General features: G+C 45.5%; 1 protein-coding gene across 4 annotated transcripts; it reads right to left on the minus strand.

Annotated features, from left to right (window-relative positions):
- Positions 1 to 3363: 3363 nt before the first annotated feature.
- Positions 3364 to 66923, minus strand: ANKRD55 (ankyrin repeat domain 55). 4 transcript variants are annotated; one of them, XM_040420917.1, is made up of 12 exons: positions 66713 to 66923; positions 39078 to 39200; positions 34232 to 34362; positions 26225 to 26334; positions 25579 to 25639; positions 25207 to 25335; positions 24138 to 24322; positions 22677 to 22844; positions 21051 to 21191; positions 20536 to 20759; positions 15129 to 15230; positions 3364 to 3887 (listed from the first exon to the last, which is right to left on the minus strand). In XM_040420917.1, the coding sequence occupies exons 1-12, from the start codon at positions 66750 to 66752 to the stop codon at positions 3628 to 3630; spliced, it is 1674 nt and encodes a 557-aa protein (XP_040276851.1). In that variant the 5' UTR covers positions 66753 to 66923; the 3' UTR covers positions 3364 to 3627. The 4 variants fall into 4 exon arrangements, with proteins under 4 accessions (XP_040276851.1, XP_040276850.1, XP_040276847.1 ...); XM_040420916.1 differs by adding an exon at positions 63979 to 64099 and having other exon boundaries at positions 20536 to 21191; XM_040420913.1 differs by having other exon boundaries at positions 20536 to 21191.
- Positions 66924 to 144179: the final 77256 nt, after the last annotated feature.

Raw genomic sequence — 144179 nt, forward strand, 5'->3', positions numbered from 1 at the left:
GGCGTAGAGGTTGTTCACACAATATATTTTTTTTATTTTTGCAACAATTTCAAAAGTGTTGCCAAAAAGTCAGAAGAAAAACAACAAAAACATCTCATGTAAATACACGCCCAAAAAAATAAAATCTGGGTTAAAAATTGGGATCTATCTCTGTTAAACCCCCTTAGGGGGCTTAATGGGGGGGGGTAACAATTTATGTTATCTGTTGCAGGCAGCTTTAGCTTTAACCCTTGTGGGGATTCGCTCCGCAGTATAGAGGCAAAGTACACAGTTCATGAATCAAACAGCTGTGATTATTCACACATTGGTGTATCACAAAACGTGGGTGGCTTGGTGTTTGTTCACACACAAGGAAAGTCCATAAACAATAAAAGTCAGCCGTTCAGCTGTTAGCCGTTCAGCCTCATTAAGTACATAGGTGGCCTGTTCGCCTTTAGAGGGGCCTGAGTCCTCCAGCCCGGCTCAAACCTCAAATCCCAGCACAGCCCTCAGTTCACAGCACACAGACTCATGAGCTCCACTGTCAGAGGGAGGTAAATCCACCACACCAGGCAGTGCTGGCTGGTTTTTATGCCTGGCAAAACCCGGCCTGGAACATGGGGAGTAGTCACCCACCCAGCACTTTGACTACTCCTAGTAAGAGACGTCCCACATCAGCTATGACAACCATGCTTAATCTCAAGTTGTCAATTAGCAATAGCTGCTGCTGACACATAAAATACCGGCTCTTACTTCACCGAGGCCAGGAACCTCGGTGACACATCCACAATGATTCCAGGTACCTTCTTACACCCTCCAAAGTGGTTGTCCCATCACAAGGCTAGGACGCATAATTTCCTGATCGGTTGGAGGTCTGTCGGAGAATAAGAGGGGCACCTCGGGTGCTGTGCTGCAGTCACGGGGCCACAGTGCTAAACCAGTATTGTGGATCCTTCACCTTAAGGATTTATGAAGGTCTCGGCAGTCGGATCCCCTCCAATCAGAGAATGATGGTGTGTTCTAGTAATGCAACTGCAAAACTACCAAAAGTGATAAAAATGCACATTCATTGGAAACTTTTTAATTCATTGGCTTGCAATGTAGGTTTTTTCATGACGTGTACTGTAGGGCTGTTTTTTATAATAGTATTATTTTTCTATTTTTTGTCTTTCTTCGCATACAAGTTTGCTCTGGTATTTTTGTTTTTTTACTACTGGAAATCACTTACTCTATGTGTTTTTTTGTGACCTTTTTCTTTTTAAGACAAAGGTGTGGATGGCGTGTTTTCTCAGATAGAAAAGGAAATAGAAAAAAAATACCTGTGAAAACCGTAATTGCTGCAGGCTGTTTTTTTACAAAAGTGAAAAAAAATGGCAGTAGCCCCAAAAAAAAGTTTGTCCTGCATTTTATATTTCCTATAGATTTTCAGCTAACATCTAGAGCTGGGTTTTTGATGCAAGGGATGCCATAAACCTTTGTACGTGTATTGATTAAAGGGGTTGTCTGGATGCTTAAAGGGGTTGTGCTAGAATGAGTTTTGGCAAACTTGGTCGGACCTGTAAAGGGAAGCTTAGTTACCTGCTTCACGGCGCCGACTCTCCGCTCCTTCTCCTCCAGGCCTGCGATGCTCCGCTGGGCTCCCTCGCTGTAAACATCCAGTTTGACATCACTCTAGCCAATCACTGGCCACGGCAGAGACCGGATTCCCTTGTGTCACGTGACCATTTGTCACAACCTTGCAACAGCCCCTTTAATATTGATGGCTTATCCTCAGTATAGGTCATCAATATCCTATCAGTGGGGGTCCGACTCCTGGCAACCGCCGATCAGCTCTATGGGTGAAAGGGACCGCTGATAAAGAGGGAATTTCTGGCGCTGCAGCTCGGGGACGGAGTTCTTCTTTAACTGTCCTCATAGGAAAACAAAAGGAAGCTCTTCATAATGAAAGGGGATATTGAGAGGATGGAGACAGATGAGAGGTGAACACCGTCTCGTGCTGAGTGCAAGAAATGCATTGTGTTCTGCTTCCTCTTGGCTTTCCTCACACCACATTGATGTTGAGGTGACATACTTAAAGGGATATGGCTGAGCCGGGTCCTCCAGAGCAGAGCTATGGCTCATAGGTGATGGGACACCCATGTTGATTGTCCCCAATAGGACATTTTAGGGGAGGTAAAAAAAATATCAATGGTAGGTCATAACTAGAAAAGGATGGGCCCCATAGCAAATTTTTGAATGCCCCCTGTGCAACTTATGCAAACCCACCCCCGCAGAGCTAGTCAAGATTGCCCATGCACACCATCCCCCCCACTTGCTCAGTAGTTATGTCCCCTTAGTGCCCCCACACAGTAGAATGCCCCTTTAGTGTCCCCAAGCAGTAGTTATGCCCCTTTAGTGTCCTTACAGTTGGGCTTCCCCCTTAATGCCCCCACACACAGTAGATATGCCCCCTTATTGCCCCCTTCACAGTAGTTATGACCCCTTAGGGGTTATCCAATCCCTGTGATGCCCCCAAAATGCCCGGTTACCTCATACAGGTTATACTTACCCTGTTTCCCAGCACCCGAGTTGCTCCTGATGGCCGCCGCTGCATCTCCCCGTCGCGTGAATCAAAATATCTGGGTGCCACTAGGGAGGCTCGTCTCCGTAGCAGCCTGCTATTGGCTATACCCCTTCCCCCGTCGCCGGATGTTTTGATCCACACGACGGGGAGATGCAGCGCCAGCCGGCAGAGTAAGTATAACCTGTATGAGGTGGCCAAGCATTTTTGGATAACCCCTTTAAGCCCCCTTGCAGTAGTTAGTTCTTCTGCACAGTTGGGCTGCACCCTTGAAGCTCCCATACACAGTAGATATACCCACTTAGTGCCCCCCTCACATTAGTGAAGCTCATGTGGTGTTAATAATATCAAAAACAGTAATACTCACCTAGCCCCATTCCCCTGATGAACAAAGCACACCCTGCTCTCCCCGGCAGTAATGAAGCAGTGATGTCTCGGTGAGCTGAGAGCACACAGGCCGAGGACAGGCTGGGGAATGATCCTCATCCCATGCCCTTTTTTACTCAGCCCAGCAGGCACCATGATGTCAGTGCATCACTCCTGTAGTGGAGAGCACAGGCCGGGGAATGAGACCTGGGCCACAATGGCCCCCCTACCACCATGGTACCTGTAACAGCCAATACAGTGGTTGTTTTACCCCTAGTCCTGAGAGGCAGCTTGCTGTAGCAGAAAACACCCCCCCCCCCCCCGACCCCCCAAAGCCCTGTCTGCAGAGGAGCCCAGGCAAGTGAAACTCCGTCCCTTAGTCCCAATGCAAAAATCAAAAAGGAATAAGGCAAATATTAGGAACAGAAGGAAAATCTTCTTTGCATATTTCCATTTTATTTAACATTTTTAGAGCAAATATCGGATAGAAAACGGTAACAGTGAAGAACATACAGAACGTAAAGATTTCTTGAAAATCTCTCCAACAATTTCTCATGGAAGATCACAAAAGAGACAACGTAGAAAATGATCCTTTAAAAAAATAGCAAAAAAACCCAAAGTCATGTCCGTTCTCATCCAGGTTACAAATGACTCACACAACGCTTATCTCACAAATCCGACTACAGGGTGGCAGACATGGTACGCATGGATGGGGGGGGGGGCTAGTCGCTGGTGTCAGACTTATTCGGGGAGGACTTAAGGCCTTCTGTTGTGCTCTGCCCCCTCTGACTTGGGATGGCTGGGAGAACACGCGTCGTCCTCAGGGGTTCTCGTCTCAGGACGGGGAGGAAGGAATACAAAGAGTGACTCTGGGGTTTGGAAATGATTAATGGAGATAAGCTGTTTCCAGTTCGTAACGAGTTTGAAGGCAAAGACATTGACTTCTTCACGCCCTGACAGACTGGACCAGTTGGCAGCTGGACTGGAGGAGAAGAAAGAAAGAAATAAAGTTACATTAGTTACAATCAAACTTTGGTGAATTCTCTTGGTTGTTCATCTGGGAATGTTTTTTTTTTTTTTAAAGGGTCAGAAGTAGTGACACTCGCCTCACCAATCCTTGTCATTACTGTTCTGAACCGTTCCAATGCTTCCCAATCCTTACTGGTCTTTACATTCTGGTCCCTCTTGACAAACAGGAATTGACTGCTCAGCCAATCACTAGCTGAAGGTGTGGCGGCTGTGGCCAGTGATTGGTTAAGTAGTCACTTTCTGTGTGTCGAGAAGGAGACGGGAGCAGAGACAGTCAGAAATACAAGACGGGATTGGTAAGGTGTTTTGTAGTGTTGATCAAGCACCCGAGTATAATGGAAGTCAATAGGAGAACCCGAGCATTAAACCAGGCACCCCCTGCTCTGAAGAGGGAAGGGTGTCTGGTTCATAGGAAAAGGTCAGAAATTGATGGGAACACCACTCGGGAACACCATGGGGAGGATGTCTGGATGCATCTTGGACTCCCAGGTCGCTGCAGTGAATGATGTTGTCCGAGTACTACGCCACTTTTACAGACTGACAATAATACGCATCAAACCGAAGATAAAATAGATTTTAGAGGAAAAATTGTTAGGAAACATTCTTTCCTGTATATTAACTGTATATAAAGTGCAAGTGCTGCCAAAAATTACAAGGAAGAGGCACTCCGATACAACCTGTATATCACATAAAAGAGGGCCTCATTCACATTGTGGTAGAATTGTTCAGGTAGTGGGACTCCTACACTCATAAAGCCTATGCACTAAGTGAAAGGGCAGCCAAAAATTACAAGGAACCGGCACTCCAATACACACTTTCTTACACATAAAGGAGGGCATCATACACAGCCTTGAAAAATTATGATTGATGGCCTGCTGGTGACCCTCAAAAGCATTTGGAGCAAGGGCCTGCTGATCTGACCATCTAAAATATAATGGGAGAGGGCCTGCTGCCGCTTTGGTGACTCTAGATAACCTGGGGCCGTTCGCACGTCCCCGTGACGGCGACGATCTATTCGGATGTCTGCCCTATCAACTTTCGATGTTATTTTCAGAGCAAACCATGTAGACCATGGGTATCGGGGGAATCATGGTTCGATTCGGGAGAGGGAGCCTGAGAAACATCTACGGCTACCACATCCAAGCAAGGCAGCATGCGCACAAATTACCTATTAGGTATAATTAGGTGAGGGCCTGAAGGTGAGCTGACCCTGTAAAAGATTTTAGGTGCGGGCCTGCAGGTGAGCTGAACCTGTAAAAGATTTTAGGTGCTGGTCTGCTGGAGAGCTGACCCTCTAAAAAATTATATGTGAGGGCCTGCTGGTGAGCTGACCCTGCAAAACATTGTAGGTGAGGGCCTGCTGGTGAGCTGACCCTCTAAAAAATTATATGCGAGGGCCTTCAGGTGAGCTGACCCTGTAAAAGATTGTAGGCGAAGGTCTGCTGGTGAGCTGACCCTGTAAAAAATTATATGCGAGGGCCTGCAGCTGGGCTGACACTGTAAAACATTATATGAGAGGGCCTGCTGGTGAGCTGACCCTGTAAAAGATTTTAGGTGCGGGCCTGCTGGTGAGCTGACCCTGTAAAAGATTGTAGGTGAGGGCCTGCTGGGGAGCTGACCCTCTAAAAAAATTATATGCAAGGGCCTGCTGGTGAGCTGACCCTGTAAAAGATTTTAGGTGCGGGCCTGCTGGTGAGCTGACTCTCTAAAAAATTATATGCAAGGGCATTCAGGTGAGCTGACCCTGTAAAAGATTGTAGGTGAAGGCCTGCTGGTGAGCTGACCCTCTAAAAAAATTATATGCAAGGGCCTGCTGGTGAGCTGACCCTGTAAAAGATTTTAGGTGCGGGCCTGCTGGTGAGCTGACTCTCTAAAAAATTATATGCGCAGGTCTGCTGGTGAGCTGACCCTGTAAAACATTGTAGGTGAGGGCCTGCTGGTGAGCTGACCCTCTAAAAAATTATATGCGAGGGCCTTCAGGTGAGCTGACCCTGTAAAAGATTGTAGGTGAAGGCCTGCTGGTGAGCTGACCCTGTAAAACATTGTAGGTGAGGGCCTGCTGATGAGCTGACCCTCTAAAAAAGTATATATGAGGGCCTGCAGCTAAGCTGACCCTGTAAAACATTATATGCGACAAATAAGTATGTTGATATGATGGAAGAGGAGAAGGAGGATAAGAAAAGGAAGATTCAACCATATACCCTTGTTTGTGGTGGAAGGGGTGCATGGGAATACAGTGTATTCAGTACATTATAAACAACACATTTAAAGTGCCTTTATGTTCATCATCAGCTCAGCTCTCCTCTGGTGGGGTCGAGAAGTCATAGTCAATCCAGGCCTTGTTCATTTTTATAAAAGTCAACCTGTCAGCATTTTCAGTTGACAGGCGGATACGCTTATCTGTTATAATGCCACCAGCAGCACTAAATACCCGCTCAGACAAAACGCTGGCGGCAGGGCAGGCCAGCACCTCCAAGGCATGGAGCGCCAGTTTGTGCCATGTGTCCAGCTTGGACACCCAGTAGTTGTGAGGCTCTGAGGGATCACTGAGAATGCTGACACGGTCTGCTATGTACTCCTTCACCATCTTCCAAAATTTTTCCCTCCTTGTGACACTAGGCCGCGCATCAGGGTGAGGCTGCTGGCGGGGTGTCATGAAACTGTCCCAGGCTTTGGAGAGTGTTGCCCTGCCTCTGCTTGAACTGCTGTGTGTTCCCTTTGTCTCCCCTCCTCGGTTGGCCAAGGAACTACGTACTCTGCCGCCAGCGTTGTCAGATGGAAATTTTTGGAGCAATTTTTCAACAAGTACCTTCTGATATTGCACCGTTTTGCTCGTCCTCTCCACCTGAGGAATGAGAGATGTAAAGTTCTCTTTGTAGCGGGAGTCGAGAAGGGTGAACACCCAGTAATCCGTATTGTCTAAAATGCGTATAACGCACGGGTCGCGGGAAAGGCAGCCTAACCCGAAGTCAGCCATGTATGCCAGAGTCCCAACAGACAAGACTTCGCTGTCCTCATCAGGAGGATCACTCTCAATCTCCTCATCCTCTTCCTCCTCTTCTGCCCACCTACGCTGAACAGATGGAATTAAACTTCCATGGGTACTACCCTCTGTAGCGGAGGAAACAGTCTCATGCTCCTCCTCCTCCTCTTCATCGTCCAATTCGTGCTGAGAAGACGAACTGAGGGTGGTCTGGCTATTACCCTGTGTAGAGTCTTCCCCCATTTCAAGTGCTGCTTCAGCGTTGACAGACATGTCGATGACTTGCAGAAATGTGCACACATGCGGCACACCTTCACAAGTAGCTCAGGCAAATTAGGGTAGGTTTTGAGAAACCGCTGAGCCACTAAGTTTAAGACGTGGGCTAGGCATGGGATGTGTGTGAGCTTGCCAAGCTCCAAAGCCGCAACCAAGCTCCGGCCATTATCAGACACAACCATGCCTGGTTCTAGGTTGAGTGGCGAGACCCAAATCTCAGTCTGGTCTCTTATCCCCTGCCACAGCTCTGCGGCGGTATGCTGTTTGTCCCCTAAGCATATCAGCTTCAGCACGGCCTGTTGCTGCTTCCCCACTGCAGTGCTACACTGCTTCCAGCTACCGACTGATGACTGACTGGTGCTGCATGTGGATAATTCGGAGGTGGAAGTGGAGGAGGAAAAGTGGTGGTTGGAGCCACTAACGTAGGTGCTGGCGGAAACCCTGATCAACATAGGGACCGCAATCCTTGGCGTCGGTAGCACCTGTGACATCCCAGCACCTTGTGGACACTGTGACAGCCTCAGTGTCCACAAGCCTAAATGGCAACATTTCCAGGGCCAGTAATTTGGAAAGCTGCGCATTTAGTGCTATGGCCTGTAGGTGGGTGACTGGGTATTTGCACTTGCGTTCAAATTCCTGGGGTAGGGACATTTGCACGCTGCGCTGGGACACGGAATGGATGTGGTTGCTGATGGTGCATGCGAAGGTCCATGTGCAGGGCAGGAGGCATCCGGGCCTGCGTCTCGGACAGGGGATTGGCCAGCACGTAACACAGGGGAAGAGGAGGCAGTGGTGTGACCCGCAGACACAGATTGTGGACCCAGGCATTCGGCCCACCTATTACGGTGCTTTGATGCCATGTGGCGGATCATGCTGGTGGTGGTGAGGTTGCTAGTGTTCATGTCCCTGCTCATTTTCGCATGGCACAGGTTGCAAATTACAATTATTTTGTCGTCTGCACTTTCCTCAAAAAAGCGCCATACTGTGGAACACCTACCCCTTGGCAAGGGATATTTCCACAAGGGGGTGCTCCGTGGAACAGTTGCGGGCCTGTTTGGTGTGGCCCGCCTTCTCCCTTTTGCCAGCCCACTGCCTCTTCCAGCCTGTTGCGGTGCTGCAGATCCCTCCCCCTCTGTACTGCTGTCCTTGCTCGACTTTCCACCTTCCCAGGTTGGGTCAGTGACTTCATCGTCCACCACCTCCTCTTTCACTTCCTCACTGTGCTCATCCTCCTGACTTGTTGACCTAACCACTACCTCAGTGATTGACAACTGTGTCTCATCCTCTTCCTCAACTTCTTGAGACAGTAATTGCTGGCATAAAACATTTCCATACCTGAAGTGCTACAACATATAATACTATATATAATATAATACAATAAATAAATAAAAAATAGCAAAATGTAATTGATCTACTCCAAAATATTATATATAGTATTATATGTTGTAGCACTTCAGGTATGGAAATGTTTTATGCCACGGGTGAACTTGTTTGCACAGGTGTCTCGCGTCCACCGGGCTGATTTTTGACTCACCCTGGTTTTCTGAGACTCCTCCTTATGGGCGGATGTCTCGAGGTTGGGCCTTATTTCAGCCGGGTGCACGCCAGACACCTCAGATCATGAGTAAGAACGACACCGTTCGAAACGCGTAGATCGTGGGGAGCAGTGGGTTCCTGTGTCACTGTTGCTGTCTGTACCTGCATTTTGGTGAAGAATTTAATAAAGACCAGGATTTTTGCACAAAACGTCCTTTGGTGCCGGAGCATTTTTCCACTTTGTCTACTTACCGCTGGACTGGCTTGAGTCCGCCCCGTGCACCGTTACACAGGATCGGAAGGTGAGCTGGCTGTAACCCTTTTCTCATCATCATCATCCACCTCATTAAACAGTAATTGCCATTCCCCACCGTCATCTTCTTGTGACTGTGGATGCTCAAGAGTTTGGGAATCAGGGCACAAGATCTGTCCCTCTTCAAGATTGCTTGGCAAGAGGGCCAAATCAAGGAATGTCGAGGAAAAGAGGTCATCGGAATATCCGAGTGGGTGATCACTTGTTTGGCCAGACTCTCCATGGTGGGAGGAAGGAGTATCAAGACTGGACTTGGTGGAAGAGAGGGTGGTGCTTAACCGACTGGAAGCATTATCTGCTGTAATCCAACCGACCACCTGGTCGCACTGGTCTGACTTCAAGAATGGTGTCCTGCGCCGCCCTGCAAACTGAGACATGAAGCTAGGTATCGTAGACGACTGTTTTACTTGTGCTCTGGCACCAAGCAGTTTCAACGCACCGAGGGCCACGGCCTCTGCGTGCACCACGGCCACTTCCCCGTCCCTTACTGCTCGCCTTCTTCATTTTAAATTTGATATATGCTTTAAAGTATGTCACACGTACAGTAGCGTCGGATTTGGAAGTGTATGCGCAAAAAAATTAAAAAAGGTATTTGGGATGTGGAAACGTTACACAGGAGATATACCGCAGATAATGTCAATGCTGTCCCCAGCGGCTAATAAAAAATTACAGTGAAGGTCACAGGTATTTGGGATGAGGAAACGTTATACAGGAGAGGTACCACCGGTAATGTCACTGTCCAAAGCGTCTACGTAAAAAGTACACTGTATGTCACAGATAAAAATTTTAAGCGCACACGTTACACTGGAGATGTGGCACTGGTAATATCACTGTCCGCAGCAGACACCGTCTATTGAAAAAGTACACTGGATGTCACAGATATTTTTTGGATGCGCACACGTTACACTGGAGATGTGGAGCAGCTAATCTCACTGTCCGCAGCAGACACCGTCTATTGAAAAAGTACACTGGATGTCAGATATTTTTTGGATGCGCACACTTTACACAGGAGATGTGGCACGGATAATTTAACTGTCCGCAGCAGACACCGTCTACGGAAAAAGTACACTGAATGTCACTGATATTTTAGGAATGCGCACACTTTACACAAGAGATGTGGCGCGGATAATTTAACTGTCCGCAGCGGCCTATTAGACGCTATTTAGCACAGGATGTGCTAAAAATATATATTCCTGCTGTCGCATACAATAGTCCTTAAAAAGACTTTTGGGTCTCTGAAAAGATTTTCTAATAAAAATCTTCCAATAACACTCCCTATACTCTGTCCTTTCCTATGCACAGCTCTCCCTAAGACTGAGCAATTTAGCGCAGGTTGCGCTACAAGCATATTTTGCTGCTGTCACACACAATAGTCCTTAAAAGGACTTTTGGGTCTCTGAAAAGTTTTTGTAATAAAAATCTTCCAATAACACTCCCTACACTGTCTTTCCTTTCCTATGCTCAGCTCTCCCTGACTAAGACTGAGCCGAACACGTGTCATCGGGTGCTTTATAGCACCCGATGACACGTTCCTGCCAGCCAATCACTGTGATGCCAGTAGCCAACATGACTATGGCATTACAGTGCGTGCCAGTACCTCCCTGCACGTTTATTGGCATATAGCAGCCAAGAAACGTGCGGGGAGGAGACTTGAGCATTGCGCTCGGGCACATGTGGTACTCGGCCGAGTAACACCATGTGCCGAGCATCGAGATGCCGAACTAGTGTTTTTTGTTTTTTTTTTACTTTTGAAGTCATTCTACCCCTTTTTTATATTTATTTCCCACCAGAGAAACCCTTTAACTTTATAATTAAGATTTGACGTTGATGGGATCAATACAACAGAAATGTTGCACATATTCGTGACTGCATTGGAGGAATGTGTAGGAAGTGGTCACCTAGGGTTAGAAGCCGCTTCGAGGATTTTGTTGATTTAGCTGTTTTTGCATTTCTTTATTAGATCTGCTCAGGTGGAATATTAAAAAAAGCTCAATGCTTCAAGTTACAAACCAAGGAGCAAATCAGATCTCATCGGCCTAAGCCATAGTGGACTGGAAGAAAACAGCAGAATTCCCAGGTGCAAGACCATCGAGAATATTAGCATCTGTCACGGACGTTCCCGCGACAGGTGGAAGGAGATCGGTGAGACTGGCAACACGTGGTTTGATCTGCAATGTTTTCTGTTTGGATCAAATGACGTCTGTGTTGTTTCTGGTGCTTGCCAGACCTTCTTTCCCCCGATGTGGCTATTATTGTCATTTAACCTTTTCTATTTATTGTTGTTTCTCCCACCATTCTATGCGGTTCCTAGCTTCTGTTTGAGTTGTGGATAGCTGGTGTGTGGATCTCAACTGAGTTCCTGGTGCTGCCATAGCCACTAAAAGTTAAGTGTTTTCTTTCCCTTTTGTATTTTGTTTGGGTTATTTTGTGTGTTGCATTTCCCTGTTATTAGTATTAAGGCCTGAGGGAGACTCCTGTTCGTCCTTCCTTTTGGAGGAACAGGTTGTCTCAGTCCTGACATTAGTACCAGGGTCCTATAGGGTGAGTTAGACATGGTATACTATCCTTTGAATAAACCTATATATCTATAGTCTGTAATCTCTTGAGCTCCCTCTAGTGGCGACTGTATATATCTGTATGCAGTAATCTCCTGAGCTCCCTCTCGTGGTGACTGTATATATCTGTATGCAGTAACCTCCTGAGCTCCCTCTAGTGTTGGCTGTATATACCTGTATGTAGGAATCTCTAGAGCTCCCTCTCGTAGTGGCTGTATATACCTGTATGCAGTAATCTCCTGAGCTCCCTCTAGTGGTGGCTGTATATATCTGTATGCAGTAATCTTCTGAGATCCCTCTAGTGGTGGCTGTATATATCTGTATGCAGTAGTCTCCTGAGTTCCCTCTAGTGGTGGCTGTATATATCTGTATGTAGGAATCTCTAGAGCTCCCTCTCGTAGTGGCTGTATATACCTGTATGCAGTAATCTCCTGAGCTCCCTCTAGTGGTGGCTGTATATATATCTGTATACAGTAATCTCCTGAGCTCCCTCTAGTGGTGGCTGTATATATCTGTATGCAGTCATCTCCTAAACTCCCTCTGGTATTGGCTGTATATATCTGTATGCAGTAATCTCCTGAGCTCCCTCTAGTGGTGGCTGTATATATCTGTATGCAGTAGTCTCCTGAGTTCCCTCTAGTGGTGGCTGTATATATCTGTATTTAGTAATCTCCTAAACTCCCCCTATTAGTGACTGTATATATCTGTATGCAGTAATCTCCTGAGCTCCCTCTGGTAGTGGCTGTATATATCTGTATGCATTAACCTCCTGAGCTCCCTCTAGTGGTGGCTGTATATATCTGTATGCAGTAATCTCCTGAGCTCCCTCTAGTGGTGGCTGTATATATCTGTATGCAGTAATCTCCTGAACTCCCTCTAGTGGTGGCTGCATATATCTGTATGCAGTAAGCTCCTGAGCTCCCTCTAGTGGTGGCTGTATATATCTGTATGCAGTAATCTCCTGAGCTCCCTCTAGTGGTGGCTGCATATATCTGTATGCAGTATGCTTCTATGCTCCCATTAGTGGTGACTGTATACAATGATCCCTCAAGTTACAATGGCCTTAGGATGCAATATTTTCAACATACAATGGTCTTTCCTGGGCCATCATAAGTTGAATCGACACTCAACATACAATGTTTCAGACTCAGATCCAAGCAATTAACATGGCCATGTCTTTGGTAACACACATGTATTGTTTGTCTTGTAGCTCCTCTTTACAGTACAGTGCGGTACTACATCTCCTGTACTGCCCTATGTCTATGCCAGGATGAGCTACTCCTTTGAACACCAGGTGAAGGCAGCTCCATTTTATTTTTCTGGTACACTGTGTATTATACAGGACCCTGAAGAAGTCCCTGTCCTCATCATAAAAAGCAACTTCCAGCTTCCAGCACCTGTTCCTATTATATGTAAGGACTTGCTTTATTGTTTTTAGTTATTGCTTATTTTTGAAAGTGTAACTGACATTTATTTTCATTTTCTTCTAATGTTTAGGGACAGTGAAAGGGAATATTTGTCAAATGCACTTTAGGCCTCATACATACGACCGTTTTTCGGGTCTGCATCCGAGCAGCATTTTTTGCGGCTCGGGTGCGGACCCATTCACTTCGATGGGGCCTCAAAAGATGCGGATAGCACTCCGTGTGCTGTCCGCATCCGTTGCACTGTTCCGTGGCCCCGCAAAAAAAATATAGCATGTCCTATTCTTGTCCATTGTGCGTAGAAGAATAGGCATTTCTACAATGGGCCTCCCGTTCTGTTCCGCAAATTGCGGAAGGCACACGGGTGGCTTCCGTTTTTTATGGATCCGCGGTTTGCGGACCGCAAAAAAAGACACGGTCGTGTGCATGAGGCCGTATTTTGATGAACTTGAAAATTTATGTGAGAAAACGTGCCCTGAAATTTCCCTGAACAGCACTTTCTAAATGACAGTACAACGCAGCGCTCACTGGAAAGATGGCTGGGGTTAATTCTTTTTCCCTCCCTCCTGTCTCTTATATGTTTTTAGAAATTAACATCTTTATTATGCATACGTATTTGCTCTTCCCTCCTGCTATATTGACACTGATCAGCGTGGCCAGTGCTGACTAAATAATTCTGTATCCCAGGCGCGCTGAGTAACTAACCACCCGCCGAGAGGTGCAAGGCAGATGGTGCAGTCAGCACTGGCTATTAAGGAGGACCCCCCCTCCAGTTTTTTCCCTGGTTGCAACATTTAACTTATAAATAATGAAAAGAAAGTTATTTTGTTTCCTTTCAGCAGATACCGTTGCAGCGTGTTACCGTCTGAGGAGACAGGATTTCCTGAGCCCGCCATGCACAGCTCCTCCATTATCTGCTCTGCTCTTGATGTTGATTTCTCTCACCCTGAGAATCACCTTCATTGTGTTTGTTTTACTCTCGGTAGAAAAAGTTTTATAAAACTCAAACTATTTGTTCTAAGTTTTCCGGCTGATAATGCGCTAACCTTGTAAAATATCACTTCTCCGATACTGGAGCGATAAAGGGAAAATACGTGAGGGTTTCATATCTGTTCCTAATTTTTACTGCATCTATTTATTATCAGGGATGCTCAACCTGCGGCCCTCCAGCCGTTGCAAAACTACAACTCCTAGCATGCCCTAATAGCTGTAGGCTGTCCAAGCATGCTGGGAGTCTGAGTTTTGCAACAGCTGGAGGGCCGCAGGTTGGGCATCCCTGATTTAAATAATTCGGACATAAATCTGATTGATGGTGAATAGGAGGAAAGTAAAGTTCCTCTTATCAATACTTGACTTGTTAGAGCAGCGTTTAGTGCTCCAGAGCTGCTGTGTTTACTACGGGATGAGAATTTGTAAGTACGGTCAGCCCTATTAGAGCTATGTAGCTACGTTTTCTGGTCAACCTGTCACTCACCTTTATACCCGTACAGCCCTAACCGATTGCTTGGAGTGTACTGTAGCTATAGAGGGACACAACCCTTTTAAATCGTACCACCACTCATTTGCGGTATCTCTTCGGATCTTCACCTTCATATTTTGAAGGCTACTAATCTAGCATGAAACAGTGATCTGTTCAAGCTGGTTATAAGCTTCATTCCTTCCATTCATTTCATTATGGGGCAGAGTAAGAAGAGATTTATATTACTGCAGTCCTGTAATTCCTCCCTGCTGTGTATGAAAAATGGAGCTCTGACCCAGATATATTAAAGGGGTGATCTGTGAAATGATAGTTCATCATTATCTTCGGGATAGGTCATCATTATGACATCAGTGGGGGTCCAAGTCCCGGCATCCATGGACAGCACCATACATTGTATAGTGACAGTCCTTGGTATTGCAGCTCAGCCCCATTGAACTGTTTCGGGAAATGTTTTTTTACAGTACTTCGCAAAGTAATAACTTCGGCTCATCGGAGCTCCTGCTCTGTAAAGTATTGGAATAAAGTTTTATGCGAATCGACTTCGGATGTTTCATCCGACGCCGATTCGCTCAACCCTACTGAGGATACTGAGGCATGGCTGACTTCGTCTATTCCCGTCCTACTTACTTCTCTTAACACAGTGATCCGGTAAAGGGGCCAAGCTATTCCGCGTCAGACGCGGTTCTTTAACTCTCGGCTTTTCCTGGGAGAGATGTGCGGAATCATAACCTGAAAATGGAGACAAACAGCAGCTGAAATATCAAATATTAACCAGGAAAACAAACACTGAAGAACATGAATAACGAGCGCGTCCGACGTGGACCGGAGAGACACACAGGCCTAGTGAGCAAACACAGAACTAGCAATCGCACACATAGCTAGTGATCACACGCAGGCCTGGTAATCGCACACAGGCCTGGTAATCACACACAGGCCTGGTAATCACACACAGGCCTAGTAATCACACACAGGCCTGGTAATCACACACAGGCCTAGTAATCGCACACAGGCCTGGTAATCACACACAGGCCGAGTAATCGCACACAGGCCTAGTAATCGCACACAGGCCTAGTAATCACACACAGGCCTAGTAATCGCACACAGGCTGCGAGTGCACACAGCCCTACTAGTCACACACAGGCCTAATGATCGCACACTGGCCTAGTTAGGGTAGCCATTCAGGCCACCCTCAAAAGAAGGACTTAAGAAACATGCCCCCAGGTCCCAGTAATCACACACAGGCCTAGTAATCAAACACAGGCTTAGTAATCAAACACAGCCCTAGCAATTACACACAGGCTTAGTAATCATACACAGGCCTAGCAATCGCACACAGGCCTAGCAATCGCACCAGTGGCGGATCCAGAGCCTGGTCTCGGGAGGGGCACTTCCAGATTATTTTCTGTCCGCCGCCACAAAACAATGGTGCTTATAGAACAGACTACACACTGTAGAGGTATACTGTATATTGTGTGGCACAGTGTAGAGGTATACTGTATATTGTGTGGCACAGTGTAGCGGTATACTGTATGGCACAGTGTAGCGGTATACTGTATATTGTGTGGCACAGTGTAGAGGTATACTGTATATTGTGGGGCACAGTGTAGAGGTATACTGTATATTGTGTGACACAGTGTAGCGGTATACTGTATATTGTGTGGCACAGTGTAGAGGTATACTGTATATTGTGGGGCACAGTGTAGAGGTATACTGTATATTGTGGGGCACAGTGTAGCGGTATACTGTATATTGTGTGGCACAGTGTAGCGGTATACTGTATATTGTGTGGCACAGTGTAGGCTATATGTGTATAACAAACATTTCCCATGAAAACTTACAATTACTTGGCTTGGCCCTTGGGGATCTCGGACACCACTTCCACACTTGCCCGGGGGCTCGGCGGAGCTGATGTGTTTTATCCTAATGAGAAAGATTTCTTAATAAGGATTTGGAGAAGGGGCAGAGGGATAGCAGAGCAGAGAGAGGCTGGTGCTGCTACTAGGGGGTCATACCATGGGGGAGTAATAAAGCCCACCATAATGCCCCCCCAGTAGAAATAATTCTCCTTATAATGTGACAGTGCAAAAAATACCCCCTTGTAATGCCCCCAGTTGAGCTAATGTCCCCATAGTCTGTGCCCCCATAATGTGCCAGTATAAAATACCCCTATATAGTGCCCCCAGTAACTGCCTCCATAGTGCTCCTCTCCCCCTTTCCTCCTAGTGCCCCCCATAATGTACCAGTATAAAATGCCCCAGTAGATGCCCTCAGTGTCCCCCATAATTTGCAAGTATAAAATACCCCTTCTTAGTGCCCCCCGTAGATGACCCCATAGTAGTCCTCTCCCCCCTTCCTCATAGTACCCACCATAGTTTGTCCCAGTAAAAAAATAATACTGTACAGAGCCCCCCATATAAAACACCCCTTCTTTGTGGCCTCAGTAGATGCCCCTATAGTGCCCCCAATAATGTGCCAGTAATAACAGCCCCCCATCATGTGCCAGTAATGACAGCCCCCCCTTGTGCCAGTAATGACAGCCCCCATTATGTGCCAGTAATGACAGCCCCCCATTATGTGCCAGTAATGACAGCCCCCCATTATGTGCCAGTAATGACAGCCCCCCATTATGTGCCAGTAATGACAGCCCCCCCATTATGTGCCAGTAATGAGAGCCCCCCCATTATGTGCCAGTAACGAGAGCCCCCCCATTATGTGCCAGTAGCCAGAGACCCCCATTATGTGCCAATAGCCAGAGCCCCTCATTATGTGCCAGTAGCCAGAGCCCCCCATTATGTGCCAGTAGCCAGAGACCCCCATTATGTGCCAGTAGCCAGAGCCCCCCATTATGTGCTAGTAGCCAAAGCCCCCCATTATGTGCCAGTAGCCAGAGACCCCCATTATGTGCCAGTAGCCAGAGACCCCCATTATGTGCCAGTAGCCAGAGACCCCATTATGTGCCAGTAGCAACCAGTATTGTACACAAAAAAAAAAAAACACTTATACTTACCTCCTTGGCAGCGTTGCGATGCAGGCCTCTTCGGCCTGTGTCCCGCGCTGTACGGCTCAGGCGGCGCGATTACGTCATCGAGCCACCTGCGCCGGCCTCTGAGAGGCTGCCGGCCTAGTGCCTGCAGCCTATCAGAGGAAGGGAAAGGGACACGCCTCTCCCTCACCTGCCTCAGCACAGTCATCTGTATCGCTGTCCTGAGGACGGCGATACAGATGACTATGGAGATGAACGCTTCCACAATAGAAGCGTTCATCTCGCTGTGCCCCACCGCCGCCCCCCCCCCCCCCCCCCCCACTTCTGAGCAGCTCGGGGGGGGGAAATTTCCCCATTGCCCCCCCTGGATCCGCCAGTGAATCGCACACAGGTCTAGTGATCACACACAAGCTTAGCGATCACACACAGATCATCCACAGATCCTCTATAACAGTGTGTCATCCACACATCCCCCATAACAGTGTGTCATCCACAGATCCCCCGTAACAGTGTGTCATCCACAGATCCCCCATAAAAGTGTGTCATCCACAGATCCCCATAACAGTGTGTCATCCACAGATCCTCCATAAATGTGTGTCATTCACAGATCCCCCATACCAGTGTGTCATCCACAGATCCCCCATAACAGTGTCATCCACAGATCTTCCATAACAGTGTGTCATCCACAGATCCCCCATACCAGTGTGTCATCCACAGATCCCCCATAAGTGTGTCATCCACAGATCCCCCATACCAGTGTGTCATCCACAGATCCCCCATAAGTGTGTCATCCACAGATCCCCCATAACAGTAATATCTGCAGTGCCCCCATAACAGTGTCATCCACAGATCGTCCATAATAGTGTGTCATCCACAGATCCCCCATAACAGTGCGTAGTCCACAGCTCCTCCATGGCACATATAAATGGCACACAAATTTCACATGTAGCTTTTTTATGGCAACAGAAACGGAAATATTGGCATGTTAATTGGACTTCGTATGTACACAGGCAGTGGCGTAGCTATAGGGGTCGCAGCGGTCGCAGTTGCGACCGGCCCCTAAGCCAGGGGGGCCCAGAGGGCCCCTCTTGCCAGTTGTACTGTACTTTTCCTTTTATAAGATGCAGTGCATCTTATAAAGGGAATACTAGTGAGCGCCTACATAATGGAAGCGCTCACTAGTATGCAGGAGGAGGAGGCGGGGGTGAAGCTCTGTGAGCGCTGTACTTACCCCTCCTCCTGCTTACTCTTCTCAGGTCCCGCGCTGCTGTGTCCTGGCTGCCTGCAGCGTCAGGACGTACAGAGGGCACTCTGACCTGACACTGCAGGAGGTGAGGTGACTGTGCAGCGCGGGCCCTGAGAAGAGAACCAGGACAGGGAGAGTGGCAGCAGGAGACAGGAGAGGTAAGTTATTTTATTGTTTTACAGTCTGATCTGAGGTCTGATATAGAGGTCTTATTGGGGGTCTGGAGAGGTTTAATGGGGAGTCTGGAGGTCTTACTGGGGGTCTGAAGTGGTCCTACTGGGGGTCTGGAAATGTCTCACAGGGGGTCTGGAGGTCTGGAGAGGTCTAATGGGGGTTCTGGAGATCTCATTGGGGGGTCTGGCGTGGTCTCACTGGGGGGGGGGGGTCTGGAGTGATCTCACTGGGTGGTCTGGAGGTTTAACTGGGGATCTGGATAGGTCTAAAGGTCTGACTGGAGGTCTGGAGAGGTCTAATGGGGGGTCTGGAGGTCTGACTGGGGGTCTGGAGAGGTCTAATGGGGTATAGACATCTGATTGGGGGTCTGGAGAGGTCTAATGGGGGTCTGGAGGTCTGACTGCGGGTCTGGAGAAGTCTAATGGGGGTATAGACATCTGATTGGGGGTCTGGAGGTCTAATGGGGTCTCATCTGAGGTCTTATATTGGGTCGGGGTCTTACATGGAGGTCTAATGGGGGGGTCTGATCTGAGGTCTAAAACTGGGGTCTGACAGAGGTCTAAAGGGAGTTTGGTCTGAGATGGGGGGTCTCATTTAGGGATTTATATGGGGGTCTGATCTGAAAGGGGTATTTTTTGTACTGGTGCACACTATAAAGGGGTGTTTTTGTACTGACGCACTATCTGTGTGGTACCAGTATTTTCAGTGGGACTGTTTCTGCAGGATAACATTGGGGGCACAGCGGACACAATATTGGAGGTGGCAGGATGTGGTGTTGAGAAGGTGAGGAGGATGATGGAAAAGTAGGAAAGTAAGATGTCTGTTTGTTAAACTCTGCAGAGATGAGGCGCGACTAAAAAAAGTCACCATGGTGGTCTGGTCTGAGAGGAGAAGAAGAGAAAAGAGAATATCTACATCAGAGAAGAGAAGTCACTGGATGGAAGAGGTACGTACATATGTGGGGCTGTATTCTCCTGTATGTTCTGTAGGGCTGTATGTAGTGTTTTCCAAGTATGTCTTTTAAGGGGTTGTCCGCTTTTTTTTTCCGTACGAGCGCTGCCTTCTCTGCTCTGTTTACCTAATCATCACTGCAAATGCTACGGCGAGCAGGTGAACAGAGCAGAGAAAGCAGCTCTCATATAAGCGCTGCCCTCTCTTCAAACAGCTGATCGGCGGGGGTGCTGGGGGACCCTGCCAATCTGATATTGATGACCTAAGGAAAGGGGTTAGGTTGAGAATTTGGCATGGAGGGGGGGTTAAAATTTTTGCCTAGGGCAGCAGAAAAGCTGAGTGAAGGGGGGGGGGGGGGGCAAGCTGAACTCTTGCAATAGGGCCCATAAGCCTTTAGCTACGCCCCTGTCAGGTATAACGAAGTATGGCCTCTATGAGAGAATAACGTATTATTATGGAGCCATATGGAGCCCCATGTGGGAGAACACAGTTCCTAGCTTCCTACATACAACTCTGCTGTTTGCAGGAGGCCTAAGTGTAATGAGACCTCATTAGATACCAGATCCCATAATACCCACCAAGAGATGACTTCCATGTGCATGATATCCTTTCAGGATCAGTGTAATATATGAGACTATATTAGTCAGAATGTTCTGTATTACAGTCATCGATTGCATTACCTGAATGTACATTGTCCATATGAGGAAGGTGAGGAGGACAGAGGCCATCAATATGATTGGACTTTTTGGACAGTACACAATGTTTGGACTTCTCTGGTTGAGGTGAAGTCCATGCCTTATGGGGGAGAATTTGGTTAGCAGCTATATTCCAGGGATTGTCTTGCAAAGCATGACCACTATTTCTGTGGTCGAACAAGTCATGCTCACTCTTGCTCTTCTGAGATCTGTGTGCAAAATGGAACGGGTTACTCTGGGGGATATCCGTCGTCATTTGTGAAGTTGTTAAAAAAGTGTTTCCAAGAGTGATAGGAGGGAGACTCTGCGTTCTTATGGGTGGAAGACCTTTGCAGTTCTGCTTGTTGTCTGGCAGCAGATACTTCTGTGACTCCACCGTCCTTTTTTTGCAGTTGACCAAGCTCACGTGATCGTCTTGGGGATCTTTGCAGTTTGTGTCCAGGATACAGTCAAAGGTGGTGATGATATCATCCACCTCCGAGGTCTCCTCTCCATTATACCTGAGTTTGTCTTTCTGGTGGGCTTTCTGGTCCACCCTCTTCTTCTTACACAAAAAGATTTGATTTAGCACAGTTAGACGTCCTTCTTTCCTCATGGCTTTAGTGCCTGGTGAAGTCAATGGCTGGAAGGGATCTGGTCTACTGCAAGCAGAAAGAACATGTTATGTTAAAGGGATGTCTCATGAAGATGGTCAAGCCCTATTAGGACATATGGTCGTCAGAGAGGGGAGATCCACCACTTGGGACCTGCCAGGATGGAGGAGTTCCTGTGGCTGGTCATGGCTTTTCCTAGCAAACTACTGTGCATGGAGGAGAGGGAAGATCTGAATCTAAAAATGTGAAATTGGTGGTAAGCGATGGGACAACCCGAAAAATAGGTGCCTGGTTTATTTAAAAAAAGTAGCAAAATACTCTGAGGTTGGTCTCCTATTAAGGAACCTCATCTATCATTCAGTGGAGAGAATGGCTAAAAAGAGTGTCTGGAGCATCTGGCACTTCTATGCATGAAATAGATTTCCCTGAGAACTGTGTGTAATACTTCATTTCTCCTGTGGTGGTGCTGCAGGAAAACTGAACACTTGCTGCTTCACAGATGATTGCTGGTGATCCCAGCAGCACAGCACCCTGTGACCAGGTTTTCATTAGAGGATCCTTCTAACAAAAAGAGATTGTCCAAAAATGTAGCAGCCCTTTAAATTACGAATTAGACTTTCCATTTGTACATCTAATGTAATGCTCAGAGTACTCCAGGTATGTTGCTTTACTTATCTTGTAGCAATCTTAGCCCGATCCTTCCAGAGCTGTCTTTATAATTCTGCTGGCTACTAAGTTCACATCTCCCAGCAACCTCTACTGGTCTAGTGTCTGTATAGACAGTGGAGCAGGGTGTGTGCACTTTATGACAGCTGCAATGAATGAGAGCCAGTATAAAGAGAAATGCCATAGATTATAACAGATTTGAGATGGTGATGGGACACTGCCCCTCCCCCAGAGACCAGAGAGTGACAGGGAGCCTTATGCATTAAGCTCCTGAGCTCCCTCTAGTGGTGGCTGTGTATATCTGTATGCAGTAAGCTCCTGAGCTCCCTCTAGTGGTAGCTGTCTATATATGTATGCAGTAATCTCCTGAGCGCCATCTAGTGGTGGCTGTATATATCTGTATGCAGTAAGCTCCTGAGCTCCCTCTAGTGGTAGCTGTCTATATATGTATGCAGTAATCTCCTGAGCTCCCTCTAGTGGTGGCTGTATATATCTGTATGCAGTAATCTCCTGAGCGCCATCTAGTGGTGGCTGTATATATCTGTATAAGTTAGTATTCTGGCTTCCAGTAGTACAGTAGAGCTGTCTTTATATTACCCTCTCTCTAACAATAATGAGATAACTGTGCTCATCTGTCCTAGTCTATACAGCAAAGCTGAAGAGTTAGCTGCAGAAAACAGCTTATTGTGACCTCTAGTGGCCAACGACTGTACTGTAGGACTCCAGACAAACATAAAAATAACTTAAATTAAATGTCTATAATAAAATCCTGATTTTTATAACCTGTCGTTTTCTGAGGATACACACACTTGCGCCAAATAACATATGAATGTTTTCTGCGGATGGTTGGTATTCAGAGGATGTTACCTGTTTTCCTGAGAAAGCAGCTTGATGCAAGCGGTGTGCCCGCAGTACATGGCATAGGTCAGGGGCGTATTTTCATTGATGTCCCTGGGGTTCATATCTACTCCTAACTTCAGCAGCATCTGCACACAATCTGCTTTTCCGGCGGCTGCAGCCCAGTGCAGCGGAGTTCTGCACAGAAAATGACAAATACATATGATAAGGAGATATCTCTGCAGTACCACAGGTGGCAGGCACAGTCCAGACCCATCCCTGTATTTCATGGGTGGCATTCAGAGTAGTGTCTGGTGGTTGTATATATCTGTATACAGTAATCTCCTGAGCTCCCTCTAGTGGTGGCTATATATATCTGTATGTAGTAATCTCCTGAGCTCTAACTGATGGTGGCTGTGTATATCTGTATGTAGTAATCTCCTGAGCTCCCTCTAGTGGTGGCTGTATATATCTGTATGAAGTAATCTCCTGAGCTCCCTCTAGTGGTGACTGTATATATCTGTGTGTAGTAATCTCCTGAGCTCCCTCTAGTGGTGGCTGTATATATCTGTATGAAGTAATCTCCTGAGCTCCCTCTAGTGGTGCCTGTATATATCTGTATGCATTAATCTCCTGAGCTCCCTATAGTGGTAGCTGTATATATCTCTATGCAGTAATCTCCAGAGCTCCCTCTAGTGGTGGCTGTATATATCTCTATGCAGTAATCTCCTGAGCTCCCTCTAGTGGTGGCTGTATATATCTGTATGTAGTAAGCTCCTGAGGTCCCCCTAGTGGTGGTTGTATATATCTGTATGCAGTAATCTCCTGAGCGCCATCTAGTGGTGGCTGTATATATCTGTATGTAGTAAGCTCCTGAGGTCCCCCTAGTGGTGGTTGTATATATCTGTATGCAGTAAGCTACTGAGCTCCCTCTAGTGATGACTTATTTGAATTCAGTAAACTTATGAGTTCCTTCTAGTGCTGGTTGTATATATCTGTCATATATATATATATATATATATATATATATATATATATATATATATATAAAAGGAAACAAAAGAGTTCAGTGGCAGCACCGTCAATGGAAAAAATACGGGTGCAGCTGGCCCAGTGTGGATAAAAGCCAATCCAAATAGATAAAAATGACAAAAAGGGCAGCACTCCAAAAAGTAAAAGAAGACAAATCTTTAATTACCCATATGGGACAAGCGACGTTTCGGCTCAATGTGTGAGAAAGGCTCACACATTGAGCCGAAACGTCGCTTGTCCCGTATGGGTAATTAAAGATTTTTTCTTCTTTTACTTTCTGGAGTGCTGCCCTTTTTGTTATTTCTATATATATATATATATATATATATATATATATATATATATATATATATAAATAATAATAATAAATTGATCAGACAAGAGTTTGGGACCCCAATACTACACAATGCACCGCTCCAGATCCGCTGACATGCGTGAATGTTCTCATTATCACAGTACCTGTCATCCACATCGAGGGCCTGCAGATTGCATTCTGCTACTCTGGCCAGTTCGCAGATGATGTCACTGTATCCTGCAGCAGCGGCTATGTGCATGCATGTCTTCCCATTTTCATCATCATAGTTGATGGTGGATTGCCCCTGCTCATGATCCAGGATTATAGAGCACAGAACTCTGTTTCCACTCTGAAATCACAGCTGTCAATAGTCATTTTGCATGTCGTTACCAGGTTGAAACAAAAATCACCTATTAGAACATAAGGACGTGATCCTTGGGGGTCCCTCACTCAGGACCACCCACTATTACCCAGTTTGTTTTCTGACAGCATGCACAATTTGTTGCGCAGTTTCCGCATGCGGGATCTGACAAGTTTGTGTATGAGTTGCTATTTTTCCAATAGATGCATTGCTCTGAGGCCACTGTAGCCAAACATGTGGGAACCATAGAGGGGGCCCATGGAGAAAGGGTTCCAGCCCTGGTTGGACTCATCCACTTTGCTATTAGGTGGCGTGAGAGTTGAAAATACTCTTGAACTAATGCTGCAGCCTCTTGTATACAGAGGGCCAGGCACACTGCACCTGCATGGTAGTTAGCTAGCAAGTGGGGGTGAGTGCACTACCCTAGGCCCTAAGGAAAGAGGCTGGAGGAGCAACACCCACATCAGAGTGGAGCGTTGAACAGGAGCAGCCAAACATAGCACTTCCTAGCTGTCCTTGCATGTTGAGATCATGTACACCATTCACTGGCCAAAAATATTCCCCCTTACTAGAAAGTAGGAATTCGTCCAACGGTCATGGAAAGGGGAGGAATGGGAAACAAACATGAGGCCCACGGTCCTGGGTGGCAAAACCAAGCAACAGAAGGAGGCTCAATTTAATCTTTGTTATGGAGCCTCCTCTCTATGCCTTTGCTCATAACCATATCTAATGAATTGGTGGTTACTCAGACAGGAAGTCTGGGCAACCTTTACTGACAGGAGTATATAGCTACTGCAATGAAGTTCATCAGGAGAAGTTCACCATTCAGTGTTGCACCTTCAGCAGGTAGATAGACCCCCCTTTCGCCGTACCTGGACCGCCCAGTGAAGAGCTGTTTTAAAATCTTTGTCCACCAACGTCGGATCGGCTCCTTTTTGCAGCAAGTTCTGCACATGTTGTTGCCGGTTGTGAAATGCTGCCCAGTGCAGTGACGTCATCCCCTGTCATAGATGAGAGGAACATCAAGAATGTTCACAGGATTTCAGTGATGAATGTCCTTCTCCAAAACACTTCTAATGTAATATCAGCTAATGAGATGCATTTCATCATTGTGATCATGGAAATGACATAATTGCTGCACATATTTCACCTCCTTCCATCCCTCACCAAAAACATAATCAGGGCATCTCTTAGGTCTGAAAAACGTGTGACCGTTAAGTGTCCCTGTACCCGCCATCTCTCACCTCGTTGTCCTGGTGGTTAATCTCACTCAGAGTCGACTGCTGGAGGAGAACTGATAAAAGTCTGCAGAAGAAAAAGACAAAAGTAGTTCCCTATGTCCAACAGTCAAACACATAGGTGATCTGGTCTTGGGGCCTTATACAAGGGAGCCTATATAAAGGTCTGGGGTCTGTATACAGAGGGTTCAAGCCCCGGATCTGTATAAAGGACTGTCTGGTCTGGGGTCTGTATTTAGGACAGGTATGGTCTTGGGTCTATATATTTACTGTTCTTGCACAGGAGCCCCCCCTGTACATGACTATGAACGATGGAGCATGAACAGACCTAGACAAACACTAAGGGAGACCCCTGGACAAATATTGTAAGGGGTCAGCCTCTCCTTTCTAAAGTTGGGGTCCCTTCTTTTTTATACATAGTGAATTATGTTAGTCAAGATAATAATAAAAACATGGCACGGTCTGCCGGCTACCCTCAGACATCTGGTCAGCTGGTGGAGGCCCATGAGTGATTGCCCCATTTACCCTTCCTGTGATCAGTCCCCGAGTAAGCATCGTGGCATTTCAGGGTGTATTGTGGCCCAAATATTTGCCCCAGGCTCGCTTAGTCTTGCGGGGCTCATTATGTGGCTGGATGTATCATGTGTCTTACCTGACATCGGCCTCCGCAGTGGCGGCATGTAGAGGAAGTCTGCCATTTTTATCAGGGATGTTCTGCTTGGCTCCGTTCCTGAGCAAACTCATGCAGCCCTCCAGCCACCCCTGCAAGGAGAAGACATGAAGTATGGAAAATACTGTTGGGTCTTGTCTGAGAATTCTCAACCTGGCCTATAAGACTCCTCATGCCATTTAGGCGCTCTCCATAATGCAATATTGTATTTCCCAATGTTCTTTCAGTCAGACATCTTGCCTGATCTCCATTCTAACCCTTAGCTGCCTGCCCTGACCTCGGACTGTTTCACGGATTGCACAAACTCTGCCAGCCCTGATCTCGGCCTGTTCCTTGGGGCTCTGAACCAGTGTCTCTTGACCCCTGTGGATTCGCAGTCACTGGAACAGAGAACTTCAGTTCTACACTTATTTTCTGCACTACATGTAGAAGAGCTTTTAAAACCTTAATTTTAGAATCATTGGGCCTGGCAGCAAGCATTCACTTCCCTGCAGTGCCCCCACTGGAGAATGTAAGAATTACACCATTCCCATTGAAATCGGTAGGCTCCTCACGAACTGCACAGATGTGTTGGGTCCTCCATGGAGACATGTTTCCATTGTAGCTGCTTTTTGGACAAGAGCACTACCCTTTCCCCCTATTTTTACACAGACTCCAAATAGGGTCTATAAAAATGAGTTTTCTACACTAGACAATCATGCTGAGAAAAGCTATTAGCAAGAAATTAGCGCTCATTAAGCCTCGCATGCACAGGAGTGTAGCACGAGAAGTTTTGGTGATCGCCATGCACGCCCTGCCCCCAATGCCAGTTTTGCAATTCAGATGGCAGAGCGGGCACTCGGTGTCACTGGAGTTGCACTTTGTACTAAGCACTTTGAACATCAACATTTCATCGTATTCAAGATCTGCGGGCCCTTGGAGACTCCTCGTCTGCAGCAAAGAGAATGGATTGCATTGCATGGTCTTTAGAAGCCGCCACCTTTGCATTAAATATATGAATATGTTATATAGACACCCCCGAGGGACCTATTCATGTGTGGTCTTGTGGGACGTGTCCACAGATTAGGGGTTGAAATAATTGGGAGTCGGCAACCCACGCTATGCCACAGCTCCAGTTGGAACAAGGCTACAACTCCCAGCATGCGAGGAATTGTAGGCTTGTTATAGCTGGAGAGCCGCATTGCAGTAGATAATAATGGACGCTGTACACCTATGTGCCTGCGCTGTAAGGATAAAGTTGTGGTGAGAGGAAGGTCTGATTATATCCCCTCATGTTCTCCCCTAGTGACAGCCATGCACTGCAAACAGCCATTGATCACTGAGCTTCTTGCTTACTTTACCACGCTTGTTCTCGCCAGGTGTCTAGGTAACGTTATCATAGAGCTAAGTGCCTATCAGCACACGGCAGCTGTCTCAGCCATACACCTGGGCATGCTACACACATTTCTGAATGCATCAGCAAAGTGAATTCTGCAGCAAACACTATTTAGTTTTCTTTTTTTTATAGGTATAATATTCTGTGCTGCATAATATGTATTTACTTCTGAATATACACAGTTCAAACTCTGTGCTGATCACATTCTATTATATCGTTATGGCAGTTGGAGCTTAGTTTTTTTTCTAAAACAGAGCTCCAAATCCCCTGTACAGTGGCGTAATAAAATCTTGCTGCCTGCAGCCACCACTAGGGGGATCGTGATCGCTTACCGCATACAGATATATACAGCAACAACTAGGGGGAGCTCAGGAGCTTACTACAGATATATGCATGACCACCAAAGGGAGCTCAGGAGATTATCACATATAGATATATACAGTCACCACTAGATGGAGCTCAGGAGATTACTGCATACAGATATATACAGTCACCACTAGAGGGAGCTCAGGAGATTACTACATACAGATATATACAGCCAGCACTAGAGGGAGCTCAGGAGATTACTGCATACAGATATATACAGCCACCACTAGATGGAGCTCAGGAGATTACTGCATACAGATATATACAGTCACCACTAGAGGGAGCTCAGGAGATTACTGCATACAGATATATACAGCCACCACTAGATGGAGCTCAGGAGATTACTGCATACAGATGTATACAGCCACCACTAGAGGGAGCTCAGGAGATTACTGCATACAGATATATACAGCCACCACTAGAGGGAGCTCAGGAGATTACTGCATACAGATATGTACAGCCACCACTAGATGGAGCTCAGGAGATTAATGCATACAGATATATACAGCCACCACTAGATGGAGCTCAGGAGATTACTGCATACAGATATATACAGCCACCACAAGAGGAAGCTCAGGAGATTACTGCATACAGATATATACAGCCACCACTAGAGGGATTTCAGGAGATTACTGCATACAGATATATACATCCAACCCTAGAGGGATCTCAAGAGCTTACTACATACAGATATATACAGTCACCACTAGAGGAAGCTCCAGAGATCGCTGCATACGGATGTATACAGCCACCACTAGAGGGAGCTCAGGAGATTACTACATACAGATATATACAGCCACCACTAGAGGGAGCTCAGGAGATTACTGCATACAGATATATACAGTTACCATTGGAGGGAGCTCAGGAGATTACTGCATACAGATATATACAGCCACCACTAGAGGGAGCTCAGGAGATTACTACATACAGATATATACAGCCACCACTAGAGGGAGCTCTGGAGATTACTGCATACAGATATATACTGTACAACCACCAATGGGAGTTCAGGAGATTACTACATACAGATATATACAGCCACCACTAGAGGGAGCTCAGGAGATTACTACATACAGGTATATACAGCCACCACTAGAGGGAGCTCTGGAGATTACTGCATACAGATATATACTGTACAACCACCAATGGGAGTTCAGGAGATTACTACATACAGATATATACAGCCACCACTAGAGGGAGCTCAGGAGATTACTACATACAGGTATATACAGCCACCACTAGAGGGAGCTCTGGAGATTACTGCATACAGATATATACTGTACAACCACCAATGGGAGTTCAGGAGATTACTACATACAGATATATACAGCCACCACTAGAGGGAGCTCTGGAAATTACTGCATACAGATATATACAGCCACCACTAGAGGTAGCTCAGGAGATTACTGCATACAGATATATACAGTCACCACTAGAGGGAGCTCAGGAGATTACGGCAAACACATATATACAGTCACCACTAGAGGGAGGTCAGGAGATTACTGCATACAGATATATACAGGCACCACTAGGGGGATCTCAGGAGCTTACTACATACAGATATATACAGCCACCACTAGAGGAAGCTCCGGAGATCGCTGCATACAGATGTATACAGCCACCACTAGAGGGAGCTCAGGAGATTACTTCATACAGATGTATTTAACCCCACAAGAGGAAGCTCAGGAGATTACTGCATACAGATATATACAGCCACCACTAGGGGGAGCTCAGGAGATTACTGCATACAGATATATACAGTCACCATTAGAGGGAGCTCAGGAGATTATTACATACAGGTATATACAGCCACCACTAGAGGGAGCTCAGGAGATTACTGCATACAGATATATGTTACCGTGATTTAGAGGACTATCAGGTGGGCCAGGTATATAATTGGCAACAGATGCAGAATAAGCCACGTAGGAAGAAGGGAAGGAAGTTTGACCAGAGCTGGTTTGGTTTTACGACTGGCGATTCTGATTCATCTGATGATGTGAATAAAGCATCTTTTTTAGGACCTCCCCCATTAGGCGCAAGCGACGGTGCCGTAGGGGGGGAAGGAAACATCACAGATCCCAGAAAAAGTCTACCTCCACCGTATCAGAAATCTCACAGGGGTGCAAGGGGGAGAACGACGAGGCGACACCAAATATAATCAATAATTTGGTTGTAAACATTTCAACAAGCGCATTAACTGATGATCAATTTAAAAGTATTGGGACGCGGGCTGTCCTTCTGTCCTGGACATGAGAGAAATTGGTTCGATTTGGAACTGGATTTACACCGGTTTTATCGATTGTTAAGACTTAAGGCATTTTTTTTCACAAAGGGGGAGAAAACCACTGGACCGATATCTGACATTGGTGATGATGTTGATTTCGCATTAAAAGCATTGGATTTAAGTGTTAAGAGTAATTTTGCACTTCCCCACAACAATCATGTTGTGGAGGCTTATATTGATATCGTGTCTCAACAGATTGATCGATTGAGAGAAGGTAGTGGGATGGGCTCTTCGCTGAACCTGACAAGGGGAGAGAGGGAGGCATTGACGCAATTAGAACAGAATATGAGCTTGACTATTAAACCGGCTGACAAGGGCGGGGCGGTGGTGGTGATGGACACGAGTGGCTATAATCGGGAGGTGCATAGACAGTTGAGTGACCGGGAGATATATATAGAATTACAGAATGATCCCAAGTGGGACATTATACGTATCCTGGAGGACATCATCAGTAAAGCCCTTGTGGAGGGCATCATTGATAGGGATGTTAGTGAGTTTCTCAGGATTAAACACCCGGTCACTCCCCTGTTCTATGTACTTCCCAAGATTCATAAGAGCCTGGTCGATCCCCCTGGCCGACCGATTGTATCGGGTAGGGGGTTGATTTTTAGTAATGTGGCCATATTCCTTGATAGGGTATTACGTGTCCATGCCACCAGCGCCCCGTCCTATATCAGGGATGCCAGCCATTTTTTGTTGAAATTAAGGGATTTGAGTCTGCCTGCCCACCCTCTTCTTGTTCTTGTCAGTTTTGACGTGGTCTCACTCTACACATCCATTGAACATGCATTTGGATTGAATGTCGTCGATGTGGCCCTGGCCGGCACCGGGCTCTCCCCGAGCGGCCGCGGATTTGTCCTCCAACTTCTTGAGGTGGTCCTGAGGCGGAATTACTTCCGCCTTGGGGACACCTTTTACCAGCAGCAGCGTGGAGTGGCCATGGGGTCCAATGTGGCCCCCACGTATGCTAAAATGTTAATGGCTGAGGTGGAGGACAAGTTCATATATGGGTCGACCCACTTTGGGGGAGCCTGGTGTTGGTGGCGCTACATCGACGACATTTTTGTGATCTGGGGTGGCACCCTGGATGAATTGCAGATGTTTCATCAATATCTGAACATGATGGTACCAGGCCTGGAATTTACTATGACGGTCTCTCCGACTGAACTACAATTTCTAGATGTAAGGGTATACATTATAGATGGGATGATCGCTACTGATATCTATCATAAACCAACTGATAGGAACAACCTGTTGAAATTTGACAGTAACCATCCCCGTCGGATGGTGGAGTCAGTCCCCTGGAGTCAACTCCTGAGAGTGAGACGAGTGGTGTCTAATAATGAACAGTTTGGTACTAGAGTTGACGAGATGGGGAAAAAATTCCTTAATAGGGGTTATCCGTACAAATTGGTGGACAAAATGAAACAAAAGGTGGCGGCTGTTGACCGTGAGTCTACGCTTCAAGGTAAAAAGAAGAGCAAGGAACAAAAACGTATTCCCTTTGATTCCACGTATAGTGCCTATAGTGGGGAGATTGCACGTATTATACGTAAGGAGTGGCATATCCTACAGAAAGGGTTGCCTATGATAGGCGAGTTTGAGCATTTTCCCATGATGGCATACAAAAGAGGCGCCAATTTACAAGATAAATTGGTTAAGACAGAAATGGGGTATTCCCGGGGGATGGACAAAGGTATCTGGCGCCAAGGAGGATGGGTTGTTATCCCTGCCTTGGTTGCTGCAACTGTGGCAATATCGTGAAGGGTGATACCTTTGCCCATCCCTACAGCGGTAAACCCTATAAAATAAAAGAGTTTTACACATGTAGGTCTCGTGACGTGGTGTATATGATCACATGCCCTTGTGGCCTCATCTATATAGGTGAGACCACAATGGAGGCCCGCGAACACATTAATTCCCATAAAAGCAACATTAGACGGGCACAAGTGGATAAACCTGTAGCTAAGAATTTCAGCTCCATGACGCAGAAGGCAGCGGTGGAGGAATTTGCCCCCCTCCATCGCTGGAGATTGATGTATGATCGCTCCGCTCTCAATATACTGTGGGGATGTTTGATGTCAGCAGTCTGGAGCGGGCGGTCAGTTAAGCGTCCCTAGCAACAGAGCGCGTTCTGAGGGAGGAGTTGGAGGCGACTCGGCGGCACTGTTGATCGCTAGGACGGGCTGGTTTGTGATTATGTGACCAGAGCCAGGCAGGTGATTGCAAGACTCCGCCTCCCTGCACATGCGCTCTTGAAGCAGGGGGAAGCGATACTGGCGTGCTGCATGGAGGTATGTGTTCCTTAGTGATTCACCCTATACATGGGAGGATGGTTGTATGTATATGAGGTGATTATGTATTCACGCACCTGTTATAGGGTGGATAATGTATTCATGATTGAAGTATGTCATTGGTCACGTCCGTTTGTGGAGGTGTGGCTTCTACTTTTTAAGACGGGGTAATTGGGGATCACTTTATGCTTGACAAAGGCTATGTCATAGCCGAAACGTAGCAATTTTCCTGTAACCACGTTTTTACATGTAAGCAGTTCCCAATGAAGGTATTTTTTTCACCGGATATGCTGCCTCCGCTATTGCTCATTGGACTGTATACTCAGGAGCCTGTGTGGATCTAGGGCTCCAGGTGGGCTGATGCATTCTGGTCGACCGCAAGATCTGGTGAGTGTGACTTCTGATTGATATATTGCATACAGATATATACAGCCACCACTAGAGGGAGCTCTGGAGATTACTGCATACAGATATATACAGTCACCACTAGGGGGAGCTCAGGAGATTACTGCATACAGATATATACAGCCACAACTAGAGGGAGCTCAGGAGATTACTGCATACAGATATATACTGTACAACCACCAAGGGGAGTTCAGGAGATTACTGCATACAGATATAGACAAAAATTTGTTTTTGCAAACAGTCGGTTGCTGCTGTGTATAGGGTTCCCACCCCGGGTAGTATATTAGCAAAAATCACAGCAGATAAGTAAGATATTCTTTCTGTTTCTTTTTTTATTTTTTGTTTCAAAAATAAAGTATAATAACATACGGCAGTACGTGTGTAAACGTTTTCGGCTATGCAAAGCCTTCCTCAGACACTGTGCCGCAGTGTGATGTGGATATGATGGTGAAGAGAGGGTAAAGTTTGTGCCAATGGAAACGGAGCTATGCTCCAAGTACACCAAAATTGGTGTACAATTTTGGTGTACTTGGAGCATAGCTCCGTTTCCATTGGCACAAACTTTACCCTCTCTTCACCATCATATCCACATCACACTGCGGCACAGTGTCTGAGGAAGGCTTTGCATAGCCGAAAACGTTTACACACGTACTGCCGTATGTTATTATACTTTATTTTTGAAACAAAAAATAAAAAAAGAAACAGAAAGAATATCTTACTTATTTGCTGTAATTTTTGCTAATATGCATACAGATATATACAGCCACCACTAGAGGGAGCTCAGGAGATTACTGCATACAGATATATACAGTCACCACTAGAGGGAGCTCAGGAGATTACTGCATACAGATATATACAGCCACCACTAGAAGGAGCTCAGGAGATTACTTCATACAGATATATACAGCCACCACTAGAAGGAGCTCAGGAGATTACTACATACAGATATATACAGCCACCAGTAGAGGGAGCTCAGGAGATTACTGCATACAGATATATACATCCACCAGTAGAGGGAGCTCAGGAGATTACTGCATACAGATATATACAGCCACCACTAGAGGGAGCTCAGGAGATTACTGCATACAGATATATACAGCCACCAGTAGAGGGAGCTCAGGAGATTACTGCATACAGATATATACAGCCACCACTAGAGGGAGCTCAGGTGAGGTGGCTACAACTGGGGGTAGCGGTGTCCCATGGCAGAAACAAGGTGCACCCATTACTTCTTTTTACTGTTTCTAAGTTCAATGTTTTTCTACCAGATACGTTGCTAAGGACAGGCTTGTTCTCCCACAGGCGTCTTGTGTATTGATATTCGCTCCCATTTTCAGCAGCAGCTTCACAGTATCAACCTGGCGTCCGGACACAGCGTGCATCAAAGGAGTGCAACCTGTGGAAACAGCAGCACAGTGTATTTAAGGAATACAATCACCATGTGCATGGTTTATCTAGGAGCTTGTTGAATGCTTCTATTCACTGACAGTAAGCAGAAATTAAGTGTTGAGGAACTGAAACACAAAGCATGGTAGAAAATTGCAGAACTTTTCATTTAACAATGATCGAAGGTCTTTTCTGGTTTTACATTGATGTCTGTGAGGAGCGGCGCCTCTGTAGACTCAATGGACCCCTGTTCTACAAATAGGCGCTTATCTCCCAGAGGCTTCCATAGGCACAGCGGGAATTTGTTAGTGGGGAATATTTGAAGATATTGTCTGCGCTGACGTAAGTTGCACATCGTTTGATAAATTTGATGCATCTTTAAACCTAACACTTTTGTCTATAGATTTTACTCCAGTTTCTTTACTAGAATAAGATTGTTCCTTTTTATGCAACTTTTTGCCGTTGATAAATCTTGTGTACTCCTAATTAACATAGCTAACCATGCCTTCTTTTTAAAATAGGCAAGAACAGCATAAAATCTCCAAAAGTGGTACATTTTTGGTTTGCACCAAGATTTGCAGCTTTTTTTCTCACAGAATCCTACAGTAAATACAATGATAAATTCCCCTCATAGGGCAGAAAGGTGTTTCTATGCCAGTCTAAGTACAAAGTCTGCTAGTGTAAGATGCGCCAAATTATTAAGAGACAGACTTATTAAAAATCATGACGGGTCGGGCATACAGAAATATGCAGCCACCACTAGGGGGAGCTCAGAAGATTACTGCATACAGATATACTCAGCCACCACTAGGGGGAGCTCAAGAGATTACTGCATACAGATATATACAGCCACTACTACAGGGAGCTCAGGAGATTACTACATATAGATATATACAGTCACCACTAGAGGAAGCTCAGGAGATTACTACATACAGATATATACAGCCACCACTAGAGGGCGCTCAAGAGATTATTGCATACAGATATATACAGCCACCACTAGAGGGAGCTCAGGAGATTACTACATACAGATATATACAGTCACCACTAGAGGAAGCTCAGGAGATTACTGCTTATAGATATATACAACCACCACTAGAGGGAGCTCAGGAGATTACTACATACAGATATATACAGCCACCACTATGGAGAGCTCAAGAGATTACTGTATACAGATATATACAGCCACCACTAGAGGGAGCTCAGGAGATTACTGCATACAGATATATACAACCACTACTAGAGGGAGCTCAGGAGATTACTGCATACAGATATATATATAGCCACCACTAGAGGGAGCTCATGAGATTACTGCATACAGATATATACAGCCACCACTAGAGGGAGCTCAGGAGGTTACTGCATACAGGTATATACAGCCACCACTTGGGGGAGTGCAGCAGCTTACTGAGTACAGATATATTCTGCCACCACTAGACGGAATTTAGGATTTTACTGCATACAGATATATGCAGCAACTACTAGGGGAAGCTCAGAAGCTTACTGCATACAAATATATACAGCCACCACTAGAGGGAGCTCAGAAGATTACCGTATACAGATATAAATAGCTGCCATTAGAGAGAGTTGAGGAGATTACTGCATACATATATATACAGCCACCAGTAGAGGGAGCTGAGGAGATTACTGTATACAGATATATACAGCCACCACTAGGGAAGTTCAGGAGATTACTGCATACAGATATATACAGCCACCACTAGAGGGAGCTCAGGAGATTACTGCATACAGATATATACAGCCACCACTAAAGGGAGCTCAGGAGATCACTACATACAGATATACACAGCCACCACTAGAGGGAGCTCAGGAGATTACTGCATACAGATATATACAGCCACTACTAGAGGGAGCTCAGAAGCTTAATTCATACAGATATTTACAGCCATTACTAGAGGGAGCTCATGATATTGCTTCATACAGACTTACACAGACACCACTAGAGGGAGCTAAGGAGATTACTACATACAGATATATACAGCCACCACTAGGGGGAGCTCAGGAGATTACTGCATACAGATATATACAGCCACCACTAGGGGAGTTCAGGAGATTACTGCATACAGATATATACAGCCACCACTAGGGGGAGCTCAGGAGATTACTACATACAGATATATACAGCCACCACTAGAGGGAGCTCAGGAGATTACTGCATACAGATATATATACAGCCACCACTAGTGGGAGCTCAGGAGATTACTGCATACAGATATATACAGCCACCACTAGGGGGAGCTCAGGAGATTACTACATACAGATATATACAACCACCACTAGGGGGAGCTCAGGAGATTACTACATACAGATATATACAGCCACCACTAGGGGGAGCTCAGGAGATTACTGCATACAGATATATACAGCCACCACTAGAGGGAGCTCAGGAGATTACAGCATACAGATATATACAGCCACCACTAGGGGGAGCTCAGGAGATTACTGCATACAGATATATGCAGTCACCACTAGAGGGAGCTCAGGAGATTACTGCATACAGATATATACAGCCACCATTAAGGGGAGCTTAAGTGCTTACCTCGTACTAGCACTGAACATATAAAATGTATTCCAAAAGCTCCCCCTAGTGGTGACTGCAGACAGAAGAATGCTATATTTTATCTCTATGCAGGGGATTTGCTCTGTATCCGTAACATTGAGCTCTGACTGCTATAAAAATATAACAGGAAATAAATCAGGGCGTCATTTTGAACCTATGCAGATTATAAAAGGTAAATGGTGTTGAAATGTGGACATTCACTTTACGCTGCTGTCACTGATCATCGGTGCAGAACCAAAATGCGGGCGACATTGCAGGTGAGCGTAACCCAAGGCAATGATTTACATAAGAGGCCACAAGTGCGTTTCTGCTCGGAGGGGAAACTTATATTCCAGGACCTGCGTTATACCAGGGCCAGTCACATGCTGAATCTGCAATCTGGGCAATGACACCCTGACAACTGTGCACACAGCACTCTAGTGCCATGATGTAATCCATGTCTGTTAAGGCATGCTGGGAGTTGTAGTTTTACAACAGCTGGAGAACCACTGTCCTATAGACTCTCTACCAGATGGATCTACACTAAGAAGGCATCATGGAGAAAAGATGTACACATTAAGACTCCCAGCTAGTTAACCAGCTGCTCAAGATGTTAGCTCCTTGGCCTGAGATGCCAAATTCCACTTGCTCTCATCCACCATAAAGCCTCATGCAGACGTCCGTGGAACACGGTCCGTGAGATACCGGACTGGCATTGCAGGAGTGCACGGCCTCATTGTTTGCTATGACGCTGTGCGTTCCTGCAATCCCAGTCCGGTATCTCACGGACCGTGTTCCACGGACGTCTTCATGAGACATGTCTGACTAAATGCCTTAAGGCGATGCCATTTGGCCTTAGGGGTGAGTGTCACTTTATGGCTTTATCACTCAGAACGCTGTGATATATTGAATCTCCTTGTGTAATGCAGAGATGGAGACTCGCACATACTGCTGTAGCCTGTCCTCCCTCACAGCCAAGCCTATGGTTTGATAGTCCCTCCTGCCCTCTCCAGGTAGCCTGTCTTACTATTGTACTACTCACCTGTCCCAGATCCAGTGCCATGCGTTGCCTCACAGCCTCAGGCTGGCTCAGTCTTTTCTCCATGTGCACTGGCATGCATCGATGACTATGGGACGTCACCTCATTGGCTTATTCTCTAGTGTTCCTGCTATCTGCCACCAGCTGATCTGCATCAGCCATCCCCAACTATACCAGTCTTTAATTCTATACCAGTCTTTAATTCTGCTCATCAACAAATCTACTATACCCATCGTTAACTCTGATGCGTTGTCAACTCTGCTATACAGGACTTCAACTCCACTGCATAGTCATCAACCCTGCTATACCCTGTCTTCAACTCTGCTGCATGATCAGCATTGGCAGTCTCCAGTACACTGCTTCATGCTGATCTCCAGCTCTACTGCATCATCAGCTCATCTATACCGGTGCTCAATTCTGCATCATCAGCTCTGTTATAACTCTCTGCTATAACTATCTCAAGTATACTGCTACAACTCTGCTATACTAAACTTCAATACACTGCTACAACTATGCTACCTCACTCTACACTGGTCTCCCGTTAAACTTTCATACACTTGTCTTTAGGGTAAGTCTGTTTCACAGGTCTTCAGTCAATTTTGTTGTATCAACCCTGCTACATCAGTCTTCTGATTGACTCTGCTGCATCAGGTCTACAGCTCCGCTATATCAGTTTTCCTGCTCTGCTGCAGCAGTGCCCCCTGTGGGACATCTGCTCCACCTCACCAGGTGAAAACCTATGACTTACCACTGCCCTTATTCTTGTTGCCTCCTTTTACCCCCCGGGTGGCCCTTCTATGGAATCTCCACTTAAGATAGGAGGTGCAGCTCTGGAGCACAAACCGCTTCTTTAGCAGATACTATGCAGCCCTGGTGTTGTCCTCTCCATTCATGTTTTTAAACAACATGTTCAGTAAAGTTATATCTATCGGGGAAAGATGAGTCTCAAAAAGGAGAGTATCTTCACTGACTGGGAAATGCAAATTATTCATGGACGCCAATGAGTGCCGGACGGCAGGGGGTACCGGACTATTGGTAGCTGGCTGATGTTAAGGTATTTTACAGTGTCTCTGGATCTATAGGAATGATTGTGCCCCACCCCCACGATGATGTCTGACTCACATACCTTCATTATCGCAGTATTCTAGGATTGAAGGGTCTTCGCGGATGATTGCCGTCAATGTATTGACATCGCCATTAGCTGACGCTTGATAGACCACAGACAAGTCAATCTCTTCTGATGAGTCACCTGCAAACACAGAGGACAAAACCCTGACACAAAGCATCCGTGATCAGCCTGCAGATCATCTCAGCCTGCAGAAGGTAAAGAATATTTTTCTATTATTAAAACTTTCCCTGGGGCGGCCATATTGGAGGCACATCTTTCTGTATTGTCTGTGTAGGGGCAGCCATATTGGAGACACACTTTCATCCTGTATTGTCTGTATAGACAGGGCAGCAGGGTCTGTCCATTTTTAGCAGCCGCACTAAATGAGAGTTAATGGACGGTGAAATGTCTATAGACTATTACAAGATGTAGGATGTAGGATAGTGGGATTATGTATGTAGGATAGAGAGATGATTGATGGAGGATAGAGGGACTATGGATGTAGGATAGAGAGATGATGGATGGAGGATAGAGGGACTATGGATGTAGGATAGAGAGATGATGGATGGAGGATAGAGGGACTATGAAGATAGGATAGAGAGATGATGGATGGAGGATAGAGGGACTATGGAGGTAGGATAGAGGGATTATGGATGTAGGATAGAGGGACTATGGATGGAGGATACAGGGATGATGGATGGAGGATAGATGGACTATGGATGGAGGATAGAGGGATGATGGATGGAGGATAGAAGGATGATGGATGAAGGATAGAGGGATGATGGATGAATGATAGAGGGATAATGGATGTAGGAAAGAGGGACTATGGATGTAGGATACAGGGACTATGGATGTAGGATAGAGGGACTATGGATGTAGGATAGAGGGACTATGGATGTAGGATAGAGGGACTATGGAAGTAGGATAGAGGGACTATGGACGTAGGATAGAGGGACTATGGATGTAGGATAGAGGGACTATGGATGTAGGATAGAGGGACTATGGATGTAGGATAGAGGGACGATGGAGGCAGAATAGAAGCACGATGGGTACAGGATGGATGGACCATGGATGTAAGATAGAAGAACTATGGGTGTAGGATAGAGGGACTATAGATGTAGGATAGAGAGATAATGGATGTAGGATAGAGGGACTATGGATGTAGGATAGAGGGACTATGGATGTAGGATAGAGGGACTATGGATGTAGGATAGAGGGACTATGGATGTAGGATAGAGGGACTATGGATGTAGGATAGAGGGATTATGGATGTAGGATAGAGGGACTATGGATATAGGATAGAGGGAATATGGATGTAGGATAGAGGGAATATGGATGTAGGATAGAGGGACGATGGAGGCAGAATAGAAGGACGATGTGTACAGGATGGAGGGACCATGGATGTAGGATAGAGGGATTATGGATGTATGATAGAGGGACTATGGATGTAGGATAGAGGGAATATGGATGTAGGATAGAGGGACTATGGATGTAGGATAGAGGGATGATGGATGGAGGATAGAGGGATGATGGATGGAGGATAGAGGGATGATGGATGGAGGATAGAGGGATGATGGATGGAGGATAGAAGGACTATGGGTGTAGGATAGAGGGATGATGGATGAAGGATAGAGGGACTATGGATGTAGGATAGAGGGACTATGGATGTAGGATAGAGGGACTATGGATGTAGGATAGAGGGACGATGGATGTAGGATAGAGGGATGATGGGTGGAGGATAGAGGGAAGATGGAGGCAGAATAGAAGTACGATGGGTACAGGATGGAGGGACCATGGATGTAGGATAGAGGGATTATGGAGGTATGATAGAGGGACTATGGATGTAGGATAGAGGGAATATGGATGTAGGATAGAAGGATGATGGATGGAGGTTAGAGGGATGATGGATGAAGGATAGAGGGATAATGGATGTAGGACAGAGGGACTATGGGTGTAGGATAGAGGGATGATGGATGAAGGATAGAGGGATAATGGATGTAGGATAGAGGGACTATGGGTGTAGGATAGAGGGATGATGGATAAAGGATAGAGGGATAATGGATGTAGGATAGAGGGATAATGGATGTAGGATAGAGGGATGATGGATGAAGGTTAGAGGGATAATGGATGGAGGATAGAGGGACGATGGATGTAGGATAGAGGGATGATGGATGGAGGATAGAGGGACGATGGAGGCGGAATAGAAGTACGATGGGTACAGGATGGAGGGACCATGGATGTAGGATAGATGGATTATGGATGTAGGATAGAGGGAATATGGATGTAGGATAGAGGGATGATGGATGAAGGATAGAGGGATAATGGATGTAGGATAGAGGGACTATGGGTGTAGGATAGAGGGATGATGGATAAAGGATAGAGGGATAATGGATGTAGGATAGAGGGACTATGGGTGTAGGATAGAGGGATGATGGATGAAGGATAGAGGGATAATGGATGGAGGATAGAGGGACGATGGATGTAGGATAGAGGGATGATGGATGGAGGATAGAGGGACGATGGAGGCGGAATAGAAGTACGATGGGTACAGGATGGAGGGACCATGGATGTAGGATAGATGGATTATGGATGTAGGATAGAGGGACTATGGGTGTAGGATAGAGGGATGATGGATAAAGGATAGAGGGATAATGGATGTAGGATAGAGGGATAATGGATGTAGGATAGAGGGACTATGGGTGTAGGATAGAGGGATGATGGATGAAGGTTAGAGGGATAATGGATGGAGGATAGAGGGACGATGGATGTAGGATAGAGGGATGATGGATGGAGGATAGAGGGACGATGGAGGCGGAATAGAAGTACGATGGGTACAGGATGGAGGGACCATGGATGTAGGATAGATGGATTATGGATGTAGGATAGAGGGACGATGGATGTAGGATAGAGGGATGATGGATGAAGGATAGAGGGATAATGGATGTAGGATAGAGGGACTATGGGTGTAGGATAGAGGGATGATGGATAAAGGATAGAGGGATAATGGATGTAGGATAGAGGGACTATGGGTGTAGGATAGAGGGATGATGGATGAAGGATAGAGGGATAATGGATGGAGGATAGAGGGACGATGGATGTAGGATAGAGGGATGATGGATGGAGGATAGAGGGACGATGGAGGCGGAATAGAAGTACGATGGGTACAGGATGGAGGGACCATGGATGTAGGATAGATGGATTATGGATGTAGGATAGAGGGAATATGGATGTAGGATAGAGGGATGATGGATGGAGGATAGAGGGGCAATGGATGGGAGATAAACGGACAATGAATGGGGGATAGTCTCAATAGATCCATTATCTTCAGTCTCAATAGATAGATGGGGTATAAAGGGATGATGGATATGAGATAGAGGGATGAGGGATTGGGGATAGAGAGAAGATGAATACAAGATAGTAATGGCGAACCTTTTAGAGACCGAGTGCCCAAACTGTAACCTAAAACCCACTTATTTATCGCAAAGTGCCAACACAGTAATTTACCCTGAATACTACAGTCCACTATAGTATATCTTCCATGCACTTTATCATTTAGCTATAATAGCCTGCATTCAGTGCGCTGCCCGTGCTGTTCATAGTGCGCCCTGCGCTGATGAATGGCAGAAAGGTCTAAGGCATATTGGTACACCATAGACTTCCAGGGCGCAGGTGCCCACTGAGAGGGCTCTGAGTGCTGCCACTGGCACCCGTGCCATAGGTTTGCCACCACTGGGATAGAAGGAGGATGAAGTGGGATAGAGGGGATGAAGGATGGTGATAAAGGGACAATGGATGGGGATGGAGGAATAATCAATGTGGGATAGTGGGATGAAGGATTTGGGATAGAGGGACTATGCATGTGCGAAAGAAGGACGATGGGTGCAGGACAGAGGGATCATGGATGTGGGATAGAAGGATGATGGATGTAGAATGGAGGGACTATGGATGTGAAATAGAGGGACGATGGATGTAAGTTGGAGGGATGATGGATGCTGGATAAAGGGACGATAGCTGCATGAGAGAGGAACAACGGATGTGGGATAGAATGACGATGGATGCAGAATGGAGGGATGATGGATGCAGGACAGAAAGGTGACATTTCCATAGTCAGGTGTTTCAGATGACCTGATTCTTCAGTATAGGGGAGGATTGTAGATGCCCAGCAGACCGCCAGGATCAGCGTGTAGCAACCTCTCCGCTGCTCATCCCCCCTGAGCTGCATTCAAGTGTTGTTACAGGAAAGACACAATCAACCACTTCTAAGAATTTCTCATCAGCTTTCACAGATGTGAGAGTCACAAACGGAGTTTCATAATTGAATAAAACTGTGAATGCTGTGAAACTGACGACGCAGAAAACTGACCTCATTATACATAAGAGGCGAACAAATGCTAAACTAAGCACAAAAATAACAAGATGGCTTCCACAGCAGTAAGAAGATAATGACAAGAAGACGACCAAGTGCCTGGTGTCAGATAGCCGTATTCTCACAGAAGTCACAACAAGTCATTAAAAATCCTACCGCTCCAAGAAATAATAAAGTAATACATTATAATTATAGCAAATAAAAAAGTCTAAACAGTCCTCCGAACGTATGCATCAATCGTCCCATGTAAGTTTTTGTCATATGGTAGTAGACTGCCCTCTTCTGTAGCAGGGCATGATGGTCATTGTCAACAACATGGTCTGCAAGTCCCACTCTTGGCCAGTATTGAAGCTTAGTCCATTTGGTGCATTTTTGGGAAAACAAAACAAAACCCTTTTGACATAAAAGTTCCCATAGTGTGACGACTACCTCTGCGCCCCTGTATAAGAATTCAAAAGACCCCCATACACATTAGTGTATTGTCCGCCGAATCTACTGAAAATGGCGCGTTTGGCTGTCAGCTCCTGACTCCCAAGAAGGATCAGGCAAAGTGAATATTTTTCCTGATTTCCCAAACTTTTTGTTTTTCAGAAGTGTCTGTCAGTGGCTTTATTACCCTCTGCCCCATTGAATACACACATGGAGCATTAACACAACAGCAGAAAAAAAAATGAACCATTAAAAACGGATGCGCTGTCAATTTTTTATGCATCAGTGTGTGCATCCATTTTTTTAACATCTATCAGTTTTTAGCAGCCGATTTGCATCCGTTTTTAATGCCCCCCCCCACTGTGCCCCCAGACATCAAATGGCCCCCATAGTGCCCCCCAGTATGATGAATTCCCTCTCCTAGTATGATTAAAGGGGTTATCCCATCTTAGACAATGGGGGCATATCGCTAGGATATGCCCCCATTGTCTGATAGGTGCAGGTCCCACCTCTGGAACCCGCACCTACAAGGAGAACGGAGCCGGGGAGAGTTGTGGCTGGAGGATCCCGGGTTTCCCTGGGTTCGTCCACCACCAGGCGCAGCTCCCCGCCTCTCCCCATTGAAGTGAATGGGAGCGCACCGCGCATGCGTGGGTGGCCACCGCTTCCATTCATTTCTATGGGGCCGACGGAAATAGCCGAGGCTATTTTCGGTGGCTCCATAGAAATGAATGGAGGGCGGCTGCGCACGCGCAGTGCGCTCTCCTCCACTTTCTCCGCTCCGTTCTCATTGTAGGTGCGGGTCCAAGAGGTGGTACCCGCACCTATCAGACAATGGAAGCATATCCTTGCGATATGCCCCCATTGTCTAAGATGGGATAACCCCTTTAATGCCCTCATTAGTGGCCCCCACTATGATTAAAGACCTCCATAGCTTCCCCTGTATTATTAATGGCCCCCGTGGTGCCCTCCAGTATGATTTATGCTCCCGTTATGATTAATGCCCCCATTAGTGCCCCCCAGTAGGAACAATGCTCTCCTTGGTGGCCCACATTCAGCTGGTGCGGGGGAAAAAATGACCTCATCCACTTGCACGAGTGGGAACACTTACTGCAGGCAGAAGGACCTGACGCTAAGGTCCTGCTGCCTCCAGTGAGGAGCGAGTACCCCCAGGCATGCAAGTGGATGAGGTCTTTTTTTTCCTACATGTATATATATGTATTATCCTACATGTATATATATGTATTATCCTACATGTATATATTTGTATTATCCTACATGTATATATATGTATTTTTTTATTTTAACCCCTGAAAGACCCTTTGTACCCATATTTAATGGCCTTTAGCCTCTTTCACGCGAGCGAGTTTTCTGTCCGGACCAAGTCCTGACCCATTCATTTTGATGGGTCTGTGCACATGAGCATTGTTTATCACTGATCATCTCTGCTTTCAGGAAAAATCGCAGCGTGTTCTATTGTGGGTGTTTTTGACACAGCTCTGGCCCCATAGAAGTGAATGGGACACCCGCATGCAATGCGTTTTTCACTGATGGTTGCTTGGAGATGCTGAGGGTTATTGTTTTCCACTGACCAGACCCTGACTTCGTACCGCTTGTGTGAGATAAGCCGGGTGCAGTCCTGTCTAAACGGCCGTTAAAAATGGTCCCATTGATTTCAACGGAGTCCGCCTGGCTGTGAACATGGCCAAAAATAGGACATGATCTATTTTTTGAGAGACGATTACTGTCCGTGAAAAAAAACATCCATGTAAATAGCCCCAAGAACAAAATTGCTTCTGAAAACGGCTGTTACAAGGCCATTACTTTATACATTCATGTGAATTTGGCCGGTCCGAAGGCATATACAGTGGGGGAAATAATTATTTGACCCCTCACTGATTTTGTAAGTTTGTCCAATGACAAAGAAATGAAAAGTCTCAGAACAGTATCATTTCAATGGTAGGTTTATTGTAACAGTGGCAGATAGCACATCAAAAGGAAAATCGAAAAAATAACTTTAAATAAAAGATAGCAACTGATTTGCATTTCATTGAGTGAAATAAGTATTTGAACCCCTACCAACCATTAAGAGTTCTGGCTCCCACAGAGTGGTTAGACACTTCTACTCAATTAGTCACCCTCATTAAGGACACCTGTCTTAACTAGTCACCTGTATAAAAGACACCTGTCCACAGAATCAATCAATCAAGCAGACTCCAAACTCTCCAACATGGGAAAGACCAAAGAGCTGTCCAAGGATGTCAGAGACAAAATTGTAGACCTGCACAAGGCTGGAATGGGCTACAAAACCATTAGCAAGAAGCTGGGAGAGAAGGTGACAACTGTTGGTGCGATTGTTCGAAAATGGAAGGAGCACAAAATGACCATCAATCGACCTCGCTCTGGGGCTCCACGCAAGATCTCACCTCGTGGGGTGTCAATGGTTCTGAGAAAGGTGAAAAAGCATCCTAGAACTACACGGGAGGAGTTAGTTAATGACCTCAAATTAGCAGGGACCACAGTCACCAAGAAAACCATTGGAAACACATTACACCGCAATGGATTAAAATCCTGCAGGGCTCGCAAGGTCCCCCTGCTCAGGAAGGCACATGTGCAGGCCCGTCTGAAGTTTGCCAATGAACACCTGAATGATTCAGAGAGTGACTGGGAGAAGGTGCTGTGGTCTGATGAGACCAAAATAGAGCTCTTTGGCATTAACTCAACTCGCTGTGTTTGGAGGAAGAAAAATGCTGCCTATGACCCCCAAAACACCGTCCCCATCGTCAAGCATGGGGGTGGAAACATTTTGCTTTGGGGGTGTTTTTCTGCTAAGGGCACAGGACAACTTATTCGCATAAACGGGAAAATGGACGGAGCCATGTATCGTGAAATCCTGAGCGACAACCTCCTTCCCTCTGCCAGGAAACTGAAAATGGGTCGTGGATGGGTGTTCCAGCACGACAATGACCCAAAACATACAGCAAAGGCAACAAAGGAGTGGCTCAAGAAGAAGCACATTAAGGTCATGGAGTGGCCTAGTCAGTCTCCGGACCTTAATCCAATCGAAAACCTATGGAGGGAGCTCAAGCTCAGAGTTGCACAGAGACAGCCTCGAAACCTTAGGGATTTAGAGATGATCTGCAAAGAGGAGTGGACCAACATTCCTCCTAAAATGTGCGCAAACTTGGTCATCAATTACAAGAAACGTTTGACCTCTGTGCTTGCAAACAAGGGTTTTTCCACCAAGTATTAAGTCTTTTTTTGTTAGAGGGTTCAAATACTTATTTCACTCAATGAAATGCAAATCAGTTGCTATCTTTTATTTAAAGTTATTTTTTCGATTTTCCTTTTGATGTGCTATCTGCCACTGTTACAATAAACCTACCATTGAAATGATACTGTTCTGAGACTTTTCATTTCTTTGTCATTGGACAAACTTACAAAATCAGTGAGGGGTCAAATAATTATTTCCCCCACTGTATGTAAAGGGAGCCGAGAGGGAGTCGGTAGAGATGGCGGTCTTTCGGCTGATGGCTATCAGATATGTATGGCTGCCCTAAGACCTATAAGATCAAATCTAGCTGACCTGTCTGCATTATAATCCTAGAATAGATTATATTAGATGTCTCCATTATAAGTCTCTAGACAATGGAACTGATGGGAACCCAAGGTGCTTCAGATGGTTTTGGTGTAGAGGCCAAAGAAGAAGACAAGACTAAAGCAATCTGTCAGGGAGCAGATGTCAAGACCTATGGAGGTACGAGGCTTTCTAGTAACGCACAATTCATTACCTTATCTCTTCCAGGAAAATCTAATCTGTTGTCATTGGTGACTTCCCCCAGCAGCTGACGTCTCCAGATTTAATTAGGTCCTTGTTACAGCTCCGGTCCCTGAGGTTTGGCTTCCTCTGTTCTCTCTGTATATTACAGCCTATAGATCTGCCCTCTCGACAGTCACCATGAAAATGTAGTGCAATCTGACAGCACCATCTTGTAGAGCAGGAGGTAATACCCCTGAATGGCGTATGGTTAGCAATGTTCTGAAACAGGAATGGAACTTATCATTCCATTCCTCCCACTCTTGGTAGGGGTGGGATAGTTTGACTTCCTGCCAAGGGTGGGGCTGAGCTTGGGACTCAGTCTAGAAGAGATTGAGGTGGAGAGGGGATGTGTGAGGACCTTCTACTGCCTGGGAGTGAGGAAGCAGCTCCTAGAGCACCCTTTTCCCAGAGTCAAGTGAGGTGCAGCGCAGTGACTTGCTACAACCAGCTTCTGCTGACCCTGCTGTGAAGTGAGGAAAACAGGCTGAAGACTCATCATTGAACAACTATCGCTAGGCCAGTATCAACTAAGTGCCGAATCATCACCAACCAACCTGCCACCATACCTCCTCAGTTCGTGCCAGAAGAGAGCGCTAAAGCTGTCTGCTACCATTTGTACTTTTAAGTACTAAGTTGCACTTAATAAAAGAACTTTGTTACGTTCAAGTCTGGCCTCATTCTTCAGTGCTATAACTTTCTCTGCAACGGACCCGAGAGAGCGACGGTCTGAAGTAGGACACCATGACACAACTACAGTACATCAGGGCCGCTACCACTCCCATCCTTTAACCAGCTCCCACAGGGACTGTCATAGAGGGAAGCCTGTCAATCACTGATAGGAACGCCTCCTCAAATAGGGATGCCTGTCAATCACTGATAGGACCGCCTCCTCATAGAGGGAAGCCTGTCAGTCATTGATAGGACCGCCTCCTCATAGAGGGAAGCCTGTCAGTCATTGATAGGATCGCCTTCTCATAGAGGGAAGCCTGTCAATCATTGATAGGACCGCCTCCTCATAGAGGGAAGCCTGTCAGTCATTGATAGGACCGCCTCGTCATAGAGGGAAGGCTGTCAATCACTGATAGGACCGCCTCCTCATAGAGGGAAGGCTGTCAGTCACTGATAGGACCGCCTCGTCATAGAGGGAAGCCTGTCAGTCATTGATAGGACCGCCTCGTCATAGAGGGAAGCCTGTCAGTCACTGATAGGACCGCCTCCTCATAGAGGGAAGCCTGTCAGTCACTGATAGGACCGTCTCCTCATAGAGGGAAGCCTGTCAGTCACTGATAGGATCACCTTCTCATAGAGGGGAGCCTGTCATTCACTGATAGCACTGCCTCCTCATAGAGGGAAGCCTGTCAATCATTGATAGGACCGCCTCGTCATAGAGGGAAGCCTGTCAGTCATTGATAGGACCGCCTCCTCATAGAGGGAAGCCTGTCAGTCACTGATAGGACCGCCTCCTCATAGAGGGAAGCCTGTCAGTCACTGATAGGATCACCTTCTCATAGAGGGGAGCCTGTCATTCACTGATAGCACTGCCTCCTCATAGAGGGAAGCCTGTCAATCATTGATAGGACCGCCTCGTCATAGAGGGAAGCCTGTCAGTCATTGATAGGACCGCCTCCTCATAGAGGGAAGGCTGTCAATTATAGGACCGCCTCCTCATAGAGGGAAGGCTGTCAATCACTGTTAGGACCACCTTCTCATAGAGTCCTCCCCTACATAACGCAAAGGGGACGGATCTGTTTTGCAGTCCATAGACTTCTATATTGCATCTAAAGGCATTCCGTTTTGCATAACGTCATAGAATTGCGGTATGGTCCGTGGTAACGGAATCCATAACGCAATTCACCTTTTAACACCAAACGAAGGTGACTAATATTTCTGCCCTCCCTCTTCACACAAAGACAGTTCAGATTCCCTTCCCTCTATGAGGTATTTGTCACGTTCAGCTACAACACTTGTCTTAAAGGTTAACTCCAGTAGGAGACAGCTGTTTGTAAAATGTTAATCTGCCAGAGGAGGAGACAGCCGCTAGTGAAGGATTAATCTGCTAGAGGAGGAGACAGCCGCTAGTGAAGGATTAATCTGCCAGAGGAGGAGACAGCCGCTAGTGAAGGATTAATCTGCCAGAGGAGGAGACAGCCGCTAGTGAAGGATTAATCTGCTAGAGGAGGAGACAGTCGCTAGTGAAGGATTAATCTGCCAGAGGAGGAGACAGCCGCTAGTGAAGGATTAATCTGCTAGAGGAGGAGACAGCCGCTAGTGAAGGATTAATCTGCCAGAGGAGGAGACAGCCGCTAGTGAAGGATTAATCTGCCAGAGGAGGAGACAGCCGCTAGTGAAGGATTAATCTGCCAGAGGAGGAGACAGCCGCTAGTGAAGGATTAATCTGCCAGAGGAGGAGACAGCCGCTAGTGAAGGATTAATCTGCCAGAGGAGAAGACAGCCGCTAGTGAAGGATTAATCTGCTAGAGGAGGAGACAGCCGCTAGTGAAGGATTAATCTGCTAGAGGAGGAGACAGCCGCTAGTGAAGGATTAATCTGCTAGAGGAGGAGACAGCCGCTAGTGAAGGATTAATCTGCCAGAGGAGGAGACAGCCGCTAGTGAAGGATTAATCTGCTAGAGGAGGAGACAGCCGCTAGTGAAGGATTAATCTGCCAGAGGAGGAGACAGCCGCTAGTGAAGGATTAATCTGCCAGAGGAGGAGACAGCCGCTAGTGAAGGATTAATCTGCCAGAGGAGGAGACAGCCGCTAGTGAAGGATTAATCTGCCAGAGGAGGAGACAGCCGCTAGTGAAGGATTAATCTGCCAGAGGAGAAGACAGCCGCTAGTGAAGGATTAATCTGCTAGAGGAGGAGACAGCCGCTAGTGAAGGATTAATCTGCTAGAGGAGGAGACAGCCGCTAGTGAAGGATTAATCTGCTAGAGGAGGAGACAGCCGCTAGTGAAGGATTAATCTGCCAGAGGAGGAGACAGCCGCTAGTGAAGGATTAATCTGCTAGAGGAGGAGACAGCCGCTAGTGAAGGATTAATCTGCCAGAGGAGGAGACAGCCGCTAGTGAAGGATTAATCTGCCAGAGGAGGAGACAGCCGCTAGTGAAGGATTAATCTGCTAGAGGAGGAGACAGCCGCTAGTGAAGGATTAATCTGCTAGAGGAGGAGACAGCCGCTAGTGAAGGATTAATCTGCCAGAGGAGGAGACAGCCGCTAGTGAAGGATTAATCTGCTAGAAGAGGAGACAGCCGCTAGTGAAGGATTAATCTGCCAGAGGAGGAGACAGCCGCTAGTGAAGGATTAATCTGCCAGAGGAGGAGACAGCCGCTAGTGAAGGATTAATCTGCTAGAGGAGGAGACAGCCGCTAGTGAAGGATTAATCTGCCAGAGGAGGAGACAGCCGCTAGTGAAGGATTAATCTGCCAGAGGAGAAGACAGCCGCTAGTGAAGGATTAATCTGCTAGAGGAGGAGACAGCCGCTAGTGAAGGATTAATCTGCTAGAGGAGGAGACAGCCGCTAGTGAAGGATTAATCTGCTAGAGGAGGAGACAGCCGCTAGTGAAGGATTAATCTGCCAGAGGAGGAGACAGCCGCTAGTGAAGGATTAATCTGCTAGAGGAGGAGACAGCCGCTAGTGAAGGATTAATCTGCCAGAGGAGGAGACAGCCGCTAGTGAAGGATTAATCTGCCAGAGGAGGAGACAGCCGCTAGTGAAGGATTAATCTGCTAGAGGAGGAGACAGCCGCTAGTGAAGGATTAATCTGCTAGAGGAGGAGACAGCCGCTAGTGAAGGATTAATCTGCCAGAGGAGGAGACAGCCGCTAGTGAAGGATTAATCTGCTAGAGGAGGAGAAAGTTAGTTATAAAGGGTTAAGGTGGTTTTAGACAGGCCGATGGAGCGGGAAGGAGACTGGTGCATTTGAATGCAGCGATCTCCCTCACAGTATGAGGACGAGGCATCGCTAGGCTGCACTACTGAATCATCCTAAAACAACAGGCCATGGATGACTTGTTGTTCCCCTTGCACCTGTTCTCCCCAAAGGGGTCATTGACCTGCAGAGGAGGTTGTCTCCCCCTAAACTAGTGAAGATGGATCAGAGGCAACAACCCAGCTGACATATTAGGTGTGCATATGCACATAGCCAGTTTGCCTCATCATCTTGTAGTAGGAGCGTTACCTTGCATAGTAGACAGATGCAGAATGTAGTGGACATGTAAAGGACAATGTAGAAGGTCGCCGTGTCCTTGTGTTACAGTGATACAACGTGTTACTGCACAGGCTGGGACTTTGGCTGGGATTGATCCTGGTGCTGAGCTGTGAGATTACATTGTAACGTACTGAATGTGTCTGTAGAAGTCTATAATTGACTCGATGATGATAACAACACAGAAGACTAGAAGTGAGTTTCATTCTTCTCCTGGAATTAATTCATTGAGGTTTCCTCCTACGATCATTTTATTAGATTATTTTCATCGATAAACTGACACAATGTTAATGAAGCAGAGAGTAAGCAGCATGATGTGGACAATGGCAATCGTATCCAGTCTAGACAAGGCTGTGCGAGCCAAACACATCAGCAGCAGCTGCACCAATGTCTCTGCTAGTTTGTTACAATGTATCAGTCTGGAGTCTGGGCTGTTTAGCTCACAGAGCATTGTCTAGACTGGATACAACTGTACTAGTTTGTTACAATGTATCAGTCTGGAGTCCGGGCTGTTTAGCTCACAGAGCATTGTCTAGACCGGATACAACTGTACTAGTTTGTTACAATGTATCAGTCTGGAGTCCGGGCTGTTTAGCTCACAGAGCATTGTCTAGACTGGATACAACTGTGCTAGTTTGTTACAATGTATCAGTCTGGAGTCCGGGCTGTTTAGCTCACAGAGCATTGTCTAGACTGGATACAACTCTGCTAGTTTGTTACAATGTATCAGTCTGGAGTCTGGGCTGTTTAGCTCACAGAGCATTGTCTAGACTGGATACAACTGTACTAGTTTGTTACAATGTATCAGTCTGGAGTCCGGGCTGTTTAGCTCACAGAGCATTGTCTAGACCGGATACAACTGTACTAGTTTGTTACAATGTATCAGTCTGGAGTCCGGGCTGTTTAGCTCACAGAGCATTGTCTAGACTGGATACAACTGTGCTAGTTTGTTACAATGTATCAGTCTGGAGTCCGGGCTGTTTAGCTCACAGAGCATTGTCTAGACTGGATACAACTCTGCTAGTTTGTTACAATGTATCAGTCTGGAGTCCGGGCTGTTTAGCTCACAGAGCATTGTCTAGACTGGATACAACTGTACTAGTTTGTTACAATGTATCAGTCTGGAGTCCGGGCTGTTTAGCTCACAGAGCATTGTCTAGACTGGATACAACTCTGCTAGTTTGTTACAATGTATCAGTCTGGAGTACGGGCTGTTTTGCTCACAGAGCATTGTCTAGACTGGATACAACTCTGCTAGTTTGTTACAATGTATCAGTCTGGAGTCCGGGCTGTTTAGCTCACATAGCATTGTCTAGACTGGATACAACTGTACTAGTTTGTTACAGTGTATCAGTCTGGAGTCCGGGCTGTTTAGCTTACAGAGCATTGTCTAGACTGGATACAACTGTGCTAGTTTGTTACAGTGTATCAGTCTGGAGTCCGGGCTGTTTAGCTCACAGAGCATTGTCTAGACTGGATACAACTGTGCTAGTTTGTTACAGTGTATCAGTCTGGAGTCTGGGCTGTTTAGCTCACAGAGCATTGTCTAGACTGGATACAACTGTGCTAGTTTGTTACAGTGTATCAGTCTGGAGTCCGGGCTGTTTAGCTCACAGAGCATTGTCTAGACTGGATACAACTCTGCTAGTTTGTTACAGTGTATCAGTCTGGAGTCCGGGCTGTTTAGCTCACAGAGCATTGTCTAGACTGGATACAACTGTGCTAGTTTGTTACAGTGTATCAGTCTGGAGTCTGGGCTGTTTAGCTCACAGAGCATTGTCTAGACTGGATACAACTGTGCTAGTTTGTTACAATGTATCAGTCTGGAGTCTGGCTGTTTAGCTCACAGAGCATTGTCTAGACTGGATACAACTGTGCTAGTTTGTTACAGTGTATCAGTCTGGAGTCTGGGCTGTTTAGCTCACAGAGCATTGTCTAGACTGGATACAGCTGTGCTAGTTTGTTACAGTGTATCAGTCTGGAGTCCGGGCTGTTTAGCTCACAGAGCATTGTCTAGACTGGATACAACTGTGCTAGTTTGTTACAATGTATCAGTCTGGAGTCCGGGCTGTTTAGCTTACAGAGCATTGTCTAGACTGGATACAACTGTGCTAGTTTGTTACAATGTATCAGTCTGGAGTCCAGGCTGTTTAGCTCACAGAGCATTGTCTAGACTGGATACAACTGTGCTAGTTTGTTACAATGTATCAGTCTGGAGTCCGGGCTGTTTAGCTCACAGAGCATTGTCTAGACTGGATACAACTGTGCTAGTTTGTTACAGTGTATCAGTCTGGAGTCTGGGCTGTTTAGCTCACAGAGCATTGTCTAGACTGGATACAGCTGTGCTAGTTTGTTACAGTGTATCAGTCTGGAGTCCGGGCTGTTTAGCTCACAGAGCATTGTCTAGACTGGATACAACTGTGCTAGTTTGTTACAATGTATCAGTCTGGAGTCCGGGCTGTTTAGCTCACAGAGCATTGTCTAGACTGGATACAACTGTGCTAGTTTGTTACAATGTATCAGTCTGGAGTCCAGGCTGTTTAGCTCACAGAGCATTGTCTAGACTGGATACAACTGTGCTAGTTTGTTACAATGTATCAGTCTGGAGTCCGGGCTGTTTAGCTCACAGAGCATTGTCTAGACTGGATACAACTGTGCTAGTTTGTTACAGTGTATCAGTCTGGAGTCTGGGCTGAATGGAAGTCTGGGCTGAATGGAAAGCACACTGCTCTGTGAGCTAAACAGCCCAGACTCCAGACTGATACACTGTAACAAACTAGCACAGTTGTATCCAGTCTAGACAATGCTCTGTGAGCTAAACAGCCCGGACTCCAGACTGATACATTGTAACAAACTAGCACAGTTGTATCCAGTCTAGACAATGCTCTGTGAGCTAAACAGCCCGGACTCCAGACTGATACATTGTAACAAACAAGCACAGTTGTATCCAGTCTAGACAATGCTCTGTGAGCTAAACAGCCCGGACTCCAGACTGATACACTGTAACAAACTAGCACAGTTGTATCCAGTCTAGACAATGCTCTGTGAGCTAAACAGCCCGGACTCCAGACATATAAAACATATGTAATTTTTATTAAAACATGATTAAAATATATATAATAGGCCTTTAAAAATGAAGGAGAGTGACAGACAAAACGCCATCCTGGCGCTGCACACGTGTCTAAGGAGGTAACAAGCGTATCCAAATGTAATGTCATTACCGAACATCTAAATATACAATAAATGATGCATATAAAGAATATACAGGATGAGTCTCAATAACGTTGACCACATGGCTAAGATATGAAAAACCACATACATATGCAAAAGTGCATAGGCTCTCCTCCCGGCCGGCGTCCCGCCACCACGCCCACAAGCACATGACATAGTCATGTGATGGGACAGTCTTGGCGTGAGAACGCACAGGCCGGGAGGAGAGCGGGGCGCGGTCTGACTGGGGCTCTGCGCGCCGATACACACACAGGTGAGGACAATTATGATTACTTTCAAACATCCGATTGGTGGAAGGGGCATTTAAATATGTGATTCCCAGTGATGGCGTTACCCCCGGACGAAGGCACGCCGAAACGCGCGTCGGGGTAGCGCCATCCTGGTTGGTACAGCACACTGTCATCATTAGGTGAGTCTCTACCTTTTATTTCTATTGGCATTGGGTAAAGGTGACTTCTTATACCTGGTGATCACTGGGAATTGACTCCAGTCTATGCACTTTTGCATATGTATGTGGTTTTTCATATCTTAGCCATGTGGTCAACGTTATTGAGACTCATCCTGTATATTCTTTATATGCATCATTTATTGTATATTTAGATGTTCGGTAATGACATTACATTTGGATACGCTTGTTACCTCCTTAGACACGTGTGCAGCGCCACGGCTTATTATATATATTTGAATCATGTTTTAATAAAAATTACATATGTTTTATAACGGTACTGCGTGAGCTCCGTTTTCTGTTTGTTTACTTGTTATACTCGGGAGCTGGTACCGAGTCATTTGTACAGGTGGCCCATGGTTTTGTTGGGTGGGCACTTGAGCTGAGCGTGCTGAGCGGTTTTTGGCACTCCAAAAGAAATAAATGCAGAGCACACCGAACGTGCACGGCCACCTCTTCATTCATCTCTTTGGGATTGCCGGAAATAGCACAACCAGTAGTGTTGGGCGAGCATGCTCGGCCGAACACTAATTTTACTCGAGCGTCGCGATGCTCGGCACATCGTGGTGTTCAGCCGAATACCGCGTGTGCTCTAGCGCGATGCTCGAGTCTCCTCCCCGCAGGTAAGTACTGCCATTCACTGTAATGCCGTAGCCATATTGGCTACTGGCATTACAGTGATTAGCTGGCTGAAACGCGTCATCGGGTGCTATATAGCACCCGTTGACACGTGTTTGGCTCAGTCTTAGTCACGGAGAGCTGGAGAGCAAAAGGGAGAGATAGTGTAGGGAGTGAAATAGGAATATTTTAGTTTTTATACTTGTTATAGACCCAAAAGTCCTTTTAAGGACTATAGTTGTTAGCGCAACCTGCGTTAAATAGCTGGCAATTGTTTGGCCGCTACAGACAGTGACATTATCTGCGCTACATCTCCTGTGTAACGTGTGCGCAGCCTAAAAATATCTGTGACATCCAGTGTACTTTTTCAGTAGACGGCGTCCGCTGCGGTCAATTACATTACCTGCGCTTCATCTCCTGTGTAACGTGTGCGCATCCTAAATATCAGTGACATTTATTCAGTGTCATTTTTTTATTAGGCGGTGGTGACAGCGACATTACCTGCGCTATGCCTCCTGTTTAACGTGTGCGCATCCCAAAAATATCTGACATTCTGTGTACTTTATTTGCGCATACACTTACAAAACCTGCGCTACTGTACGTGTGACATACTTGCAAGCATATATACCATTTAATATGCGCAAGGCGAGCAGTAAGGGACGGGGAAGTGGCCGTGCTGCTGATGATGCATGCAGAGGCCGTGGCCCTGGGCGCGGTGAAACTGTGCCTGCTGCCAGAGCACAAGAAACACACTCATCCAGTATACCTAGCTTCATGGCCCAGTTTGCAGGGCGGCGCAGGACACCACTCTCAAAGTCACAGGTAGAGGGTCAGCTCAGCAGCGGGCCCTCACCCATAATGTTTTAGAGGGTCACCAGCAGCAGACCCTTACTCCTACATTTTTAGATGGTCAGCTCTGCAGCAGGTCCTCGCCCCTAATGTTTTAGAGCAGGCATCCTCAAACTGCGGCCCTCCAGCTGTTGTAAAACTACAACTCCCACAATGCCCTGCTGTAGGCTGATACCTGTAGGCTGTTCGGGCATGCTGGGAGTTGTAGTTTTGCAACAGCTGGAGGGCCACAGTTTGAGGATGCCTGTTTTAGATGGTCAGATCAGCAGACCCTTGCTCCAATAGTTCTTGCTCCAAATGTTTTAGAGGGTCACCAGCAGCCCATCAATCAGGCTGTGTATGATGCCCTCCTTTATGTGTATTGGAGTGCCGGTTCCTTGTAATTTTTGGCAGCCCTTTCACTTAGTGCATAGGCTTTATGAGTGTAGGAGTCCCACTACCTGAACAATTGTACCACAATGTGAATGAGGCCCTCCTTTATGTGATATACAGGTTGTATCGGAGTGCCTCTTCCTGGTAATTTTTGGCAGCACTTGCACTTTATATACAGTAAATATACAGGAAAGAATGCTTCCTAACAATTTTTCCTCTAAAATCGATTTTATCTTCGGTTTGGTGCGTATTATTGTCAGTCTGTAAAAGTGGCGCACTACTCGGACAACATCGTTCCCAGCAGCGACCGGGGAGTCCAAGCTGCGTCCAGACATCCTCCCCGTGCTGTTCCCGAACCATTTCGGTGGTGTTTCCATCAATTTCTGACCTTTTCCTATGAACCAGACACCCTCCCCTCTTCAGAGCAGGGGGCGCCTGGTTTAATGCTCGGGTTCTCCCATTGACTTCCATTGTGCTCGGAGCACCCGAGGTGTCTACCTGAACACTTTGGTGCTCGATCAACACTAATAACCAGGGGTCGGATATTTTTGGAACTCCCATAGAAGTGAATGGCAGGTGGCCATGCTTGCAGTCTCGTTCACTTTGGGAGCAATGTTCGGAATATAGATGCGGGTACCACCCAGTGATAACCCACCAGAGGAGACAACCCCTTTAACCTTAACCAGGCAAACTTTCATTTTTATCCCTTGTCTTCCAAGAGCCATAACTCTTTATGAGGGCCTATTTTATTTATTTCTTTTTTTTATAAATTTTTTAATGCCACCATTTAATTTACCATTTCTTTCTTTTTTTATTCTTTTAGGTGGGGGGGGGGGGGGGGGGGGGGGGCAAGGTGACGAAAATTCTGATTGTTATTTTTGTTACAGCATTTTGTTTTACTTTACTAATTTGGACAGTTTTGGGTGCGGCGATATCAATTATGTTCACATTTTTCTTGTTTCTTTTTATATGTAAGATTCGGAAAGAGGGTGATTGCAATTTTAAATATTTTTGTGTTTTAAAAACACATGTGTTTAATGTGATACTGTCATTTTTGGTCCCTTCTCATCGCTTATTCAATAGACTGAAATAATATAAACCCCTTTTATATGTGACATTGCCTTCGCTCTCTATTATGTCTCTGGAAGACTTTTCACTATAATCTGGAACATCACCAGAGGGTTTTCCGACTACTCAGCTGCGATGAGGCTCATGATGAACGTTAACCGTCTTAGATGGACAAGGCCATTTCTTCTTTAAACTATCGCTACAAAGCCAAAAAAGTACATATTGAAAGGGTTTTCTAGGAGTTAAATTTTGCTGACCTATCCTCAGCAGCTTCTTCATACTATACACAGCACAGCGCCATACACTGTATAGTGGCTGTGCTTGGTATTGCAGCCCAGGCCAATTCACTTGAATGGAACTGAACTGCACAAAAGCCATGTGACCAATGGATGTGATATGCCCCATTGATCACATGTTGATGACCTATCTAGGTCATCAGTATTTAAATCCCCTTTACGATTGTCCTAGAACAAAAGAGACGCTCAGACCCCATGACATCAGACCCCATGACATCAGCTGCTGTAACCAGGAACCTACAATCTAAATCCTCCAGAAGTCAGATCTGTGACACCCCCGAATGTAGGAGGAGGAGACGTTGTCTAAAATAAAGAATCCGAATGAAAAAGTGAAATACAGCGCAGGCGAAGCGGACTGTTCTGCATTGCAGTGTGTGGAGCTGCAGTGCAGATGTGAGTCTGTGAGAGAGGTGCCATCTTATGGGAATAATAATACGTCTCTGCTCCGGAGCCTCTGCAGGGGGACGGGAAAGATAATAAATCAGGATGACCATATATATATCTCCATAAAGAATGACATGAACACATATCCTGCTGTTGTGCTTTGCTGTCACCCACAGCTATTGATAATGTCAGGACCAAAAGTTTTGGCGCTTTGTGAAACTGTTGAAATTTCTCAGAGTTGTCTCTAATCTATAAATCACATGCCTTTTGCTGGAATTATAAATGTCTTGTAGTGAATCTCTGACTTTCATAATCATGTTGTTTTTAAGTTCAAAATTCTGTGCTGATTGATTTATTAATATATCATTACAGCAATCAGAACTCAGCTCTTTCTGATACAGAGCTCCAAATCTCCTCCATAGAGATGGTTACATTATAAAATTCTAAAGCCATCACGAGGATATTACTACATACAGATATATATACAGCCACCACTAGAGGGAGCCCAGGAGATTACTACATACAGATATATATACAGCCACCACTAGAGGGAGCTCAGGAGATTACTGCATACAGATATATATACAGCCACCACTAGAGGGAGCCCAGGAGATTACTACATACAGATATATACAGCCACCACTAGAGGGAGCTCAGGAGATTACTGTATACAGATATATACAGATATATACAGCCACCACTAGAGGGAGCTCAGGAGATAACTACATACAGATATATACAGCCACCACTAGAGGGAGCTCAGGAGATTACTACATATAGATGTATACAGCCAACACTAGAGGAAGCTCAGGAGATTACTACATATAGATATATGCAAAACCACTAGAGGGAGTGTTCAGGAGCTTTCTGCATACAGATATATACAGCCATCACTAGAAGGTGCTCAGGAGATTACTGCATACAGCTAATAGGTAGCATAGAATTTAGTAATAAAAATAGGGTTCTGGGGGAAATCCCATTATTTGGGGATTCCCTCTGTAGAGAATAAGAGGGATTCTGAAAGGGAATGTGATTCATTTTTGAAAATGGGAGGATGGCCAGTGAGCCTTATTTATAATTCATATGTTTCTGAGTATTGTATTTTCAATAAAGTTAACAAGAAGACAAATCTGTCAGATCTGTCAGATGTTATAGACTACCACTTCTGGATATGTCAGATCTCATATACCACTAATTCTACAATATGTCATATCTCATAGACCATCACTTCTAAAAAATGTCAGATCTTATACACAACTTTTACAATGTCAGATCTTATAGACCACCACGTCTAGAATATGTCAGATCTTATAGACCACCACGTCTAGAATATGTCAGCTCTTATAGACCACCACTTCTAGAATGTCAGATCTTATAGACCACCACTTCTACAATATGTCAGATCTTATAGACCACCACGTCTAGAATATGTCAGATCTTATAGACCACCACGTCTAGAATATGTCAGATCTTATAGACCACCACGTCTAGAATATGTCAGATCTTATAGACCACCACTTCTAGAATATGTCAAATCTTATAGACCGCCACTTCAAGAATATGTCAGATCTTATAGACCACCACTTCTAGACTGTCAGATCTTATAGACCACCACATCTAGAATATGTCAGATCTTATAGACCACCACGTCTAAAATATGTCAGATCTTATAGACCACCACTTCAAGAATATGTCAGATCTTATAGACCACCACTTCAAGAATATGTCAGATCTTATAGACCACCACTTCTAAAATACAGGTATGTCAGCTCTAATAGACCATAACGTCTACAATGTCAGATCTTCTAGACCACCACTTCCAGAATGTGTCAGATCTTATAGACCACCACGTCTAGAATATGTCAGATCTTATAGACCACCACGTCTAGAATACATCAGATCTTATAAACCACCACTTCAAGAATATGTCAGATATTATAGACCACCACTTCAAGAATATGTCAGATCTTATAGACCACCACTTCTAAAATACAGGTATGTCAGCTCTAATAGACTATAACGTCTACAATGTCAGATCTTCTAGACCACCACTTCCAGAATGTGTCAGATCTTATAGACCACCACTTCTAAAATACAGGTATGTCAGCTCTAATAGACCATAACGTCTACAATGTCAGATCTTCTAGACCACCACTTCCAGAATGTGTCAGATCTTATAGACCACCACTTCCAGAATGTGTCAGATCTTATAGACCACCACTTCTAGAATATGTTAGATCTTATAGACCACTACTTCTAGAATATGTCAGAACTTATAGACCACGACTTCCAGAATGTGTCAGATCTTATAGACCACCACTTCTAGAATATGTCAGATCTTATAGACCACCACTTCTAGAATATGTCAAATCTTATAGACCGCCACTTCAAGAATATGTCAGATCTTATAGACCACCACTTCTAGACTGTCAGATCTTATAGACCACCACATCTAGAATATGTCAGATCTTATAGACCACCACGTCTAAAATATGTCAGATCTTATAGACCACCACTTCAAGAATATGTCAGATCTTATAGACCACCACTTCAAGAATATGTCAGATCTTATAGACCACCACTTCTAAAATACAGGTATGTCAGCTCTAATAGACCATAACGTCTACAATGTCAGATCTTCTAGACCACCACTTCCAGAATGTGTCAGATCTTATAGACCACCACGTCTAGAATATGTCAGATCTTATAGACCACCACGTCTAGAATACATCAGATCTTATAAACCACCACTTCAAGAATATGTCAGATATTATAGACCACCACTTCAAGAATATGTCAGATCTTATAGACCACCACTTCTAAAATACAGGTATGTCAGCTCTAATAGACTATAACGTCTACAATGTCAGATCTTCTAGACCACCACTTCCAGAATGTGTCAGATCTTATAGACCACCACTTCTAAAATACAGGTATGTCAGCTCTAATAGACCATAACGTCTACAATGTCAGATCTTCTAGACCACCACTTCCAGAATGTGTCAGATCTTATAGACCACCACTTCCAGAATGTGTCAGATCTTATAGACCACCACTTCTAGAATATGTTAGATCTTATAGACCACTACTTCTAGAATATGTCAGAACTTATAGACCACGACTTCCAGAATGTGTCAGATCTTATAGACCACCACTTCTAGAATATGTCAGATCTTATAGACCACCACTTCTAGAATATGTCAAATCTTATAGACCGCCACTTCAAGAATATGTCAGATCTTATAGACCACCACTTCTAGACTGTCAGATCTTATAGACCACCACATCTAGAATATGTCAGATCTTATAGACCACCACGTCTAAAATATGTCAGATCTTATAGACCACCACTTCAAGAATATGTCAGATCTTATAGACCACCACTTCAAGAATATGTCAGATCTTATAGACCACCACTTCTAAAATACAGGTATGTCAGCTCTAATAGACCATAACGTCTACAATGTCAGATCTTCTAGACCACCACTTCCAGAATGTGTCAGATCTTATAGACCACCACGTCTAGAATATGTCAGATCTTATAGACCACCACGTCTAGAATACATCAGATCTTATAAACCACCACTTCAAGAATATGTCAGATATTATAGACCACCACTTCAAGAATATGTCAGATCTTATAGACCACCACTTCTAAAATACAGGTATGTCAGCTCTAATAGACTATAACGTCTACAATGTCAGATCTTCTAGACCACCACTTCCAGAATGTGTCAGATCTTATAGACCACCACTTCTAAAATACAGGTATGTCAGCTCTAATAGACCATAACGTCTACAATGTCAGATCTTCTAGACCACCACTTCCAGAATGTGTCAGATCTTATAGACCACCACTTCCAGAATGTGTCAGATCTTATAGACCACCACTTCTAGAATATGTTAGATCTTATAGACCACTACTTCTAGAATATGTCAGATCTTATAGACCACCACTTCTAAAATACAGGTATGTCAGCTCTAATAGACCATAACGTCTACAATGTCAGATCTTCTAGACCACCACTTCCAGAATGTGTCAGATGTTCTAGACCACCACTTCCAGAATGTGTCAGATCTTCTAGACCACCACTTCCAGAATTTGTCAGCTCATATAGACCACTACTTCAAGAATATGTCAGATCTTATAGACCACGACTTCCAGAATGTGTCAGATCTTATAGACCACCACTTCTAGAATATGTCAGATCTTATAGACCACCACTTCTAGAATATGTCAAATCTTATAGACCGCCACGTCAAGAATATGTCAGATCTTATAGACCACCACTTCTAAAATACAGGTATGTCAGCTCTAATAGACCATAACGTCTACAATGTCAGATCTTCTAGACCACCGCTTCCAGAATGTGTCAGATCTTATAGACCACCACTTCTAGAATATGTCAGATCTTATAGACCACTACTTCTAGAATATGTCAGATCTTATAGACCACTACTTCCAGAATATGTCAGATCTTATAGACCTCCACTTCTAAAATACCGGTATGTCAGCTCTAATAGACCATAACGTCTACAATGTCAGATCTTATAGAATATGTCAGATCTCATAGACCACCAGTTCTGTAACTTGTCAGATCTCATAAATTACCACTTCTGGAATATGTAAGACATCATAGACAATCGACTTCTGGAATATATAAGATGTCATGGACAGCTCCCAAATGGCAGATCTGCCTGGTAGTGCATTTATACATATAGCCTGTACGATATTTCTGCAGTAATGAACATCTTTAACATTGAGAACTGTAGAAAACTGGGTGATAACCCCTGAGGGACCTTTCATGGTGGTGTCATTGTTACCCAACTTTACCTGGCTCCTGAATGGCAAATCTTCCTTGTTCTGCATTGATGGGTATCCCATTTAGCAGATTCTCATGATTATGGATTTAACATTTAGAACTGTTACAAAGCTGCGGAAACCCCAGCTGATTCTGTAGTGGAGATGAAATTAGTGGTCACCCAACTTTCCCAGCTTTCTGAATGGGTAATCTGCCTAGTAATAGAGTGATACATAAACCCTTTACTATAATTCTGCAATAATAGACAGATTTAACATTCAGAACTGTGGGAAAGTTGAGTAATAACCTCTGTGGGACCAGTAGTGGTGGCAAAATTAATTGTCACCCAACTTTTCCAGGTTCCTGAATGTTAAATCTGCCCAGTAATACATTGACATGTAGCTCTTGTACTATATCTTTGCAAGTTTCACATTCAGAATCATAGGGAAGTTGAGTGGCTCAAATGTCAGCCAACTTTCCCAGGCTCCTGAAGGGCTAGTAATGCTTTCATGCATATTTCTGCAACATTCCTGCAATAATAGACAGATTTACTGTTCAGAATGGCCACCAAATTGGTTATCAGCCAACTTTCCTAGGCCCCTGATCTGCCTTGATACATAGCCCTGCTAACATCTTTGAGCAAAAATGAGTTGTCACCCAACTTTCCTAGACAACAGTTTAAAGTGCTGTGGGTTACGTGGCCTTCTATCTTCAGGACAGACACAAGGTGGCCTTGTAGATTGTCAGATCCTATGGTCAGGACGCAGTATCTGTGAATATATGCAGTATCACAGGCCGCCATAGATACAATCATGTACGACCAGGTCATGGCTGCAGTATAAAGCATCAGAGGCTCGGTGACGCAGTGCCGCGGCCTCAGGTTGCTGCAGTCGCTTTCTGCTGAATCCCCGCACTGTAATTGACAGCTCAGCTCCATCTGGATTTCCATAGCAACCTGTGCATGTCAAATCGCTTCCTCTAGTGTTTGTTCTGCCAGAAGCGACTCTGCACTTACCTTACAATGAGGTGCAGGAGGCCCCAGTGATACAATGTATCTGCGTTACTACATTATTTGTAAACAATGTCACTGCAACATTGTAACAAATGAACTCCCTGGGGGTCAGGTGCAATCATGGCTGTAGGCTCAGCTGCAATACCAGGTGATGCCCATGGACAAGAGTGGCGCTGTTTGAAATCAAGGCAGAAAAGTGTGACTTAGGAATTAGGGAATATATTTATGTGAAATATAAATAATATAACACTAAGAATTATTAACGATCATTAGAGAGGAGCCAATCCATTCATAAGAATCAAAGATGAGGGTGCTCCCCCCTGCCACTTGCCCTGACAATCTCGCTGCTATACCGAGTAGGGTCTGCTTCTGCTATTAGAGCGGTGACTGCGCATGTCCTGCTAGATATCAGAGTATCAGCGCATGAACAGTCGCTGCTCCAGTAGCAGAGCCTTTGCGCTTGCGTTGCTACTTAGGGTACTAGTGTGTTTGTCAATCAAGCGTCAGGGGGAGCACCCTCGGCTTCGTGGACACCCCGTCCGTCACAGGTGGAGAACCCTACTTACGAATCGATTGGCTCATCTCTAATGATGATATTGAAAGGGCGTCTGTCAGCAGTTTTGTACCTATGACACTGGCTGAGCTGTTACATGTGCACATGGCAGCTGAAGGCATCTGTGTTGGTCCCATGTTCATACGTGTCCGCATTGCTCAGAAAAAGCAGGTTTTACTATATGCAAATGAGCCTCTAAGAGCAACGGGGGCGTTACCATTACACCTAGACGCTCTGCTCTCTCTGCAACTGCCACGCCCTCTGCACTTGGACTGACGGCCAGGCAGTGTAAGCGTCGTCACACCTGGTCCTGTCAATCAACATGCAGAGGGCTCAACAGTTTTAGAGAGAGCTGAGCCTCTAGGTGCAATGACAATGCCCCCGTTGCTCCTAGAGGCTCATTTGCATATATTAAAACTTTATTTTTCTCAGCAATGCGGGCACACATGAACATGGGACCAACACAGATGCCTTCAGCTGCCAAGCGCCCATGTAACAGGTCAGCCAGTGTCATAGGTACAGATCTGCTACCCTTGAAGAACCGCTCCTGAGGCAAACAAGTGATTTTTGCCTGCAGCAGCCACTGCAGGCGAAAGGTGGTATTACATGATGACCATTCAGATGAACTGTTTCTTAGAGGCACTCTGCTCATAGGGAGTGGAGCCCCTCCTGTATCATCCTAATGGGGCATAAAGACAGGAGTTTATCTGATTTACCAAATTTAGGCTAGTTTCACACCTCCGGCCGAACTCAGCATGCAGCAGTTTGTGTCCGGCCGACTCTCTGCTTGTCTGCTGGAACAGCGTACCGATTTCCGCCGGACGCCATTATATGTAATGGGGCTGGCTGGCCGGGAGGCTGTTCTCTGCCGGAAGGTGTGAAAGTAGCCAAAGAAACGGAATACACAAGGTGTAGCGGGGGGCTAGACGGTCAGCATTGCTGCACTGGAGACCTGGGTTGGAATCTGACCGAGGACAACATCTGCATAGAGTTTATACGTTCTCCCCAAAAACATACCGATAGGGAAATCACAGGAGGGACAGAGACTGGTGACAATCTGTGTGCAGCGCTGCGGAATATGTTGGCGCTATATAGAAATGCTGCACGTCTTGCTGTATCCCGTTGGAAGCACAGCACATTTACAACCAGAGTCCATCGTCTTCCACCAGGCTGGTAATCAATGAGTTAATGCTCGACTCACCTTTATGTTGATCGAATACGGAGGAATTGCTGAAATCCATGATTCCGTCCGAAGGGAGGACGATGATGTCGGCTGATTTCACTGCAATAGATGCATGTGCTCACAGCATCGTCTGCCCACCATTGCTCTATGGACGCCGCAGCCGGGGACACAGGAGATCAGACGCATTTCACAGCAGGCCCGGCGGCTGCATCTACGGGGCATTGTGCTGGCTGAATCATAGCTTTTGTTATAGCCGGAGCGGAGGGAATCAGGAACCAGAGATCTCACAGGAGGGAACGATAGGAGGTGCAGACTGAGCATGTGCGGCTGCCTGAGCGCCACGCTCTGCACTCAGCAGACACACCGAGGACTCACAGGCAAGGATCAGGCTGATGTGGCCATGTCACAGTTAAGCCTCATTCACACGTCGGTGTTTGGTCGGTGATTGTGAGACAAAACCAGGGTTGGAGCCTCCACAGAGATAAGATATAAGAGAAAGATCCGCACCTGGTTTGGTTAAAAATCACTGGGGCGCGTTTACTACGACCGGCTTTTTAGGCTACTTTCACACTAGCAGCACGGACCTTCGTCGGGTGAACAGCCTGTCGGATCCGTCCTGACGCTAGTGACTGTGTGCCCCCGGGCTGCCGCTCCGTCCTCACTGACTATAATGGATCCGTCCTGACGCTAGTGACTGTGTGCCCCCGGGCTGCCGCTCCGTCCTCACTGACTATAATGGATCCGTCCTGACGCTAGTGACTGTGTGCCCCCGGGCTGCCGCTCCGGCCCCACTGACTATAATGGATCCGTCCTGACGCTAGTGACTGTGTGCCCCCGGGCTGCCGCTCCGTCCCCACTGACTATAATGGATCCGTCCTGACGCTAGTAACTGTGTGCCCCCGGGCTGCCGCTCCGTCCTCACTGACTATAATGGATCCGTCCTGACGCTAGTGACTGTGTGCCCCCGGGCTGCCGCTCCGTCCTCACTGACTATAATGGATCCGTCCTGACGCTAGTGACTGTGTGCCCCCGGGCTGCCGCTCCGGCCCCACTGACTATAATGGATCCGTCCTGACGCTAGTGACTGTGTGCCCCCGGGCTGCCGCTCCGTCCCCACTGACTATAATGGATCCGTCCTGACGCTAGTAACTGTGTGCCCCCGGGCTGCCGCTCCGTCCTCACTGACTATAATGGATCCGTCCTGACGCTAGTGACTGTGTGCCCCCGGGCTGCCGCTCCGTCCTCACTGACTATAATGGATCCGTCCTGACGCTAGTGACTGTGTGCCCCCGGGCTGCCGCTCCGTCCCCACTGACTATAATGGGGGCGGGGGCGGAGGCACGGCAGCGCACGGCGAGAGGCTGCCGGAATAAAACTACGACATGTCCGACATTTATTCCGGCAGCCTCTCGCCGTGAATCCGCCCCGCCCCCATTATAGTCAATGGGGACGGAGCGGCAGTCCGGGGGGACACGTTCACTAGTGGCAGGACGGAACCGACAGGCTGTTCACCTCGACGGAGGTCCGTGCCGATAGTGCGTCGGTCTCCGTTTCCCCCTTGCGCTGCAGTTAGATTTGTCTAATTTATGACGGGGTGTGCGCCTCGTCATAAATTAAGTGGACCTGCGGCAGTCCTTACGCCAGGCGTTAACGTCAGTAAATTTGCCCGGCCCTGCCCCCGTCACGCCCAACTGCCGGACACTGCGTAAAACCAGCCGTCCGACTAAATATTGTCACGCGGTCGGTTAGAAAAGGGGACTTACGACTATTTTACACCTAAAATTGTTGCAAGTCCCTTAGTAAAGGTGAGTAAGGATACTTTCACACCTGCGTTTTTCTTTTCCAGCATAGAGTTCCGTCACAGGGGCTGAATACCGGAAAAGAACTGATCAGTTTTATCCCCATGCATTCTGAATGGAGAGTAAATCCGTTCAGGATGCATCAGGGCGTCTTCAGTTCAGTCGTTTTGACTGATCAGGCAAAAGAGAAAACCGCAGCATGCTACGGTTTTATCTCCGGCGAAAAAAACTGAAGACTTGCCTGAATGCCGGATCCGGCATTTTTTTCCATAGGAATGTATTAGTGCCGGATCCGTCCTTCCGGTCTGCGCATGCGCAGATCGAAAAAAAGGTGAAAAAAATAAATGCCGGTTCCGTTTTGCCGGATGACACCGGAAAGACGGATCCGGCGTTTAAATGCATTTTTTCGACTGATCAGGCATTTTTAAGACTGATCAGGATCCTGATCAGTCTTACTAATGCCATCAGTTGGCATACGTTTTGCCTGATCCGGCGACGGAACTGCTTGCCGGATCTCTCTGCCGCAAGTGTGAAAGTAGCCTAAGGCATAACGTAAGGAAATTGCAGCAGATTTCACACTTTGCATTGGAAATCTATGGCAACGACTTGAATATAGCAAAAATGTTAGAATAGTAAGATCGGGGGCAAATGGCCGCAATCTCACAGCAAATCTGCACAATTCACTCTGCAAATCGGCAGATTTCACTCTCTGCGTTGCAAATCTATGGCAACGACCTGGAAGAAATCTGCAACATAAAGAACACCCTAAAATCTGTGCAGATTATTTCTATCCCCTAAAAAATGCTAATCACTGACGCTGTACAGCTCTGAAAATCCAGGACAAATCCGTCATGACCATAATAACATAGAACGGTGGACGCGGAATGAACCCAATAAACCCCCAATCGATGAGACCATGTACCATTCAGCTGCATATGTCACCCACTGCCTCCCATGTAGGTCTCTGTTCACATTGCATTTGGAGAATCTCCTAACATAGATTTATAACCCCGACATGTGCCCCTATATACCATAACGTGTGATATACAGCTTATGCAGCGCGGGAGCCTACACTTTCCTATATGATAATATTAAGAGGTAGATCATGGCACTACTATGGGGTTGTTATGAGAGGGGCTCTTCCTGCTTCCTGAACGCTAGCATTTTTCTGCACTGCCACTAGGGGAGAGCTCACTGCAAAAAGATTTAACGACTTACATTGTTTTAATGGTATCTGTATAAATTAATAGGCACTGAGCTCCCCCTGGTGGTGGCTTCAGGAAGCCAGTTTGTTGGTGGTGCCTTTCAATGGAAAAGTATAGTTGGTTGCAATATCAGAATGCTCCTGCCCTGTACTCTGCAAACATATGTCAAAAAGAATATTGAGCCAATGATGCCTATGGCAATGTTTGGTGTATACGTCAAACGTAACTGATTTTCTAAAAATTCAAATGACGAGTGCAGAGGGTAAATGTTGCAATGGTGGCCCGTGCCCACTACTGCCCCGCTCCTCCGGGCAGGCACGTTACTTCCTCTTGTCCGAGCAGCCAGGACCCGCTGGCCCTCCGCTACTCTCCAGCAGCAGGTCCAGCCGCAGGCGTCCTACGTGTGAAAGTAGCCTAACCTACCTGAATGATTTTGTAAAATATGAATTTGCCAAATTCAATGCTGAAATGGGAAATGTATATTATTATATAGACCCGACCGATCATGTGCTCACTCATTTGGGGAGATCTGATGATACCCCTAGAACAGGTAGGAGATCTAGATGTTGGGAATGTGGAGAGTATGAACATATATCCAATGAAGGTCCACCCTGATCCATGATCTAAACTATAGTACTCCACTGATAATGAACATTTTACGACAACGTGACCAAATGGTATTTACTAAAATTGAGACAGGTTTCTTGCAGCAGATCGACTTCCCATCAACCCACTCAAAAAGCCTTCAAGCAGTTAATCAGGACAGGAAAGTTCATCTGGAGTAAACCCACTGGAATAATTCAGACCCCAAATAAAACTGTTTTTGAAATTCCCCAAGACAAAAGACAACTCTTACCTTGCCAGTAGGAACAAGAGAATAAAAACGAGGTTAGAAATTAATAGATGTCATGGGATTGGCCAGATATGGACCATTTGTAGCAAGACTTTTCTAAAATGGACATGTCCCTGTAAGAATTGCCCTTCTATAGGATGAAGAGATACAAATAAATCTGGGCATAGTGTTATCAAAAGTAAATATTCACCAAGGAGAGGTGAGGATCAATGGTAGAAACATGTCTGTCCTCCTTGCATATGTAGAAGAAGAAAGGCCAACACCTGAGAGGAATAGAAAGACAATTGTGCAACAAATGGAGATAATCTTAAGTATTTTTATAAGAGAAGTAGATATTTCTAGTCTTTTACAAGACATGATGGTGAATTTGGATTTACTACTACCCTTGAATTCTCATAGAACATTTTACTGTTGGATGGAGAAATGTTTAGATCTTGATCCTGTCCTTATATATGTAACATCTCAGAGTTATGTTACAAAACTCTTTTACCCCGCTACAACTCGTTAAGTGTATTTATACTGTCATCTAGTGTGATTTTATCTAACATCCTCACAAATGTGCATTGGAATCCTTGTTAAATATACTTTGCTGTAATTCTCATGTTCACCAGCAATGTTTAGCAGGGACTTAGAGCCAGTTTAGTATTTCTAGACTGGAATAGTACATTCCAGTTTAGCTCCCCCCACTATGAGGAGGTGTGGAATGTTCCCACATCCTGCCTCATGGGTGGGGAAGGAAGTTCAGTTAGTGTGCCAGCCACCCCGGCTAGGGGAAGGCTGTGCTTGTAGGAGCTCCCAGTTCTAGGGATCCAAGCCAGTATCTTGTCTCGGCTGAGACAAAAGATCATCATTCCCAGTCTGAGCCCTTCAGCCTCAGCTGGTAGAAAGCAAGCAACCTCCTGACGAAGCCTACGTGGCGAAACACGTGTTGAGGTCGAAGCAGTGGGGGAACCGTGTCACCATTTTTCAGCAGCAACATGGGTAGGTAACATGGTATCTGGATTAGAGTGGGACTGTGATTTACAGTTATTGTTATATGCCATCTTTATGAGTAGTATTGCACCGTCCAATTACACCCTACAGCATCCATTGCTTGGACGCTGTGAATAAGAGCTAGGTAGTTGTTCAACACTAGGGGACAGCAATTGCACCCGCAACTACTTCAACATTCACAGCTTCTGTTAAATGTCTGTTACCTGCTGTATATGGTCACATTATCCCCCATTGTGATTCTCCACATTGCAGAGCCCTTTTGTGGCCCAGTCTCCATGTTCTGTCCCTTTTGAGTCTCACCTGTAATGTTCATGTGATTGATATTTAATAAAATGAGATTTTTTTTACCTTGTTAAATCCTTGCTCTTTTTTTTGTACAAGAAAGCAAGCAGCCACCTCCAGGACTCCAGGAAGAAGCATACCCTGTGAGCACAACTGTGAGTATGTCCAGAGACCAGGAGAAGCCAAATTCCTCCTCAGCTAGTCAGTCCCCACACAGCAGAAGATAGTAAGCGCAGAAGATATAAATTCCTGCCACATTACAGAGCCACAAGCAGACGACTTATCCTGCAGAGAGCTCCAGGCACATGATAGAAGCAGAAGATAGATTCCTGCCACACATTGCCAATACCTGCTGGGACTTCAGACTATTGCTGTATCTCGCATGGATTAAAGCTGCATCAAGTAAAGACCAGTTTGAACTTTATTCCAAGTCTGGATCTCAATTATTGTTGCAAATCCCTCAATTACTCCTACTAGCAACACACTAATTTTATTGCAAGTGAGCCAGGATCCAGGAGTCCAGCCGTACCCAGGTAGGAGACACCGTTGACACTATTGCTGCTACCACACAGAGACATTACACCACTCTGGCATTCCTAACCTGGTACGTGAGTTACAACACCTTAAAGGGCCCTGTGTTAGTACCCTGCGCACGCTGCAATTGGCGTCACGAACAAACCTATTAACTATCACTTACACCTGACCCAGCCATTGCATAATATAACGTCAGAGTGCATTATTCCAATCCAGCTTACTGCATATTTTTAGATGACGTCTAAATATATGAAGAGCATCAAGAGCGATATCTAAATTGGTCTACAACAAAGAAATTACATTTGTTCAAAACCAGACAAACATTTCATAAAACATGATGATGACCATGGATCTACTAATATACTTAAGCATGAGATTCCCACAGGAGAGGCCCACCATGTCAGAGAGAAATACTGTCAGATACCCTCAAAATTATACCGAGGGGTTAAAAAGATATTAACTCAAATGTTGAATTCTGATTTCAAAAGCCATGGTCCTTGGGCTGTGCAGTGATCTTAGTAAAAAATAATGGTTCCCTCGGGTTTTGTGTTTATTATCACAAACTAAATGTGAATACAATTAGACAGTTTTATCCATTGCCGAGAAATGAGGAATCCTTGAAAGGCAAAATACTCAACATTGTACTTGGGTAATGTGTTTTCGGAAGTGGAAGAAAAAGATCAAAAACTCAATTTATTCTGCCAGGAGCAAACCTTATGGACTTACAAATGCTCCGGAACATATCAGTGCTTTTTGGAGAGATGTTTAGGTGATCTTAATTTGTGAATCTGCTCTTTTAGATTTATATGACATAATAGTCTTTTCCTTATCACTGAAGAGCATCTGAAGCAGTTGTCCAGGTTCCCATAGTCAGAAATTTAATTTCTCTGTAATTTGTTCAAAAGCGTTGTTACAATAGCGGTTGACTTATCGCCATTGTTCTCACAGGCATTGACTTCTTGTGGTTTTGTATTTGTGCTGTTGTGTTCAGTGGTCGTTCATGTTATCACTGTTCCTTGCGTCCTGGCCTCAACTACTTGTGGTTGTGAATTAGGCCATTGTACTTAGTATCTTACCTCAGTTTGGTTCTGTGAGGGTGTCTCTGTCTTTGTGTGTGTAGACTTGTCTGACTCATGTGTTAGTTTGATTTGCTATATAGTTCCTGAGTTTGTGTCCTGTCCCTAGCTGTGCAATCCGATTCGTTTGGGCCTTTTCTTGTTCTGTCTGTGTCTAGATTCTGTATAGTCTGTTCCTTTGATTATGTTTGGATCTGTTCACTGTCTGTTGGTTGTCTGACTTTATCTGTTTTCCTAGTTCTGTTTGCCATGTTCTTGAGTCTGTGGGTGGTCTGAATTCTGTCTTAGTTCAGTTTGCCAATGAATTCCTTAGTTCTAGTTCTTGTCTGCTATGCCTTGCCAGGTTTCTGCAACTGGACCTGCCATGTCTGAACTGTGTCCTCTAGTTCTGTGCCTGTTCCATCTTGCTATGTTTCTGCACACAAATCTGCTACTGTATGTCTGAACAGTGTCCTGAAGTCTTTTTCCGTGGATTTTGCATGTTATTTGCCTGTCTGTCCTCAGTCTGCATCTGCCTGGTTCTGTTTATGATCTTGCTTGGGCTTACGATACATTGCACTTGTGATTTTGACCTGTTGTGTCAGATATCAACTACACTTGGTGGCCCCTCTGCAGTGAAGTCCAGATCCCTGTACAGGGGTTAAAGGGTGAATACCAGGGGACTTCCAGGATACCATCCTCAAGTCGAGCCCAAAGTCAAACCAGTTAGTTGGCACAGTGGTTCCATAATCATTGTCCGTAACAGCAGTCTAGAGTATTTGGGACATTCGGCTTTCCAAGATGGAGTACGACTAACCAAAAGTAAAATGTATCCAGTTCAACAATGGCCTTTCCCAAAAACTTTGTGAGAAACTTAGAGCTTTTCTGGGCCTAGTGGGTTGTGTGGGGATTCGCTCTGGTAGGCAGGTTAGCGGACGCAGTATAGATGCAATCACAAAGTCTTTAACTTAAACAGTTCAGTGTTTATTCACACAGAAGGCAAAACAAAATCACAGTTCGCAGTCTTGGTGTTCGTTCACATCATGGAAAGTCCACAGAACAAAAACATTCACCTTGTTAGCAGTTTTTCATCAGCGATCCCCAGCCGGCTTTAGAGGCCTGTTTCCCAGCATGCGGCTCTCAGCCCTTTTGCACGGCACACCTCTTCAGATCCCAAAACACAGAGACTCCACAGCTTCACTGTGAGATGGAGGATAATCCACACCACCTGACAGTGCTGACTGCTTTTTATAAGACTCCCAAGACCCGGCCTGGAACATGGGGAATAGCCACCCACCCAGCACTTTGGCTACTCGCAGTAAGAGCCGTCTCGGATCAGCTTTAAGGCCATACTAACCAGCTGAAGTGTCAGACTGCAATAATGATATTTCGGGGGGAAAAAACAGCTCTTACCTCACAGAGGCCAGGAACCTCAGTGACACATACCGCCCATCAATGACGACCCCTTGTTCCTTCCTACAGTTGTTATAGAAGGTTCATAATTTTTTTTGCAAAGGTTGCTGGTCCATTCCATGAATTAGTGAGAGGAGCACCTCAAAATTGACTTATACCCTGGGAAAAATATTATGTGATACTGTATACTACAGCAACTAGATAAAGCTTAAACTGAAGATCCGGTTTTAGCATGTGTGCACTTTGACCAACCCCTTATATTGTGCACTGATGGCAGTCTACATGGCTCAAGTACACCTTGGACAGGACAGAGTCTAGGCTTATACTAGTAGTCTAAGGATTAAGAGAAACTGAGAGAAATCCAGACAATTACAGTTCTCGTAAATTAGAAATTCATCCCTAGTATAGGCAGTGACTGAAACATTTTCTGAGCTATTGAAAGGCAGTTAATTTGTGGTCGTAACAGACAATAATCTGTTATAGTGTCTGGATAATGCAAAGCTTGGAGCACTGGAACAAAGTTGGATGGCCCAGCTGGCCAAAGACAAATTCCCATATCCATCATTTAGGAAAGCAAAATGGCAATACAGCTGTCCTGTCAAGAGTCACCTAAAAATGGAGAAAAAAGGTGAAATCCTTGTTCTTCCAAAGTTTCTTCCATCACCAGTCGCTTCAATAACTCAATATTGTTGGGCAGGACGCCAAAGTGAATTGATGGATTCCTAGAGCTCAGTGGCCATCCAAAGTGGAGAGAAAGGATTAAATAGTAGAGGACACAGACTGCTAAAGAAAAATAGTTTTCAGGGGTCTGAATGGCTTAAAAATACAAAAGATCAGATTCCCCCTCCACCGATCCTGCACCATTGCCATTTCAACACACAGGAAATGCCTCACAATGCCCTTGAAGTGGTGACCGGCCTCAGTGGACTTAAAGGAAATTTGTCACCCAAAATATTTCCTCCCAGTTGAAAGCAGATATAAGGACATCTCCTTTTTTTCTAATCTTTTTTTATTCCCTGATTGCATATTCATTTATTCTGTTTCCTGAACATGATCATGTGGCGGCCATCTTGGCTGAGCTGTTCATAACAGCATTTGCACAGCATTAAAAAACATTTTGCTTTATGGCAGCCGCCTGGGCCATAAGACACAATGGACAGGAGGAGACCCTATTGACTTACATGGGAAAGTTTTCTAGGCATGCTCTGTGACCTGTGCAGAGGTCATTGTACAGGGAGGGAATAGATAAGCTGTGACAATCACCCATAGTGAATGGTGGATCCTGTCTTATCAGTACTGTGATTGGTTGCTATGAAATCTGTGCTGTGATTGATTACTATGAAAGCTGTGCTGTAAATGGTTGCTATGAAAGCAGTGCAGTGATTGGTTGCTATGAAAGCTGTGCAGAGATTGGTTGTTATGAAAGCTGTGCAGTGATTAGTTGTCTTGAAAGCTGTGCTGTAAATGGTTGCTATGAAAGCTGTGCTGTGATTGGTTGCTATGAAAGCGGTGTAGTGATTAGTTGCTATGAAAGCTGTGCAGAGATTGGTTGCTATGAAATCTGTGCTGTGATTGATTACTATGAAAGCTGTGCTGTAAATGGTTGCTATGAAAGCAGTGCAGTGATTAGTTGCTATGAAAGCTGTGCAGAGATTGGTTGTTATGAAAGCTGTGCAGTGATTAGTTGTCTTGAAAGCTGTGCTGTGATTGGTTGCTATGAAAACTGTACTGTGGTTGCTATGACAGCAGTGCAGTGATTAGTTGCTATGAAAGCTGTGCTGTGATTGAGTGCACAACCTATGGGTCTCTTTTTTCTCTTTGCCATGGCAGCGTGCACCTGCGCACTGGGGAGGTGCTGACTAACCCCCTTTTTTGCAGATTTACAATGCTGGGAGATGTGGCACTCCAGCGAGTCGTGCACTCCTGATTAGCCTGTCTGCCCCATAGGCTGATTTTAATTATTTTCAGTATAAAGCTGTGGCCTGCTCTCACTACATTCATTGGAAGCTGTCTAGCACCAGGAAGGGTATAGAGTGGGCTCGGCATGCATGTTGGTACCTGCATCCCTTGTAATGGAGGCCATTGTGGCACAAAAAATGGAAAAAGGCAGAGTGGATCCAACATGCATGTGGGTCCAACACTCCCTGAATTTTATGGCGGTCATTATGGCGCATAACAGGTAGTATTTAGTGTTAGGACCCGTCTAACAGAGATCGCCTTGGCGTTCGGCAGACGGGCTTAGATGGTTTTGTACAAAATGCATTGTCCAAGCATCTCACTTTATAAATAAGCGTAGTATTAGCACCATAATTTTTGTAAGCATTATTGTACTTTGTCTGGTTTGCAGAGTGCTGCTGCATTGTCTCTTTTTTTCCTCTAGGTCTTTGCCATGGCAGCGTGCACCTGCGCACTGGGAGGTGCTGACTAACCCCCTTTTTTGCTAGCCTACCTACCATACCATACAACCTGATAGAGGAAACTCCAAGAACAGGGACATTTTACATGCGTCCCAAGGTTCACAAACCTGGAAATCCAGGGAGACCAATGATCTCATAACTGGGCATCCTCAATGAGAACATTTCTGAATGGGTGAAAGGTGTCCTTAAACCCCTGGTAAGAGATATGCCCAGCTACCTCCAAGACGCAAATGACCTACTGAATAAACTGTCTGCAATAGGTCCCCTACCCGAGGGAACTATCCTAGCCACCATAGATGTAGAATCTTTATATTTCAATATTCCAGACCAGGATGGATTAAAAGCCTGTGAGGTTTTTATGGAAATAAAGGAAATGGCACAGAATCTGTGGTGGAACTTACAAAATTCATCCTCACCCATAATTACTTTTTATTTGGTGAAAGCATATACCTACAGAAGACCGGTACAGCAATGGGAAGCAAAATGGCACCACAATATGCAAATCTGTTCATGGCCAAGCTTGAAAGTGGCTTCCTGTCCTCCTGCCCCATTGAACCTTTGGCCTATCATTGTTACATTGATGACATCAAAATCATCTAGACTGGATCTAAACAACAACTAAAAACATTCCATAAACGCTTCAATCAGTTTCATCCCACAATCAATTTAACTCTCAACTACTCCTTTATTGAAATGAACTTTTTGGACACTATCATCAAGATGCAGAGCAATAAACTAGAAACAACTTTTTACCAGGCTGCACAACATACATCAGATGGGCAGCACGGCGGCTCAGTGGTCAGCACTGGTGCCTTGCATCGCTGGGGTCCTAGGTTCGAATCCAACCAAGGACAACATCTGCATGGAGTTTGTATGTTCTCCCTTTGTTTGCCTAGGTTTCCTCCGAGTTCTCTGGTTTCCTCCCACACTCCAAAGACAGACTGATAGGAAACTTAGATTGTGAGCCCCATTGGGGACAGCAACTAAGCAACTGCAACTCTGCATCATTTCCCTTTATAATCCCTCATGCAGTATAATGCCCTGTATTTGTCTGTCTGCTTTGGTGGAGGTCACCACATCTCACCTGTCGGTGGCAGACCACCGGTCACAGGGTAAATGGTGGAGCACAGAGCTGACGGCCATTGTATTCAGCTGTGTTCGTGTCCTGAAGATGCAGATGCAATTAAAACAGTAAACGATGAAAAATATCAGTAATTAATAGTCAGTGAAAAAGTAACCAGCGACAGATGGTCCGGTTGTAACCCTAAAGGTGACGGGTGCTCCCTGCGTCTATGTGCCCGGTCTTCATCCTCCCCCGATATATACTCCATGTACGATTTATAGCTCTGGTATTTGGCTCTCTTCACATGTGTATGTTACTGTTACAAATTCTGTAAGAGACAGAAACCTTGAAGTGGATGGAGCTCAGGGACTCCTCATCCGAAATCCTGAGAACAGATCCAGCATAGCAGGCTCCAGAATGGGCAGAAGCTGTGGCACCATTGTGGCCCTTCATCCAATGTGTAGGAGCAGTTATTGAGCGGATCCCCACTACTGCCATCCAATGGTCATAACTAGAACTTCACTTCTGCCCTCTATAACCCATGGTTGTCAGATTTCATGAATATATCCTGGTGGGAAGGTTTCCATCAACAATTTTCTATATGAAGAGTCATTTTTGTAGATTTATTACAATGTTCATCTGGGATTTACAGCAATGTCAAGTAGGGGAGGAGGAAACAGTGGCAGAAATTCCTCCTATTAAAGCGGCTTTCCCACAGTTGTTTTCACAAATGACCTATACTCGGAATAGGTCATCAGTACCTGATCGGAGGAGGTCCGACACCCGAGACCCCCGCCAATCGGCCTTCTCTCTGCCCACCAAACACAGCGCCGTCCATTGTACAGTGGCTGTGCTTGGTATCACGCTAAGCCCCCTTCACTTCAATAGGGCCGAGCCGCGCCTAGGTCATGTGACCAATGAACGCTACGGCTTAGCGAAAGCAGAGAGAAGGGCGCAGCGCTACTGTGAGAGCCGGTGCATTTTCAAACAGGTGATAGGTGGGGGTCCCAGGTGTCAGACCACCACCGGTCAGGTGCCGATGACATCACTAAGAATATCTTGGAAAACCCCTTTAAGGTCCTGGATTCTCACACAATAGTAAAGTCCATACAATCCACCATTATAGAAAGTAACACAACAAGATTATCAAAATTAGAGGACATCTCTCTTTGGATGCAGTATACCCCTAAGCCCCCCCGATCCCATATCCTTCCTACTAAATATTACATCTACGCATATAAGGAAACACTCGCTTAAACTGTTGATACAAGTGCTGCCTTATTGCTCGCTTCTGAAAAACGCCCTGACTCCCCGAAGATCTCTGATCTCTATGCCAAGGTGTCAGAATCCGGACCCTAGATTTAAGAGATATAGATTGCTTTTGGTCCTGGATGCCTCGTCTGTGCTACTTCAGCCAAGTGATTTGTGCACCTTGTTTCGCTTATATCTCTTTATATATTATGTACGGTAAATGACGAAACAAATATGTGCCTTTGTATTTCAATAAAAAAAATAAAGGGTCAGTACAGAGATCACTTCCATCATCACAGGATAGGTAGGACTATACAGTAGGATTGGGTAAGGCTCAAAAAGGAGCTACTCACCTATTAAGGTCTTGGCCGCTGCACGCCATCCTTCCGGTACCCGCGTGTGCGTGTCCCATCAGAGGCAGAAGATGATCATGCCAACAAGGAGAGGAAAAACTGGAACCTCCAAGAGACGAGAGGAGTCTAATGGCGTATAGGAAGAGGACTTTATTGGTGCAGAAGACTACGCATTTCGGGATAGCACTGATCCCTTCGTCAGGTGAGATACACCGTATTTTCTTACAGGTAAACATCACTTAAAAGAGGTTTTCGGCAGTAAGAAGAGATGGAGAGGGACCGGGGGAGGGGTTGGAGAAGGAGGCAAAAAAACGAAACGGGGATAGAACTGAGTAAGGCCATTGCCCGGCCGTGGCCATATTGCGGCCCACAAACAGCGGGTCCTCATTATGTGGGCACAGGCCGTGTTCTCCCCGCATCACGGATGCGGACCCATTCACTTAAATAGGTCCGCAATCTGGAGCTGCAGTGCAGAAGGGAGGCACGGAACCCCACAGAAGCACTACGGAGCGCTTCCATGGTGTTTCTGTCCGTGCCTCCGCACCGCAAAAAAATAGAACATGTTCTATTTTTTTGCCGTGCGGACGGATCACAGACTCATTCAAGTTGAATGGGTCTCGATCCGTCCCGGCAGCCGCACAGACGTTGTCCATGCATTTGGGACCGCAAATTGCGATCCCTAATGCACGGAACGCCCACAGAACGGCCGTGTGTATGAGGCCTGAGGCTACTTTCACACTTGCGTTGTTAATTCTGGTATTGAGATTCAGCAGAGGATTGCAATACCGGAAGTAAACTGATCCGTTTTGATTTTGCACATCAGGAGGCATCCGTTCCATTAGGATGCGGTCGTGTGAAATCAAAACGGAAATAAACGGATGAGGATAGATCCGTTTTTTTAGGCTCCATAAAAAACTGATCCGTCACCATTGACTTACATTGTTTTCAGGGCCGGATTCATTTTTTTTCTCATTTTTATGATCAGACAAAAAAACCGCAGCATGCAGCGGTTTTGTGTCCGGTCACAAAACGGAATGCTGCCAGAACGGAAGCCATTCGGAAGCATCCTGAACGGATCTCTTTCCATTCAGAATGCATGAGGACTAAACGGAAATGTTTTTTTCCCGGTATTAAGATCTTCTGCCGGATCTCAACACCGGAAAACAACAAGGCAACTGTGAAAGTAGCCCAACATCCATAGTAAGGTATTAAAATATAAATAGGTCAAAAAGCTACAGAAAAATCCATAGAATATAAAATAAAACGCTAAATACAGTCGTGGCCAAAAGTTTTGAGAATTACATAAATATTGGAAATTGGAAAAGTTGCTGCTTAAGTTTTTATAATAGCAATTTGCATATACTCCAGAATGTTATGAAGAGTGATCAGATGAATTGCATAGTCCTTCTTTGCCATGAAAATTAACTTAATCCCAAAAAAAAACTTTCCACTGCATTTCATTGCGGTCATTAAAGGACCTGCTGAGATCATTTCAGTAATCGTCTTGTTAACTCAGGTGAGAATGTTGACGAGCACAAGGCTGGAGATCATTGTCAGGCTGATTGGGTTAAAATGGCAGACTTGACATGTTAAAAGGAGGGTGATGCTGAAATCATTGTTCTTCCATTGTTAACCATGGTGACCTGCAAAGAAACGCGTGTATCCATCATTGCGTTGCATAAAAATGGCTTCACAGGCAAGTATATTGTGGCTACTAAGATTGCACCTCAATCAACAATTTATAGGATCATCAAGAACTTCAAGGAAAGAGGTTAAATTCTTGTTAAGAAGGCTTCAGGGCGTCCAAGAAAGTCCAGCAAGCGCCAGGATTGTCTCCTAAAGAGGATTCAGCTGCGGGATCGGAGTGCCGCCAGTGCAGAGCTTGCTCAGGAATGGCAGCAGGCAGGTGTGAGCGCATCTGCACGCACAGTGAGGCGAAGACTTTTGGAGAATGGCCTGGTGTCAAGAAGGGCAGCAAAGAAGCCACTTCTCTCCAAAAAAAACATCAGGGACAGATTGATCTTCTGCAGAAAGTATGGTGAATGGACTGCTGAGGACTGGGGCAAAGTCATATTCTCCGATGAAGCCTCTCTCCGATTGTTTGGGGCATCTGGAAAAAGGCTTGTCCGGAGAAGAAAAGGTGAGCGCTACCATCAGTCCTGTGTCATGCCAACAGTAAAGCATCCTGAGGCCATTCATGTGTGGGGTTGCTTCTCATCCAAGGGAGTGGGCTCACTCACAATTTTGCCCAAAAACACAGCCATGAATAAAGAATGATATCAAAACACCCTCCAACAGCAACTTCTTCCAACAATCCAACAACAGTTTGGTGAAGAACAATGCATTTTCCAGCACGATGGAGCACCGTGCCATAAGGCAAAAGGGATAACTAAGTGGCTCGGGGACCAAAACGTTGACATTTTGGGTCCATGGCCTGGAAACTCCCCAGATCTTAATCCCATTGAGAACTTGTGGTCAATCCTCAAGAGGCGGGTGGACAAACAAAAACCCACTAATTCTGACAAACTCCAAGAAGTGATTATGAAAGAATGGGTTGCTATCAGTCAGGAATTGGCCCAGAAGTTGATTGAGAGCATGCCCAGTTGGATTGCAGAGGTCCTGAAAAAGAAGGGCCAACACTGCAAATACTGACTCTTTGCATAAATGTCATGTAATTGTCAATAAAAGCCTTTGAAACGTATGAAGTGCGTGTAATTATATTTCACTACATCACAGAAACAACTGAAACAAAGATCTAAAAGCAGTTTAGCAGCAAACTTTGTGAAAACTAATATTTGTGTCATTCTCAAAACTTTTGGCCACGACTGTACATGGCTAATATATAACAAACTAAGGTTGAAAAAAAGGGAAGAAATTACATTAGTGCAAAAACAAAAGAAAAGAAAATTAATATTTCAAGTTAATTAAAAACAAGGTCATTACAAGACATAACAGCATAAAGGAGTTAATGTCTAAAGAATGTTTTACTCAATTTATGTTCAATGCTATTACAAAAAATGGCCACAGGAGGGCAGTGTAATACCGAAAATTGAAGAAATAAAGGTCAAATGGTTTATAAAAAAAAGAAGAGATCGCTGTAAATGTGTAGTAATATTTCTATATTTCTATATTTTTATTGGATTGTTTCTCTGATCTTTTTGAGGCGATACGGTTGGATGGTCTGCAATTTGCATATCCAGAAGTAGTGTTGATCGAGCATGCTCGGCACATCGCGGTGTTCTGCTGAATACCGCGTGTGCTCAAGCACGATGCTCGAGTCTCCTCCCCGCACGTTTGTTGGCTGCTACGCAGCCAATAAACGAGCAGGTGAGTACTGCCACTCATTGTAATGCTGTAGCCATGTTGGTTACTGCCATTACAGTGATTTGCTGGCCGGAACGCATCATCGGGTGCTATATAGCACCCGATGACACGTGGTTCAGCTCAGTCTTAGTCAGGGAGAGCTGTGCTGTAGAAGGGACAGATAGTGTAGGGAATTGAAGTTTATTTTTTTGTTAGGCAGGGTTGGTGTTAGGGACCCAAAAGTCCTGTTAAGGACTATAGTTGTATCTGGCAGCAATATATATTTTTTGCGCAACCTGCGCTAAATAGCTTGCAATTGTTTGGCTGCTGCAGACAGCGACATTATCTGCACTACATCTCCTGTTTAACTTGTGCACAGCCTAAAAATATCTGTGACATCCAGTGTACTTTTTCCGTAGACTGTGTCCGCTGCGGACAGTTACATTCCCTGCGCTACTTCTCCTGTGTAACGTTTGCGCATCCTAAAAATATCTGTGACATCCAGTGTACTTTTTCCGTAGACGCTGCGGACAGTGACATTACCTGCGCTACATCTCCTGTGTAACGTGTGCGCAGCCTAAAAATATCTGTGACATCCAGTGTACTTTTTCCGTAGACGGTGTCCGCTGCGGACAGTTACATTACCTGCGCTACATCTCCTGTATAACGTTTGCGCATTATTAATATCAGTGATATTCAGTTATATATCAGTTTAATTTATTTGCGCATACACTTGCAAAACGTGCGCTAGTGTACGTGTGACATACTTGCAAGCATACAGTACCATTTAATATGCTTAAGGCGAGCAGTAAGGGACAGGGAAGTGGCCGTGATGCTGATGGTGCACGCAGAGGCCGTGGCCCTGGGCGCGGTGAAACTGTGCCTGCTGCCAGAGCACAAGAAACACACTCATCCACGATGCCTAGCTTCATGTCCCAGTTTGCAGGGTGGCGCAGGACACCACTCTCAAAGTCAGACCAGTGCGACCAGGTGGTCGGTTGGATTGCAGCAGATAATGCTTCCAGTCGGTTAAGCACCACACTGTCTTCCACAAAGTCCAGTCTCAGTAGCCAATAGTTTGGTCAACAGAATCCTCACCCTGATCCTCCTTCCTTCCACCATGGAGAGTCTTGGCAAACAAGTGATCCCACACTCGGATATTCCGAGGAGCTGTTTTCATCGCCATTCCTTAAAGGGTTTCTGTCACCCCATTAAACCGTTTTTTTTTTTTTCTTTACTAATAATCCCTATAGTGCGATCTCATGATACAGTACATAAGCAAATTAATCATTTTGGTTCAGTAGAATCTGCTAAAAATCGATTTTTAAAATATGCTAATTACCTTGCTACCAGCAAGTAGGGCAGCTACTTGCTGGTAGCAGCCTCATCCTCCGATGGTAATGACGCCCCCTCGGCATGCTGATTGACAGGGCCAGGGAAGGGAATCGTTCTCTGCTGGCGCTGTTAGAATTTAAAATCTCGCGCCTGCACCGTACCTGTCTTCAATCGGCGCAGGCGCACTGAGAGGCGGCCGCTCGCTCGACCGCTCCATCCTCAATGCGCCTGCGTCGATGACGTCATCAAGTACACCCGGAAGAGAAGACGCCGGCATCGCTGGAAGGAGGCGGAGAGTCTGGTGACGTCGCTGGATGCTCGAATCAGGTAAGTATGTATATAATAAGCATGCTGCCACAAAAACCACCAACGAAATGGGAATAAATAATTTTATAAAAATGACAGTTATTAACACTATACCACCAACGATTATTAATAATAAATCTCTTCCGGGTGTACTTGATGACGTCATCAACGCAGGCGCATTGAGGATGGAGCGGTCGAGAGAGCGGCCGCCTCTCAGTGCGCCTGCGCCGATTGAAGACAGGTACGGCGCAGGCGCGAGATTTCAAATTCTAACAGCGCCAGCAGAGAACGATTCCCTTCCCTGGCCCTGTCAATCAGCATGCCGAGGGGGCGTCATTACCATCGGAGGATGCGGCTGCTACCAGCAAGTAGCCGCCCTACTTGCTGGTAGCAAGGTAATTAGCATATTTTAAAAATCGATTTTTAGCAAATTCTACTGAACCAAAATGATTAATTTGCTTATGTATCATGAGATCGCACTATAGGGAATATTAGTAAAGAAAAAAAAAAAAACGGTTTAATGGGGTGACAGAAACCCTTTAATTTGGGCCTTTTGCCCTGATTCCCAAACTCTTGAGCATCCACAGTCACAAGAAGATGACGGTGGGGAACGGCAATTAGTGTTTCATGAGGTGGATGATGATGATGAGACACAGTTGCCAATAAGTCAACCGCAATTAGTGTCTCAAGAGGTTCATGATGAGGATGAGACACAGTTGTCAATAACTGTGGTTGTTGTTAGGTCAACAAGTCAGGAGGATGAGCAGAGTGAGGAAGTGGAAGAGTAGGTGGTGGACGATGAAGTCACTGACCCAACCTGGGAAGGTGGCAAGCCGAGCGAGGACAGCAGTACACAGGGGGAGGGATCTGCAGCACCGCAACAAGCTGGAAGAGGCAGTGGGGTGGCAAAAGGGAGAAGGCGGGTGTCACGGATGAAGTTGCAGATAGCTGGAACTAATAAATAAACGTCCAACTGGCTTGATCCAAAACTAAGGAGCATATAGGTGAGCCCTTTAAAACCCTAAGAGCTCTCCCTGACTGCTATGCACATGCAAGGGTCTCAATGGTAGACGATTGCATGCCCACGTACCTAAGACTGTGTGACACCTGAAAATCCTATAATAGTGAGGGGACACGACCACCGGCTCCCTGCACTTAATACGGACGGAGTCAGGGTCACCTAGAATCAAGCCAGCAAGGAAATACAATAAAGTAAAAGACTTATCTGAGCAAACAGCAGCAGCAGCCTCCAGCAGTGAACACTTCATCCAGGAAGTAGTATAAACCGCAAAGTGAGGCAGTATGGGAGGGAGTATAAAGGAAGACGATTAGTCTAAATAAGTGACACCTGGCAGAAGGAAAGGAGATGACAAAGTGAAACCAAAACAAAGAATGTCATACAAGAGGTAGAGAAGAACGTCTGCCAGACCTTCTCACAGAACTGGCGGTGACAGTACCCCTCCCTCTACGGGTGGACTCCGGACACTCAGAGCCCACCTTCTCAGGATGAGACCTATGGAAAGCCCTGATGAGACGAGTGGCCTTAATGTCCGCCACTGGGACCCACATCCTCTCCTCAGGACCATAACCCTCCCAATGAACGAGGTACTGAAGAGAACCACGGATAATGCGAGAATCCACAATCCTAGAGACCTGAAATTCAAGATTACCATCAACAAAAATCGGAGGAGGAGGCAAAGAGGAGGGTACAGTGGGTTGGACATAAGGTTTCAATAGGGATCTGTGAAAAACATTATGGATCTTCCAAGTCTGAGGAAGATCAAGACGGAAGGCAAAGGGATTGATGACGGACAAGATCTTGTAAGGCCCAATAAACTTAGGACCCAACTTCCAGGAGGGAACCTTCAGTTTAATATTCTTTGTAGACAACCACACCAGAAATCACCCACATTCAGGTCCGGACCAGGCACACGTCTCTTATCCGCCACACGCTTATATCTCTCACTCATCCTCTTCAGATTACCCTGAATCTTTTGCCAAATAAATGACAAAGACGAGGAAAATCTCTCCTCATCAGGTAAACCAGAAGACCCCTCTCCAGAGAATGTCCCAAACTGCAGATGAAACCCATATGCACCAAAAATGGGTGACTTATCAGAGGAATCCTGGCGACGGTTATTTAAAGCAAACTCAGCAAGGGACAAAAAAGAATACCAATCCTCCTGATTCTCCGCCACAAAACAGCGTAGATATGTCTCCAGATTCTGATTGACGCGTTTCGGTCTGACCATTCGACTGCGGGTGAAAAGCAGAAGAGAACGACAACCGAACTCCCAAGCAAGAACAGAAGGCCTTCCAGAATCTGGAAACAAATTGCGTGCCCCTATCAGAAACGATGTCTGAAGGAATGCCATGCAATTTAACAATGTGATCAACAAACGCTTGCGCCAGCGTCTTAGCATTGGGTAAACCAGGAAAGGGAATGAAATGCGCCATTTTGCTAAAACGGTCCACTACCACCAAAATCACAGTCTTCCCCGAGGAACGAGGCAGGTCCGTAATGAAGTCCATGGACAGATACGTCCAAGGACGGGAAGGAATGGGTAACGGGAGGAGAGAACCCGATGGCCGTGAATGAGGGACCTTGGCACGAGCGCAGGTCTCGCAGGCTGCCACAAAACCCTCAACCGTCTTACGAAGAGCCGGCCACCAGAATCTCCGAGCAATGAGATCCACTGTGGCTCTACTCCCCGGGTGCCCAGCAAGGACAGTATCGTGGTGCACCTTAAAAAACCTTGTGTCATAAAGCGAGAGGCACAAACAACCTCCCAGGAGGACAAAGATCAGGAGCCTCTGCCTGTGCTGCCTGAACCTCTGCCTCCAAATCAGGATAAAGAGCAGAGACGACCACCCCTTTAGCCTAAATGGGACCCGGGTCTTCAAAGTTCCCCCGTCCTGGAAAACAATGTGACAGGGCATCCGCCTTCACATTTTTAACCCCAGGGCGGAACGTAACAACAAAATTAAACCTAGAAAAGAACAAAGACCATCTGGCCTGTCTCGGGTTCAGACGCTTGGCCGATTCCAAGTAGGCCAGATTCTTATGGTCGGTAAACATGGTAATAGGGTGTCTGGCTCCCTCTAACCAATGGCGCCATTCCTCAAAAGCTAATTTGATGGCCAACAACTCCCTATCTCCCACATCATAATTTCTCTCTGCAGAGGAGAGTTTCCTTGAGAAAAAGGCACACGGTCGCCATTTGGCAGGAGAGGGACCCTGAGATAAGACCGCACCCACACCCACCTCAGAAGCGTCCGCCTCAACAATGAAAGGTAGAGAGACATCAGGTTGTACAAAAATGGGAGCGGAAGCAAAACTCTCTTTAATACTAGAAAAGGCTTTGAGCGCATCTACCGACCACGAGGAAAAATTCACCCCCCTTTTTAGTCATATCAGTGAGTGGCTTAACAACAGAGGAATAATTCAAAATGAACTTTCTGTAATAATTGGCAAAACCCAAAAACCGCATCAGCGCCTTCTGATTCTCAGGAAGCTCCCAATCAAGCACAGCGCGGACCTTCTCAGGGTCCATCCGAAAACCAGAAGCGGAGAGAAGAAAACCAAGAAATTGAATCTCCGGAACCGCAAACACACATTTTTCCAGTTTAGCGTACAATTTATTCTCCCGCAGAATCAGCAAGACCTGATGTAGGTGGTCCTGATGAGTCTTGAAATCAGGAGAAAAAAATCAAAATGTCATCTAAATACACCAGTACAAATTTCCCCATTAAATGATAAAAAATCCGGCCGGAGCATTCCTCAAACCAAAGGGCATAACCAAATTCTCGAAATGACCCTCAGGGTTATTGAAGGCCGTCTTCCATTCGTCCCCTTCCCTGACCCTGACTAGGTTGTATGCCCCTCTTAAATTTAGAAAAAACTTTAGCCCCAACAATCTGGTTAAACAGGTCCGGGATCAGAGGAAGCGGATATGGGTCACGAATCGTGATACGGTTCAGCTCCCTGAAATCCAGACAAGGTCTTAAAGAAGCATCTTTTTTCTTAACAAAAAAAAAACCCAGCGGCAACAGGTGACTTCGAGGGTCGGATGTGTCCCTTTCTCAGGCTCTCAGAGATATAAGTACGCATAGTGACTCTTTCAGGTTGGGAGAGATTGTATAATCGTGATTTTGGCAGCTTGGCGCCTGGGATGAGATTAACCACCTCCGGACCGCTGTACGCAGATTCGCGTTCCGGAGGTGGCAGCCCTGCGCTCAGCGACGCATATACGCGTCATCTCGCGTGAGCCGGGATTTCCTGTGAACGCGCGCACACAGGCGCGCGCGCTCACAGGAACGGAAGGTAAGAGAGTTGATCTCCAGCCTGCCAGCGGCGATCGTTCGCTGGCAGGCTGGAGATGTGTTTTTTTTAACCCCTAACAGGTATATTAGACGCTGTTTTGATAACAGCGTCTAATATACCTGCTACCTGGTCCTCTGGTGGTCCCCTTTGTTTGGATCGACCACCAGAGGACACAGGTAGCTCAGTAAAGTACCACCAAGCACCACTACACTACACTACACTACACCCCCCCCCCCCGTCACTTATTAACCCCTTATTAGCCCCTGATCACCCCTGATCACCCCATATAGACTCCCTGATCACCCCCCTGTCATTGATTACACCCCTGTCATTGATCAACCCCCTGTAAAGCTCCATTCAGATGTCCGCATGATTTTTACGGATGCACTGATAGATGGATCGGATCCGCAAAACGCATCCGGACGTCTGAATGAAGCCTTACAGGGGCATGATCAATGACTGTGGTTATCACCCCATATAGACTCCCTGATCACCCCCCTGTCATTGATTACCCCCCTGTCATTGATCAACCCCCTGTAAAGCTCCATTCAGATGTCCGCATGATTTTTACGGATCCACTGATAGATGGATCGGATCCGCAAAACGCATCCGGACGTCTGAATGAAGCCTTACAGGGGCGTGATCAATGACTGTGGTTATCACCCCATATAGACTCCCTGATCACACCCCTGTCATTGATCAACCCCCTGTAAAGCTCCATTCAGATGTCCGCATGATTTTTACGGATGCACTGATAGATGGATCGGATCCGCAAAACGCATCCGGACGTCTGAATGAAGCCTTACAGGGGCGTGATCAATGACTGTGGTTATCACCCCATATAGACTCCCTGATCACCCCCCTGTCATTGATTACACCCCTGTCATTGATTACCCCCCTGTCATTGATTACCCCCCTGTAAAGCTCCATTCAGATGTCCGCATGATTTTTACGGATGCACTGATAGATGGATCGGATCCGCAAAACGCATACGGATGTCTGAATGAAGCCTTACACGGGCGTGATCAATGACTGTGGTGATCACCCCATATAGACTCCCTGATCACCCCCCCTGTCATTGATCACCCCCCTGTCATTGATCACCCCCCCTGTCATTGATCACCCCCCCTGTCATTGATCACCCCCCCCTGTCATTGATCACCCCCCCCTGTCATTGATCACCCCCCCCTGTCATTGATCACCCCCCCCTGTAAGGCTCCATTCAGACATTTTTTTGGCCCAAGTTAGCGGAATTCTTTTTTTTTTTTTCTTACAAAGTCTCATATTCCACTAACTTGTGTCAAAAAATAAAATCTCACATGAACTCACCATACCCCTCACGTAATCCAAATGCGTAAAATTTTTTAGACATTTATATTCCAGACTTCTTCTCACGCTTTAGGGCCCCTAGAATGCCAGGGAAGTATAAATACCCCACATGTGACCCCATTTCGGAAAGAAGACACCCCCAGGTATTCCGTGAGGGGCATATTGAGTCCATGAAAGATTGAAATTTTTGTCCCAAGTTAGCGGAACGGGAGACTTTGTGAGAAAAAAAATAAAAAATATCAATTTCCGCTAACTTGTGCCCAAAAAAAAAAATTTCTATGAACTCGCCATGCCCCTCATTGAATACCTTGGGGTGTCTTCTTTCCAAAATGGGGTCACATGTGGGGTATTTATACTGCCCTGGCATTCTAGGGGCCCCAAAGCGTGAGAAGAAGTCTGGTATCCAAATGTCTAAAAATGCCCTCCTAAAATGAATTTGGGCCCCTTTGCGCATCTAGGCTGCAAAAAAGTGTCACACATGTGGTATCGCCGTACTCAGGAGAAGTTGGGGAATGTGTTTTGGGGTGTCATTTTACATATACCCATGCTGGGTGAGATAAATATCTTGGTCAAATGCCAACTTTGTATAAAAAAATGGGAAAAGTTGTCTTTTGCCAAGATATTTCTCTCACCCAGCATGGGTATATGTAAAATGACACCCCAAAACACATTCCCCAACTTCTCCTGAATACGGAGATACCAGATGTGTGACACTTTTTTGCAGCCTAGGTGGGCAAAGGGGCCCACATTCCAAAGAGCACCTTTAGGATTTCACAGGTCATTTACCTACTTACCACACATTAGGGCCCCTGGAAAATGCCAGGGCAGTATAACTACCCCACAAGTGACCCCATTTTGGAAAGAAGACACCCCAAGGTATTCCGTGAGGGGCATGGCGAGTTCCTAGAATTTTTTATTTTTTGTCACAAGTTAGTGGAAAATGATGATTTTTTTTTTTTTTTTTTTTCATACAAAGTCTCATATTCCACTAACTTGTGACAAAAAATAAAAACTTCCATGAACTCACTATGCCCATCAGCGAATACCCTGGGGTCTCTTCTTTCCAAAATGGGGTCACTTGTGGGGTAGTTATACTGCCCTGGCATTCTAGGGGCCCAAATGTGTGGTAAGGAGTTTGAAATCAAATTCTGTAAAAAATGACGAGTGAAATCCGAAAGGTGCTCTTTGGAATATGGGCCCCTTTGCCCACCTAGGCTGCAAAAAAGTGTCACACATCTGGTATCTCCGTACTCAGGAGAAGTTGGGGAATGTGTTTTGGGGTGTCATTTTACATATACCCATGCTGGGTGAGAGAAATATCTTGGCAAAAGACAACTTTTCCCATTTTTTTATACAAAGTTGGCATTTGACCAAGATATTTATCTCACCCAGCATGGGTATATGTAAAATGACACCTCAAAACACATTCCCCAACTTCTCCCGAGTACGGAGATACCAGATGTGTGACACTTTTTTGCAGCCTAGGTGGGCAAAGGGGCCCATATTCCAAAGAGCACCTTTCGGATTTCACTCGTCATTTTTTACAGAATTTGATTTCAAACTCCTTACCACACATTTGGGCCCCTAGAATGCCAGGGCAGTATAACTACCCCACAAGTGACCCCATTTTGGAAAGAAGAGACCCTAAGGTATTCGCTGATGGGCATAGTGAGTTCATGGAAGTTTTTATTTTTTGTCACAAGTTAGTGGAATATGAGACTTTGTATGAAAAAAAAAAAAAAAAAAAATCATCATTTTCCACTAACTTGTGACAAAAAATAAAAAATTCTAGGAACTCGCCATGCCCATCACGGAATACCTTGGGGTGTCTTCTTTCCAAAATGGGGTCACTTGTGGGGTAGTTATACTGCCCTGGCATTCTAGGGGCCCAAATGTGTGGTAAGGAGTTTGAAATCAAATTCTGTAAAAAATGACCTGTGAAATCCGAAAGGTGCTCTTTGGAATATGGGCCCCTTTGCCCACCTAGGCTGCAAAAAAGTGTCACACATCTGGTATCTCCGTACTCAGGAGAAGGTGGGGAATGTGTTTTGGGGTGTCTTTTTACATATACCCATGCTGGGTGAGATAAATATCTTGGTCAAATGCCAACTTTGTATAAAAAAATGGGAAAAGTTGTCTTTTGCCAAGATATTTCTCTCACCCAGCATGGGTATATGTAAAATGACACCCCAAAACACATTCCCCACCTTCTCCTGAGTACGGCAATACCAGATGTGTGACACTTTTTTGCAGCCTAGGTGGGCAAAGGGGCCCATATTCCAAAGAGCACCTTTCGGATTTCACAGGTCATTTTTTTACAGAATTTGATTTCAAACTCCTTACCACACATTTGGGCCCCTAGAATGCCAGGGCAGTATAACTACCCCACAAGTGACCCCATTTTGGAAAGAAGAGACCCCAAGGTATTCGCTGATGGGCATAGTGAGTTCATAGAACTTTTTATTTTTTGTCACAAGTTAGGGGAATATGAGACTTTGTAAGAAAAAAAAAAAAAAAAAATCATCATTTTCCGCTAACTTGTGACAAAAAATAAAAAGTTCGATGAACTCACTATGCCCATCAGCGAATACCTTAGGGTGTGTACTTTCCGAAATGGGGTCATTTGTGGGGTGTTTGTACTGTCTGGGCATTGTAGAACCTCAGGAAACATGACAGGTGCTCAGAAAGTCAGAGCTGCTTCAAAAAGCGGAAATTCACATTTTTGTACCATAGTTTGTAAACGCTATAACTTTTACCCAAACCATTTTTTTTTTACCCAAACATTTTTTTTTTATCAAAGACATGTAGAACAATAAATTTAGAGCAAAATTTATATATGGATGTCGTTTTTTTTGCAAAATTTTACAACTGAAAGTGAAAAATGTCATTTTTTTGCAAAAAAATCGTTAAATTTCGATTAATAACAAAAAAAGTAAAAATGTCAGCAGCAATGAAATACCACCAAATGAAAGCTCTATTAGTGAGAAGAAAAGGAGGTAAAATTCATTTGGGTGGTAAGTTGCATGACCGAGCAATAAAACGGTGAAAGTAGTGTAGGTCAGAAGTGTAAAAAGTGGCCTGGTCTTTCAGGGTGTTTAAGCACTGGGGGCTGAGGTGGTTAATAGGGCAGTCGTACTCCCGGTGAGGGGGCAACTCCTGGACACCACTCTCGGAAAACACATCCTAAAATTCAGAGAGAAAATATGGCACATTCTTGGTAGAAACCTCTGAAAGAGACGCCGTGGGGTTATGTTTAGTGAGCCAGGGTAGCCCCAACACTAGAGGAGTAGGTAATCCACTTAGGACGAAACACGACATATCCTCAACATGAGCGTCACCCACAGTCAAACGGATATTGTGAACTATGCCCTTTAACGATCTTTGAGAAAGTGGAGCGGAATCAATAGCAAAAACAGGTATATCCGTTTCCAAAGTGCATACCTGGAAACCATGAGTTGTTGCAAATTGATTATCAATGAGATTGACAGCTGCTCCACTATCTACAAAAATCTCACAAACAATGTTCTTGCTGTCTAGCGCCACCCTGGCAGGTAGGATAAAATGGGAACTACAAGCAAACGGCAAACCTTCAATTTCCGCATCAACCTTGCCAATAGTAGCAAATGGAAAGTTTTTAGAGGGTTTTCTTTTTTTTAGTTTTTTTTTTAATTACATTTAGAAAACTCCATGAATCTCCTAGAGGGGCAAACATTAGCCAAATGATTTATACCCCCACAACAGAAACAAACCCTCCTCTGAAAACTGAATCCTCTACTATCAGAGGCAAGCAAACCCAGCTGCATGGCCTCCTCCTCAGAGGGGATTGAGACAGACTGAGAACCCTGCGCACTGAATGAGACAGCCCCACTGTCCTTGGGCTGAATATGACAGGAAAGAGTAGTCTCCTCTCTCTCTCTCTAAGACGTCTGTCAATACGAACAGCTAGAGACATGGCAAACTCTAACAACGCTGGTCTCTCATGAAAAGCAAATGCGTCTTTCAATCTTTCCGAAAGACAATGGCAAAATTGACTTCGGAGTGCAGCATCATTCCAACCAATATCAGCTGCCCATCTCCGAAATTCAGAACAATATATCTCTGTGGACTGTTTACCCTGGCATAAAAGACGCAGTTTAGATTCAGCCAAAGCAATACGATCCGGGTCATCATATATCTGCCCCAGGGCTACAAAAAATTCATCCACTGATCGGAGGGGCCGTGCCCCCACCGGCAGCAAAAAGGCCCAAGACTGAGCGTTATCCCTGAGCAGCGAGATGATGATCCCCACCCTCTGCTCCTCATCACCAGAGGAATGGGGAAGTAGACGAAAATGGAGTTTGCAAGCCTCTCTAAAGCGAACAAAATTCTCACTACCCCTGGAGAACATATCCGGAAGTGAGATCTTAGGCTCGGAACAAACTCCATGAACGCCAGCAGAACCGGTCACCTGAAACTGAGACACAATTTTACGGAGATCTGATACCTCCAGCGAAAGACCTCGCATGCGGTCAATCAAGGCTGAAACCGGATCCATGCTTAAGACGGTTATGGCGGTTTATAATGTCACGGATGAAGTTGCAGATAGCTGGAACTAATAAATAAACGTCCGACTGGCTTGATCCAGAACCATAGAAACATAGAAACATATAATGTGTCGGCAGATAAGAACCATTTGGCCCATCTAGTCTGCCCAATATACTGAATACTATGGATAGCCCCCGGCCCTATCTTATATGAAGGATGGCCTTATGCCTATCCCATGCATGCTTAAACCCCTTCACTGTATTTGCAGCTACCACTTCTGCAGGAAGGCTATTCCATGCATCCACTACTCTCTCAGTAAAGTAATACTTCCTTTTATTACTTTTAAACCTTTGCCCCTCTAATTTAAAACTGTGTCCTCTTGTGGTAGTTTTTCTTCTTTTAAATATGCTCTCTTCCTTTACCGAGTTGATTCCCTTTATGTATTTAAAAGTTTCTATCATATCCCCTCTGTCTCTTCTTTCTTCCAAGCTATACATATTAAGGTCCTTTAACCTTTCCTGGTAAGTTTTATCCTGCAATCCATGTACTAGTTTAGTAGCTCTTCTCTGAACTCTCTCTAGAGTATCTATATCCTTCTGGAGATATGGCCTCCAGTACTGCGCACAATACTCCAAGTGAGGTCTCACCAGTGTTCTGTACAGCGGCATAAGCACTTCACTCTTTCTACTGCTTATACCTCTCCCTATACATCCAAGCATTCTGCTGGCATTTCGTGCTGCTCTATTACATTGTTTTCCCACCTTTAAGTCTTCTGAAATAATTACTCCTAAATCCCTTTCCTCAGATACTGAGGTCAGGACTGTGTCAAATATTCTATATTCTGCCCTTGGGTTTTTACGCCCCAGGTGCATTATCTTGCACTTATCCACATTAAATTTCAGTTGCCAGAGTTCTGACCATTCTTCTAGTTTTCCTAAATCCTTTTCCATTTGGCGTTTCCCTCCAGGAACATCAACCCTGTTACCTATCTTTGTGTCATCAGCAAAAAGACAAACCTTACCAGCGAGGCCTTTTGCAATATCACTTATGAAGATATTAAACAAAATCGGTCCCAGTACAGATCCCTGTGGAACCCCACTGGTAACATGACCTTGTTTTGAATGTTCTCCATTGACTACCACCCTCTGTTGTCTGTCACTCAGCCACTGCCTAATCCACTCAACAATATGGGAGTCCATGCTTAATGACTGCAGTTTATTGATAAGTCTTCTATGTGGGACAGTGTCAAAAGCCTTACTAAAATCTAGATATGCGATGTCTACTGCACCTCCACCGTCTATTATTTTATTCACCTAGTCAAAAAAATCTATAAGATTTGTTTGACATGATCTCCCTGAAGTAAACCCATGTTGTTTTTCATCTTGCAATCCATGGGATTTTAGATGTTCCACAATCCTATCCTTTAATAGGGTTTCCATTAATTTGCCTACTATTGATGTCAGACTCACTGGTCTATGGTTGCTCGATTCCTCCCTACTACCTTTCTTGTGAATGGGCACGACATTAGCCAATTTCCAATCTTCCGGGACGACTCCTGTTACTAATGATTGGTTAAATAAATCTGTTAACGGTTTTGCCAGCTCACCACTAAGCTCTTTTAATAATTTTGGGTGTATCTCATCAGGCCCCTGTGACTTATTTGTCTTCACCTTAGACAGCAAACTTAGAACATCTTCCTCTGTAAAGATACATGCATCAAACGATTTATTAGTCATTCTTTCTAGTGGAGGTCCTTCTCCTTTTTCTTTTGTAAAAACTGAACAGAAGTATTCATTAAGGCAGTCGGCTAGCCCTTTATTCTCTTCTACATACCTTCCGTCCTTTGTTTTTAATTTAGTTATTCCTTGTTTTAATTTCCTTTTTTCATTTATATATCTGAAGAATGTCTTATCCCCTTTTTTCATAGACTGAGCTAGTTTTTCTTCTGCCTGCGCTTTAGAAGTTCTTATAACTTGCTTGGCCTCTCTCTGCCTAATCTTGTAGATTTCCTTATCTTCATTGCTCTGGGTTTTTTTATAATTACAAAATGCTAGCTTTTTATTTTTAATGATTTGGGCCACTTCTGCTGAGTACCACAGTGGTCTCCTCCTTTTTTTGTTTTTACTGACAAGTCTAATGCAATTTTCTGTTGCCTTCAATAATGCACCTTTTAAGTAGTCCCATTTCTCCTGGACTCCATGTAATCCGTTCCAGTCTGATAAGGACTCATTTATGACTAATTTCATTTTTGAAAAGTCTGTTTTTCTAAAATCTAAAACTTTTGTTTTTGTGTGGTGGGACTCTTTCACAGTTCTTATATTAAACCACACTGACTGGTGATCACTAGATCCCAAGGTTTCGCCTACAATGACATCATATACCGAATCCCCGTTTGTGAATACCAAATCCAAAATGGCCTCCCTCAGGGTTGGCTCCTCAACCACTTGTTGTAGAGATAACCCCAGTAGGGAATTTAGAATATCTGTACTCCTGGTAGAACTTGCTATTTTGGTTTTCCAGTTTATATCTGGAAGATTGAAATCTCCCATAATGATAACTTCTTCTTTCATTGTCATTTTAGCTATTTCTTCAACTAGTAGATCATCTAGTTCTTTAACTTGACCAGGTGGTCTATATATCACACCAACACGAGTTACTGCATGGTTAGCAAACTGCAACGTAACCCAAACTGACTCTATGTTGGCCTAACCAACTTGTATTAGGTGAGCCCTATTAAAACCCTAAGAGCTCTCCCTGACTGCTATGCGCATGCAAGGGTCTCAATGGTAGACGATTGAATGCCCACGTACCTAAGACTGTGTGACACCTGAAAACCCTATAATAGTGAGGGGACATGACCACCGGCTCCCTGCACTTAATACGGACGGAGTCAGGGTCACCTAGAATCAAGCCAGCAAGGAAACACAATAAAGGAAAAGACTTATCTGAGCAAGCAGCAGCAGCAGCAGCCTCCAGCAGTGAACATTTCATCCAGGAAGTAGTATAAACCGCAAAGTGAGGCAGTATGGGGCTGTTCACATGAGCAGTGATTTTCACGCATCACTTGTGCGTTGCGTGAAAATCGCAGCATGCTCCTCTTTGTGCGTTTTTCACGTAACGCAAGCCCCATAGAAATGAATGGGGTTGCGTGAAAACCGCAAGCATCCGCAAGCAAGTGCGGAAGCGGTGCGATTTTTACGCATGGTTGCTAGGAGACGATCGGGATGGAGACCCGATCATTATTAATTTCCCTTATAACAAGGTTATAAGGGAAAATAATAGCATTCTGAATACAGAATGCATAGTAAAACAGCGCTGGAGGGGTTAAAAAAAAATAAAAAATCATTTAACTCACCTTAATCCACTTGATCGCGTAGCCCGGTATCACTTCTGTCCCCTTTACTGAATAGGACCTGTGGTGAGCATTAATTATAGGTCAAGGACCTTTGATGACGTCACTCCGGTCATCACATGGTACGTCACATGATCTTTTACCATGGTGAATCACCATGGTAAAAGATCATGTGACGTACCATGTGATGACCGGAATGACGTCACCAAAGGTCCTGTTGCTGCACAGAGATCAGATGAAGCCAGAAGGAGATGCATGGCCGCGAACAAGTGGACTAAGGTGAGTTAAATTTAAAAAAAAAAATATTTAACCCCTCCAGCGATGTTTTACTATGCATTCTGTCCAAACACGCGCGATTTTTCTCACGCGAGTGCAAAACGCATTACAATGTTTTGCACTCGCGCGGAAAAACTCCGGTGTTCCCGGAACGCACCCGCACATTTTTCCGCAACGGTCGTGTGAAAGAGGCCTAACAAGCGTCCATACGAGCGTTAAGTGTAATACAGGCTTAACTCCTTTATGCTGTTATGTCTGGTAATTACTTTGTTTTTAGTTACTTTGCAATGGGAATTTTCTTTTTGTACTAACCCAATGTCTTCCCTTTTTTAATATCAGTTTGTTATATATTAGCCATGTATTTTGTATTTCATTTTATTTTCTATGACTTTTATGTAGCTTTTTGACCTATTTATATTTTAATACCTTACTATGGATGTAACTCAGTTCTATCCTCCTTCTCCAACCCCTCCCCCGGTCCCTCTCCATCTCTTCTTAGCGCCAAAAACCTCTTTTAAGTGATATTTACCAGTAAGAAAATAAGGTGTATCTTACCTGATGAAGGGACAGTGGCGTGCCTAAGGTGTTTGGCACCCGGAGCTGGTCCTTTCTCTGGCACTCCCCCCCCCCCCAATACTTAAAAAAAATATATTATTGTACCCCCCCTCACAGTAGTATTGCCCTCATTGTACAACCGTCACAGTAGTTTTGTCCAGATATGTGCCCCCTCCAGTGGCGGATTACAATAGGGACGTCGGGTCGGCAGCCCCGGGCCGAGCACCGCTGGGGGGCCCAGCGCCGACCCGAACGCCCACATACTGCAGCGGGGCACGGGAGCGCATAGCTCCCTGTCCCGTCGCCTATCACCGCCATAGGCTTCAGGCCTAGTAGGCCTGAGGCCTATGCGGTAGTGAAATCCCGGCGCAGGCGTGCGTGATGACGTCATCACGCGCGTGCGTGATGACGTCCTCACGCGCCTGTGCCGGGACACAGCACATTGACGTGTGCACGCCTGCCTCATCCCGCCTTCGTCTGCGATCAAGTGCCTGGCCCTGGACGGTGAGTATTTAGCTTTTCATTTTTTATTTTATTATTTTTTTTTTTTTATTTCATGTGCCTACTTTGGGGGACATGTGGGGGACGACACACAGAGGAGGACATATTCAAGGGACCTCGAGTACATGGGAGGGGGAATGTGGGGGCTGTGTGGGGCTAAACTATTATGGAAGGGACTACTATGTGGGGGCAAATTACTATGCGGGGGCAAATTATTATGGGATCTGGACTACTATGTGGGGGCAAATTACTATTTGGGGCAGTGTGGGGGCAAATTACTATATGGGGGCAGTGTGGGGGCAAATTACTATGTGGGGGCAAATTACTGTGTGGGGGCAAATTACTATATGGGGCTGTGTGGGGCCAAATTATTATGGGAGGGACTACTATGTGGGGGAAACTATTGTGTGGGGACAGTGTGGGGGAAATTGCTATGTGGGGGCAGTGTGGAGTTATTTCTAGGTGGGGGGCAGTGTGGGGGAAATTGCTATGTGGGGACAAATTACTATGTGGGGGAAACTATTGTGTGGGGGCAGTGTGGGGTAATTATTGTGTGGGGGCAGTGTGGGGTAATTATTGTGTGGGGGCAGTGTGGGGTAATTATTGTGTGGGGCAATTGCTGTGTGGGGGCAGTGTGGGGTAATTGCTATGTGGGGGCAGTGTGGGGTAATTGCTATGTGGGGGCAGCGTGGGGTAATTGCTATGTGGGGGCAGTGTGGGGTAATTGCTATGTGGGGGCAAATTACTATGTGGGGCAAATTACTATGTAGGGGAAATTACTGTGTGGGGGCAAAGTACTATATGGGGGCAGTTTGGGGGAAATTACTGTGTGGGGGCAAATTACTATGGGGGAATTACTATGTGGGGGCAGTGTGGTGGAAATTACTACATGGGGGTGTTGCTATTGGGGAGGCACTGTAGGGGCAATTCTATTATTTCTGGGGACACTATAAAGGGATTATTACCTGGAGCACAATAGAGGGTGTTATTATTACTCGGGGCACTCTAGGGGACGTTATAGCTGCTGTGGACACTATAGGGACATTTGGGGTAATTTATCAAACTGGTGTAAAGTAGAACTGGCTTAGTTGCCCATAGCAGCCAATCAGATTCCACCTTTCATATTTTACAGCTCTTTTGGAAATCCAGTTCTACTTTACACCAGTTTGATAAATGACTCCAATTATGTCTATTAGGGTCACTATTTTTTAAGCAGTATAGTACCTTGGACATTGGGGGGCACAACGGGCACAGTATTGGGAGTGGTAGCAGGATGACACTGTGGGGACACCAGGATGAGGAGGAATTGAGAAATCTAATGTGTCTGTGTTACAAACTGTAGAGACGAGATGCGGCTGAAAGAATCTGCCATGGTGGTCTGTGTCAAATGGAGGAGAAGAGGAAAGAGGTCTACATGACAGGAGATGTCACTGGATGTAAGAGGTATGTGGTGCTGTATTCTCCTCCATGTCTTTTTTTATTATAATTATATGTATTTTAAATTTGGCGACCAAATTTTTCAGTTTAGGACCCAATTTCGGGTATTTTTTTTTTGTCTGAAGATGTCATATGGCCTAAGAAGAGACAGTGGCGCTCATGAAGCACCGCAGCCTCTTCATACAAAAAATAAAAAATAAACTAAAATGGGGGGGGGGGGGCCCAAGTTGGTTAGACAGCCCCGGGCCTATCATGCACTTAATCAGCCCCTGGCCCCCTCACAGTAATAATGCCCACATTGTGCCCTCTCACAGTATTTATGCCCTCACTGTACAACTTTCACAGCAGTAATGCCCACATTGTGCCCCCTTAACGTACTTATCCCTTCATTGTGCACCTTCACAGTAGTAATGCCCTATCTGTGCCCCTTCACAGTTGTAATGCCCTCTCTGTACCCCTTCAGAGTAGTTATGCCCTCATTGTGCCCCATAACAGTTGTAATGCCCTCTGTGCCCCTTCTTAGTAATAATGCCCATTATGCTCCCTTTATAGTAATAATGCCCATTGTGCTCCATTTATAGTAATAATGCCCATTGTGCCCCATTCATAATAGTAATGCCCATTGTGCCCCCTTTACAGTAGTAATGCCCTCTGTGCCCTGTTCACAGTAGTAATGCCCATTGTGCCCCCTTAATAGTAGTAATGCCCTCTGTGTCCCTTTGTAGTAGTATTGCCCTCTGTCCCCCTTTATAGTAGTAATACCCTCTGTGCCCCCTTTATAGTAGTAATACCCTCTGTGCCCCCTTTATAGTAGTAATACCCTCTGTGCCCCCTTTATAGTAGTAATACCCTCTGTGCCCCCTTTGTAGTAGTAATGCCCTCTGTGCCCCCGTTATGGTAGTAATGTCCTCTGTGCCCCCTTTGTAGTAGTATTGTCCTCTCTGCCCCCTCTATGGTAGTAGTGCCCTCTGTACCCCTTTGTAGTAGTAATGCCCTCTCTGTGTCCCCTCTGTGTTAAAAAATAAAAATAAACACAGTACCTACTCACCTAGTCCCGTTCCTGAAGCTCACAGTCCTCTCTCCCCTGCAGACACAGATCGCTCTGCAGCACTGTGTGGGAGGAGCTTATGCAGATTCCCAGGCTGCAGGCTCCTCCCACACAGGCCGGCAGCCCGATCCATGCCTGCAGGCTGAATGGTGGAGCGAGGAGAAGTCTTCCTGCTTCACCATTTTGTGTGGGAGAGATGGAGCGCGGGGAGCTGAGCGGTGAGTGACAATAAGCGCTCCAGCAATGGGCGCTGCCATCTGTATTGATGGCAGCGCTCATTGCTTCTGGGCTCTGGCACCCCGTCAGAGCTGGCACCCAGGGCGGACCGCCCCCAACTTAGCAAGCCACAGTGAAGGGATCATTACCATGCCGAAAAATGTAGTCTTCTGCACCGATAAAGTCCTCTTCTTATACGTCCTTAGACTCCTCTTGGAAACGCCGGCCTTTACATAACTTAGGCGCTGGCCGTGCGACATCCGAGGGGGTGTCCCTGAAGCAGAGGACGCAGCCCCGCTGAAGATTGACAGGGCCACCATCCCTAGACCAGCAGTGAATGCGCGGAAGAGGCCGGCACCTCTTCATAACTTCACCGCCAGCACAGGGGCTTATTAAGACCGGCGTCTAAAACTCCGGTCTTAATAAATGACCCCCATAGTGTTTCTTTGCTTTTGCTTTGTAGCCTAAGGCCTCCTTCACACGACCGTATGGTTTTGCAGTCCATTTTAAACTGATCCGTTTTTCCGTTTTTTTTGTTTCACTAGTTTTTTTCCGTTTCTGTTCCGTTTTGCCGTTCCGTTTTTCCGTTTGGTTTCCATTTGTGATCCGTTTTTTGCGGATCGCAAATGGAAACGGAAGCATACAATAATATTTAAACAGTAAGTACATTAAAAATTTGGGCTGGGCATAAAATTTTCAATAGATGGTTCCGCAAAAACGGAACGGATACGGAAGACATATGGATGCATTCCGTATGCATTCCATTTTTTTGCGGACCCATTGACTTGAATGGAGCGTGATTTGCGGCCAATAGTAGGACATGTTCTATGTTTGAACGGTCCGTATACGGAACGCAAAAAGGCCTAACACTGGGTTGTCATTGATGTGATGTAATTGCACACTGTGTCAGCAGGTGGCGCTATGTCCTCAATATTTCTTATCTCTGCCCCTGCCGCCACTGAAACCTTCCCTCTCCTATTAGTTTGGTTATTGGAGGATCTGCTTCCTTTTAGGGCTCATGCACAAGACCGTTGGATGTTTTGCGGTCCGCAAAACACGGATACCGGCCGTGTGCATCCCTTGCATTTTGCGGAACGGAATGTCCGCCCCGTAATAGAACAGTACTATCCTTGTCCGTAAGGTTACATGCACACGACCGTATGTGTTTTGCGGTCCACAAATTACAGATCCACAAAAAAAAAAAATGATGACATCAGTATGCCATTAGTTTTTTTTTTTTTGCGGATCCATTGTAACAATGCCTAAAACGGACAAGAATAGGACATGTTATTTTTTTTTTTCAGGGCTACAGAACGGACATACGGATGCGGACTGCACATGGTGTGCTGTCCGCATTTTTTGCGGACCCATTGAAATGAATGGGTCTGCAACCTCTCCGCAAAAAAAAACAAAAAACGGAACGGACACGGAAACAAAATACGTTCGTGTGCATGAGGCCTTAGGCAGACAATAACAGGACATGTTCTATTTTTTTGCAGAACGGAAATACGGACATACGGACACAGAATGCAATTTTTTCCCCCGGCCCCATTGAAGAGAATGGTTCTGCATACAGGCCGCAAAAAATAAATAAATAAAAAAACAGGACGGACACGGAAAAAAAAGATACGTTTGTGTGCACGAGCCCTTATAGAGTCCACAAATAAGCTTGTGAAGATACCAATTGGTTAATTTGGGATTTCTGAGCGCTTATGGGGGAGAGGATGATAGGAGTGGTGACAATCTCCGTACCGCGCTGTGGAATATGTTGGCGCTATGTAAATGAAGAAAAAAAAAATATTTCTTCTTATTATTAATAATAATATTATTACAACTGCTAATAGCTCAGGAATGTCGGGGGATGAATGAGAAAAGTCCAGTTCCTCGGGCAGCCGTCGTAAGATGAAGCCGGGTACAGCGGGATCATCTGAGGCTGTGTTCAGAGGGGCATATGGGGGCTTGTGGTCGTCACTCACTGGGGTGCTCCGGCGTGGCGGTATTATTGTGACACTACGGGTGGCATTGTTAAGGGAAACAGTGGGTAGGACTCCATGGGGGCCACTAGTGGACATACGGTCATGGTAACAGTGGGACATGATTGGCTGCTCAAATATCGCCAGCACCAACATGGTCACAACATTTTCCCTCAGATGTCACCAGGGGACTATTAGCTGACGCTATGGGGCTGTAATGACTGGTTTGGACCCCCGCTTGCTTGATCATTGAGGCACTGCCTGCAGGAGAGGTCCAGTACATTAGAGGTAGGATGGAGGACGGGAACCTTACTGCTTCACCCATGGCTAAGGCAGGATGCAGAATCTCCATAAAGGGCTTTTCTGCAACTTTGATACTGATGACCTAGCCTCAGTATCTGATCGGTGGGGGTCCGACACCTGGGACCCCCGCCGGTCAGCTGTTTGAGGCGGCACCGGCGCTCCTGTGAGCACAGTGCCGTATATCGTATAGAGGCTGTGCTTGGTATTCACTTCAATGGGACTGAGCGCGATACCAAGCACACCCCACTATACAACATACGGCACTGTGCTTGGAGAGCACGAAGAAGGCAGCGGCGCCCACGGGAGCGCCGGTGCCTTCTCAAACAGCTGATCGGCGGGGTTCCCAGAGGATAGGTCATCAGTATCAAAATCTTGGAAAACCCCTTTAAAGAGACCAGTCCTGTGTGGAGATTTACAGGCAATGCTCCATGGGAAACAAATATGCAATACTTACCAAAGAAAGAGAACCATCTCCGCTATGGCCAACTATTGGAAGCGGCTCCTTATCAATCAAGATTCAATTTCCCCAAAAATATCCAACTTTCCTTCCAGATTTTTGGCCTCGCTATATTTCCTTGTCGGGAAGTTGGATCTTGACTTGTAGGGAGCCCCTTCCACAGGGTGGCGCTGGCGAGGTGGTTCTGCTTTACCCGTCCGATCCCTGATTGCCAGTATCAATGAAGCTGTTTTCCCAGTCGCTGCCTTTCGGTGCTCCTCTCCTGTGTCCCTGTGATGACCCGTGTAGGCTCCGCTGGCGTGTGCCACTGTGCAGGTCTTGGCACGTCAGTTCGTGTTTTCAGTAATGTAATACAGGATTGAAAGACAATAGATCAGAAACGGATTGAGGACTACGTGCCCGCCACTTATTTACTCAATGGTGGAAGCAACGAGTCATTACCATGAGGTATATGTCAGACTGAGGGCTTGTCTAGACCACGAACCTGTTGTATTCTGAAGGCTCACCACCACCTGTCTGCGCAACCACTTGTCTGCACCGTCCAGTGCGATAAAGGGGCCGGGGGCTAAGACAAACCAGCCGACCACCAGGATCAGACCATGGGCCACCAGGGAGTATGGACATTTACCACAGATGATTAGAGGCTGGTTACTGAGTTCACTATACACAGTGTTATGCTGCAGAGGACACAGCAGTGGGCATTGAAGAGGCATCATTAAATCTCTGAAACATGAGTCATCCAGCCATAGACCACCGGGATTAGAACCCCATCATACACAGGCCCTTAAGTGTTGAACTGGAGCTATGTGTCTCCCTCCATCATCGCAGAACCGGTACATGTCCATGCTGCATAATATATCTAATCCCCTCCAAAGACAAGAAGTTAAAATATAACCATCCACTAGGGGGAGCTCAGGAGATTACTGCATACCTTGTTGTTATTGAGCTCCATGTATATATCTATATGCAGTAATCTCCTGAGCTCCCTCTAGTGGTGACTGTATATATCTGTATGTAGTAATCTCCTGAGCTCCCTCTAGTGGTGGCTGTATATATCTGTATGCAGTAATCTCCTGAGCTCTCTCTAGTGGTGGCTGTATATATCTGTATATAGTAATCTCCTGAACTCCCCCTAGTGGTGGCTGTATATATCTGTATGTAGTAATCTCCTGAGCTCCCTCTAGTGGTGACTGTATATATCTGTATGTAGTAATCTCCTGAGCTCTCTCTAGTGGTGACTGTATATATCTGTATGCAGCAATCTCCTGAGCTCCCTCTAGTGGTGGCTGTATATATCTGTATGTAGTAATCTCCTGAGCTCTCTCTAGTGGTGGCTGTATATATCTGTATGTAGTAATCTCCTGAGCTCTCTCTAGTGGTGGCTGTATATATCTGTATGTAGTAATCTCCTGAGCTCTCTCTAGTGGTGGCTGTATATATCTGTATGCAGTAATCTCCTGAGCTCCCTCTAGTGGTGGCTGTATATATCTGTATGCAGTAATCTCCTGAGCTCCCTCTAGTGGTGGCTGTATATATCTGTATGCCGCAATCTCCTGAGCTCCCTCTAGTGGTGGCTGTATATATCTGTATATAGTAATCTCCTGAGCTCCCTCTAGTGGTGACTGTATATATCTGTATGCAGTAATTTCCTGAGCTCTCTCTAGTGGTGGCTGTATATATCTGTATATAGTAATCTCCTGAGCTCCCTCTAGTGGTGACTGTATATATCTGTATGCAGTAATTTCCTGAGCTCTCTCTAGTGGTGACTGTATATAACTGTATGCAGTAATCTCCTGAGCTCTCTCTAGTGGTGGCTGTATATATCTGTATGCAGTAATCTGCTGAGCTCTCTCTAGTGGTGGCTGTATATATCTGTATGCAGTAATCTCCTGAGCTCTCTCTAGTGGTGGCTGTATATATCTGTATGCAGTAATCTCCTGAGCTCTCTCTAGTGGTGGCTGTATATATCTGTATGCAGTAATCTCCTGAGCTCTCTCTAGTGGTGGCTGTATATATCTGTATGTAGTAATCTCCTGAGCTCTCTCTCTAGTGGTGGCTTTATATATCTGTATGCAGTAATCTCCTGAGCTCCCTCTAGTGGTGGCTGTATATATCTGTATGCAGTAATCTCCTGAGCTCCCTCTAGTGGTGGCTGTATATATCTGTATGCAGTAATCTCCTGAGCTCCCTCTAGTGGTGGCTGTATATATCTGTATGCAGTAATTTCCTGAGCTTCCTCTAGTGGTGGCTGTATATATCTATATGCAGTAATCTCCTGAGCTCCCTCTAGAGGTGGCTGTATATATCTGTATGCAGTAATCTCCTGACCTCCCTCTAGTGGTGGCTGTATATATCTGTATGCAGTAATCTCCTGAGCTCCCTCTAGTGGTGGCTGTATATATCTGTATGCAGTAATCTCCTGACCTCCCTCTAGTGGTGGCTGTATATATCTGTATGCATTACATTCCTGAGCTCCCCATAGTGGAGACTGTAGGCCACATTGATCAATTGACTAGAAATTATGGTGATTTATATATGTACTAAGTTCGAATAAAGAAGACACTCGATATATTCTGTATGGAGCAATATTTTTACAACATTCTTTAAAGGTTTTGTCTGGGTTAGAAAACTCATTTCCAAACACCCTTCTAGAGAATACAGGAGGCGGGTATGGGTCATCTATTCAGGGTCCTCATCTCTTTGCTAGAGCGAACAGTGGTAACACAGAGTGTGTCTCTCTCACTCTCTCTCTCTCTCTCTCTCTCTGGAGGACCTGTCCTACGTTACACAGGAATGGACACAGTCTAATCCTTCATTTCTCCTGTGGGGGTGCTGCAGGGATATTAAACACTTACTGCCAGGTTTCCCTACAGATCACAGCTGATAATTGTGATCTTCTTATTGTTAAGAGACCGTTCAAGCAGAAAAGGAGAACCCCAGGTCTTCACTTATTCATTTAGTGCTGTCAATATCCAGAAAAAATGACCAGCCCCAGCTGAATTCTGCCATGTTTGGCAAAAAATAGCAAACTGGTACAACTCCTCATTGCTGGTATTCTCGAGAACGATGCCAAATTATCAACGAAACATGAATCTGTACGGCGCTATGGAGTATGTTAGCGCTATATAAGCAACAAGAAATAAAAACTGCCTGCAACAAAAGAGTAAACTACCTGCTGCTCAGCACTATGATCTTCCAGCCCATGTGAGAATCCAGAGGACACAGAAGGTTGTGTTTTCGAACACCTCCCTTGAGGGCACGCTGCAAAAGACAATGAATCAGTCATTTAACCACAAAAGAAGAAAACTAGAGATCAAAGTACAAAAGGATTTGTCCTGAAAATGGGAACAAGATCTTCATCGTTCTCATGAGAACCCTGCTCAGCGATGATGGGAAGCTCGCCCGCTTGTGAAAGGGACCCACAATGAGGCACCGGTGCTGAATGTCACAAAGGTCTTACAATAAGGGGAAATAATGCTGCAACTTCATTCATTTCCCTCTATGTCTATGCAGAGGATTCTCAACATAGATGACACCTGTTTGCACGCTATCTGACATCACCACCGCAGTCAGACTGACTGTTCCTGGGCTGCTACATCTACGAATTCACTGGGGGGACAAGTATAAATCTCAGCCCAGTGTATAACACTGGAGTCCCTGAATCTCGTCCAGGCTGCTTCTTGTAGATGTAAGGTTTTTTTGGCAGCCATCATGTTTAACTTCCTAGCAGTTGGGCTGGAGTGTGCACACTGCTGCGACATGCTGCACAGGGCACAGTCTGCAGCCTCTCCTGGGCAATCTTTGCTCACTGCTGGTGACAGGCTGCTGCAGCCTCTCCTGGGCGATCTTTGCTCACTGCTGGTGACAGGCTGCTGCAGCCTCTCCTGGGCAATCTTTGCTCACTGCTGGTGACAGGCTGCTGCAGCCTCTCCTGGGCGATCTTTGCTCACTGCTGGTGACAGGCTGCTGCAGCCTCTCCTGGGCGATCTTTGCTCACTGCTGGTGACAGGCTGCTGCAGCCTCTCCTGGGCGATCTTTGCTCACTGCTGGTGACAGGCTGCTGCAGCCTCTCCTGGGCGATCTTTGCTCACTGCTGGTGACAGGCTGCTGCAGCCTCTCCTGGGCGATCTTTGCTCACTGCTGGTGACAGGCTGCTGCAGCCTCTCCTGGGCGATCTTTGCTCACTGCTGGTGACAGGCTGCTGCAGCCTCTCCTGGGCGATCTTTGCTCACTGCTGGTGACAGGCTGCTGCAGCCTCTCCTGGGCGATCTTTGCTCACTGCTGGTGACAGGCTGCTGCAGCCTCTCCTGGGCGATCTTTGCTCACTGCTGGTGACAGGCTGCTGCAGCCTCTCCTGGGCGATCTTTGCTCACTGCTGGTGACAGGCTGCTGCAGCCTCTCCTGGGCGATCTTTGCTCACTGCTGGTGACAGGCTGCTGCAGCCTCTCCTGGGCGATCTTTGCTCACTGCTGGTGACAGGCTGCTGCAGCCTCTCCTGGGCGATCTTTGCTCACTGCTGGTGACAGGCTGCTGCAGCCTCTCCTGGGCGATCTTTGCTCACTGCTGGTGACAGGCTGCTGCAGCCTCTCCTGGGCGATCTTTGCTCACTGCTGGTGACAGGCTGCTGCAGCCTCTCCTGGGCGATCTTTGCTCACTGCTGGTGACAGGCTGCTGCAGCCTCTCCTGGGCGATCTTTGCTTACTGCGCAGTCTGCAGCCTCTCCTAGTCCATTCTCTGTGCCTTAGGCTCAATTCACACCTGAGCGTTTTACAGCGCGTTCCTACGCGCTGTAAAACGCTCAACAAGGAGAAACCAATGCTTCCCTATGGGAATGGTTCTCACCTGGGCGTTTTACAGCGCGTACGATCGCGCTGTAAAACGCCCGACGCTCACACAAGTACAGGAGCGTTTTTTTGGGCGCTTGTCGCGCGTTCCCGTACATAGACTTTCGGGAACGCGCGACACTGTGTGCACACTTGTCTCTGTATGCGCGCTTGTAAACGTCCGTACAATCGCGCATACAGAGCGCTCCTTTCAGAACGCTCAGGTGTGAATTGAGCCTTTGCGTACTTTCCCACTAGCCTTATTCTTTTCCGGCATAGAGTTCCGTCCTAGGGGCTCAATACCAGAAAAGAACTGATCAGTTTTATCCTAATGCATTCTGAATGGAGAGCAATCCGTTCAGGATGCATCAGGATGTCTTCAGTTCAGTCTTTTTGCCTTTTCAGGACGGAGATAATACCGGTTTTATCTCCGTCCAAAATTCCCTAACACTTGCCGGAATGCCGGCATTTTTTCCCATTGAAATACATTAATGCCGGCCTGAGTGTTCCGGCAAAACGGATCCGTCATTGCAGTCTGCGCATGCTAGGACCGAAAAAAATGTGAAAAAAAAATAAATGTCGGATCCGTTTTTCTGGATGACACCGGAGAGACGGATCCGGTATTTCAATGCATTTGTCATACGGATCAGGATCCTGATCCATCTGACAAATGCCATCAGTTTGCATACGTTTTGACGGATCTGGCAGGCAGTTCCAGCGACGGAACTGCCTGCCGGAATCCTCTGCCGCAAATGTGAAAGAACTCTTAGACTTGCATCTGTAGCACCACAGATTCTCACTCAGAATTTGAAATGCTTCCTTTTTTTTCTTGGTCCGATGCATTCTGCAGGTGGTTTCTTAATCCCCTCCAGGTTGTTCCCTATACTTGATGTATGCTGTCTCTGCTCCTCTGTGCAGTTGGATGAAGGTTGTGCACTGCATGTGACAAGCATGCTGCTGGAGGAAATAGAAGAGCAGTGTTAGGCCTCATGCACACGACCGTTGTTGTGTTCCGTTCCGCAAAATGGGGCTCCGTTGTTCCGTGATCCGTTTCCGTTTTTGTTTCCGTGTGTCTTGCTTTATTTTCAGAGGACCACCAGACATAAAGGAATGTAAAAAAAAAGTGAAACACCCGCGATTTTTCCGCGCGAGTGCAAAACATTGTAATGCGTTTTGCACTCGCGTGAGAAAAATCGCGCATGTTTGGTACCCGAACTTCTTCACAGAAGTTCAGCCTTGGGATCGGTGTTCTGTAGATTGTATTATTTTCCCTTATAACATAGTTATAAGGGAAAATAATAGTATTCTGAATACAGAATGCATAGTAAACTAGCGCTGGAGAGGTTAAAAAAATATAAAAAATTATTTAACTCACCTTAATCCACTTGCTGGCGCTGCCGGCATCTCGTCTGTCTCCTTATGTGCTGAACAGGACCTGTGGTGAGCATTCATTCCAGGACCTTTGATGACGTCACTCCGGTCATCACATGATCCATCACCATGGTAAAAGATCATGTGACGTACCATGTGATGACCGGAGTGACGTCATCAAAGGTCCTGTAACTGTACTTAATGCTCACCACAGGTCCTATTCAACAAAGGAGACACAAGGAGATGCCGGGCATCGCGATCAAGTGGACTAAGGTGAGTTAAATTATTATTATTATTTTTTAACCCCTCCAGCGCTGTATTACTATGCATTCTGTATTCAGAATGCTATTATTTTCCCTTATAACCATGTTATAAGGGAAAATAATAATGATCGGGTCCCCATCCCGATCGTCTCCTAGCAACCGTGCGTGAAAATCGCACCGCATCCGCACTTGCTTGCGGATGCTTTCGATTTTCACGCAACCCCATTCACTTTTATGGGGCCTGCGTTGCGTGAAAAACGCACAAAGAGGAGCATGCTGCGATTTTCACGCAACGCACAAGTGATGCGTGAAAATCACCGCTCATGTGAACAGCCCCATAGAAATGAATGGGTTAGTATTCAGTGCGGGTGCAATGCGTTCACCTCCCGCATCGCATCCGCGCGGAATACTCGCTCGTGGGAAAGGGGCCTAAGACAGGTTTGCCATGCAAATGATAGGGAAAAAACGGACGCGGACACGCGGATGACAATCTTGTGTGCCTCCGCGTTTTTTAGCGGTCCCATTGACTTGAATAGGTCCGCGAACCGTTTTCCGTGAAAATAATAGGACAGGTTATATTTTTTTGACGGACTGGAACCACGGATCACGGAGGCGGATGGCAAACGGTGCATTAGCCGAGTTTTCAACGGACCCATTTAAAATTAATAGGTCCGCAGCAAATCACGAAAAACGGCGCAACGGACACGGAATAAAACAACGGTCGTGTGCATGAGGCCTTATAATGTGGGTGAGATGTCCAAGACAGCAGTCGTAGGTCAATCATGTTACCACCACCATCTTGATTGCCACGTGCACGGCGGCGGGCAGCATGTTTACAGGCGGAATACATTGGCAGGGGGATGCTCATGTAAGACTTAAAAGGGGTCTGCAGTACCCTCAAGGTTAGGGCTTTGTAGAGATTGTTTTTTAGAAAGTAGCCTACCCCTTTAAAGGGCTTGTTCAGGAGTAGTCTTAAGTTCACACATATTTTTCTTGCCGTGGATTTTGTCACGGATTCCACGCCTACAATCCACACAGAAGCCGCATGCAATCCATCTCCCATTGATTTTAGTGGGGAAGCTACTTGGTAAGGCAATTTTTGCCTATAAATTTCAGCACAGAGTGTGCTCTGAAAACAGTGTGGTGTCTGTGCGGACGCCTCCTTCCATTGTTTTCAATGGGAGTCTACACCTCGGTTCATGCAGCCATGGATTATTTTCATGTAGCTTTCCAGACAGCAAAAAGAATGTTATTGCGGTTGCAACGAGGACAACACTGCAAACTGCTTCCATTAAATGGTAGATCCATCACATTCAAATTAAAAATCCTTGGGGGATTGTGCCAATGGTCAAATTGCCCGTGTGAACATATCCTCATTTTTCATGGTGAAATTTTGCATCAAATTTACTCCCATAGTCCCCATTGAAATGGACAGGATGAAAAATCGAGTCTAAAACTGCTTGGAATTTCTAAGCTCAGTTTGAACTCAGCTAGAGCAACATGTGTGCTTACAGAAACAGCGCCTGCTGTAGGTTGTGCATGGTATTGCAGCTCAGCTCCATTAAAGCGTGTCTCAGTTTTCAAAATAAAGAAAGCATAATAGCTGTGCTTCTTTGTACAATAATAACTGTGAAAGGAACACGTCTTTTTTTTGGGCTTCCCTAATGTCTTTTTCAGACGAATTATTACCCTCTTCAGCTGCACAGCTAGTTGCATCTCTCTCAGAAGTAGGGGTAGTTGTATCTCTCTCAGAAGTAGGGGACGTATCCCTTCTGTGAAGTCTGCGCTGTCACATGCTGTCCCTTACTTCCCACTATATTTGTTTTCAGCTCTGCAGCTCACAGAACAGATAAAGAGGGGGTAATCCAACCTACAGGCACACAGAAGCAGTGTTCTGACACGTCCTCTCCGCCATCTTCTGAGTCTCTGTTACAGATCTTACCTGCCTACAGGCAGTGGACTGCAGATTAGGTGGACGTGAGACCCCTAGTGGCCATGACTTTACAGCTTTTTTTTCAGGTGGATGGAGGCAGATGTTTTAAAATGAAGTGACTTATACATTTTCTCAAATTGACACCATTCTCTGTTAAATGAAATGAAATTGTGTGAATCTACAGTAGTGACTCTTTAAAGTAAATGGGACTGAACTGTAATTTAACAGACAACCCATGGACAGGCGCGGTGCTGTTTCTGGAAGAAAGCAGCCATGTTTTTTCTAATTCTAGACAATCCCTTTAAGTAAATGAACATCCATTCTGTCATTATCTTGGATCTTGGAATACGGCATCACATGGTGAAACGTAGGAGGGATTCCATGCCAGAACAGTTGTAACCAGGATCGAATCCACTTTATTCTACCGGTGAGATAGTAAATAACTCCAGTGTAAACCAGCGTGAATGGCGCATTAAATCATCCTCGCATTATATTCCCTCTTGGCCGGTGTTACACTGTGATCTGCCCTCCACTCATTACAGAGCTCTGTTTACATCCACGTAGATTTATGTGAGCTCGCCTGCGTTCTCAGGGCTTTATTCTCACACCAGAGCTGAGCCCCTCACTGCAGATAAAAGTTCTCCGTTTGTCCAGCAGTGATAGGAAACAGCTGCTTCCGAGCTTAAGATCTGCATTTCCAAGGTATCTGCGCTGGAGATAACCGCGAATGGCATAAACACCAGTCAAATATGAAACGCTAGAAGGTAGCTTGTAACCAAGAGATCCCTGCAGCCTGAATCCACCGCTTATCCTGCTATGCGACTGGCGAGAAAGGTCCAAGGAGGCCGAAACGTCGTCATCTTGTCACCTTCTGTATACAGAAATTAATAATGAAGTGACCATAAAGGGGTTATGCAGTATAATTAAAGGGTTTTTTTCGAGCCGTCTCTGGATAGGTCATCAGTATCTGATCGGTGGGGTCCGACACCCGGGTACCCCCACTGATAATCTGTTTGAGAAGGCACCGGCGTTCGCAGCTTTACCTAGGCCATGTGACATCACGTTCATGTTGAATAGCAAGCACCGCTGCGGTACAATGTACGGCGCTATGACTTGGTACGCTGAGAGAGGGCCGTGGCGCTACTGGGTCCTGGATGTCGGACCCCCACCGACCTATCCAGAGGTCATCAGTATAAAACCCCAACGTCAGGCATTTATGTGTTAGACCACATGCAAAGAAGTATCTCCCGGGGAAAGAGAATTATCTCGCTAGCGCCACCTTGTGGAAGTGGCTCCTTGTGAGTCAAAGTCCAACTTGGGACACAAGGGAAAATAGCCAAGCCAAATATCCATCCGTAGACAGCGGTATCAGGGTGCCTTCTCTTCAGTATGGAGTAGGTGTCACCGCCAGTTCTGTGAGAAGGTCTGGCAGACGTTCTTCTCTACCTCTTGCATGACGTTATTTGTTTTTGGTTTCACTTTGTCATCTCCTTTCCTTCTCCCAGGTGTCACCTATTTAGACTAATTGTCTCAGTTCATATTCCCTCCCATACTGCCTCACTTTGCGGTTTATACTACTTCCTGGATGAGTTGTTCACTGCTGGAGGCTGCTGCTGCTGCTGTTTGCTAAGATAAGTCTTTTTCTTTATTTGTGTTTCCTTGCTGGCTTGATTCTACGTGACCCTGACTCCGTCTGTGTTAAGTGCAGGGAGCCGGTGGTCGTGTCCCCTCGCGATTATAGGGTCTTCAGGTATCACACAGTCTTAGGTACGTTGGCATGCAATCGTCTACCATTCAGACCCTTGCATGGGCATAGCAGTCAGTGAGAGCTCTTAGGGTTTTATAGGGGTCACCCATATGCTCCTTAGTTTGGAATCAAGCCAGTCGGATGTTTATTTATAAGTTCCAGCTATCTGCAACATTATCCGTCACAGTAGGATTCTGGCTGCAACTCAGGCAGGATGCTGAATCTTCCTAAAGAGACCATCTGTGTATGGAGACTTGGGCGATGACAAGAAAAATAGCCAAGCCAAATATCCAGCCGTAGACAGCTTTTTCAGGGTACTCGGTACGGAGTAGGATTCTGGCCAGCCGAGTGTGATGGAACCACTTCCACAAGGTGGTGCTAGCGATATGGTTCTCTTTCCTTTGAAGATACCGCTTGGTGTGTTAGACCAGGAGTGATGGGGACGGTTCTTGCTCACGAGACCGCTGCAGCCAGTCAATGGCCTAACATGTGCAAGAAAGCCATGTCGCTGATAGAGTCAGTTGAAATCCAACAGGAGAATCAAAGGCCCCCAACCCATTAGATGATAGACGAATGTGTGTCACAGGAAAGGGGCACGATTCAGGCCTCCTAACTCGATATCCAGGACGATAACAGGTTCTTGCTTATGTTCTTCTACTGGCATACATGAATTCCCATACTGGTAAAGAGTCAGGGTGGTGGAGCTTCTCTTCAGAGAGGTAACGCTTCTCACAGGCCAGGTTAATTAATAGGACCTTTATCGGTGCTTGCACCATTAAAGCCAAGCCCAATGCTCCACCCTTCACAGTGCATGCGCTTGATGTGCGTTGTGATGATGTGTCCTATCAGGATGAGGTAGGCCTGGGTGACCTCTCCAAAGAGCGGCCCCGTGACCCTGTACCAGTATGGGAATTCAGCAGTCACAGTTCTACAGAACCTGCAGGCAATTAGCAGAACGTCAGGAGCCTGTCACCATCCTGGAGGACATGAGGACAGTAGTCCAGTCATATACAGGTATAAGTAACTTTATACATTATTAGGGTTACACATAAGGCCTTTGGTTCCATCAGGGGAAAAAATGGCAGGGCTAGGCTTACAACGCACACATATAGGACTTGTTTACATGGCTACGTCCTGAGTACCGTCCATATCAAAAACATAATATGAAGTGCAAAATCTGTACCAAGGCCCCCACCTGCCATATGCCATTTATAATACTGGCGTCTTCTCATGTGATAGACGGAGCTTTTGGCCCCCACAGGCACCCAGTCCCCAGTGCAATGTCTGACTGGCATCTTCTATAGCTGCACTGTTGCTACCTATATATTTTATAATCCTATCCCAACAGAAGGGAAAAGGTAGAATGGGGCTCGGGTCCCTTGGGTGGCAGGTGGGCCCTTCTGTACAGGGTTTTCTTTGTAGGTTTATAAAAGCAGATCTGATAACTTTCTTCTGTATTCATTGTGTAAAAGGAATATTTTGGGTACAGAAGATATAATCACATTAACAGCAGTTGCACAAATCTCTCTGCTGGTTTGTTACAATGTATCAGTCTGGAGTCCGGGCTGTTTAGCTCACAGAGCATTGTCTAGACTGGATACAACTGTACTAGTTTGTTACAATGTATCAGTCTGGAGTCCGGGCTGTTTAGCTCACAGAGCATTGTCTAGACTGGATACAACTGTACTAGTTTGTTACAATGTATCAGTCTGGAGTCCGGGCTGTTTAGCTCACAGAGCATTGTCTACACTGGATACAACTGTACTAGTTTGTTACAATGTATCAGTCTGGAGTCCGGGCTGTTTAGCTCACAGAGCATTGTCCAGACTGGATACAACTCTGCTAGTTTGTTACAATGTATCAGTCTGGAGTCCGGGCTCTTTAGCTCACAGAGCATTGTCTGGACTGGATACAACTGTGCTGCTTTGTTACAATATCTGATCGGTAGGGGTCCGACTCCCGGGCATGCCGCTGATCAGCTTTTTGAAGAGGCTATGGGTCTCCCATAACTCCCATAATTCCTGTGGCTTCCTCACAGCTGACCAAGCATAGCGCCACACATGTCATAGTGGTTGTGCTTGGAATTGCGGCTCAGACCCATTCATGTGACAGATGTATGTGACATCACTGGCCTAGGAGGAGGCCACGCTGCTCACTGAGCCTCATGGTTTATTCAAACAGCTGATCAGTTTGGGTTCCGGGAGTTGGACCGCCACCGATCAGATATTGATGACTGATCCTGGGGATATGCCATGAATATCAAAATCTGCGACAACTCCTTTAAGATCCAGATATTGAATCCTGTTGGTAACTTAATTCTCCTCTATAGGAGGAGACGCTCATTTTTTCAGGTCCCCGGCTCCGCTTATGGTATATTACGTGCCCCTCTGATTTCACATTTATTATTAGACTCATTACTCATTTGTTTGTACACGTCTTATGACTTATGTCTCCAGGGATTAGTTACCAAGTAAAACTGATTAAGGTTCTGATCACCCCTGAGAACACCAGATATTACAACAAAAGGCAAGTCCGTGTGGCAGCGAGAGCGCGGGAGTCACAATCTGCTTATGAGGGATGATGTCATCAGATTAACTCCCTCAGCGATGCTCATTGGGTCCCCTCGGGCCGGGCGTCTTTTCTCAGGTTGCTGGTTCATCAGCGGGTGAGAATACTGGGAAGACACTTACATCAGGTCATAAGTCAAATGCATAGCACTAGTCTAATAAAATGTGTTAGGATTAACCCGGGCCCCAAGACCATCAAGAATTAAGGGCCCCTTGTGTTCCTAGTATGAGGCAGAGTGGACTTACCTACTCTAGGCTTCCGCTATTTCTTTCTATAGTAACTGAATCCAGAAATGTGGAAGATACTGTTAAAGGGGTTGTCTTTGTGCTCATGCACGTATTTTTCTTCCGTTTCGTTTTTTTCTTTTTACAGGTCCGTATGCGGAACCGCTCACTTCAATGGGTCCGCACAAAAAACGGAAATGACTGTGTGTATTCCGTATCCGTATGTCCGCATGACCGTTCCGCAAAAAAATAGAACACGTCCTATTTTTGTCCGTTTTGAGGACAAGGACAGGCATTGTTACAATAGATCCGTAAAAAAATGGATGCAATACGGATGTCATCTGTTTGTTTTTTTTGTGGATCCATGTTTTGTGCTCATGTGCATGAGCCCTTTATCAGAGACCCATTCCCGCCTCCTCCTGCAAACAGCTAAGCCGGTGCATAGAATTGAATGGAGGGTGGCCACGCTCGCACGGTGCACCCCCTCGTTCACTTTGGGGGCCCTGTTCTGGAGATAGGTTCGGGTTACAGAGCTCGTACCTGCAGCTATCTAGCCATATGCCACCAATGTGTGAGATGGGTGAACCCCTTTAAGTCTCTGCGGGAGAGACTCTCATAACGCAGCTCCTCGAGTGGCCAACCACTGTCTATGACATCCATGTGCCTCAGTAGGGTATATGGCCAGGAGATGTCTTCACAAGGCAAACCACTTGAAAGTATTTACATTTTTTAGTCAGGCTAAACAACTGAGAAAGGATCTATGGGTTATTATCCTTACTGTATGAGGGTAAAAAGCCCCGGAGCAGCGATCTATGGGTTATTATCCCTACTGTATGAGGGTAAAAAGCCCCGGAGCAGCGATCTATGGGTTATTATCCTTACTGTATGAGGGTAAAGAACTCCGGAGCAGCGATCTATGGGTTATTATCCCTACTGTATGAGGGTAAAGAGCTCCAGAGCAGCGATCTATGGGTTATTATCCTCACTGTATGAGGATAAAAAGCCCCGGAGCAGCGATCTATGGGTTATTATCCCTACTGTATGAGGATAAAAAGCCCCGGAGCAGCGATCTATGGGTTATTATCCCTACTGTATGAGGATAAAAAGCCCCGGAGCAGCAATCTATGGGTTATTATCCCTACTGTATGAGGGTAAAGAGCCCCAGAGCAGCGATCTATGGGTTATTATCCTTACTGTATGAGGGTAAAAAGCCCCGGAGCAGCAATCTATGGGTTATTATCCCTACTGTATGAGGGTAAAGAGCTCCGGAGCAGCAATCTATGGGTTATTATCCCTACTGTAGGAGGGTAAAGAGCTCCGGAGCAGCAATCTATGGGTTATTATCCCTACTGTATGAGGGTAAAGAACTCCGGAGCAGCGATCCATGGGTTATTATCCCTACTGTATGAGGGTAAAGAGCTCCAGAGCAGCGATCTATGGGTTATTATCCTTACTGTATGAGGATAAAAAGCCCCGGAGCAGCGATCTATGGGTTATTATCCCTACTGTATGAGGATAAAAAGCCCCGAAGCAGCGATCTATGGGTTATTATCCCTACTGTATGAGGGTAAAGAGCTCCGGAGCAGCGATCTATGGGTTATTATCCCTACTGTATGAGGATAAAAAGCCCCGGAGCAGCGATCTATGGGTTATTATCCCTACTGTATGAGGGTAAAGAGCTCCGGAGCAGCGATCCATGGGTTATTATCCCTACTGTATGAGGGTAAAGAACTCCGGAGCAGCGATCCATGGGTTATTATCCCTACTGTATGAGGGTAAAGAGCTCTGGAGCACCGATCTATGGGTTATTATCCCTACTGTATGAGGGTACAGAGCTCCGGAGCAGCAATCTATGGGTTATTATCCCTACTGTATGAGGGTACAGAGCTCCGGAGCAGCAATCTATGGGTTATTATCCCTACTGCATGAGGGTAAAGCGGTCCGGAGCAGCGATCTATGGGTTATTATCCCTACTGTATGAGGGTAAAGAGCTCCAGAGCAGCGATCTATGGGTTATTATCCTTACTGTATGAGGGTAAAAAGCCCCGGAGCAGCGATCTATGGGTTATTATCCCTACTGTATGAGGGTAAAGAGCTCCGAAGCAGCAATCTATGGGTTATTATCCCTACTGTATGAGGGTAAAGAGCTCCGGAGCAGCAATCTATGGGTTATTATCCCTACTGTATGAGGGTAAAGAACTCCGGAGCAGCGATCTATGGGTTATTATCCCTACTGTATGAGGGTAAAGAACTCCGGAGCAGCGATCTATGGGTTATTATCCCTACTGTATGAGGGTAAAGAGCTCCAGAGCAGCGATCTATGGGTTATTATCCTTACTGTATGAGGATAAAAAGCCCCGGAGCAGCGATCTATGGGTTATTATCCCTACTGCATGAGGGTAAAGCGCTCCGGAGCAGCGATCTATGGGTTATTATCCCTACTGTATGAGGGTAAAAAGCCCCAGAGCAGCGATCTATACCTAATTTGTATGTTATGACCAGAGAGCATTGCCTGAATATTTCTAGATAAGTCCTGAAGATGTAGAGGGATTAGCACTCTAAAAAGCGTTCACCTGTATTTAAAGAGCTTATCCACATTCTACATGCAGTCATGCTGGGCTGGTTACACATATGAATTATGGACTCCTCCACTTTAATCCCGGCTATCATAGGAGGAGAGCATCTGTGTGTTATTGCCACTCCCTTCTCCACACCGCGGTAAAAAAAAAAGTGCCATTGTGGCACCGTAATGTGCAAAGGTTGGGGGTGTATGTATTAAGACTGGCATACGATGCACCAGAATTCATAAAAATGAGATCAGAAAAAGCAAATGTAGATTTCTAGTCTAATGAGCGCCATTTTTCTGATGCACAGGTGGAAAAAGGTTAAAAAGTAGCACAGACCTCTGTTTTTCACCTTTAAAAGTAGAATCTGATCCAAATTGGTAAAATAATGCAAATTCTGGACCCGCATTCCTTTTCTTTAGACAATCCCAGTTTTGTAAAAAACAAAACAAAAAAAAAAAACACTGGCGCCAAGAGATGTCTCACAACCATCATAAAGGACAAGTAAAATAAAGCCATGCAAGTGAAACAGCGAGCGAGCTACGTCTTCATAAAGATTCCCAAAATGCTGAAATGTGAAATTAACAGAAGGGTCCAGACTATGAATACGACGTATTAGGAGACGTCTTAAAGAAGACTTTCTGTTCTGAAAACTCAGCGGATGCCAAAAGCAAGTTCTCCTGGCAAGAGGTCAAGAGACTCGAAGAGCGGAGAAGGATTTCACAAAGGGACGTGTTGTGTGATATTTCATTTCTCATTCTGCCTATCAGGCCCAGCTGGTTTTTATTCTGGTTTTGTGGGTCATAAGGCAGGACGATTTATTTCTTTGTTAATTATCTACGGTTTATATCCATGTGTCTGCAAAATAGAAAAGCGAACAGAAGGGAAACAGAAGACTGGAAGCTCCTAGGCCCAAATGCAAGGTCTGCTACGTCCTGACCTACCACGTGCCATTTATCATACTGCTCTGCTAATGTGGCTGGGGGCCCTTTTGGCCCCTCAGTGCTATGTTGGGTGTAACAGCTACTTCTAGTGATACCTAGCTAGACCCTAGTCAAAAAAATGATGTGAGCTGGTGAAAAATAAAAGCTTCCCAGTGCCCTTAGAGCCTCATGTGCCGCACCTTTGTAGAGCCGTTCCATTCAAATTTTAATAAATGGAAAACTATGGAAACCCATCCCCTTCTCTGACATCACTTCCTGCTCCACAGCTATTGGCTGAAGATTCAACTAACAGACTTCCTGTTTTACCCGCCCCCTAATGCTGCTAATTAGAGATAAGCCAATTCGGCCATTCGGCTGCTTCGACGAATTTCACAAAGAAATTTGCTTTGTGATGAATTACTTCATCACGACGTACATTTCCTTGTGAGTAGCTGGCGCAGTGACAGGGTACGGCGATTGTTCCGTCCCCCGTTATTGAACCCCTCAGATGTCGTGTTCATTGAAGATCGCGGCATCTGAGATAAAATATTAGGGCTTTCAGGGGTTAATCAGTGAAAAAAACACTCACCCTATCCATTTGAGTGTGAAGAGGCCCCCGTGGCCATCTCGATTGAATATTCCGATGCGTGATGACATCATGACGCTGGCCAGCGTGGTGACATCATACGAGATTTTGCGTGGGATCTTCAATCAAGATGGCCGCAGGGACCTCCTTGCGTTCAAATGGATGAGGTGAGCATAATTATTTTTTTTTCCACGCAATTTCAGGGGAAATTGATTAGTTACCACGAAGCACGAGGAAATTCGTCTTTGCAGCAAATTGAATTTTCCCTGAAATTTGGATCGAAGTCCACTTCAGATACTTCATCACTCATCACTACCGGTAATATTGGGAAATCTTTGCTTCATTTCAGATCATTTTCTTTGTCTTGTGATTCAAAGGCCAGAAGAAGCAGCTAAAATTGTGTAGAGGGTCTGCAGGGGGCGGGTAAAGCAGGAAGTTTGTGAGGTACAACTTCAGCCAATAGATGCAGGCCAGGAAGTGATGTCAGAGAAGGGGCGCCATATTGGAAAACCTCTCCTGTACAGCCCAGTAACATGCAGGGTATTTATATATACAGTCAAGCCTATACTCAGTAACCATTGACCCTCCACATGACTCTGTGTTATTTCACGGCTTAACGTCTTTGGACACATCTCCTCGTGGACTGAGCAAAGATGAAAAGGAGAAAACAAAAGCCACAAAGAGATGGGAAGCTCCAGAAATGCCTCCATAGACAACAATGGATGAATGGGATAAAGTTTAGGACAAAGTTCAGAAAGTCTTGGTGTGCCCCTGCCGCTCTGAGTAACTGCTGACTAGACGTGACCTTGTTTAGCTTCTCTAATCTGGTGGGATCATACAACATGTCATTGCTGTGAGAGGCATCATTCCAAACACTCCAGACACAGAATAGAGCCCTGGATCTGCTCACCGAGCTGCAGCCTTCATTAGCTTCCCCGATTTCATTCTATTAGACGTTTTGGACACAGTAAAAGACATGATCCCATGTAACACTCAGAGATCCCAACATCCAAGTGTCCCCATAACAATGCTAAAAGCATGAGACAAACAAATAAAAAAAATGGCGTGGTGTTAAACAGGCGGGAAGTGCTCAAACCCATATGCAGTTGTGCATGTACTGTATATACAGGGGAGCAAATCCTGCACTTGTGGCCCGTTGCTAATGGCGATCCCCAGCAAAAATGCATACAGTAAAGGATGCCCGCAGCGGACCACAAGTACCACAATATACATCCTACACAAGATAGAAATTATGTGGATGTGATAACCAATATAGCAATATAATAATATTGGCAAAGACAGGTGCACTCTGCGGTCTTAGACCCCCTTCACACGGGCGAGAATTCAGTGCGGGTGCAATGCGTGAGGTGAACGCATTGCACCCGCACTGAATCCGGACCAATTCACTTTAATGGGGCTGTGATTTTCACGCATCACTTGTGCGTTGCGTGAAAATCGCAGCATGTTCTATATTCTGCATTTTTCACGCAACTCAGGCCCCATAGAAATGAATGGGTCTGCGTGAAAATCGCAAGCAAGTGCGGATGCGGTGCGATTTTCACGCATGGTTGCTAGGAGATGATGTAAGTAAATTGATAAAAGTCAATTTTCTGTATTATTTTCCCTTATAACCGAAAATAATAGCATTCTAAATACAGAATGTCTACTAAAATGTGGCTTTAGGGGTTAAAAAATAAAAAACTAATTAACTCACCTCATCCTGTTGTTTGCGCAGCCGGCATCATCTTCTTTCTTCTTCTTTCAGGACCTGCAAAAGGACCTTTGATTACGTAATCGCGCTCACCGCGTTGTGAGCGCGGTGATGTCAGCGCAGGTCCTGCTGAATTAAGATAGAAGATTTACAGATTATACAGAACACCAAGAAGTCCGGGTTCGGGTCTGGGTACCACAGTTTTTTATCACGTGCGTGCAAAACGCATTGCACCCGCGCGATAAAAACAGAATATCGGAACGCAATCATAGTCAAAACTGACTGCAATTGCGTACCTACTCGTACGATTTTCCCTAATCGCAGACGCAACGCATCCGGACCTAATCCGGACACGCTTGTCTGCAAGGGGCCTTACTAAACCCTCATGCTGATGTTAAAATTTAGAGATTAGCCAACATATCCTACTGTGGAGGACATGTCTGAGCCCGAGCACCGCGCCAAGGTTCCTCAAGTAGCTCGGGTCCTAACACTCGCCTACCTGTGCCGTATGGGCAATACCAGGGGCCAATGGGTGAATTACAGGAGCGTGAGATGCGACTCACAGACAACTCACCAGTTACCTCGGGCACAAAACCATGCTAGCAATGGGAGGAGGGAGGAGTCTGCGAATCCCACTCAAGACTGGCTGATATGGCCCAGGCCACGCAGGTGCACCTAAATGTAGCCAGTGGATGCTCGGGCTCAGACATGTCCTCCACAGTAGGATATGTTGGCTAATCTCTCAATTTTAACATCAGTATGAGGGTTTAGTAAGACCACAGAGTGCACCTGTCTTTGCAAATATTATTATATGAGACAACAGCAGTTTCTCTATGGTAAAGCTAACACAAAGTGCTAAAGTACCAGCTTTACTACCCCCATAGTTACCCACCACACTACCTCATAAATGCCTGCAATAGTGTCCCCCAGTCTCATAGGTTACTCCATATTAGTTTCAGCCATACGGTCTCATAAATGCCACCAACCATGCCTCTATAAGTGCTTCCCTCACTACTCCTACAAGTACCAACCTTACTGCCCCATAAATGCAAGCCATAGAGTCCCCATAGCAATGCCAATCACACAAGACTCTGTTTCTCCACATTAGTTTCAACTATACTGTTTTATAAAAGCGATAAACCATACCCCTAGAAATGCTAGTTTCACTACCTCCACAAATGCCAACCTTACTGCCCCATAAATGCCAGCCACAGAATCCCCATAACAATGCCAGTCACATCAGTTGCTCCATATTAGCACCAGCCATACTGTTTCATAAATGCCATTAACCATCCCTCTATAAGTGCTAGTCTCACTACCCCTACAAGTACCAACCTTACTGGTACATAAATTCCAGACACAGAGTCCCCATAACAATGCCAATCACATGACTACCACGGTTTCTCCATATTAGAGCCAACCAGTCGGTCTCATAAATGCCAGTAACTAGTCTAACTATCCTCATAATTTCCAGACACAGTGCACCATACATGCCAGCTTTAGTGTCCCCATAACAATCCCAGCAAAATATGATTATCACTGTTTGTCAATAGCAGTGCCATCCTCCAGTCCTCCTCACAGATGAAGGTTTATTACCATTGTATCCATTCTAGACAAGGTCCAGGTGATATCTGGAAGTCATCTGACGGTCTCATCCTTTATCTTCTACCACAGTTCACATTTTCAGTTTACAGTCTTGTATCTTACTTGCCTTTGTAAGATTTGCTGTGGGTCGGACTGCCCACCAGAGCAGTAGAGGATCCTCCTATGGGCTCATGCTCTGACAGAATAATAGACCCCATATGGTAGGTCCAGTAGAAGACAATCCCATTGGAAGTGACTTTGCAGCCATCACTTACAATTAGGGTCTATGTCTTATGGGATACATACTGTATCCCATAAGACATAGACCCTAATTGTAAGTGATGGCTGCAAAGTCACTTCCAATGGGATTGTCTTCTACTGGACCTACCATATGGGGTCTATTATTCTGTCCATCCAGTTCAGTCCGTTATCCTGCAAGTTGATCCAGAGGAAGGCAAAAAAAATCCTGTAGAAGACAATTTTCTTCATTTATAGGAATACTGGTGGTATCATCGTGTCATGCCCTGCTCAGGCTATGTGCGGAGGTCTGCCAGGTTAGCAACACGTGTGTAGCCTTTTGTTTTTGTTTTGGAGTTGAGCTATATCCGCCTCCCTTCAGGTGCACTGGGTGGAGTCATTGGTTTGAGTTTAAATTACGCCCACTCCCAGTGTCCTGTGCGGGTTATAGCTTCTGTTTTGCTCAGAGGAAGGAAGAAAGGAAGGAAGGAAGGATGGATTTGCTGTTCCTGCTCAGTAACAAGATAAGTTGGTTTTGCTTTCTTGTGGTTGTCTGTCTAGGCTGCTTGAGAGACGCTTTCCCCCTCCAGGTTCTGAGGGAGCAGGCGGCCTCTTTCTCCCTTTCACCATCTTAGGGATTTTAGGGAATCTTCAGCCTAGGCACGGGGACACGTTATTCCCACCTTCAGGGTCTGAACGTGGGCATAGAAGTCTAGGGAGAGCTGGTAGGGATTTGTCAGGAGGTGACCTTTATCCCCAGCTTCTTGCCTAGACACTTGTTTGATGGTATTCTGTGTATCTTGTATCCTGTCCGCCGTGACACATCGTCAATTATGTTTATTGTTACCTTCAGGCCCTATGGGTGCTCTCAATGTACCCTGTGTATTGTCTGTAGCAACAAATCACAGACTGTAGTAACTGTGAAGAGGAGGAAGCGATATTCGATACTTGGTTGATACATATGCAGGTTCCTGTAATGATTTGTAACCTTGATGCAATCAAAAAATTCATCTGAGGTTACTAAGTACCACTAATCCCTCTCCAGCACCACTCATCAGATTAAGGAGGTCACAATATGACCGTACGTCCCTAAATAGCTGCTTCATCTCCTGGATTTCATATACTTTAAATAGAGCCCGAACACCTGCAGAACATGTCAGGAGCGTGGAATGATGTCTTCCTTTTCCTTTGTATGTGTCTGGGTGAGAGCGAAGGCCACGGAGAAGTAGAGGTCGGTTTCCTTCAATGACTTCTCCATTAATAGATTCACCTCCGCTTCTTCCTTTTCTGACTCCTGTGGGATATTATTATAGATATACGGACTGTCCCCTATTGTATCCTTTTTGTAAATCCCCTATTAACCCCTCAGAGCAATATAAATGTTGGCCTTATTCTACCAGACAGTATGATTTTTTATAGTTTTTTTATGTTTTACCATTTTTACATTTTTCATCGATGAAGCTGAAGTATGATTTGATTTTGGTTTGGTTTTGTTTTTATTGGTATCACTTTTTCTTTCATCTTTTAGAGACTGTTACTAATTTAATAATGTTTTTTCAACATTTCTGAACATTTTATTTTTAATGGTATTTTAATATTATTTTCATTTTCTTTTATTCTCATTAGTGGATTTGACCAGCAGGGGGCCTCGATCGCTGGTATAATACACAGTGCAGTACTTCTGTATTGCAGTGTATTATCTCTGTCACCCGAATGCTAACAAACATCCTATTGGATCCTGCCTCTGGCATGGTCTAATGGGTGTACAAAGATGGTGAGGATGAAAACCCAGAGGTGACAGTGCCTCCGTCTTACAGTATGTGAAATCCTAATTGTGTAAGGGCAGGTATTAAACAGGACAGAAGTAATGCTTCTGAGCTAGTATGGCTCAGTAACACTGGCGCCATGGCTGGTCATAGACCCTACAGGGAAATTTCCCAATGGGCCAATACCCAGGGCCGACCTGAGCCCTCCTCTTGGCTACCAACCAGGTACATAAAGATCTGATGATCTCAGAATTAATTAATATACGAGAATCAGATACTTATGCAGCTGGTCAGCGGCCACAGATGCCCTCCTAAATTCAACAGTATTTCCGTCCTCAGAACGATGACTCAGTTCCATACTGTGTACTGTGCTATCTGGTTTTGCTAAAGGCAGTATTGTGTGCTGCACTGTGGTATTTGGTTCTGCTGGGGCGGTATATTGTGCTGCACTGTGGTGTCTGGTTCTGCTGGGGCAGTATTTTGTGCTGCCCTGTGGTATTTGGTTCTGCTGAGGCAGTATTGTGTGCTGCTCTGTGGTATTTGGTTCTGCTGGGGCAGTATTTTGTGCTGCCTTGTGGTATTTGGTTCTGCTGAGGATGTATTGTGTGCTGCCTTGTGGTATTTGGTTCTGCTGAGGATGTATTGTGTGCTGCCTTGTGGTATTTGGTTCTGCTGGGACGGTATTGTGTGCTGCCCTGTGGTATTTGGTTCTGCTGGGGCAGTATTGTGTGCTGTCCTGTGGTATTTGGCTCTGCTGGGGCGGTATTGTGTGCTGCCCTGTGGTATCTGGTTCTGCTGGGGCAGTATTTTGTGCTGCCCTGTGGTATCTGGTTCTGCTGGGGCAGTATTTTGAGCTGCACTGTGGTATCCGGTTGTGCTGCACTGTGGTATTTGGTTCTGCTGAGGCAGTATTGTGTGCTGCACTGTGGTATTTGGTTCTGCTGAGGCAGTATTGTGTGCTGCCTTGTGGTATTTGGTTCTGCTGAGGCAGTATTGTGTGCTGCCCTGTGGTATTTGGTTCTGCTGAGGCAGTATTGTGTACTGCCCTGTGGTATTTGGTTCTGCTGAGGCTGTATTGTGTGCTGCCCTGTGGTATTTGGTCCTGCTGGGGCAGTATTGTGTGCTGCCCTGTGGTATTTGGTTCTGCTGGGGCAGTATTGTGTGCTGCCCTGTGGTATTTGGTTCTGCTGGGGCAGTATTGTGTGCTGTCCTGTGGTATTTGGCTCTGCTGGGGCGGTATTGTGTGCTGCCCTGTGGTATTTGGTTCTGCTGGGGCAGTATTGTGTGCTGTCCTGTGGTATTTGGTTCTGCTGGGGCGGTATTGTGTGCTGCCCTGTGGTATTTGGTTCTGCTGGGGCAGTATTGTGTGCTGCCCTGTGGTATTTGGCTCTGCTGGGGCAGTATTGTGTGCTGTCCTGTGGTATTTGGTCCTGCTGGGGCGGTATTGTGTGCTGCCCTGTGGTATTTGGTTCTGCTGGGGCAGTATTGTGTGCTGCCCTGTGGTATTTGGTTCTGCTGGGGCAGTATTGTGTGCTGCCCTGTGGTATTTGGTTCTGCTGGGGCAGTATTGTGTGCTGTCCTGTGGTATTTGGCTCTGCTGGGGCGGTATTGTGTGCTGCCCTGTGGCATTTGGTTCTGCTGGGACAGTATATTGTGCGGCACTGTGGTATTTCGTTCTGCACTATGGTATTGCTTGCCCCGCCTATCTTTGTTGTCCCGTCTTTAATAAATTTGGACCTGCTTACAGAACTGAATCATCGATCTATGATAACTGTGTATGAAGTTGGTGGCACGCAGAAGTACAGCAAAAGCCCCATGCACCGCTATACAAAATAGAGATGTAACAGGGGTAACATGTATGAGGCCTTGAGGATTCACCAAAAAACGTTGCTTAAAAGGACACTTCCATCGGAAAGGAGTATTTTATAAACTTTTTTATTTTACAATTTTTTGGCAGTATTTTCATTTTCATTTCGGCAGTGCTTTGCCATTAAAAATTTAATATAAAATCTAGTCCTTCTAGTGCAAATTATAAGACCTCCCCTGTCTGCTGCTGCTGTGAGGGGAAGATGTTATCCGAAGGGTAATACCCACTATAATAGTAGGTGTAGTCCCTTCAGGACCAGGCCAATTTTAAGGCCCCTTTCACACGGGCGAGATTTCCGCGCGGGTGCGATGCGTGAGGTAAACGCATTGCACCCACACTGAATCCGGACCCATTCATTTCTATGGGGCTGTGCACATGACCGGTGATTTTTACGCATCACTTGTGCGTTGCGTGAAAATCGCAGCATGCTCCTCAAGCAAGTGCAGATGCGGTGCGATTTTCACGCACGGTTGCTAGGAGACGATCGGGATGGGGACCCGATCATTATTATTTTCCCTTATAACATGGTTATAAGGGAAAATAATAGCATTCTACAGAATGCATAGTACAATAGGGCTGGATGGGTTAAAAAAATAGTAATAATAATAAGTTAACTCACCTTAATCCATTTGATCGCGCAGCCGGCATCTCTTCTGTCTTCTTCTTTGCTGTTCACAGGAATAGGACCTGTGATGACGTCACTGCGCTCATCACATGATCTTTTTTTTACCATGGTGATGGATCATGTGATGGACCATGTGATGAACGCTGTGACGTCATCACAGGTCCTATTCCTGTGAACAGCAAAGAAGAAGACAGAAGCGAAGCCGGGCTGCGCGATCAAGTGGATTAAGGTGAGTTAAATTATTTTTTATATTTTTTTAACCCCTCCAGCCCTATTGTACTATGCATTCTGTATTCAGAATGCTATTATTTCCCCTTATAGCCATGTTATAAGGGAAAATAATACAGTCTACAGAACACCTAACCCAAACCCGAACTTCTGTGAAGAGGTTCGGGTACCAAACATGCCGATTTTTCTCACGCGCGTGCAAAACGCATTACAATGTTTTGCACTCGTGCAGAAAAATCGCGCATTTTCCCGCAACGCACCCGCATCTTATCCAGGCAAAAAACATGACGCCCGTGTGAAAGAGGCCTAATTGTTACTCATTTTCATGTTTTCTTACCCACTTTCCTAAAGCTATGCGTTTTTACTTCTCTGTTCATATAGCCAGACGAGGGCTTGCTTTTTGCAGGATTTGGGTACTTTCACACTTGCGGCAGGACGGATCCGACATGCTGTTCACCATGTCGGATCCGTCCTTCCGCTATTTCGCCGTGCCGCCGGACCGCCGCTCCGTCCCCATTGACTATAATGGGGACGGGGGCGGAGCTCCGGCGCAGCACGACGAAAGCCAACGGACTAAAAAGTCGGACATGCAGGACTTTTTAGTCCAGCGGCTTTCGCCGTGCACCGCCGTGCTGCGCCGGAGCTCCGCCCCGTCCCCTTTATAGTCAATGGGGACGGAGCGGCGGTCCGGCGGCACGGCGAAATAGCGGCAGGACGGATCCGACATGGTGAACAGCATGTCGGATCCGTCCTGCCGCAAATGTGAAAGTACCCTTAGACATACATTTTAATGTTGCCATTTAATTTATTGTATCTTGTATTGAAAAAAACCTCAATCTCACAATGCTTTTACACCGTTCACTGTGCTCTAAAAATGACATGACGGTTTTATTCTGTGGATCAATACAATTATGATGATACCAAATGCATGTCCTTTATGTTTTACTACTTTTAAAAGTATAAAAACCGTTTTCTTTGCATCGCCATGTTCTGACACCCATAACTTTTTCATATGTCTGTCTACAGAGCTGTGTGAGGGCATGATTTTTGAGGGATGGGCTTTAGTTTTTATATACATACAATTTTTTAATCACTTTTTGAGGGCAAATAGCATTTTTATTTTTTAGCGTTATGGTGTTCACTGTGCATGACAAATATTTTATTTTTTTAATATTTCAGACTTTTCGCGGATGCAGTGATAGTTTTTAATGTTTATTCATTTTTATATGTAAAATGGGGGGGATATAATAAGAATTTTTAATTTTTTTTAATCATTTCTAAAAACTTTTTTGTAGTTCTGTAGTTTTTAGTACCCTTGGGGGTAGTATCGTGAACAGTTTATATGTGGCATTGTAACACAATATGATGCGTGTATTGTATAATCACCCATTGGGATAGTATATGTATTGTATTGTATGGTTATACAATGGTGTTTGCGGCAGAGCTTAATAGGAAGTGAGTAAAATTCCCATAGACTGCAATAGTATACAATATGGAATAAGCAATCAGAGGACTGCAAGTTAAAGGGTCAATAACCTAGAGACATTTCAAAAGTTTTGATTTGTGGGGGTCTTAGCACTGATACCCCCACCATTCCCTAGAATGAAGGGAGAGAAGCACGTATAGCGCGCTCTTTCTCGCTCCTTGCTGCAAGAGACAGGCTCTGTAGAAGTCTATGGGCCAGTCTCGATTCTGTCCTCTGTAGGAGAGAGAGTGCGCTTTCTGTGCGCTTCTCTTCACTCGTTCCAGGGATCAGTGGCGGTTTCAGCTTTCATACCACCACCAATCAAAACATTTGATATGTCTCTATGACATATGAAAAGTTTTGCGAAAATTTACTGACCCTTTAACTGACCTCAGATTTTTCCATAGACTGCAGATGTATACTATTGCAGTCTATGGGATTTTTACTAGCTTCCTATTAAGCCCTGCCGCAAGCACCATTGTATAACCATACATATACTACCCCAATGGGTTATTATACAATACATACACCATATTTTGTTACAATGCTATATATACACTGTTGAGCAAAAGGGTAACAATGTTTTGAACTTTTGAATTGGTCTTGGTTTGTATTTATCTAGGGGGCTAGGGTCTAGATTTATTTTACAGGGTCTGGTCTGGGGTCTGCATTGCTTATTACATCGCTTACTGGAATCTTCCTGATCTGATTCCATATGGCACCTGACAATGCAGGTACATGACAAGAATCTGCATAACTAATCATATGCTAAATAGCTGCAAGTCCAATTTATGTCTGAGATAGCCAAGATGATTTTCTGTAAAATGATGGGAGTCTCACGTTCAAAGCTGTAGTGGATGGGGAGATATGGAGCCTGAAAGTCAAAAGTTCTAAACATTGTTACCCTTTTGCTCGTCGGTGTATATACACTGATCACAATACAATACAGAACATGCTGTACACCAGTAGTCAACAACCTCGGACACTCCAGCTGAAACTACAACTCCCAGCATACTCCATTCACTTCTATGGGAGTTCTAAGAACAACCAATCAAGTGTGCATGCTGGGAGTCATAATTCCACCACAGCTGGAGTGCTGGAGGTTGCTGATCCCTGCTGTACGCTATGCATCCTTGGATTGCAATATTACTTGAAGTACATGAAGATAATATTTCAAGACCTGGGACACAAAATTATGCCCTCTCATCTTAGTAAAAAAAGAACTTTAATGAGGTTCAAGTCTTTGAGCATATATGCTTTAGCGAGGTTCACTGCAGGGAGGGCAGCACCTCCCACACCGCTGCCTTTCAAATTGAAAATTCCTAGACACAAAAGGATCAGCCCACGGGACTTGTGCAGACAAACAATCAGCCTGCAGTGCTCCTCTAGGCACAAGGGGTTTGGCAAGAAGCCCTTTAATATCATTAAAGTGTTTATAAAAAAAAAAAAAGTTCATTTTTTGGCCAGCTTTCTTCCAAGACCGGGCCTCCACCCCCATGTCTGCTATGGAATGTGTTAATAATTTGCTTTGTGGAGATGAAAGGCTCTTTGATAGAGGAAGCATAAACAGATTTCACTCTGTCCAGAGGTATGGATCCCACAATAGGAGCTCGGGATATCTATCGGGATCCTCTAGAAGTAGGTGCACAGTGGGAGGAGGTGCGGCACTAGGTGCCAGGGTTGTCTCTGGGCAGTGTGCTCAAGCAAAGGGGGTCAGTCACAGAAACTGGTGCAACCAATATTTTAGATGCAAAAACTGGAGCACCTAGATGGGGTTTCCTCCCTCGTTCACATGCAGATACAGGAGATGTGGAAGCTCAATCACAGCACGGATCTAGCTCTAAGCATCCTCCGGGGTTGGAGATAACTGAAATCCTGCCCCTTAGATGCCACAATCAATAAGGGGTTTATCAGAGTAAGCGACACCTCCATTGCTCCGCCCAAGATGCAATTGTGGGTTGTCGACCAGTTGCTTTGGCAGCTGGAGACCAAATATTGGCCTCTAGGGCAGAAATCTATGGAAGCTTATTACGCCCTGCCAGAAGCATAGTACACTGCAGTACAGAGGAAAGTGCAATGTATTATAGAAGATGGGATGGATAAGTCGCCTAGTAGGACTACATAAAATGTGAAAAAAGAAACATAAAATAAACTTAGAAAAAAGCTTCAGAAAATCTAAATCGGAAAGGAACAGAACGCGGGTGCAACCAGAGCAACAGTGACACCCTCACTGCACCAAAGGCCTATTTTGCATATTAGGAAAAATGATCACAACTCGGGAATGGAGCCTCGGATCAGCAAAAGAAAAACAGCTTTTTAATCAGGTGAACCACAGCTATGTGTCTATGCAAACAGTTTGATAGGGAGGTCGCTGGTGACAGATTCCCTGTAATACATAAGTTGTAGTTCCAAATGGTACCAATGAAAGCATCAACTCAATCGTGGGCCTATATTTGTCGAGAGGGTCCTGGTTTTATATTTAATCAGCAAGTGTGTAGTGGGGTTGGTTTTAGTTTAGCGGATCTGTATTTAATTAGGGTTCCCGGACTGTTTTAGTTTTGGGGGTTAGGGTTAGCATGTCTGTATATATTTAAGATGGTCTGGGGTCTGTATTTGGGGGTCCTGTCTGGGGTCTTTTAGTGATTTGTCCTGTCTAGGGGTCTAGTCTGGGTCTTTATTTAGGCTGTCTAGGTGGAGTCTCTATTTGTCTAGGGTTCAGTGTGGTCTGGGGTTGGTATTAATTTAGAGGGTCTATATTTAATTAGGGGGTCTGTTTTAGTTTTGGGGTTCTAGAATCTATATATATTTAGCAGGTCAGGTCTTTTTTATTAAGGGGATCTGGTCTTGGTTTGTAATTATCTAGGGGGCTAGGGGCTAGATTTATTTTACAGGGTCTGGTCTGGGGTCTGCATTGCTTATTACATCGCTTCCTGGAATCTCCCTGATCTGATTCCATATGGCACCTGACACCCGATATACTCTTGCATCTCTAAATTACAATATCTTTGCAAAGTTACTTTCTTTCAGTAATTCAATTCAAAACGTGAAACTCCTATATTCTATAGATTCATTACACACAAAGGGTGTCTTTGCAAGCATTTATTTCTTTTAATGTTGATGATTATGGCTTAAAGCTAAAGAAAACCAAAAAGTCAGTATATCAGAAAATTAGAATATTGTGAAAAAGTTGAATCTTGTAGACCAGGCACTCTCAACCTGCGGCCCTCCAGCTGTTGCAAAACTACAACTCCCATCATTCCCTGACAGCCTACAACTATCATCCTACAGAAGGGCATTGTGGGAGTTGTAGTTTTACAACAGCTGGAGGGCCGCAGGTTGAGCATCACTGTTATAGACTCATGGTGTCACACTCTAATCAGCTAATCAACACAAAACACCTGCAAAGGTTTCCTAAGCCTTTAAATGGTCCCTCAGTCTGTTTCAGTACACTACACAATCATGGGGAAGACTGCTGACTTGACAGTTGTCCAGAAGATAGTCATTGAACCCTCAATGAGCAGGGAAGCCACAAAAGGTAATTGTTAAAGAAGCTGGCTGTCCACAGAGTGCTGTATCCAAGCATATTAATGGAAAATTGAGTTGGAAGGTAAAAAGTATGGTAGAAAAGGGTGCACGAGCATCAGGGATAACTTAAGTATTGTCAAGAAAAGGTCATTCAATAGTTTGGGGGATTCACAAGGAGTGGACTGTGGCTGAAGTCAGTGCTTCAAGAGCCACCACACACAGATGTATCCAGGACATGGGCTACAACTGTCGCATTCCTTGTGTCAAGCCACTCATGACCCAGAGATAATGTCAGAAGCGTCTTACCTGAGCTAAGGAGAAAAAGGACTGGACTGTTCCTCAGTGCTCCAAAGTCCTGTTTTCAGACAAAAAGAGAAATTTCAGTCAATTTTGCATTTCATTTGGAAATCAAGGCCCCAGAGTCTGGAGGAAGAGTGGAGAGGCCACAATCCAAGCTGCTTGAGGTCCATGTGAAGTTTCCACAGTCAGTGATTGTTTGGGGAGCCATGTCATCTGCTGGTGTTGGTCCACTGAGTTATATCAAGTCCTAAGTCAGCACAGCCGTCTACCAGGACATTTTCACGCACTTCATGCTTCCTTCTGCTGGCAAACTTTATGTAGATGCTGATTTCATTTTCCAGCAGGACTTGGCACCTGCCCACACTGCCAAAAGTACCAATACCTGGTGACCACGGTATTACTGTTCTTGATTGGCCAGCAAACTCGCCTGACCTAAACCCAATAGAGAATCTATGAGAAACACCAGAGCCAACAATGCAGAGGAGCTGAAGGCCGCTATCAAACCAACCTGGGCTTCCATAACACCTCCACAGTGCCACAGGCTGATCATCTCCATGCCACGCCACATTCAGGGCCGTCTTTAACGCGGGGCAAAAGGGGCAGCTGCCCCGGGCCCAATTGCTCCTGGGGGGCCCAAGGCTCTTGAGCCCCGCTGGCCACTGCCTACAAATTCAATGACATATCTTGCCTCCGCTCTGCCGGCTCCGTGTCCCGATTTGGGCTGAAACGATTTATCGATGTAATCGATTCAAAAAATTTCTCGATGCAGTTTTCCCGCATCGAGAATTTGTTTAGATCATGTGACCATGGAGCGTGAGTGAAATGAAGCCTTTCACTCACCGCTCCGTGGCCTCCAGTCGGCACCGGCACACTGGCTGACTCTGTGTGTGATGTCAGGTCCCTCCCGGTGCATTCTGGGAAGAAGAGGCGTTCGTCTCCTGCGGACTCCATGTCAGCTCACTGCCAGGAAAGGTAAGTATAAGATAGCACTAGCAGGGGCCCGAATCTGGGGGGTGGAGGGTGTTGGGGCGCAGATTTGAAGGGGGCACCTGTGATTTGAAGCGATGGTGCTGGGGGACATGGATGGCAAATTGGCAGTGGCATGGAGGGGCTGATGATATCTGATGGCACTGGAGGACATGGAACATTGACAATGGCATGGAGGGGCTGATGATGATATCTGATGGCACTGGGGGTGTGTGTATTATTTTTTTCCGTGTGTGTGTTGTGGTGGAGGGCGTGATTGTATGCTAGGGTGTGGAAAGGCGGGATCCAGGGGGCCCAAGTAAATTCTTGCCCAGGGTCCAATCAATATTAAAGACGGCCCTGGCCACATTGATAAAGTAATTCCTGCAAAAGAATCCCCAACCAAGTATTTCGTGCATAAACTGTACAGACTTTTCAGTAGGCCAACATTTCTGTATTAAAAATATAATTTTTTTTGGTCTTATAATATTCTAATTTTCTGAGATGCTAACTTTTGGGTATATTCATTAGCTGTAAGACATAATCATCAACATTTAAACGCTTGAAATAGACCCATGAAATCTATAATCCATGTAATGAATCTATAGAATATATGAGCTTCACTTTTTCAATTGAATTACTGAAATTAATCAACGTTTTGATAATATTATAATTTATTGAGATGCACACAGTGAGACATCAGAGAGGAGGTCTCCCTATGAGCAGTAAGCACAACGCACTGGAGATACTACATGAAGCAGATCTGAGCAATGAACACAGATTTCTCATCGTTACTTTCTAGTCTGTTTCATCTGATGTCACCTTCACTTTTTATTGTGCCGTATTTCTGTAATGCATTTAAATTCATGCACATAATACAATAACTAGCGTTGAATACAAAACAGCACAAAGTCAGGACTCAACAAAAGGCGCGCAGCCGGAAATTGGGCACACGGCCAACACGGCACTGCAGAGATTACAGTAATAGCTGGTGAAGGAGCGGAGATCTCTCTGCTCTACAGATGTAGCTCTATCTCAGACCCTTGTATGATCACTTTACACACTCAGGCTCACATGTGAATTTCCCCTGAGGGCCACCAATCCTCCACCCATTGCACAAGTGGCGCAGTAGATTGACTACACTACATATGAATAGGCAACTTAATAATTTTAACCAACCTATGCATCCATAAAACCAAGAGACTTCCCGGTTCCTTATTAAAGATCAGGTGGCGGAGATGACTTCTAGATACGGAGGCAGGACAGTCAGAATCCTCTTCCCCAGGGACTGGCTTCCTTAAAGTCGCTACAGAAACCCCTAAACCAGTGATGGTCAGTTCGCAGTGTTCGCCAGTGAACACATGCGGGCTGGCATCTTTAGTAAGGTAGACTCACCCGTCCGGTGATGCACCGGTAAGCCCTTACCTGTGCCGGGAGCCGGTCTGAAATCAAATGCAGTCACCGGGAGCAGGCAGTTCTGAGAACAGCCCGGTGAAGGCCCCCAGTGGCTGTTCTCAGAACTGCCTGCTCCCGGTGACCGCATTTGATTTCAGACCGTCTCGCGGCACAGGCACAGGTAAGGGCTTACCTGTGAATCACCGGACGGGTGAGTCTAACCTTAATAAAGATGGCAGCCCGCATGTGTTCGCTGGCGAACACTGCGAACTGACCATCACTGCCCTTAACCAATCATCTTGAGCGTCTTGCTGCTGCCGCTGAGTATTTCCATCTAGCTGTACATTGGGCCCCCAGAATAAATTTTACTGGTGGGCCCTATGTACCCCAGTCTGACACTGTATACACTCATTTCTAACATTGAACTAGTTTTTCCCTTAGGTTCTATCTGCAACTATAACATTTTTCCAGTGCATCTAAAAAGAAAAATTATTCAGCTCTGCAAAGAGTCTTCATTGATTTCACAGAAAATCTCCACACCGTTTTGTGTTTAGAGCTCCTATGCTGACCTATGTGTCTCCGTGGTAACAGACAACAAAGGAACCCTGTGTAGTCTGATCCTGTAGTCATACTCCATTCCATCTGTGTGAGGGGCACTGACAGGAGCATTGGGGGCAGCAATGGGAATAGACGTTTGTGAGCCATGGCTGGAAGAAGCCATCATGGTGGTCTGGGCTCATATAAATTTATGCATTTTGTGTGCGTTTGTGGGGAGGGAGATACATCTAGGGGCTCATACCTCTAATCTTTTATGACTCTAGAAATGTCCCTGAAGTATGGAACCCCTAAAAAGAAGAGTTTGTATTTCCGTTCAGAGGGAAGACTATTCAAGTAACCAACCTCGACAGAGACCACAAAGAGGAGGGTTGTAACAATATTAACAGTATGTGACCAAATGCAGCTCTACTTAGCCTCCAAAATAGCTATGGGTACAACCACTTGTCCACTGCTCCACTAATAACGATGATGAGTAAGAGGAGCACATGGGGGTACCTATGGCAGACCCAGAGCATTGAAGAGACATTTAATAGAAGAGACAGTCCTGACAGAGAGAAGACAGCAAAGAAGAATAGAAAATACAGTGGAAGGAGAGTCACCTGGAACCTGCAGAGGAGTACCAAGAGTAATCTCTGCAGAAGCATATTTTGTGACTGTTTTTCTGCAATTATCAGGTTGGACACACCCGCCCATTATGAAGCCAATGGGGAGAAAAAAACATATTTGCTGAATGTGAATGGGACGGCCTTGGGGCTGAGATAATGAGAACACGCAAGGGAGCAGCACCCATGAGCTCATCTCCAGGGGTATCGTGTACATGTTCTAATTTAAAGGGTCGGTCCTAGTTGTAGATTCTCTTTATTTTCATATCTATTGGGACAATAACTTCTGCTGAACCTGCGGTGTTACTGTAAATGAGGCGTAGTAATATAATGGCCACTTCCTATCTGATCCCCCGGGTGGCCATTACTTTTATCTCTGTAGAGGCTGTGTTATTCTATAGAGGTAATGATGGAAAATGTTAATTAAGTCCATGGAAGGACTTCACAATAGAACATCAGTAGAGTAATTTATAGATCTGTTATAGCTTAAAGGGGTGGTCTCATGAATACAGGCCCTGTCCATGTGTCCTATTAGGGCCTGCTTCTCGGTATCCCCTTATATGATACAAATGTACGTGCTGCCACTTAGGCCAACTTTAACCCCTCCACCAACCTAGATCACCAGGGATGGCTCAGTGGCATCTTTACCCTAGACCATTGGGAATGTTACTGCAACAGGCGCCGCCCCCCAGGGACCCCTCTATTGCGTCCCAGGTGTAGTAGGAATGCCGAGTGGTGTAATAGTGCGGCCTAAATATCTCTTGTTTTTGCAACGGTGCTCCTAACTGGACACTGCTGGACCCCCTGCTTTGGCCGGAAGCAATAAAAAGGGGGAATAATTGAGGGATAAAAGAATAACTTGAGTCCAGACCTTGAGATGAAGTTCAATGGCAGCTTTACTTTAATAAACGTTTTTTCAAACAGTTTTCAGGCTTTGTTTTGGTTCCAGCAGGATTCAGCACGAACTGGCAGGCAAACTCAACTCTGCTTTATCTCTTTCTCTCTGCTGTACTGATAGGCTAGCTTAATAACTTTGTTTCTTTCTTTATGCTGCACTCCACTCTTTAGACTTAGTATTAGCCAAGGAACTAATCTCCTGGCTTCTGAGGCTTCCAAGCTTCTGCCGCCATGGCCAGCAAAGCTTAGGGTGCTCTGGCTGGCGTGGGCACGGCAGGCAGTGACGTGTCCCTGCACTCCCTTCCCCTGTCTAGGGAAGACTAGAACTAACTCAAAACTTCTGCCCCACCCTTCCGGCAGGAAGCAGGACTGGCCCACTTCAGCCCAAGGGGGGGAAGGGGGGGGGGGATGGAATGGTAAGTTCCATTCTCTCTAACTATAGCTCTGCCATATTTGCTGCCACCTGCTGGTAAACCAGGCACATTACTTGTAATAAACTGTTACATAACAAGATTATCAATGCACAATATGGAGAGGACCTGGAAAAAATAAACATAGAAACATAGAAACATAGAATGTGTCGGCAGATAAGAACCATTTGGCCCATCTAGTCTGCCCAATATACTGAATACTATGGATAGTCCCTGGCCCTATCTTATATGAAGGATGGCCTTATGCCTATCCCATGCATGCTTAAACTCCATCACTGTATTTGCAGCTACCACTTCTGCAGGAAGGCTATTCCATGCATCCACTACTCTCTCAGTAAAGTAATACTTCCTGATATTACTTTTAAACCTTTGCCCCTCTAATTTAAAACTATGTCCTCTTGTAGCAGTTTTTCTTCTTTTAAATATTCTCTCCTCTTTTACCTTGTTGATTCCCTTTATGTATTTAAAAGTTTCTATCATATCCCCTCTGTCTCGTCTTTCTTCCAAGCTATACATGTTAAGGTCCTTCAATCTTTCCTGGTAAGTTTTATCCTGCAATCCATGTACTAGTTTAGTAGCTCTTCTCTGAACTCTCTCCAAAGTATCAATATCCTCCTGGAGATATGGTCTCCAGTACTCTTTCTACTGGTAATGCCTCTCCCTATACACCCAAGCATTCTGCTAGCATTTCCTGCTGCTCTATGACATTGTCTGCCTACCTTTAAGTCTTCTGAAATAATGACCCCTAAATCCCTTTCCTCAGATACTGAGGTTAGGACTGTATCACTGATTTTATATTCTGCTCTTGGGTTTTTACGCCCCGGGTGCATTATCTTGCACTTATCAACATTAAATTTTAGTTGCCAGATTTTTGACCATTCCTCTAGTTTTCCTAAGTCCTTTTCCATTTGGTGTATCCCTCCAGGAACATCAACCCTGTTACAAATCTTTGTGTCATCAGCAAAAAGACACACCTTACCATCGAGGCCTTCTGCAATTTTGCTGATAGATATTAAACAATATGGGTCCCAGAACAGATCCCTGAGGTACCCCACTGGTAACAAGACCATGGTCTGAATATACTCCATTGACTACAACCCTCTGTTGCCTGTCCCTCAGCCACTGCCTAATGCATTCAACAATATGGGAGTCCAAGTGTAATGACCGGCGTCACGCAAAGGGAGGGAAATGGGAAGGCCCTGTCCAAGGGAGAGGGAAAGATGGTGACCCCTGACTCACCTTGCGGCTGGCCCCTGACTGCCCTAACGTCCCTAGACGGGTTCCTCACCCGTACACCGATCACGTGCCTAAACCCTGGCTTTCCCTAAGATGAGCCCTATGTAGTGAACGGGGCGGTGGGATCACTAGTCCGCACCACTGACACTAAGAGGAAAACACCAAGGGGAGGACAGACAATACAGACAAACATATAATCCCAGGTGGGCGACAACAGCAGACCACCAAGGCCCAACAGGGATCCGGAGGGTAACGTTCTGGAACAACAACCAGGAATCTCAGCTACACAGCTCCAGTGGGTCAGTATAGAAGTCCAGGCAGGAAGCTCTATATCTGGCAACCAGAGAAGTGAGAGATGGGAATATAAGGAGGTTGGGATTGCTGGACAAGAAACAGCTGAGGAGGAGAAGCTACGGATCCCTGAGTGAGCCAAAAAGGATTGCAAGGCAAACCCAGAAAGCTACCATTAATAAACAGCACTGTATTTAGACATAGAGCGCGCAGCCACCCGCTGCGACTTCCTGACCCCGGGTATAACGGAGACAGGCGTGGCTCTTGACACCCTCGTGACACCAAGCCCAAAGACTGCAATTTATTGATAAGCCTTCTATGTGGGACAGTATCAAAAGCCTTACTAAAGTCCAGATAAGCGATGTCTACTGCACCTCCGCCATCTATTATTTTAGTCACCCAATCAAAAAAATCTATAAGATTAGTTTGACATGACCTCCCTGAAGTAAACACATGCTGTTTTTCATCTTTCAATCCATGGGATTTTAGATGTTCCACAATCCTCTCCTTAAGTATGGTTTCCATTAATTTCCCCACTATTGATGTCAGGCTTACTGACCTATAGTTGCCCGATTCCTCCCTACTACCTTTCTTGTGAATAGGCACAACATTTGCCAATTTCCAATCTTCTGGGACGACTCCTGTTGCCAGGGATTGGTTAAATAAATCTGTTAATGGTTTTGCTAGTTCACCGCTGAGCTCTTTTAATAGCTTTGGGTGTATCCCATCAGGCCCCTGTGACTTATTTGTATTGATTTTAGACAGCTGACTTAGAACCTCTTTCTCTGTAAAGACACATGCATCAAAAGATTCATTAGTCTCCCTTCCTAACTGAGGTCCTTTTCCTTCATTTTCCTTTGTAAAAACTGAACAGAAGTATTCATTGAGGCAGCCAGCTAGTTCTTTATCTTCTTCCATATACCTTCCTTTTGTTTTTAATTTGGCAATTCCTTGTTTTAGTTTCCTTTTTTCATTTATGTATCTGAAGAATGTCTTATCGCCTTTTTTCACTGACTGAGCGAATTTCTCTCCTGCCTGTGCTTTAGAAGCTCTTATAACTTGTTTGGCCTCTCCCTGCCTAATCTTATAAATTTGCCTGTCATCCTCGTTTTTATTTTTTATTTTTTAATAATTACTAAATGCTATCTTTTTGTTTTTAATGATTTTGGCCACTTCTACTGAGTACCACAGTGGTCTCTTCCTTTTTTGCTTTTACTGACAAGCCTAATGCAACTTTCTGTTGCCTTCAATAGTGCCACTTTTAACTAGTCCTCATAAGATGTCATACAGGTTAGCCCATTAAAGACAGTAGCAGGGTGCAGGAGTGGTAACACCACTCTGGGGTGTTACATTACCATGACATAAGCAAATTCAGACCTTCACCATCCTAGACCACCAAGAGTAGTATATTAGTAGTACCCCTCACTACACCCCTCACCTAATGTTACCTTCTATGAACCACTTTAGATTAAAATGAATCCTAAATACACATAGTTTTATACAGTGGATAGTGGTAATATTTATCGTGCGCATACATAGCTTTTTTTATATGGGAACTGTATGACAGTATATTTTACAGACTCCATATTTACTCACTAATTGGGGTAATATTTGTCACTATATGGTAGTAATTTGTGGATAATGATGCCAGTGTTAATTGGGCACTGTATGGTAGTAATATGTGGGCAATGATGGTAGTGTTGTATGGACACTGTATGGTAGTAATATATGGGCAATGATGGTAGTGTTGTATGGGCACTGTATGGTAATAATAGGTGGGCAATGATGATAGTGTTGTATAGTGTTGAGCGGGAATATTCGAATAGCAAATATTTATCGCGAATATCGCCACTTCGAGAATTTATGAATGAAGCAGGCGGCGCAGGCACGTGACGTCAGTCAGTCACTCTGCCGCTCGTCTGCCCGGCCGGCCTGCATTACGATATAACAGTAGCCCTGTGAGTAGGATATATTGAATGTTATACTACAGAGGGGGCAGCATGAATCATTATTAATTGAATTACACATTTTATAACTGTACTGGAGTGGCAATGGGGGGTCTGTGGATGGCACTGTTATGGGGTGGGCGGGGTCTGTGGATGGCACTGTTATGGGGAGGGGGGGGTCTGTGGATGGCACTGTTAAGGGGGGGTCTGTGGATGGCACTGTTATGGGGTGGGGGGGGGGTCTGTGGATGGCACTGTTATGGGGTGGGGGGGGGTCTGTGGATGGCACTGTTATGGGGTGGGGGGGGTCTGTGGATGGCACTGTTATGGGGTGGGGGGGGGGTCTGTGGATGGCACTGTTATGGGGTGGGGGGGGGGGGGTCTGTGGATGGCACT

This window comes from Bufo bufo, chromosome 2 (assembly GCF_905171765.1).
Source record: "Bufo bufo chromosome 2, aBufBuf1.1, whole genome shotgun sequence".
In the NCBI taxonomy this organism is placed as follows: domain Eukaryota; kingdom Metazoa; phylum Chordata; class Amphibia; order Anura; family Bufonidae; genus Bufo; species Bufo bufo.

Bases quoted from the DNA above. Each gene is read 5' to 3' on its own strand.
- ANKRD55 (XM_040420913.1), bottom strand. From the start codon at position 66,752: ATGGATTTCAGCAATTCCTCCGTATTCGATCAACATAAAG. The intron at 25,640-26,224 runs GTAAGACACATG...TTTCTTCTGCAG, and splicing joins ACTGCGGAGGCCGATGTCAG to ACTTTTATCAGTTCTCCTCC. The intron at 3,888-15,128 runs GTAAGTAGGACG...CTTCTCCTCCAG, and splicing joins GGATCACTGTGTTAAGAGAA to TCCAGCTGCCAACTGGTCCA.